Source organism: the organism of the source record quoted next, unplaced genomic scaffold, assembly GCF_019419815.1.
Source record: "Pyrus x bretschneideri cultivar Hongxiangsu unplaced genomic scaffold, Pyrus_bretschneideri_v1 Contig55, whole genome shotgun sequence".
In the NCBI taxonomy this organism is placed as follows: Eukaryota; Viridiplantae; Streptophyta; class Magnoliopsida; order Rosales; family Rosaceae; genus Pyrus; species Pyrus x bretschneideri.
In genome coordinates, this window is record NW_025999793.1 from 1,340,687 (window position 1) to 1,476,049 (window position 135,363).

At 37.3% G+C, this 135,363-nt stretch overlaps 11 protein-coding genes and 1 pseudogene across 14 annotated transcripts; 8 read left to right on the forward strand and 4 right to left on the reverse strand.

Moving 5' to 3' along the window:
- The first annotated feature begins 27,504 nt into the window (after positions 1 to 27,504).
- On the forward strand, positions 27,505 to 31,870 carry LOC103928111 (probable prolyl 4-hydroxylase 9). Its single transcript, XM_009337127.3, has 7 exons — positions 27,505 to 27,894; positions 27,989 to 28,146; positions 29,372 to 29,474; positions 29,736 to 29,831; positions 30,961 to 31,026; positions 31,117 to 31,236; positions 31,478 to 31,870. Exons 1-7 carry the CDS (start codon positions 27,670 to 27,672, stop codon positions 31,562 to 31,564), a joined length of 855 nt encoding a protein of 284 aa, XP_009335402.2. The 5' UTR covers positions 27,505 to 27,669; the 3' UTR covers positions 31,565 to 31,870.
- Positions 31,871 to 33,302: 1,432 nt separating this feature from the next.
- LOC103928110 lies at positions 33,303 to 37,815 on the forward strand. Of its 2 annotated transcripts, none has more exons than XM_009337126.3 (5): positions 33,303 to 33,655; positions 34,866 to 35,024; positions 35,119 to 35,291; positions 35,377 to 37,459; positions 37,563 to 37,815. In XM_009337126.3, exons 1-5 carry the CDS (start codon positions 33,521 to 33,523, stop codon positions 37,620 to 37,622), a joined length of 2,610 nt encoding a protein of 869 aa, XP_009335401.2. In that variant the 5' UTR covers positions 33,303 to 33,520; the 3' UTR covers positions 37,623 to 37,815. The 2 variants fall into 2 exon arrangements, with proteins under 2 accessions (XP_009335401.2, XP_048426832.1); XM_048570875.1 differs by having other exon boundaries at positions 33,516 to 33,655; positions 34,861 to 35,024.
- A 230-nt stretch (positions 37,816 to 38,045) lies between these two features.
- Positions 38,046 to 40,187, reverse strand: LOC103928109 (mediator of RNA polymerase II transcription subunit 28-like). Of its 2 annotated transcripts, none has more exons than XM_009337124.3 (4): positions 40,039 to 40,187; positions 39,488 to 39,700; positions 38,433 to 38,545; positions 38,046 to 38,348 (listed from the first exon to the last, which is right to left on the reverse strand). In XM_009337124.3, exons 2-4 carry the CDS (start codon positions 39,663 to 39,665, stop codon positions 38,214 to 38,216), a joined length of 426 nt encoding a protein of 141 aa, XP_009335399.2. In that variant the 5' UTR covers positions 39,666 to 39,700; positions 40,039 to 40,187; the 3' UTR covers positions 38,046 to 38,213. The 2 variants fall into 2 exon arrangements, with proteins under 2 accessions (XP_009335399.2, XP_048426833.1); XM_048570876.1 differs by lacking the exon at positions 40,039 to 40,187 and adding an exon at positions 39,856 to 40,010.
- A 3,558-nt stretch (positions 40,188 to 43,745) lies between these two features.
- LOC103928108 (leucine-rich repeat protein 2) lies at positions 43,746 to 45,962 on the forward strand. The gene is made up of 7 exons (XM_009337123.3): positions 43,746 to 43,890; positions 44,088 to 44,220; positions 44,331 to 44,402; positions 44,596 to 44,739; positions 44,839 to 44,910; positions 45,038 to 45,109; positions 45,720 to 45,962. Exons 1-7 carry the CDS (start codon positions 43,812 to 43,814, stop codon positions 45,784 to 45,786), a joined length of 639 nt encoding a protein of 212 aa, XP_009335398.2. The 5' UTR covers positions 43,746 to 43,811; the 3' UTR covers positions 45,787 to 45,962.
- Positions 45,963 to 51,107: 5,145 nt separating this feature from the next.
- Positions 51,108 to 52,865, forward strand: LOC103928107 (protein SYM1). The gene is made up of 4 exons (XM_009337122.3): positions 51,108 to 51,449; positions 51,549 to 51,780; positions 52,430 to 52,554; positions 52,725 to 52,865. Exons 1-4 carry the CDS (start codon positions 51,108 to 51,110, stop codon positions 52,809 to 52,811), a joined length of 786 nt encoding a protein of 261 aa, XP_009335397.2. The 3' UTR covers positions 52,812 to 52,865.
- Positions 52,866 to 54,908: 2,043 nt separating this feature from the next.
- LOC103928100 lies at positions 54,909 to 57,015 on the reverse strand. The gene is made up of 2 exons (XM_009337117.3): positions 56,825 to 57,015; positions 54,909 to 56,450 (listed from the first exon to the last, which is right to left on the reverse strand). Exon 2 carries the CDS (start codon positions 56,308 to 56,310, stop codon positions 55,255 to 55,257), a length of 1,056 nt encoding a protein of 351 aa, XP_009335392.2. The 5' UTR covers positions 56,311 to 56,450; positions 56,825 to 57,015; the 3' UTR covers positions 54,909 to 55,254.
- A 1,374-nt stretch (positions 57,016 to 58,389) lies between these two features.
- On the reverse strand, positions 58,390 to 60,682 carry LOC103928101 (probable polyamine transporter At3g19553). 2 transcript variants are annotated; one of them, XM_048570834.1, is made up of 3 exons: positions 60,412 to 60,682; positions 59,264 to 60,330; positions 58,390 to 59,068 (listed from the first exon to the last, which is right to left on the reverse strand). In XM_048570834.1, exons 2-3 carry the CDS (start codon positions 60,244 to 60,246, stop codon positions 58,522 to 58,524), a joined length of 1,530 nt encoding a protein of 509 aa, XP_048426791.1. In that variant the 5' UTR covers positions 60,247 to 60,330; positions 60,412 to 60,682; the 3' UTR covers positions 58,390 to 58,521. The 2 variants fall into 2 exon arrangements, with proteins under 2 accessions (XP_048426791.1, XP_009335393.2); XM_009337118.3 differs by having other exon boundaries at positions 59,264 to 60,317; positions 60,412 to 60,681.
- Positions 60,683 to 62,009: 1,327 nt separating this feature from the next.
- LOC103928102 lies at positions 62,010 to 64,124 on the forward strand (annotated as a pseudogene).
- On the reverse strand, positions 64,087 to 65,866 carry LOC103928103 (histone deacetylase 6). Its single transcript, XM_009337119.3, has 4 exons — positions 65,709 to 65,866; positions 65,474 to 65,616; positions 64,592 to 64,717; positions 64,087 to 64,483 (listed from the first exon to the last, which is right to left on the reverse strand). Exons 1-4 carry the CDS (start codon positions 65,739 to 65,741, stop codon positions 64,354 to 64,356), a joined length of 432 nt encoding a protein of 143 aa, XP_009335394.3. The 5' UTR covers positions 65,742 to 65,866; the 3' UTR covers positions 64,087 to 64,353.
- A 5,995-nt stretch (positions 65,867 to 71,861) lies between these two features.
- On the forward strand, positions 71,862 to 72,677 carry LOC103928104 (40S ribosomal protein S29). The gene is made up of 3 exons (XM_009337120.3): positions 71,862 to 72,023; positions 72,271 to 72,370; positions 72,487 to 72,677. Exons 1-3 carry the CDS (start codon positions 71,962 to 71,964, stop codon positions 72,493 to 72,495), a joined length of 171 nt encoding a protein of 56 aa, XP_009335395.1. The 5' UTR covers positions 71,862 to 71,961; the 3' UTR covers positions 72,496 to 72,677.
- A 3,370-nt stretch (positions 72,678 to 76,047) lies between these two features.
- LOC103928099 (40S ribosomal protein S29) lies at positions 76,048 to 76,861 on the forward strand. The gene is made up of 3 exons (XM_048570745.1): positions 76,048 to 76,208; positions 76,456 to 76,555; positions 76,672 to 76,861. The coding sequence occupies exons 1-3, from the start codon at positions 76,147 to 76,149 to the stop codon at positions 76,678 to 76,680; spliced, it is 171 nt and encodes a 56-aa protein (XP_048426702.1). The 5' UTR covers positions 76,048 to 76,146; the 3' UTR covers positions 76,681 to 76,861.
- Positions 76,862 to 111,809: 34,948 nt separating this feature from the next.
- Positions 111,810 to 119,377, forward strand: LOC125470985 (QWRF motif-containing protein 2-like). Its single transcript, XM_048570835.1, has 6 exons — positions 111,810 to 113,632; positions 115,867 to 115,986; positions 117,553 to 117,669; positions 117,770 to 117,859; positions 118,748 to 118,855; positions 118,949 to 119,377. Exons 1-6 carry the CDS (start codon positions 112,166 to 112,168, stop codon positions 119,027 to 119,029), a joined length of 1,983 nt encoding a protein of 660 aa, XP_048426792.1. The 5' UTR covers positions 111,810 to 112,165; the 3' UTR covers positions 119,030 to 119,377.
- Positions 119,378 to 135,363: the final 15,986 nt, after the last annotated feature.

A 135,363-nucleotide genomic window follows, 5' to 3' on the forward strand; every position in this document is an offset into this window, starting at 1 on the left:
TGTTCTTAGAGCACATGAGTAGTACAGATCTTTTTCTCCAGATATGACATCTCTGGTCCTTGCTCAAGTACTGTACATGGTAATCTGTCTTTGGTGAGTAACCTAGCTTTCGTCTAATAAGTTATGCTCCCTGTCGGTAGTTTAGCAAAGGTGTTGACTTAATCGTGCACGATCAGGACCCTAATAGTACTTAGAGGTAGGTATACTATGCACGATTTAGCGATAAGGGTACTGTGTGATTGTAGCACGGTCTTGTGGTAATATACACAAGTTAAGGACAGTAATTTTGAGTATATTGCGAATAAATATACAATGCATTATACATGGACGGATCCACATAGAGACCTGGTGGTGTCTCGGACCCTCCAGAGGTTGGGGAAAAAAAGCTAATGAAGGTCCTTCAGGGATCCCTTGAATGTCTGGTTCGAGACCAATTTGTGCCCACGAAGTGTTTAATTCTCAGTAACACTCCACAGGACACGTTAATATCCCTTGGCAAAACTCTGTCGGGTCATTTGACAAAACTGTACAAGATCTCTCGCAACACTCAACATCTGTCAACACGCGTGCAACATGGCTTGTGGAAGGATTTTTACCATCTGAAATAAAAACATTTAAAAATACTTGCAAGAGAACAAAGTAATTGTAGTATAAACGTTTCAAGTAAGGTCGTTCTCCACAAGAATTGATATAAATAATTTGTATTTAAACTAATACTTAATTAATTATTTGAAATAGATTTTTGTAGAAAAAAATTGAGATTGTGAAGATGAAAACCAAAACAAAACAATTTAAATTTAAGAAAACAATAACTCGGCAACACGGAAATTAAAATAGTTTTTAAGAAAATCACTTATGGAAAAGACTAGGGTATAGCCATCGCCATTAACAATCTTATGCAATTCTACCAATTACTTATGAAAATATCAGATGCATGTTTTGAAGGTCAGGTTTTCAATGCATATTCTCCTTGAGTATTCAAGCAAGAACATATATTTAACATGTAATCCGTCTATGATATTCAGATCAAATATGAACATGCAAGACTCATTAAGCTATTGTGAAAACCTTTTGAAAAACTATGCAACCCTTAAGATTCTTTAGTGAAATTACAATTATCAATCAATAAAAGTCCTAATCAATTCTAAGGTGACATTCCAACAGAATTGCATCCAATTACTTGTCTAGACATCTTAATGGTAGGCAATCATCAGAACTTATAGATAGCTTAAATACAGTGATTAATAATTCAAGGCATGCATGCATGGATAATCATAAGCAATTCCATAAAGATTACATATTCATGCCAAGGCTCGTGGCCTTCCCCTAGCAAAAGGAATTAGTTACGCATATTTATAATTAAAAAGAAAAATGCTATTAGAAACATGGATAGAAAATATCTTATAAAATAAGGTTGAATCATAAAAGCTTTCTAGGCCGAGTTCTCCAAAATAGTACGTCAAGAACACTAATACACGACTACACTATTTATATAGTGCTTTATTTCTTATCCTACTTAAAGAAGGCCTTCTAATAAATTGGAAATCTAATTAAAATAATAAATAAAGGTTTCCTATTCAAAATGAAATTCATACTACAAAGAAAATCCCTTTTTTGATTGACCAAATCAGCTCTGATTTGGTCCCAAAATGTCTATTTTTAAAGCTTAACACGTCCTCTTCAAATCCTCAAAAAGAACCTTCCTCTAAAAATGCCATATTGACCATCAAAATGCCCAAAACGTCCAAAAACGTCGATCTAGGAAAGTTGCGGAGTCAGTACTTATTTCTTCACCACAGTCAAACAACATGGACCTGCTCCAATTGGAATTACTCAAAACTTCATCCGTTTGATTACTCCTTCCTTAGATTAGATTCACATGTCCTACAATAAACAATAAATTAATACCAATATCATCTCCAACCCTTGGGTTAAAACCTAAATTTTAGGTTTTATCCTAGAAATAGTTTTTCTGCTCCACGTTTGAGTTAAAATTTTAGTCCGAGATTATTAAAGAATTAAATTTATAATAAATCTATTTTGGTAACATTTTTTTAAAAATAAAATTGACGTAGATTATCATGATTTATTTTTATGAACATTTTAACCCAAAAAAATATTTAAATTTCAATAAAAGTTGTAAATTTACTAAACCGACCCCTTGAAAATAATTTTTTGGGTGAATTTTTAGTTTCAATTTTGATTTAAATAAATTTATTAAATTGTTTTAGCCCTTGAATTTAATTTTGGGTTGTTAGATTTTTTTAAATTGTTAGATTTGATCATATTTGACTTCAGCTATTGGATTTAATGTATTTAAAAATATAAAATTTAAAAGTAAATAGGTTTGAATATAGACCATTAGATCAACCAATGGTCCAATAATTACAACCGTCGGATCGAAAAAGAGTCGTTGGTCTCATTTTGAGTGGCTAACATACTCAAAATCTAAATTTTAAGTTTTAACCCAATTGTTGGAAATGAACCAAAAATAGAATAAAAATATAGACTAATATCGACTCATCAGCTTGACAAAGAATGATAGGGAGACTAAACCGTCGATGAAATGGCAACTGAAATTAATAAAAGAAGCAAGAATGTACTTACTTCATGACTTTTTTATGCTTAAAGAGATTCATACTTGAAACAAATTAACCCAAAAGTCAATTTTAACCACCAAATGCATGTGTCTTATCTTGCTAGGGTATCTATTTATCTCCACTTTCCATGTTAGCAAGAACTCGAATAAAGTGAACTCATATTGCAACGAAACTATCTTTTGGGTGAAAGAACCTGATACAGAATTAACGTTGATTTTGCTTGGGCACATGGTGCATGCACATCAATATATGTAAACTCAAAATGGTGAACTGAGTCTCTGGCACCTTCCTTTACCTTCAGCCAAACTGTACAGTTTCAGTTTGTACTTTTACTTTGGCTAGAAAATCTAATAAAATGTCATATTCTAAGTGGTTCAACTCAATTAGTTAAAAAATTTAATACTAAATTATTATGGCTAGCTTTTATAACTTAATTCAAATCCTCACCCCAATAAGAATTTTATAAAAACAAAATATGTCATACACACACACACACACACACACACACACACACACACACACACACACACACAACAAAAGTGCTACTCCACAAATCAGTTCCTAATAACCTGTACCAGTCCTTTTTGTTTGGGTGTTGTTAGTCCACGGTATTGTTCACTTTAACAAAAAACCACATTTTTACACTAAAAAGTCAATCCTAGTACTGTTCACTTTACCCTTGATTTTGTCTTTATCATTAAAACTCAAAGTTTTCAAGCCCTTTTTCATTAGTTTTTCCTTTTTTTAATGGAAAGTATTACCAGTTTATTAATTCCATGATTTTATTTTTGGAGATTGATTGACTGATCAAGCAACTATAACCATGACCATTTAGCAGAGCCAGTGCAAAGGGTGTGTAAGTAGTGCCACCGCACAGGCCCCTAGTTCGGAATGACCCCCAATTTATGATTTTGTTTTACGTGTATATAAAGTATATATTTTTAAAGGGGCACCAATTAATCAAATTAAGCTCCTAGCATAAGTATTCTCACATTTTTTTTTTTAATCTTTGTAGCTCCAATTGGGTTTGAATATCTCCTACGTGACTACGTCACATCTTATTATGTTTTATTTTAACTTCTTGTTGTAATTAAAAGCGAGGAGTTTTTATTTTTATTTTTGTTGTGTTTCAAATCTAAAAACATACCACCACACAATTGATCATTTCATTCATTTTCTTCATTATATCAATTTATACATTATATATATATATATATATATTAACCAAAATTTTATACCTTATAAGGAGCTCCATTTTGAATCTCGCCCAAGGCTGTCAAATCTTAGACCCAGCCATGTCATTTAGCTACTACAACAAATTAACGATGGCTGCCAACACTCGAAGACTAAGTTCATTCACATTTTTATTTAAAATTCTCAATATTTCTAGAAGTCCCAACATGCATTCCAATATTTCCCAAACCCACACCACTTGCAACCCCACCGATATGAGAAATTTTTTAATATGCCGTAAATACATCTTGGGACACCAAGTATTATACTACAAGTAGTTGGAATTTTTTTGTAAGTATCCAACCACTCACTAGTACAAAAACATATTTGCGCGACGGAAACTTGCGCGACGCAAGAAATTTCGTCACACAAAATATATTTGCGTGACGCTAAACACAAAACGTTGCGCAAACGGCCTTTGCACGACACATGCCTTCATTGCGCAAAGTGTCATCCCGCAAAAGCCGTTTGTGCGATGTTTTGTGTGTTGTGCAAGATTTTGGTGCCAAACCAAGAATGCTTTACCGCTTTTTTTCCAAACTTTGGGCGACGCATGCCTTCGTCGGGCGAAGTGTCGTCGCGCAAAGGCCATTTGCATGACGTTTTGTGCATCGTGCAAGATTTTGGTGCCAAACCAAGAATGTTTTACCCCTTTTTTTCCAACGTTTTGCGACGCAGGTGCATCTACGTCGCACAAAGTCGACAACTTTTTTTTTTTAAATAACCACACACAGGGGCCTTTTTCTTCACACTCAACCTCTATCTTCAGACTCTCTATCTCTCTCAACCCTCACCATCTTCATCTTCAGGTAGTGTATATATTTGATTAATTAATTAACTATTTATTGATTACATTTATGTTTGGATTTTTTTATTTTTGTGTATTTATGTTTTTCTTTAATTATCTTTGTCAATGCTTATTTTTAACAAGTTGAGTTTTGGTTTTGAACAATTGAATGAATAGAATGAATGACTAGGAGTATGAAGGAGTTTGATAGGTTTCGGGAAACAAAAGCTAAGAAACTGCAAACTGCTCAGTTAAGTTGATCTAGTTTAGGGATAGATTGATGTGTGCTCAAAAATGGATAGATTTCATTTCTCACCAAATTGGGAGGAGGAAACTAGAATGTTAAAGATTTAGAGAAGAAGTCAGTTTACAGCTTTGTCAAACCACTGTTCTATTACATGGTTAGTAATCATTTTAGGTATAGTCTCTACCCTTTACAATTTAGAATACGTGGTCTCATCATATAGGTCCTTAAAAAATAATTTGAAGGCAGGAGTGGAAGTTAAAACTGTGGAAAATAGAAATTTTGGGTGATGTCAATATGGAATCGTCCCATTTTTTGGTTTAGAATGATTAATAGTTTGTATCTATTTTATTAAGTTTCATTAATTATTGTGATTTAATTTATTTGTATGCACATATTTTTGTACATCAAGTACAAAATTGTTTTGTGTTTTACAAAGTTAATACTACTTACCTTCGTACACTTTTTTCAAGAAAAGCTTAGTTTTCCGTTTGAGAATTAGTTGGATTTCGTGTATGGATGCAATAGCATGACTGCGGTCCAATTAATTCTTGAATTGTCCCATTTTTTGGATAGTTTGGGAATGCATAGGTATGTGTTGTAGTTTACGGTTCACGGATTGGGTTTCAATAGTGAAATTTTGGTAACATTTCTTGATGTTCTTCGAGTACACAGTGGATATTATATATCTATAGCGTGCACTTGAAGAACTGTAAGGAGATGCTGCCGAAATTAGCCCACGTCGAAATTTAATCCATTGGAATCATAAATTACGGCACATAACTGTGCATTCTTGAATGGGATAGGGCCTTTACCGGAGGAATAAGGTGACAAGACAATAGTTGAAGTTGTTGTAATTCTTGTACTTTTATTGGGATTGCAAACAAAATGGACAGATAGTGGATACATAATCTTAATAGATGTGAGGTTAAGTACTTGGATAGAATAGATGAGTTCATTGAATTCACAACTAGACATAACCTAGGTTCAACTTGTATCTGATGTCCGTGTAGGAGGTGTAACAACTCAATGTGGGAGACATTCAAAAATGTTCGATTTCATTTACTAAGAAATAGGATGATGGAGACCTATACTACTTGGTATCATCATGGAGAACAATTAGACCAAACTTCATCTTCATACGTTACACGAGTGAAGACTGTTGAATCTAATGTGGAGCCTATTGAACAAGTTATGAATATTCTAAATGAGGTTTATCCATATGCCTCGAGCAACACCAATCAGGAAGGGGGAGATGATGGTCGTCCAACCATGGACAGTGAGGCATTCAAAAACTATGAAAAACTATTGAAAAATGCCAAGCAAGAATTATATCCGGGTTGCGAGAACTTTTCAGTGCTCACAGCAATTGTGGAGTTAATGCATGGCAAGATCAAGTGTCATTCGTCAAACAAGTGTTTTGATTACTTTTTGGGAGTTATGAAGAGGAAGCTTCCAAAGGAGAATTGCTTACCTGAAGATCATAAAAATGCCCAAAAAGTGTTGAAGGGTCTCGGATTGGGGTATGAAAAAATTCACGCATGTGTAAATAATTGTATATTGTTCTATAAGGAGAACAAACAATTGGATAAATGCCATATCTGCAATGAGCCGAGGTTTAAAATGACATCACAAAATAGAAAGACCAAGATTCCACAAAAAGTAATGCGTTATCTTCCATTGAAGCCTAGGTTACAACGATTGTACATGTCGATGCATACCGCAACGGACATGAGATGGCATAAAGAAGGATGGGTAAATGATGATATTATGAGGCATCTTGCAGATGAAAGGCATGGAAAGAATTCGATCGAATGTACCTTGATTTTGCAACTAACCTGCGCAACGTCAGATTGGGACTTGCCATCGATGGATTTAATCCGTTTGAGCTTTTAAACTAAATCCACAGCACTTGGCCGATTGTCGTGTTTCCTTATAATCTGCCGCCTTGAAAGTGCATGAAAAAAAAATACATGATGTTGACTATTAATTACCAAAGATCCAGGAAAGTCCATAGATGTTTATTTGCGGCCATTGGTTGATGAGCTAGAAGATTTATGGGAAAATGATGTTCGTATATACGATAAATATACTAGGCAGATGTTCACCATGCGAGCGGCAGTGAAGTGGATAGTAAACGATTTTCCCGCGTATGCAATGGTTTCTGAGTGGATGACTAAGGGTTATTTGGCATGTCTAATATGCAAGGAGAATGTAACATCATCTTAGCATGTAAGAAAAGTTTGTTATCTTGGTCATCGTAGATGGCTCCCTTGGGACAACGAATGGCGTGAGAATGATGAAGCCTTCCACGGCACAAAAGAGACTTGGCCAAGACCAAAAGAATAGTCTGGAGATAAGATTTTGGATCAGTTAAACCGTTTGGAATTTGGCCATTTCAAAAAAGGGATCAATAAGCCCAGACCAACTACACATCTAAACTGGACGCACAAGAGTGTTATTTGAGCTCTCGTACTAGTCAAGGTTAAACTTGAGACACAACATCGATGTTTTGCATATTGAGAAAAATGTGTTTGATACTTTGGTCGAGACAATTCTAGACATTGAAGGAAAAACGAAGGACACGATCGAAGCTCGCCTCGATTTGGAACAAATGGGCATTAGGTCATCCTTCTGGATGAAGAGAGTCGGTGGTACATTGAAGAAATGCCATCCTTTTTTTACAGTTAAGCTGAATGGGAAGAAAGAGTTTTTCAACTTTATTTCTTCTGTAAAGTTTCCAAATAAGTATGCTTCAAATATTTCGCGTTGCATGAACGTGCGGGGGTGTAAATTTTCAAACATGAAAAGTCATAACTGTCGTATGATACTCCAACACCTTCTTTCGGTTGGTATTCGACACTTATTGCATCTTGATGTGGTGAAACCAATCGTGTTGTTGTCAAGATTTTTTTTGCAGTTGACTGCAAGGTGTTTATGGAAGTCGGATGTTAAACAATTGCATGACGACATTGTGAACGTCTTATGCAAGTTCGAACATATATTTCCCACAGCTTTCTTTACAAGTATGATTCACTTGCCAAATGAGGCATTGCTTGCCGAACCAGTGAACTGTCAATGGATGTATCCAATAGAAAGGTACTTAATTAAGCGTTTATATATATATAATAGATTCATGATCAACGAGCGCTTTGAATAATTTGTAGCATACCTTTTATTTGTGCAGATATCTTGGTGAGTTGAAAAAGTGTGTCCGAAACAGGGCAAAGCCCGAATGATCACTTGTGGAGGCATGGGTCGCATATGAGTCACTTACTTTTTGTGCAATGTATGTTCAAGATGTTGAGACAACTTTCAAACATCCTCAACGCAATAATGACGGTGGTGTCAGAAAAGAAAAACTATCTATTTTTGCCCAAATTGCACGACCATTCAACGATCCTGTAAAAGGCGAATCATTTACCAAAAATGACATGGAGGTAGCGCATTGGTTCATACTCAACAATTGTGACAAGGCTTTGTCATACCTTAAAGAGCATGAAAAGTTGATGAAGCAAGAACATCCTTCACATTTATATGCCAAGAAGCACTGTGACTTGTTTCCTTCATGGTTTCACGCACATGTAAGTTGTATGTGATTTGAATAGAGCATATTTTCCAACTTGTTCTTGCCCATCTTTAAATTTGGTTACACTAATAGGTTAACTTTTTGTTACACTAATAGGTTAACTTTTTGTATATGTTATATTAGATGAACAAATTGAAGGAATTGAATTCACCCTCTTACGATGAAGAATTATATAACTTGGCGAGAGGACAACTTCATGTTGAATTGTTCTCAGGTTGTCATGTCAACGGGATCAAGTTCTTGGGGGCAACACGTGATGACAAGTCGTCTACTCAAAATAGTGGTGTCCATGTCCCGGGTACGGGTGACAGTGAAGACATTGATTTTTATGGCAAACTAGCTAGTGTAGTACAATTGCTTTACAAAGATAGGTGTCAAGTGATACTATTTAAGTGTCTTTGGTTTAATACAAACCCATATAACCGAACGAGTGTTAAGCGAGACCATGGTTTACTATCATTAAACACTACGAGACATTGGTACGATGAAGGCCCATACATTTTGGCAACTATGGCGAAACAAATATTCTATCTAGACGACCCTAAAGCCAACAATAGTTGGAAAGTTGTTCAGAAGATTGATCGAAGAGGGCTATATGACATTCTGGAACTAGATCATGATGACAATGACAACGTCGCTAACCAACAGTTATCATCTTCGATAGAAATTGGTGAAGAAACACTCTAGTATACTAATATTGTCCAAGAACCGTTTGACATACCTCGAGTTCCTGAATTCGAAATATCAATCGACCTTAGTGATCTGCCTTAATACAATGCACCGGAAGAGGCAAACAAAGATGAGGACAAATGAGAATCCTGAAATGATAGTAGTGAGGATAGCGAGATTTATTATTGTAGTTCAGATGAGGATTAATATAAACTTATAAGGGAAAAAGAAGGAGCCTAAGGGTTTAACACCGCTTCGCATCTACCCACACTAATATTCCCAACAAATCGTCGTTTTATGATAACAATAAGTTTTATGTTTTATGTTAGCTTTCTATTTGTTTAACTCTTAGTTGCATTTGATAATTGCGTTATTTCGATGCTGAAATTTCAAAAAACTGTGAAAATATTCCACATTTAGGATCGAGTGTAGGTTAGTCTCTTAATCACTAGTGAAACTGCCATGAAGAATCTGAAGATTCAACTTTTGAAACTAGAATTTCCATCTCAGCTCGATATAATAGTTTGAGATATGGAATTAATGTTGTATTTTGAAGGGTTTTGGCTTCTTATGGCGCTGCCTTATGTGATTGTATGCTATAGTGCTAATATAAGTCTCTCTAGTCTGTTTTTCTCCCTACATGGTTGAAGTCGGCTCTCTAATTACAACTTCAGTTGAAGTAACCTATATTTTTCGAATAAGAGAAAAACAGAAAGTGTTGGTTCAACTATCTGTTGTTACTCTTGATACTGTTAGAAAATAGTTGTGTTTCCTTTATGTTATATATCCTTTGTAGGTCATGTCTCCATTAGCCGAGGACCGAGGCCATCTGAGTGAAATGTATTTCCTTCATTTTGTTTTGATTCTTCATGTTTGTGTTTTTCTTCACCATGAGCAAGATCTTTCAGGGTATGCATAGTAACTTTGTTTAATTTTAACACTTACAAGGCACTGCTTTGGAACCTACTATGACACCAAGGATTGTGCCTAAGACCTCTTTTGCTCCCATTCATCCTCTTCCTACCAGGGTATCTTCAATTCCTACAACAAATGAAAATAAGGGAGTTAGTATTACCAGATCTCATGAGGTTCATGGAAAATCTAGTTAGATGGAACATCTTCAACTGCTGGGAAAAGTGCAAATATGTCTCTTGGTGATGTAAGTTTTATGTGCTTACACATGCTGGAAGAAAGCATGTACTAAATGTAAGGTATGTCGTCTTCTTTGATGGCTGCTGCTTTTTTTTTTTTTTTAAAGTATCAATACCCCATTTATTTCTTTCCAGACTATACTAAAAACATAAAGATATGATGGTTGTTGCTTCCCATCTTTTTGTCCAAAAATATGTTAGGAGTGGATACTTTGAAGTTTGTTGCCTCTTATGATTCTCTTCTTAGGTTGCAAGTGTGCTATTCTACTATGTTAACTATGCATGGTTCTTAAATTGTAACATAACAGAAATTGCCTTTTCTGTTACTAACACTTTTTAAATGCAAGCATGTACTGAAATTTTACTACTTATAAGAAAACAAGAAGTTGAGAGTGATGGGGCAGCATATAGTCCTACAATGAATAAGCAATTAAATAAGCAGTTGGCTTTGGAATGGGTGTGCTCTTATGAAGGGAAAAGTAAGGCTCACCAGATTTTGTCACCTCAACGTTTGTTTGTATACTTGTTCTTGTAGTAGGATCTCTGGAATAATAAGTGGAGAAGAACTGGGGGAATTCTTTCTTGCAACTTCATAGAAAAATGACCTCTCTTTCACCTGAAACTTTTCAATTGAAGAGTTCATTCCTAACATATAAATAACATGAGATGAACCGACACCTCTAAATATGAAGGATGATTAACTCTATAGCCATTTTCAATTTCCCAGGGCTTGCCTTATGAAATGGTTTGATAGCAATGAAATAAAATGTCATCATTTCTTTTGCGGCGGCGTTTTTTATTATAAGTCTCACTTATCTTCTTAGAATGAATTTCCTTGTTCTTATTATAACATAAAAGCCTTAAACTGGTTGTTGCAAATACGAGGAAGATCGAGTGTTGTTAACTTTGTAGCAAGTGACTTCTTTTGTTTGAAATTTAATCTCATGTTTCTTGTATTTTCAGGTCAACATTAACAAACAGAAGAAAGAAGCATTCCAGATTCTTAAACCTGAATTGGATGTGGATCCTGAAAAGAATCCTCATTTTGATCTGGATGTGGGCATCAATAAAAAAAAAATTTAGGCCAAAGAGGATGGAAAATGGACAACAGATGCTGAGCTTATAAAATTAAAGGTATTTATTGATGTCTCTTTAACCCATTTGATCATTTTTTGAGTTATGTACCTATCTTTTTGTAAAAAAAAATTCCCACCTCTGTACAGAGTAAATTTGGAGAAGCACAAGCCAAAGAGCAAAGCAGCGCCGAATATAAATCCAAATTTGATAGAAGTAGGAGAGAGAGTTATCACCAAAGAAAAACCAAAGGATCCAATTCCAGAAATCAAGTGGTGGTAAGTAGATTGCCTTTTCATTTGTTGTGGCATGTGTCTGGTTGAATGGCTTATATGAAGTAAATTGTTTTTGTACGGTACTTTGATCATATCAATTAGTCTAATGAAGTTTTGGTACCTTTGATTGATTACAATGTTTGGTAATCCCAGTGCCGGATTACCCATTCTTTTTTGTTTCACATGATGCACTTTTGTTTTGTTGGCTATGAAAATGGATAGGTAGTTTCCTCTTATTTTGAAATTAAGAATGTTGGTAACCTACTTACTTACTACTTTGGCTGCTAATTGATTAGTTTCAAATGCAAGAAAGGATTAGTTTCTAATGTTATAATTTTATGGTTCAAAAAGTGTATAGATGTCGTGGTTGATCACTCGTTGTCAAAGTGTGACCAATGAGCTGAAGGAAAAATTTTGTCCTAGCTAAGAACATGTATGAACATTTGAATACATATGCAAACTAATAACACTTTAAAGTAGGCATGCATTCAAAAACAATTCATAAAACCCATGACTTTCAAAGCCTAGTATATGGTGAACCATAAGACTCTTTAACAAAATTAAAGAGAATAAGAATTTAGAGATTCTTTACCCTTGAAGCTCATCCTTGATTGCACAAGGGATTCACCCAAGTGGAGGGCCTTCAAGTCACCTCCTTGCTCCTTGGATCTTCCTTGTGAGTTTCTCCCTTTTAGTGCTCCTTTTCTTCTTTGAGGATTTGAGGATTTGTTCTCCAAAACACCAAAAGTTTGGTGTCTCTAAGTCTCCACACCAAAGATGTTGTGTGAAGATGAAATGGATGACTTAGGGAAGAAAGATTGCTAGATGTTCCTCCCCTAAGGTGGCCGGCCTCTATGTAGAAAATGAGAGAATAGGTTTCACCCAAATTCAATTAGAAAACCCTAAGGATGAAATGGCTATAAAGATGTCTTTATACCACCTCACAATGGAGTGGCAAACTTGCAATTAAGCCAAGTTCACTACCCTCCACCCTTATGGCCGGCCATTAGTTGTTATTGGGCTTAATTGCCCATTTTGTTTTAGTTGTCATACAACTTTAAACATAATGGGCCTTGTGGACCAAAACGTTTTTGTGCCCCGAAGCCCAAAACTAACTTAAACGCCCAATACGAACGTTTCGTATAATTAATTAACTATTTAATTAATCTTGACCATTCTTCAATTAAACCATTTAATTGCTTATCCATTTCATATAATTTCTTCACTTATATCTTTACTCGGTGTACGATCCATTAGGTTCCAATTAGCGAGGTAGTGGGCGATGTTACTCTTAACGATCGATTGTGAATTGAAACCACATTTCAATTCTCCCTTAAATTAGTGTTTGCTAATCTTTAGGGCTTCCACAAACCATGGGTGACGCCTAGCAGCATGTCATGGTTACCCAAGCTAAGTAGAAGTGGTTGGAGAACCTATCCAGTTACAACTACAATGCAATACGGTACTTCTCTAATACAATACTCTTAATCACATTGTTTAAGTGATAGTTTGTTTCATGTCTACTATCCAATGTGATACTTCTCTATATGATTCAATTGAATAAGATTTGGAACATCTTCCTTAGTCATATTCATATGCTTTGGCCAAAGACTCTCGAATCATATCTTAGAGTATTCTCCTTCCATCATGGAAGGTTAGAGATCCCTTGTTGTGCATTCATATGCCTACATGACTAGATAGCTTGACCCCAATAATGCCGTGGACACTCCAATGGAATGCCGTTGACATAATCAAAGATCAAGGACCTAACCATTAGACATCAATGATGCCTCAGGTCAAAGGACTACTTTGCATATTGCAACTATTGAGTTCTCACATGACATGTATGCTCGAACTCTCGTTTGATCGTTGTTCAGTGTACTCGATTACTCTTTCGAGCACCTATGTGTTTGCCTTAATGTCCAACACCAAATGACTTGAGACTAGTTCATACTCACGCTTGAGTCGACATAACACATACTAACCTTAGCGGATTGTCAATGCCCAATTGGCAATCCTATGGCTAGGAACGTTTTAGGAATGAACATAAGAGAAAGGTCTCGTTAATTTAACTAACTTAAATCACTTGTCTCTTAGATCAAATACATTCCTTGGATTCCCTTATTGCTTAAACACAAGATACTATAAATAGTGATTAACAATAAGCTTTGCCCTCTATTAAACATATAAAAGTTTAATACAATAAGTATTCCAAAAAGCTATTACATCAAATGAGTGGCTTTGTGGGCATACTTCCAACAATCTCCCACTTGCACTCAAAGTCATCCTCCCATGTATCTAATACCCATCTTTTCCATATGGCGGTCAAGTTGGATTTGAGACATTGGCTTCGTTAGTGGATCTGCTACGTTATCGGCTGAAGCAACTTTGAGGATGTTGACTTTCCCCTCGGCAGTATATCTTCTAATGATATTAAAGCGCCTATCAAAATGCTTGTTCTTTTGATGTGCCCTGGGTTCCTTGGCTTGAGCTATCGCCCCATTATTATCACAGTACAAAGTTACTGGTGACGTAATGGTTGGAACCACTCCAAGTTCAGTGATGAACTTCTTCATCCAGAATGCTTCTTTGCCTGCTTCAGCTGCAGCGACATATTCAGCCTCTGTCGTGGAATCAGTAATTACACTTTGTTTCTTGCTTTTCCAGCTGACAGCCCCACCATTCAGAGTGAATACATATCCGGAGTTGGAACTTCTATCATCGACGTCAAATTGGAAATCTGCGTCTGTATAGCCTTCCACTCGCAACTCTGTCGCTCCTCCATAAACGAGGAACATGTCCTTAGTTCTTCTTAAGTACTTAAGGACCGTCTTGACAGCTGCCCAGTGTTCTGATCCTGGGTTAGATTGATATCGACTAGTAATGCTCACAGCATATGCGATATCAGGCCTTATGCATATCATGGCATACATGAGACTTCCTATGGCGGAAGCATAAGGAATAGTATTCATTTGCCGTATCTCTTCAGGAATCTTAGGTCCCATGGACTTAGAAAGGTGAATTCCATGTCTCACAGGAAGAAAACCTTTCTTAGATTGTTCCATCTGGAACCTACTTAGCACCTTATCAATGTACATAGATTGGGATAATCCAATTAATTTTCTGGATCTATCACGATAGAGCTTTATCCCAAGTACATAAGATGCATCTCCTAAATCTTTCATGTAGAAGGTTTTGGACAACCACACTTTTATAGAAGAAAGTACTGCAGTGTCATTCCCAAATAGTAATATGTCATCAACATATAACACTAGGAATACAACTGCTTCCCCAACGACTTTTTGATAAACACAATTGTCGTCTTCGTTTTGAGTAAAACCAAACGATTTGATTTCAGTATCAAAACGAATGTTCCAGCTCCTGGAGGCTTGCTTAAGTCCATAAATGGACCTCTGAAGCTTGCATACCTTAGTCTTTTCAGACTTGGACACGAAACCTTCGGGTTAAGCCATATAAAGCTCTTCTTCTAGGTAGCCATTCAGAAAGGCTGTCTTCACGTCCATTTGCCAGATTTCATAATCATGGTACGCAGCTATAGCAAGCAAAATCCGAATGGACTTAATCATGGCTACAGGAGAGAAAGTTTCTTCATAGTCAATCCCTTCTCGTTGCCTGTAACCCTTGGCTACTAGTCTAGCCTTATAAGTCTCCACGTTCCCATCAACGCCTATCTTCTTCTTGAATACCCATTTATTTCCAACAGGTACTATACCTTCTGGAGGGTCTACAAAAGTCCAGACCTAATTTTGATACATGGAATCCATCTTGGATTTCATGGCCTCATGCCATCTCTTTGAATCAATGTCGGACATTGCTTCATTGTAGTCTCTAGGGTCCTCCTTTGTGTCATTGTCACCTAGAAGGTGCAATTCCGCAAAGTCATTGTCTAAGCCATACCTCCTAGGTTGCTTACTAACCCATTCAGATCTACGTGGAGCTAGGGGTTCAGGAACAGGGTTGTCAACTTGTCGAGTGCTTGTTTGTGGTTCATCATTAATCTCATTAATTTCCTTCAATTCTATCTTGCTAGTTCCTTTAAGAACTAATTCATCCTCCATGAATATAGCAGTTCTGGCGACAAAGACTTTCTAGTCGTCAGGGTGATAGAATTCGTATCCATAGGTTTGTTTAGGATACCCCACAAAATAGCATTTAACGGATCTCGCTTCAAGCTTTCCAGCATCTTGTTTCTTAACGTATGCTGGACAACCCCAAATCTTAAGATGTTTAAGACTTGGCTTCTTTCCATACCATATCTCATATGGTGTTTGTGGAACAGATTTAGAAGGCACTGCATTTAGCAAATAAGCTGCTGTGTGTAGTGCATATCCCCAGAATGATATTGGTAGATCAGCGGAACTCATCATAGAACGAACCATGTTCATCAAGGTTCGGTTTCTCCTCTCAGAAACTCCGTTATGTTGAGGAGTTCCTGGTGGAGTCCACTGTGATACAATTCCACACTCTTTGAGATAATCTAGGAACTCTTCACTCAGATATTCACCCCCTCGATCCGATCTTAGGGTCTTTATCTGTTTCCCAGTTTGCTTCTCAACTTCATTCTTGAATTCTTTGAACCTTTCAAAGGTTTCTGACTTGTACTTCATAAGATACAAATAGCCAAACCGAGAGTGATCGTCGGTGAATGTGATATAGTAGGAGAAGCCTCCTCTCGACGTAGTAGACATAGGTCCACATACGTCAGTGTGGATTAACCCTAGAATTTCAGTGGCACGCTCTCCTTTCCCAGTGAATGGAGATTTGGTCATCTTCCCCAGTAGACAAGGTTCACAAGTTCCTATGAGGTCATTACCTAATGGGCTAAGATATCCATCTTTCGACATCTTGCGAATCTTATCCTGGTTTACATGTCCAAGTTTAAGATGCCAAAGTCTAACTTGGTTAACTTCTTCTCTAGCCCTTTTGGATTTTGAGGTATTCCCGCTTTCAATACAGTGCATCCCACTATTCGTCTCTAGGTGAAAAAGTCCCTCTATCATATTACCATGAGAGATAATACGACCGTTCAAGTATAAAGTGCAACTCATTTTGTCAAACAATACTGAGTGCCCATCTCGTAAAAGCTTAGAGATAGAAATCAAATTCTTAATACATGAAGGAAAATATAAACAATTTTTAAGTTCCAGGACTTCCCCAGAGGGTAGGTTAAGCATGTAGGTGCCTATTGCTTTTGCAGAGATTTTGGCGCCGTTCCCAACTCGCACAACCATCTCTCCATTGCGCAGTGTCTTGCTCCCTACTAGTCCCTGCATCGTATTACAGATATGTTGACTAGCGCCTGAATCAAATATCCAGGAATTGGAGCTCACTGTAAGGCACTTTCTATGACCGAAATAGTCTCTTCAAAAGTTCGTGTCATAAGGCTCGCAATGCGCACCCTGTATTTCTTCTTCCAACGTTCATCCCTTCCACAATGAAAGCATGTTCCTTTGGATTTCTTTGCCTTCTTCTTACGTAACCTTTTCCTTGTTTTTGCATTCTCACTCCCACTGTCCTTTTTGAAACATCTTTCAAATTTACAGCACATGTCAATCATCTCGTTAAAAGTATGATCAAATCTATTCACTTTATAGTTTACAATAAACTTAGTGAAATCATCCGAGAGATATGCAAGGAAAAAGTCTTGGGCCATTTTGTCAAGTATAATGGTGGGTAGTATTTTAGGCATGTCGTTAACTACATAACATAACAGAAATCGTATTAGATTGTTGATTAACTACTTGATTGGGTCTTGAATCAAATAGTACCACCCACTATTTTTGGCAAACTCCACATCCCTCAATGGAATTCGAGAGTTATATTGAACTCTTAGCGGGGCATGGGAGACTCACCATTACCAAGCCCACCTCAGAATTATATCATGTTGGTTAGCAAAAATAATGATGAGAGAATAACACTTTAGTCATTTACAACTCTTGTAATTACCCATCTAGTTTGGCCTCTAGAGAATGAATGCCTCAGAATTATATCATGTTGGCACCATTGCACTTAGTTAAGTTATTCCCACCATGCTTAGTTTATGTAGAGGTTCAAGCACAACCTCAGAATTATATCATGTTGGTCATACTCGTTGTCTACACTCACCTCATCATATGTTTATGGACTCCTCCTGGATGTAAGCCCATACTTTGTACCTCCCCATTATAGGGTGAAGCCGGTGCATGAGTCACAAACGATTGGAACCCACCACGGTGGAAGGCCTACGAAGAAATGTTCAAAACATATCTCGTTTATCAACTTAATATTCGTTTGAGGGAGTAGTTTTGGGCTACATCAAAACATTTTAATCATATTAAAAGAACATGGCCCTATCATAACTATTGGTCCAAGTTAATATGATTTAGTAGCATATAATACTCCCACTGTTTCGTTGAAACAAGCGAGACTATATGGAACTACTAACGAACGCATTGCATCCTCATATGGACTATATAGTCATATTAGGTTTTAGGATGATTATGAACCGTTTGATTTGATCCAACACGAGCCTTGTGTTGGACCTTGGGTTTAAGGTAGATAGTTGTTGATTTTAGTTACGCGTTTAATCCAATTAAACCGTTATTTCCTATTGGGCATTGGACCCAACTATTCCAATTTGCATACATATAAACAAAGAGGAATACATGAAATAATAAGAAGGGCTTATGCCCTTTTACAACACAAATAATGGGCTTATGCCCTTTACAACAAATTAAAGGACTTATGCCCAATACAACAACTTGAATTAATCAAATTACATTCAAATCTACATTACTTAAAACCCAAGCATTCATAATGTAAATCGGCCAATCACATAGCTCAATTATCGAGGCCTTTGGTTCATAATCACTCTTTTCTTAATTAACTAAATTAACTAAGAAAGCAACTTTAAACAATTGGTTTTTGGATCCATAGAATTGATTTAAATGGAACTAAATATAATGAAAATCAAATTCTCATTAAAGAGACAAAACAATTTTTGTTCTCATTTTGTTTTTGGGCCAAAAACAATGACCACAACAATTTGGGTCACTTTGTTAAAACAAAAAACTTTTGGGGTCAAAATGCAAATACACAAAAGTATCAAAACTTTATTTAATTGCACAAAAGCACCCCACTAGAGGGGTGGCCGGCCATGGATAGAAATATTGAGTTTTTTTGATAAAAAAAAAAAATTTGTAAGTGGATTTTGGTGGGTGAGATTAAAGATGGTGGGGATGGTTTGAAAAGAAAATATATCTTTGATATAATTAAAACCATTTAATCATTTCTTACCAACAATCATCATCCATCAACTAATATTCAAAAATATATCTTTGACATAATTAAAGCCATTTAATCATTTCTCACCAATAATCATCACCCATCAACTAATAATCAAAACTTTATGTAAAACATAAAACTTTTGAATCAAAACTTCAAAACTTTTTGTTCTTGATAAGAACTTCAAGAAATATGAAGAACATACATGAAAACTCATAATAGCTCCATGGATGTTTTCTTTCACCAAAAACTCAAATTTTCACAACTCAAAAGAGGGTTAATATCCTAGGGTACTTAGGGGTTCCAAAAAGCACTTTAAAACCATTTTAACAAGCCTAACATGAACCCAAACGAAAATCCCAAAACACTTGGCACCAACTTTTAGTTCCATTATTCATGCTTTAATGAAATACATCTACAACATTTGAGATGCTAAATTTTCAAGTAAAATTTATATTCAAAGCAAGAACAAAGCTTGTAACATTTACAACACTTAAATCACAAAATATGAAAAATCACAAAACCCAAAAGGATCCACCATAAACTAGGCCTAGGCTCTGATACCACTTGAAGGAAAAATTTTGTCCTAGCTAAGAACATGTATGAACATTTGAATACATATGCAAACTAATAACACTTTAAAGTAGGCATGCATTCAAAAACAATTCATAAAACCCATGACTTTCAAAGCCTAGTATATGGTGAACCATAAGACTCTTTAACAAAATTAAAGAGAATAAGAATTTAGAGATTCTTTACCCTTGAAGCTCATCCTTGATTGCACAAGGGATTCACCCAAGTGGAGGGCCTTCAAGTCACCTCCTTGCTCCTTGGATCTTCCTTGTGATTTTCTCCCTTTTAGTGCTCCTTTTCTTCTCTGAGGATTTGAGGATTTGTTCTCCAAAACACCAAAAGTTTGGTGTCTCTAAGTCTCCACACCAAAGATGTTGTGTGAAGATGAAATGGATGACTTAGGGAAGAAAGATTGCTAGATGTTCCTCCCCTAAGGTGGCCGGCCTCTATGTAGAAAATGAGAGAATAGGTTTCACCCAAATTCAATTAGAAAACCCTAAGGATGAAATGGCTATAAAGATGTCTTTATACCACCTCACAATGGAGTGGCAAACTTGCAATTAAGCCAAGTTCACTACCCTCCACCCTTATGGCCGGCCATTAGTTGTTATTGGGCTTAATTGCCCATTTTGTTTTAGTTGTCATACAACTTTAAACATAATGGGCCTTGTGGACCAAAACGTTTTTGTGCCCCGAAGCCCAAAACTAACTTAAACGCCCAATACGAACGTTTCGTATAATTAATTAACTATTTAATTAATCTTGACCATTCTTCAATTAAACCATTTAATTGCTTATCCATTTCATATAATTTCTTCACTTATATCTTTACTCGGTGTGCGATCCATTAGGTTCCAATTAGCGAGGTAGTGGGCGATGTTACTCTTAACGATCGATTGTGAATTGAAACCACATTTCAATTCTCCCTTAAATTAGTGTTTGCTAATCTTTAGGGCTTCCACAAACCATGGGTGACGCCTAGCAGCATGTCATGGTTACCCAAGCTAAGTAGAAGTGGTTGGAGAACCTATCCAGTTACAACTACAATGCAATACGGTCCTTCTCTAATACAATACTCTTAATCACATTGTTTAAGTGATAGTTTGTTTCATGTCTACTATCCAATGTGATACTTCTCTATATGATTCAATTGAATAAGATTTGGAACATCTTCCTTAGTCATATTCATATGCTTTGGCCAAAGACTCTCGAATCATATCTTAGAGTATTCTCCTTCCATCATGGAAGGTTAGAGATCCCTTGTTGTGCATTCATATGCCTACATGACTAGATAGCTTGACCCCAACAATGTCGTGGACACTCCAATGGAATGCCGTTGACATAATCAAAGATCAAGGACCTAACCATTAGACATCAATGATGCCTCAGGTCAAATGACTACTTTGCATATTGCAACTATTGAGTTCTCACATGACATGTATGTTCGAACTCTCGTTTGATCGTTGTTCAGTGTACTCGATTACTCTTTCGAGCACCTATGTGTTTGCCTTAGTGTCCAACACCAAATGACTTGAGACTAGTTCATACTCACGCTTGAGTCGACATAACACATACTAACCTTAGCGGATTGTCAATGCCCAATTGGCAATCCTATGGCTAGGAACGTTTTAGGAATGAACATAAGAGAAAGGTCTCGTTAATTTAACTAACTTAAATCACTTGTTTCTTAGATCAAATACATTCCTTGGATTCCCTTATTGCTTAAACACAAGATACTATAAATAGTGATTAACAATAAGCTTTGCCCTCTATTAAACATATAAAAGTTTAATACAATAAGTATTCCAAAAAGCTATTACATCAAATGAGTGGTTTTGTGGGCATACTTCCAACATGAGCCTCCTGCATTATCAGCATCTACTGCTCCAAGCATGAGTGCTCCATTGATTGGGGAGCCTACACCCCTTACTGAGGCTACTCCTATGGCATCCCAGGTGCCCATCTCATTGATGTCATCAGTGTCGGTTCAGCCGCTCAGTGCACGATGGCCTCACCGACGCTACCGCAAGCCAGAGCCTTCTGATCACACTTCCTCGGCATCCAAAGTCGAAGGTGAGGCCTCCTAGCCAAGTAGTTTTTTCTAATTCTTGATCACAACATTGTATTTTTTTTTTTTCATTTTAAAATTATTATTTTTATGATGGTGAAAATTTGCTGGATTGTGAAAATGTGATGGGGGTTGTGAATTATTGTTATTTTACTATTTTAAGGTTTTGAGAAATGTTGTACTATTAGGGGAAGTTGTGTCAAATTTTTTGTACAAATTTAAGCTTAGGGATTTCACCATTTAATTATTTTTGGCCAGCTAAAAAAACCACCAAGGGGCCTAGTCGAATGTTGAAGGAGGCACAGAGCGTACGTATGATCGGCTCCAGGATCAAGATTGAGTATGAGCTGCGACATCGTGGAACGGTTACCTCACAGCAGCATAACAGCATCGCTAGTAGTTGTGGTGTTGTTATTAAACAAAATTGTCCTATGCAGTGGGAATCTTGGGCAAAAATTCCTGAGGGAACGAAGAAACTGGTGTGAGACAAGTTGTCGGTTAGTATATTAATTTTTAGCCTTTATCATTTTTTTAATTTTGTTTACAAATATTAAAAACCAAAATATATTATCTTAATATTATTAAATTTCTTACTATTATTTTATTATTTTTCATATTCGTAGGTCAATTTTGATCTTGAGGACATATCCCCTGAGGCCATGGCCTACATAGAGGAGACCTTAGCAACTCAGTACAAACATTGGAGAACTATCTTCACATGCATTTTAAGCTATGGGATGATCCAGAGTTTGCTCGCCTACATGGTTGCCCAATCGAGTTGTAGGACCGACCGGAGGATTGGGAGTGGCTCTGCAAACATTTTACGGACCCAAAATTTGTGGTATGTACATAATATTTTAATAATAATTTATTATTGTTTTAGTTATTTTTTTTAAGCTTCCTTTATTAATTTATTTTAAATAGTCGCACTAACATGTATATTGTGTGTTTAACAGAAGAAATATATTGCTGGCAAGATAGCTCGGGACTCAAGGACACTTCTCCACCATTCTGGTTCGAAGCCATTTTCGTATAGGCTTGAGGCACGACGTCAGGTAAAAGTATATTAATTTTGAAATTTTATACAATTTATTTGTTATTATTGATTAATAAAATTTTCTTAATGTTTTTTTCTTCAAGAGGGTTCTAAGTTCCCAGAGATCGACATGTTCGAGGACATTTACGTTCGACCTGGTGATGAGACAACTAACCAGCTTCATGTAAGTATATGTAATTGTTATTATTCTTATATGCATGAATCATTCAAATATTATTTATATTTTGTTATTAAACATTATATGTTTTTTCCTTTATTATTACAAGCTGCTATGGTGGAACAGCGCACTACTGTTCTCTAAGAAGCAACATCACAGCTTTCCCCGGAGACCCCAATCGAGGACGTCACGGTACCCGAGGATGTAGGTTTTCAGATCCTGACTAATGTCATGGATCAGAACTTCGGTCGTCATCATGGCAAAGTTGTTCGGTGTATGGGGAAAGCGCGAGTTCGTGAGACGAGTGCCTCTATTTCCAGGTCGAACACAGCAAAGGTCAGTGCATTGAAGGAGGAAGTGACAACCCTAAAAGGTCAACTTGCAATCCAGAGCGAGCAGATGAGGGCCCAAGAAGAGCAGATTAAGGCCTAGAATGAGTAGATAAGGGCCCAAGGCGAGGATGTGAAGGCTTATGCCGGGCACATGAGAGACCTTGTACGAGCCATACAGATGTTCGGCCTCCAAATCTCGCTACCAGTACCTGATCTTGCTACATCTTCGACCTCCGAGCCACTTCGTCCTGCTGATACCCAATAGCCTGATGTATCAAAGAGGCTTTGCGCAACGTATGTTTCTTCTTCGTCGCACAAACCCTTCTGTCACTGCCTTATCGCAACAGTTAACGCGCGATGAAGGTGCGTTGAGCTAAGTTTTGCGCAACGTTTTTTGACTTTGCGCAACGAAGGACCTGCGTCGCGCAAAGTGTTTTTTGTACTAGTAATTTGTATTATGACATTTGATCTACTAACCTTGTTCTCGACATACTAAAAAATCTCTTCACCGACATGAACCGTTGATTGATATCTAGAAAGCTTTGGATGTGTAATCTAGGGGGATGCTGGTAGAATATCTTTCAGCAAAGCAATTCGTGCTTTTCTGATATTTGTTAATTTCATGCATGCGTTACATATTACCGCTGAACTTTGGTAAGGGGGATCTAGAATTTAGGCTTTGGCATCTTCAATATAACTAAAATATGGAACACGTTGTCTGACTTCTACATCGTTTGATTTTGTATTTCACATTTTTCACATTCGTCGCAACACTTTGGCACTTTTTGCTAATCTACTTCCACATGTTGCGTTCCTTCATTTCAACTTTTTTTTCCCCTATTAACCGTCACTACAGGTTCTATAATCCTTTTTGCTCCTACATGCATGTATTGTAATTTATCATGGTCATAGCTCATAATTGTGTTTATATATATCTTTTCTCTAGGTATATAATTGTTTTTTTCTGTCGTGATACTTTCATACGTACAGTTGTTACATATTTATAGGTAGATAAAAATGTCAAATATTTTTCATAAATAATGACTGTATTAGATATCATTTTAACCAAAAAAACAATTGTTACATAATGACTGTATTAGATATACTTTCATACGTACAGTTGTTACATAATGACTGTATTACATATTTATAGGAAAGTTGCTTCTCTATAAACGTGAGTCCAGGAGATGGAACCAAAAGAGGCTGCGAAACTTTTGATGTCTTCAATAATAACTTTTAAGCGCCAAGTAATATTGCAGGATCCTAAAATGGTATCAATCACTAATTTAGAGTCTCATTCCACACAAATTTTCTTAAAGCCTCTACTTCTTGCAATCTAGAGAGCATCCCTCAAAGTCAAGCCTTCAGCTTCAGCAACAGATATTGAATTTTCACCCAAGCACCTAGCACAACCGCAATTAGATCTCCATCCTCATTCCTGGTTACAAATCCAGCTGTCGCCTTTGAGTTCACCACAGAACCATCAAAGTTAATTTTTAGGAAACCCCTACGAGGGGGATTCCATCCAATGAAACGATGTGACTTGCTAGTTGCTTTATTAGATTCATTCGCATTCATAAAGTCATCACCCAAACTCATAGCAAGCATAACAACTCTACCAGGTATTCCTCCCATATTTGCGAACAAATAAGGAGGGCCAAACTTTGCTTAGATAAATTTTCATTACCATTGCAGTCCAGAGAATGCAACCACTCTAGTAAACTTACTACATTACTCGTATCGGTTGGATTTATCTCAGGGAAAGTAGCCCAAACTTGCCTGGCAAAATTACAATTCATAAAAAGGTGATCCGGCTTTTCAACACCCACATTACACATGGGATTAGTAGGATAAATGGAATTTATATGTTTATGAAGTCGATAACGAGTTTGCAATCTTTCCAGAGTAAAAAGGCAACCGAAAATTTATCATTCGTTACATTATTTTAGAGCCAGGTCGCAGATTTAACATTAAACCTTCCACTGGCATTCAAGCCCCAACAAATGGAATCATCCCTATCAAGCATCGGCAGAGGAATGCTACATATTTTGTTAGCCAAAGGTTTATTCCAGCAATTATTAGAAATAAAGTGATACACTTTTAAGTTTCAATCTATATTATATATCATTATCATAAAGTGTCATATAGCATATATATATAATTACCAGGTAAATAATGGTGTAGTTATATATCTTTACCTTAGATATTCGTCCCCGGACTCTCTCTGAATAATATAAAATAATATGGTATATGCGCATATGTATATTCACATGTATTGAAATTATTTGATAATTTGTTTTGTGTTTTCCCGTAATGGCTGTTGTATTTGCTTTTTTCATGCATCCTTTCCTTTTTCATGGGCCAATTTACCTTAATTTTCTATCATATTTGGCTTATCATGAACACCTCCAGAAAGTGTTGTTATGTTTTTTATGATTTAGGCCATCGATTGTGACGTTCACAAAAGTAATTTACTTACTTAGTGCTTGCGCTAAGAACTAATGTTTCTTTCTTTGTGACTTTGGGGCAAGGCGGACGGTGTCCACCTTCCAGGGCCAGGGATGAGAATCGATCTGAATGCTAACATTGGGCGGGCTGCCAATCGGCTGAGATGTAAGCCTTTTATTGGAGTCTGGCTCTGCAGCTCAACCTATCTAGGAAGTATGGATAATCAAGATAGAAATCTCACTATCAATTGAATGTCTGGGACGCGTAGCCCTTGAAAAGGATAAAGAGGAGTTGTTTTGCCTTTGACTCATTAGCATGAAGGAGTTTGGGCTCCCACATAATTTCAAGAAGGTTCATTCTTACTCAAACACGAGAGATGGGTATTTAATGATAGAATCAGAATCAGTTTCAATTATAATATCAGTTGAACGAATAATTTTTGCATTTACAAAGATGGATACAACTATTAGTTGATGGGGAACCCGTTACTCAGTGAGTATGATTATGAATAATCTTCGATCATTTACGATTTTGAATATAATTATTTTTTTGTAGTTTTAGAGATGGATGTGGCATTTACTTCCTCAACTGCTGCCATGCCTAAATTAAGAAGTCAAGCTTCAGTTTATCCCTGAAGTGCACCACTCCCCCTATCCCAAACCTAGAACCTCCAAATCAATCTCACCTTCGGTCGCCAACCCTTCCTCTTGGGTGAGGTCAGTAGCAACCCCATCTCCTCTTTCCTTTTTCCCCTTCTCCTTCTTCACTAAACCCTATCTTTTTCCTTTTCTTTTTCTTTGGCCCTTGGTTTTCTGGTTGTTTTTCTTTGAGCTTGTCTCATTTTCCTTGAGCTTTGTCTCAACGTTTGGCAATCTTGTTGCATATCTGAGTTTCATGTTTTTTCCTCCCCATATTGTTGTTCCTAGCCGCGAGCTTCTGCCTACTTGGTTCAGTTATTCTGCCCCTCATGTTCTTCGTCCATGGTTCAATTGAAGATGTGCTTTGGGTTTTTGTGGTTGCTAAAGTGCATTTCGCACTATTTGGTAGGATTATGGGAGCGCATTTTGCACAGGGGCTTGTCCACAGCCATCTTTCGTTCACCCCTTCAATTTGTTGGTTCTTCTTACCAGTGGCGGCGGTTTGGCAATGGTGGTGCGGCTATTTTGGCGGAAGCGGTTGACTCTTGTTTCCAAATCTAAGGCTTTTGGTTTAGGCTTTATTTTGGGCTCACTTTTAGTGCTTGTTTCCTTTTCTTTTGTAATGGGCTGCACTTTTACTGTGTTGTGGATTGTCTTCGAATTAGCCTTACTTTATATTAGTGTGTTTTATCTTTGATGAAATCAATTGTTTGACCAAAAAAAAAACCATCTGTTTATCCACACCAATCTAGCGAACCAAAGTGGTCATTTTTGGAGGAATCGTTTGGATGTTACTCTATAAAGCGCTTTTCCTCACTCGCGCTTTTTGATTGTTGCACTTTTTAGTAGCGCTTCTATGAATGAAGCAATTTTGTTGTTTGACATGCAACCAATTAAGTGTTTTTGTATTGTATAGAAGCATTTTTTTTATATTAAATAGAGTGTTTGGTTGTCAAATGAAAAAGCACTTTCATTATAATTCTCAATAATTTTTGCATAGTGCTTCCATTAGTGATGCCCATTTTAATGTTGTTTTAAGTGTAATGGTATTTTAAATATTACAAATTAAAAAATAAGTATAATTTTGGAATTGAAAAAATGTCATTAAAGGGAGCAAAGTGCTTCCCTTGTTTTCTCTGCATAGCACTTTTAGGAAGTTGCTTCTGAAAAATGCTTCTTAGTACTTCTACTTCTAATTAAAAGCATTTTTAAATATTTTCCAAATGACTATTTTTTCAAATTAAAAAGCTTTTACTTATTAAGAAACGGTATTGGCTCTTTCAAAAGCACAACCAAATAAACTAGACTTTTACACAAAACTACAATAAACCAAAGAGTCAAAGTGTAGAGCGGAAGAGCCCAGTGAAGGAAGAGAGCTTCAGTCAAGACGAGGACCCAAGAGCCCATGACGCTCGCAGCTCACCGTTGAACGAAAAACAGAAGCAAAACAAAGAAAGAAATCAGCTCAATAATAAATGTAAAAATTCGCCATGAAAGTGAAAGCAAAGAGCTCCAGAGCAAAGTTGGGCTTACCCACCGTCTTCCTCCTTTGCTCCCTCTTCTTCTTCGCCGGTTTATTCATCTCCACCCTCCTCTCCCATGCCTCCGTCCCTCGCTCCGTCTCCAGAACGCTGGAACCCGAAAACGACGAACATCACGGTCCAATGATGCAGGGCGACACCGGAGACAGCTTTATTCAGTCGATTCCATTCCAGGTGATCAGTAATCGCATTTTTTTTTTTGCTTCATTCGATCAATTGGGGTTTGGGGTTTTTATTGGGTTTTTGGCGACATTGTTGAATCCTGCAGGTTCTGAGTTGGAAACCGCGGGCTCTGTATTTTCCGAGATTTGCAACTGCCGAGCAATGCGAAAGCGTGATTGAGATGGCGAAGACGAAGCTCCGGCCGTCCACATTGGCATTGCGAAAGGGAGAGACTGCTGAGAGCACAAAGGGGACTCGTACAAGGTATCTTTTTCTTTGGTTTTTCGTGTTGCTTATTGTCTAGATACGGTGAGCAGTTGAATATGTAAAAATTATAATGTGGTTTGTCAATCAGAAATTTTGAATCTTGTGTTATGTAATTATGGCTATTGTTGTTTAGAAAGAGTAGAATGAATGAAAATATAAGGGGGGAAGAGAAAGGGGCAAACTAATCCCCGCTGTTGGATGAGTTACGTTTTGGTAATCATAAAACTCTAGGGAAGAACAGCTTTTCAATTATTACTCCATTGTTGCACAATCCATAAGCATCTTTATTATCAAAAAGTATAATCTTTAGTAGTGTTCACTTGTCACGTTTTCTTTCCAAATTTGTTATTTATAGTGATTTTCCATGATAAGCGAGGCGGTTCCATTTACTCTATGTTATCACTGTTGGAGACGAATGGTGGAAAGATTGTCTACATGATTCATCTTATTCCATATAAGTTTGTCATCCTCGAATTTTAAAAACACAGTTGAAATCTGTGATCCAAATTCGTACAAGAAAATGACCTCATACTGTTTTGACAAGTGGGTACGAGGGTGATATGATGGGGTCATCATAATACTGTGATATGCATTAGATAATGCATTAATATGATTATTTTCTCCAGACAGAACTTTATTGTATGTATTTAATAAGTTGAGACATTATGCTATTCTCCTGGTACTAAGCTCAGGAGTAAGTACATGTTTTGTTCTGTAATTTGCTAAGTGAACTACAATATCATGAGTTCATGTTTTATGTTTTATCAAACTACCATTAACAATTTCAATAGTTATGCTAGAATAGCTTATTTGCAAGTATATCAAGACGGGATTAGGAAGAGGAATCTAATTTTGGATATGTCTTCTTTTTAATTTACCCTCATCAACTATTAAGGGCCTGCATCTTTGTAAAGTTTGTGAACCATCAGCTTTTCATGAAACCCGCTCACAAGAAAAATTTCTGGCAACGAAGTTTTGGAAGATAATTGTTGAAAGGTCCTTGCCACTTCACTTTCTTTACAATAACATTCTCATATCATCTTTCATCAAGTTATATGTTGTATGATTTTTTGGATGTATCTTATAGCGCACAATAAATCACCAGTGATTGGACTTTTTGGTGATGATCAGTGTTGTATATGCTAGTTTGAAGGTACTTTACAAAGATTTTTTTTTTTTTTTTCACTTGTGAAATTAACTGTCAGTGTATACTTGATTATAGTTCAGGCACATTTATTAGTGCATCAGAAGATGATAGCGGAGTCCTGGATATTATTGAGGAAAAGATTGCCAGGGCTACCATGTTACCAAGAGCCCATGGCGAGGTATTTTTTTAATGATGTATTCTTCGGGGCATAAGTGTGAATTGAAATTTCAAAGCCATTAGCAGATAGTTTTCATTGTCCATTTAGGTTTTAAATGCTACAATTAGCAGTTTTTATATAAAACCATTTATTTTCTTTTCGCACAGAGAAAATAGTGCATCTAATACTGTTTCTAGTTTCACAAATTTTTTATAATGTTAACCTTTCATTACAGGAAAATTCTAAATTAATCTGTAATGCGGCGATATCATCATATTGCAGGCATTCAACGTTTTGCGGTATGAGATTGGCCAGAAGTATGATTCACATTATGATGCATTCAATCCAACGGAATATGGTCAACAGAAAAGCCAAAGAGTACACACTTAACTAGCATTTCCTTCATACAATACTTGCTGCAAATGTTTAGGGTTCTGATCTGTGTTATCATTTTCTACCCTGTTTTTTACTGGGAATTTCTTCCTGCCAATTAGAAGATCCCTGATATTTGATATGATAGTTTGCCTGTTTATGCACCTAATAATGACCCCCACCAGCCAAAGAAATATCCATATGTGAAAAAAGAACTTAGTGATTTTTCATCAGAATTGTGAACCGGACAATAATCTATATAGTGGTATTTGGATAAGCAATATTCATGGACTTACTTGAACATTATGTCAAGTTCACAACATGAATTTTCATTTGTATGAACAGTAACCTTTTTACTTCTGAAGAAATCAGTTGCGTTTGTCAACTTATGGTTTTTTTTATATTCCGTCTTCAAAGGATAGATATTAGATGATATTTCTATTAGTTTTTTTTTCTTGATAAGCAATATTCATGGACTTGAACATTATGTCAAGTTCACAACATGAATTTTTATTTGTATGAACAGTAACCTTTTTACTTCTGAAGAAATCAGTTGCGTTTGTCAACTTATGGTCTTTTTATATTCCGTCGTCGAAGGATAGATACTAGATGATATTTCTATTAGTTCTTTTTTCTTGTTATTTCATTTGAGTACATTTGTTGCTTCAAAAGTATTGGGGGAAGCACCTTGAACTGACATCCAAAATATTGAACATTTTATCATCTTTCTGTACTTGATTTGAGTAACTTGAAGGATGGCTGCAATTTCAGTTCTCTTTTCTTCAGCCCTTTAAAAAGAACAACTTAGAAAACTTGTAGCATCATCCAGTATTCTGATCACTAAGGCACCTAGCCTTCCATCATTCTATGACGGTGAAATTGCCATTTTATTTGAGCCTTGCCTTTCACAATCTCTGCCCTTATACTTACGAGAATTTGTTATAGACCCTTCTCTCGTAACCTGTACATCAGGCTAAAGTTATATGTGAAACAAATATATGATTATAGTTCAAGCAGAATTTGCAAATTGTTTTTTGAGTTCATGCCTTCATCTTTCTGTCAATGTTTTATCGCTTTTGCTTCTTTCTTGAACCATTGATACTTAACTGTCACAACATCACACTCAATTTTGCAGTTTGCTTCCTTCTTGTTGTATCTATCCGATGTAGAAGAAGGTGGAGAAACCATGTTCCCTTATGAGGTAGGTTAGCAAATTTATGATATATCTTGTATTTCTTTCAAATGTAAGTAGTATATATTGCATGTACTCATCCTATTGTCTAATTTGCAGAATGGTGCAGAGATGGATTCGAGCTATGATTACAAGAAATGCATTGGTTTAAAAATTATGCCCAGGCAAGGGGATGGTCTTTTATTTTATTCAGTGTTTCCAAACGGCACAATTGATCTGGTAATTTACTTTATCTTATCTTAAATGAAATTTCCAATGCTTATACAATTGATCTTCGTCGCATACATATTATCTGAGGGAGGTGGCAGTAATTAGATATAAATGATCAACAACTGATTAGGGCTTGAAAATTGTATGGGCATTTGGTTTTCTTTTATCACTTGTTACTGACTTACTGGTGATTAAACAAAGACTCTGTGGTGGTGCGTTCTCTCATCTTAAAATTATATGCAAATTGCAGACATCTCTTCACGGAAGCTGCCCGGTGATCAAAGGGGAAAAGTGGGTTGCAACAAAGTGGATTAGAAACCAAGAAGGTATGGACTGAGAGTTGTTTCGGGAACTGGTGGTTGCAACTGTCCATAGCGTAGTCAATGCGGAACAGTGAACGGTGTTCTTGCCGTAGGCAGCACTAGGATTGCTCTTGGATGTACAGGCTGATGATCGAGTGCTGCTTAACTTGAAAACATGGCACTTGGGTGTTTTTTTTGGTCAATAACAATGGCATTTGTTATAGAAGTATGTTTCTGCAGCTTTGGAGCTAAATAATGAAAAACCTAAATGTAAAATTACTATCTACAAAAAGCCAGCAGAAAAGCACTGCTTAATTAATGTTATTTCATGTCTACCCTTACCTCTTTCTTCCTTCCTTCTTTTCCTGCGCACAACAGCTATGAGGGTGAAAAGACCAAATTAGAATGAGGATGGTCTTTTACTGGTGAGTCATGACCAAAACTTGCACCGATTCGGGGGGCAATTCGTGAATTTTACTAACAATACATGATTATATTTCATTCAACCATTTTTATTCAGACATGCCATTCTTTATCTTAAGCAGCTCTATGCATCAAAAAGAAGGAAAAAGATCAAGTAATGAAAAGCACTTTGATTTGATTTTCAATTCAACAACCTTAGATTGTTTGTTTGAATTCGAATTTAGGGGAATTCAATTTCATCATACTATCGCTTTTATTGTTCAAGTATGCATAATCTAGGATTTAACACTGCCTAATTACGAGCTACGCGCAGGTACACTTGCTAGTGTACTCTAAATCGTGAGTTGTTCGTGATTCGAAATTTTGATATAGTGAAACCATATCAATGAGATTGCCAAGGATTTCAATCACAGTTAAAACATTTAAAAAATAGATATAGCTCCAACAAATAACTATTTAACCCACTAATGTTATCATTCTACTCAAGGCCGTCTCTGAGATTTTGGGAGCCCTGTGCGAAATTTATAAAAGCGCCCTTCCTTAAGATAAGTCTTAAAAAATGTAGAACAATGCATTGACGCTAGAAAACAATCACTTAAATCAAAACAAAGTTTAGCACTAACTGATTGCAAGTTTAAAAATGTCATTAATAATAAGTAAAAATAGCTACAAACATAACATTCACTAAATAATCAAAAGCAGTTCAATCTTAAACAACCAAAGAAGAAAACGAACTTCAAAAACTCTAACTTTAAGTTTCACTTGAATATGTAACATTATTATATAATAATATTGAAAAAAAATACCGTCTTTTATGGTGTATTATTGACACTCAAAATATCTTATTGTACTCTAAATTTTTGTATTTAGAAAGAAAAAAAATTACTCTTATAAGAAGTGTAAGATAAGATTTTAACGTGCTAACAAAATCAATTGTTGAATATAGAACATTATTTCATAACAAAAGCAATTTTAAATATAGAATATTATTACATATAAATATTAGATGACAAAAATTTTGGAGGCCCTTCAAATTTGGGGCCCTGTGCGACTGCACATTTCACATCCCCTCAACGCCCCCCTCTGGTTCTACTGAAACTATATATGTCGCTCAAAAATAATAAAATCATTCAAATTTTTTTCTGCTGCTACAGTGTCTTAAGAATCAAATGTTGAAAACCGATGTACACTCCATCATCCATACATTCAAATTTCATGCAATTAACCAAAAACAAAATTGTGATTAAATGTGTGATTCCTCCACATCCAACCACGCAAATACAAATAAATAACAGATTAAGGTAAGCTGATATTAAAAGGACCGTTGGAGTTGGGGGCCAAAAGACACGCCCTGTAGACTGTAACGGCTACTTCCCATTTCGAAACAATAAACTCCTCCTCTTCGCAAATCCCAAAACCAAAATCTTCACATCCATTTCTAATCGCCAAACAAAAACGCCAAAAAATATCTTACTCAATCTTCTCCCCAATCTCATAATTTTCTGCTCAAATTCTCGTCGGTTTCGACTCCGATTCTTGATCCCTGTTCGTCCCAGAGATCATTGGCCATGGACCTCGGCTGCTTGGACTTGGGTTGCATCTCCGTGTCTGACAAGCACCGCGCTAACGACGCCGTTCTTGACTCAGACAACACAGAAAACGCCGCCGCCGAGCAGTTCTCCGCCAGCCCCAGGATCGGCAAGGTATAATTCTTCCGACTTCACCGTTCGGATTCAAGACTCCGTTACTGTCTTAGGTTTGCTCCATTTTCTTGGATCCGATTGTTTCTGTCCACCGAATTCGCCATTTGTGTTTGGAACTGAATTTTTTTTTGGATTTGAAACCCTAGAATCTTTAGCATGTAAGACTTGTGTTCGGCTTTGATTTGGGACTTTAATTGCTGGTTATCTAGAACCCTAAACGCTAAACCCTTGTGGGTTTTTTCTTCATTGTTGGGATTGAAGCCAATTGAATTTAAAAGCCCTAGAAATTGCTGTTTGTTTGAATTCTAGTGAATTCAAAATTTGACCCCAACTAGTATTATTTTTTATTAATGTCTGAGATTCTGAGTGTGTGCGCGCTATCTACCTTCGTTGTTTTTTTTCCTCAGTGAAAACAAATAAATTATCCATTTCTGGTTATATTTACTTGGGTTTTTTTGGCCAAATATTTACATAGTTTGGCTATTTACTCCTTGTTTGGTGTCTCGGATTGGTATGGCCTAGGATCACTCGCTAAATTCACTAAATCTTTAATGAAGAAACGGGTGCCCACTTGCATACTTTGTCGAGGTGAAGGTAGAAGATGGATTGGCCGTGAAGAAAATTCTCCATCATAATCCTACCTTTTTGGTGGGGATTGGGTGGGACAAGATTTCTTCATGGCTAATCCATCTTCCACCTTCACTCGGAGAAGATGTGCAAGTTGGCATTCTTTTTTCATTCAACATTCATTAAATCGAATGTCCTATCGAAGCCATTCCTAGTCACCAGCGAGGCATTCTGTTTTAGCCTTATTTTTATTTTTATTTTTATTCAAATATCTTTACGTTCATTTGCTTAGTTTCACTTCGCTTTCACTTGATAAGATATCTTTATCATTACAATCATACCATGGATGTTGTTAAGAAAAAGGTAAATTTTTCTTTGGCAGAAGAGATGAAGTTATTTTTTCATGCAGTAAAATCCTTGTAGGCTCTACCCTAATCTACATTTTGTGATGCTGAACATGCTTTTTTGTTTATTTAACTTGACATATGAATATGTTGGCCTTGCTGGATGGTGTTTGTGTTCTATGTTTGGATGTTCTTATGTGTTTATTTAGAGTCCAAATAGTGATTTTTTTATGAAGTCCTATTGTTTCCGTTTTGTTTCGTTTTACATCCTCCTTTTCTTCATTGTTTGAATAGTGCAGAATAGAAATTTGAAAGAGGCTAGCCTATCAACGCTGAATTCTGTTAACAAATCCGCTGCTCAAATTAAGAAGCCTTCTCATCGTAGAACCTCTCCTCTGAACTGGTTTCCGCGGAAAAAAATGGACTCCTATCTTAAGAGGAAGATCAAAATGCTGCAGGTTTCGCTTCTCTTTCTCTCTTTAACAGACATCCGCATTTTATCTGGATTAATTTCCATGTTAATCAAAATAGTGAATCATTGGCTTCTCGCAGGAAGTAGATGGGATGAATTTAACTCTCGATGAGACTCTAGGTGATTCTAATCCACATTACTCGAAAGTCCTAAGGGAGAAAATGGCAGCAAAAGAAGCTGCACAAAAAGCAATGGAGGTACGAAAAGCAGCATTGGTGGAAGCATCTTGGTGTCGAATACTCAAAGCAGCAAGGTGATTGTTGGGTGCATTGTAGACATGAATATTTGAACTTTAAGAGGTAGTTTTGTACTTACAACTTTTTGTATTTTCATTTCAGGATCCAATGCAAAGAAGCTGAAGCCCAGCTGTTGAAAGCAGATAAAGCTGCAGCTGAAGCTTTTGAAGAGGCAACTGCCGTGGGAGTTATCATGTATGACAAGCCAAATTGCCCTCGGAAGCCCTGTAAAATAGAAACATCCACTGTTAATGGCGGAGGTTCGACTACTCACACGGTCACAGCATCTTTTGAGTCTGCATTTGAGGTGGATAAAGAAGTAGCTGCAGCTGTAAAGATTGCATTAGTACGGCTTGGAAACTGCCCATCTTTTGATAAAGATGAATTTAAAGAACTGCTTCGAAAGATTAGCGAGAACCCTGATACTGATATAGTTGAACTTGAAACTAATCATGAATCATCTGAGTTTACTTCAGAATGTGAATCAGAATCTGGATCAGAACTTGACGCATTATCCCAGAAAGATAATATCATTTCCAAAGATTTGAATCAGAACGAGATGCCAGATTTAGAGGCAAGACAGAGGAAAAACAGAAGGCAGTCTTTTGGTAAGCTTAATATGGCAAAGATAGCAGACATGATGCTCGAGAGACTTCAATGTTTGCAAGAAGATGAACTCTCTTCTCTTGCCACTATAGTTGCTACTTGTGGTTTAAATGCTGCCTTAGCGGAAAGCAAGCTGCACGATCCCGGCTCTGCTGCTGAGACCCTGCCACAAAGAATAACAGCGGCGAAGCCTGAGTACTTCAGAGATGGGCAGATCCGAAAGAAGCAACCTGTATCAGAACTCCCAAGTCTAGACAAGTTTTTGGTTAAGCACGTGACTAAGCTTGAAAGAGAAGTGGAAGAAGCCAAGAATAGAAGTAAGTCGAAGGAAGGAACTGCAGAGAATTCTAACAGAACTGCAGACAAAAAGGCCAATTCAGAAACCATTCCAGGCTTGGGAAGCATCCTTCTGAAGCATGGTTCAAAGTTTGAGAAGGAGATTGAAGAGGCGAAGAAAAATTCAAGAGGAGATTTTGAAATGCTTCAAAAGAATTCAAAGAGCAACAAAATATCATCTGAAGCCATTCCTGACTTGGCAATTACACTAATTAAACATTCTTCGAAGCTTGAAAAGCAAGTTGAGGCAGCCAAGAAGAACTTTGTGAAAACATCTGCAATGAGTCACAAAAAAGAGAATGACTTAGAACTCCCCAGCCTCGATAAGTTCTTAGTGAAACATGTCTCAAGACTTGAGAAGGAAGTCCAAGAAGCAAACAACAGAAGGCAAGCTGACACACATGAAGGAGTTAGGTTCCCTTATTTGAAGAAGAAAGTTGAATCATCTACTTCGGTTGCACAACCAAAAGAAAAGGCTACTTCTTGTTCCAGGGAAGGATCAGTGGGGAAAGAAAATATCAACTTAAATAATGATGTCGAAGAGAATTCTATGATGGAGCAAAATGAAAGTGAAGCTTCACTGCAGATTGGAGAAGTGAAGCCTAGTGCAGGTGAAACAAAGTCACTTCACAAGGCCGAAACTAAGGAGACTGAAGATAGTCTGGACAAGATCCTTCTCAAACCAATGCATAGGTTGGAAAGGGAGAAAATGCAAGCTTTGGAAATGGAAGACAATTATAAATTCGAAAAGAAAAAGGGAGGAAACAGCGATTCCCAATGTGAGAGCTTGGACAAAGTTTTGGTAAAACATGTTTCCAGACTGGAGAAAGAGAAGATAAAGTTCCGTGCAGAGGAAGAAGCAACTGAAGTGAAGAGAAGTAACGCAAAGCTGCTGTCACGTGCAGACGAAGCATGTGGTTTGGACCAAATTCTCATTAAACACAAATCAAGGCTCGAAAGAGAAAAGGACTTCGCTGCTCAGCAACCAGAAGACCAAGTTAGATACTCCGTCAGTCGTAAAGAAGCAATGGAGAGAGAACTGCAAGAACAATGGGGAGGTTTAAGCTTAGGAAACTCCCTGAGACCAAGAGAGAAGGCGGCTGCTGCTCAGCAACCAGAAGACCAAATTAAATTCTCTGTGGCTCGTAAAGAAGCAAGGGACCGAGAACTGCAAGAACAATGGGGTGGCTTAAGCTTAGGAAACTCCATGAGGCCACATGTTTCAAAACTAGAACGTGATAAGGTAAATTCTCCATTTCTTGTACTTACTGTGTTGTTTGCAATGCAACACTTTGTTCCTGCAAAAAGAGTCTGATTGTTTCGTGGGTATTTCCATTTCTGTGTAGGCCGCTTGGATCAAAGCTGAACAGGAGGAGAAGAGGCAAGACACGGTTTTCTCAGATTAAAGCCGGCGATTAGAAAAGGAGGGAAGATCTGAAGGAGATACTAGTAAATGCAATGTGAAATTTGTGAACCACGGTTCTCTTTATTTTCTGTTCAGTAATTTTCTTATGGCTTTCGCTATTTTGTATTGTAACAGGAGAATGAAATTTGTCTATGTAAATGGTAAATCATTTGGTTAGTTCTTTGATTTTGGTAGATTGGAGTTGGATCCCCAAATTAAACCAACAGAATCAAGTTTCATCCAAACACTGATCATCCAATCTACGGTTGGATTTCATCTAAACACCGATCAACATTGGTTCCAATTGAGTTTTAGAAAGTAAGTAATCTCGAAACTACTGACATTGCCATAACTGATTGTCGATGACGCATGAACCATGATCTAGTTTTGAAGGAGCAAGGAAAGAACCATTGGCAACAAAATGGACTGTAGAATCAACATTTTTAATCTTTACTGATCATGATTTGTACACGATACAGTTGAATTACAAAAGATGTTAAAGAAACACAGAGAGAGTCATTACGGATGCTACCAAATGATCGACCAACAAACGGAATTCTGTTAGATTACTATCATTGTATTGCTCAAGTCACTAGACCCTCTCAAGCTCAGTGTTGTGCTTGTCCAATTGGTCTTTGAGCTCCTTTTTCCACCCTTGGATCAACCTTTCATGCTTCTTAATAATCTCAGCCTTTATCCTCAACTCCTCTTCCATTGCATCAATCTCCTGCAAAAATGAAAATGCACGTACATTAAAGAAACAATGATCGGTAGTCTAACGACAAGCTAAACAACACAGTCTGTAGATGACCTTTCTTAGTTGCTCAGCCTTCGTTGGCTGATCCTCACGTTGCAGACCGATGAAGTACAGTTGAAGCTTTTTGGCAGCTTCCATAAAGTCTCTGGCATGCCTCTCCACATCAACTGGAGTGGCAAAATAAACACCATTAGAAGAAATGCAAAACAGAACGGTAATAACCTTGGTGCACCATCATTTAGTGTGCAAGTCAGGATTAGAAAAGACGCTTCAACTTCATTCACTAATTTAGACAGAGTGACAGTCATAAGGTTCGATAAAATGGATGAATAACAAACTCTCCTTGTACATTTGACTACTTGCACCTCAAACATCAGGTCATGTCAACCTGGTTACAAAAGTAAAATTAAAGATCCATGGATTTTGTAGCCAATGAAAAAATGACTTTTTTCAGGTGGGTACACATGATTTACCGAAAATCATAACGAATAATTCTGAAACAACACAATATCAGATTAAAGGAACAGAAAGTTTCATCAAGAGAAGGATCTCAAGTATAGACAGTATTCTTGAACCTTATTTTTCCATCATAAGATACGCACAGCAGACAGAATTGAAGCTCTTGTGGTACTCATGAATGAATTTTACTACCCGGTACAATTATATAATGTCCTCTTCAACTTCGTTCTTCCTCCATTGCTATTTACAACTAAAAAGAAAACGCTGACACTTGGTTATCTGAGATTTGATCTCAACCATGGTTCTTAAATCGTAAATTTGAATACACTACCTATCTTTCTCTTCCAATCACCCAACTCCTCTGTTGCAATATAACTTATGCCAAAGCTGATGCAAATAACTCCAAACCCGAGTGTGTTTAACCAGTTTAATGTTAATATTAATATATACAATATTCTCCCCTAGGGCCAACAAAACGCATACAATGTTATCTGATTCGGACCTAAGACACCCCCATCAAGCTGATCAATGTAAAAGTGAGCTAAAACATTCAATCGAAACGAATATGAATGCACCCAAAAAGATACATTTGATCAACACAGCTTGAAAAAACTCTCAGAAGACACGTAGAGCTAGGGATTGGTACTAACTCTGATGAGAGGGGAGGGGAGAGCGGTCAATCGCTTGAAGCTCCTTAGCAGGCAAGCATGGAAGCAAAGCAGCCTCCAGCGACATTACACACGAAACCATGTCTTCCCTCGGAGCCGTTGGAGATTGCATCTGTGCATCACTTTGCTGCTGCTGATCTACCGCTTGTCTCTCAGCCATGTCAAAAAACAAAAAACCGAAAAAATAGCCAATACCTGCAAAATACCCCCAAACCAAAACATAAAGAATGAAGGAAATTGAAGCTTGAATTATATATGAAAATGCACTGATAAAAATAAAATAAAATAAAAAACCCAGAAAAAAAAAAAATTAAATGCCAAACAATTTGAGCATCTGGGTCGAATCAAACCAGCATGAAATTTCAATCTGTAGCTAAAAGTGTGTGGCTTTTCCGAATCAATTAATCGTACAACTACGCTATAGTGAACTGTATCACCATAAAATAAATTCAAAAACTTCAGGAAAAAAAAAAACCCCCAAATGCGTATTCTCAATTAAAATTTCAGACAAATTGTTCGAAATTTGGTGTTACCTGTATATTTGGGTGAGACTGAAAGCTTCAAGCAGAACTTGATACGACGAAACAGTCTCTGTAGCTGAAAATTTTCATCTTCTACCCTTTTTTGGGCCAAAACCCTAATTACAGATTCAGCAGGACCAGCCCAAAGAGAGAGAAATCAAAAGGCGAAAAGGCCCCATCACACCAACACTACAACCATAAAGGTGTTTCGTTAAAACTTTCTAAACTAAAAGCACAAACTACGAGAGCCGAACATTAAAATTTTCTAGTTTAAAAGAAATATCACTAGATTATAATGTTAATAACTAGTCATGTTTCACTTCTATTTATTTTTTTTCATTTGAATTTTACTTTAGTTACACAATGTGGCCCAATTTGGTGATATTGTCAAATTTTTCGGTACGCTTCAATCATTTACTACACCTAACGTGATCATTTGCCCTCTAATTTGGTAGTACTAAAGCTGAGGAGTGACATAATTGGATGACCAAAAAAGGAAAACATGGTAGTAGAGAGAAGATATCACATTGATGATTCCTGGTTTCGTATATGTTATTTTAAGTGTGTTATTTTCGATAGTATTTGGTTGCCCGTAGGCTTTATGCTGCATTTTTTTTATGTGTGTCGATTCTTTGGGGTTAGATTATGAAATTTGATTTAAAAATAACGGTTGGATCTCTCCTAGTAATTTATGTTTTGATACGCAATCAATTTTGTATTTATGGCAGTTCTACAATCCAATTTTACCATGACAATTTCATTAAACCCTTTCTCTCGTAAAGATGACTATATAAAGAGTTGAACGAAAGAAGGTGGTGCACTACACCAGCGAGCATAGTCGAAAGCCCTGCTCCCCTTGGCATTTCTTTAGCTCCTACTTTCTCGAAAGTCGAAATCAAAGTGATGGTGAGATCGTAGAGTTGTCCGGTTCTTATTTTGACAGGCATAGCCGGGAATACTGTTCCCGAAAACAAAACACTGCAAGGCGGATGTTTTCGCGTGTTTCCCTCATCTTTTAAAAAAGTGATCCTAAAAATTGAAGAACTTGCAGATCGGGACTGGTTGTAGATTGTGTTTCATATCATGTGTATTTTACTATTTTGTTACTCTGTTCATGAAGTTGAATTTTGAATGATGAATGGTTATCCTGGACGAGAGCATGCATCTCATAGTCATTGATCATATTGTATTTTGTCAATGCCCCGTTTTCTAGCTCGCCTATGAACGCGTTATGCTTTCGCAATCGTTCACCTATGAGGGACCCGTCGGACCCGCAAAAATAGATGGTTGTGTCGGTTTGTTATGGGTTCACATGCGGCTGAAGCTAGCTCTTGCGGTCCTTGTTGTGAGAGATTTTTCAATGTGTCTGTAATACGGAATGGTACATTTATATTGTGGGACATCATCCTGACTGAATGCACTAATCGGGTTTAGGGCAGTCTTTGAAACCACCCACCTAACCTCATGGTCAGGCAAACTTATTGGAACTTTGCTCAAAACAAGGGACAGTACCAAACCAACAAATAAAGAGGAAATGTCCAACTCTACTCAAGCCTTTGAGTGAAGAGGTGTTTCTGGAAGGATACTAGTCCTTAAAATCATATGCTATTTAAAGACATATTCTAAGTTTGTGACCCTCAAATTATAAAATGAAAATGTTTTATAACTCGACTATCTTTTTCTTTCTTACCCAATTCTCACAGTGGAATTCATTTTTCTAGCCGGTCAAGAGCATATAAAACACGTTGTGTCCATCTTAGACCCTTTCGTCCAAGAAAATGTGCTCATTCTCCTTTAGTTTAATCCCACGATGGAGAAGAAAGTACGACAATTAAATTAAAACCTATTATGAGGATCAAACAGTGGGTGATTACAATTTTCTTAAACCATGAGATCTAACTGGTATCAACATATAGTGTATACACTTGTGACGAGAAAGTTAACATGACGTAAGAAGGGAAATGATTTTTGCACACATTTTTAACCTCTTACACGCCTCTGTTTAATTCTGACCATTGCTTCCGTTTGATATATTCAATCCAATAACTTAAGTAAAAACGTGTGTGAAAGTCACATTTCTGTTTTTGTAAAGAGATTCTTGGTGAGAGAGGTGGAAAAATATCGTAAAATTTGGGTTATGTAGCATTAAAAAATAAGTTACTCAAAAAGGAAAAGGAATATACTTGAAGTATCCATTGAAACTAGTTATTTCTAATTATCTACAAATTACAGTTTCTGCATATGCTTTTACATTTGCGTGTGTTTAATTTTTTTTCTTCATATATATTGAATTGTGCAAAATTGTACTAACTCATTTGAAGTGATTTTACAATTGCTGAAAGTTCTTCGGTTGAAAATGTTTTTAGAATCAATCATTAGTAAAAATACAAATAAATTTAGGGAAAACACTTCAGTGATTTTGGAACAAAAAAAATGCTTCATCTAAAAGCGCTTTCAATCATTGTAAAAACATGATGCAATGGAGTAATTAGATGTGCGGTCAATGATTCAATAGACAAATATTCAACTACACACACCATTGCATACTAGAAAGTCTTCAAACTGTGATTTCAATATAAAACTGATTTTTACACAACCCTTTTAACTTCTCACTTTTCACATAGAATTTTTATTTATCAAATAAAAACAACCAACAAAATTAAATAGAACCTATGTTTGCACACCCTTGTCAATAAGGGTTCTTCCAAGAGAAGATGCGAAGAAGTAAAGCATCTAATCTTTAGAGTCCTTGAACATGGACATGTACAACAATGAGGACCCAGTGCATATAATCGGGTCAGGGACTCGGGCATGCCGAACATGGCAGGACAACATACCAGTTCAAACTCTCCACCCACCCACCCCCACCTTCTCACTGTACCCAGATCTTCAGATGCTGTTTTGTTGTTTTCCCGATCTCCCAGAGTTATGAAAGCAACTTATATAAAACAAATTTTCTATTACGCGACATTTGGTCTAATAATATATTTTTATGTAAAGAAAAACGTATACATGATGATACATTATTCAATAAAAACGTCAAATATCGATAACCTCTGTATCATGTAACTAATCTTCTAAAGTGACACCAACTCAGCTAGGACTTGGTCTCACTCAATTTCCTAGATTCCCGTCATGTGGACCCCACTCAACGCGGCAGGCAAGGCAATCAAGGTTTCCAAACTTTCAAGGGCATCCCATCTTCCCCATTCCACAAGTCACAGACTTTCGCGGTACACAAGTCAGCCATGATCATTGCATGAGTTTCCCACTTGCGTCCAATTGCCCATCACATTTTTGGGAGTTTTTCTACTATGAATCCGCTCATAACATAACATAAATTGCAATTTATGATCGTTGCATTATTAGTCACTTGGTTCTGAACTAAAATTCAATAACTAAGAATTTTGATTATGTTATTATGAGCTGGTTCGTTCTCAAATTTTTACACATTCGAAAAATCTCATGAATTACGAGACCCAAATTAATTTCAATATCCGTTACATAGAAGTTATTTTAAAATCTCTTCAAAAATTACACACAGCATGACTCGAATAACATTTGGTTGCGTAAAAGTCTAACTCGGAACCTCTATGTTCCTAGTCTAAAATTGTAAAAGACTTTAAACAGTAATATAATACTAGTCATAGCGCACACCACAAATCATATTTGACTTTGACTACTTTTGGAACCAAACCCACTTCTTCTTCTTTCTCTTTGTTTTTGTTTCGTTTGCTTGCCTCTCAAAGCTCTTCCCACTTCCTCTGCTTTTTCATTTCTCTCCAATGGCTCCTCTCTCCGTACTACCTTTCTCTCTCACCTTCCTCTTCTTTCTCTCTCCTGCGCTCTCCACAAACTCCGAAGGTACTTCCTCCTCCTACCCATCTCATAATATTCTCCTGCGTTTCAAATTTCCTACCTTTTCCTCCACTGGGTTAATCTCTGTTTGGTTGCTGAGAAACTCTAAGGGGACAGAATCCGGGAAGATTCCCCAAAACCCATGTCAATTTTCACCTTCCAATTTCTGTTCGTGGTATTTTTCTGATTTAATTTTCTTTCAGGAAATGCTTTGCATGCTCTGAGAAGCAGATTCAACGATGTCAACAACGTTCTGCAGAGCTGGGATCCAACGCTGGTCAATCCCTGCACCTGGTTCCACGTTACCTGTGACTCCAACAGCCATGTCATCAGATTGTAAGATTATTAGTTTCTTAATCCTTTTTTCTGGGTTTGTTTAAATTTTGATTTCATGATTTGGGTTTTTTTTTAATTGGCTCGATTAACTTTCTTGTTTTGGATTTCAGGGATTTGGGCAACTCTAACATTTCTGGGAGTTTGGGGCCAGAGCTTGGGCAGCTGAAGCACCTGCAGTACTTGTATGCTTCCTCTTCTCATACCAAGTTTTTTCTTATGCTGTGTTTGGTTGCTCAGAAAATCTAGGAAAGAATTGTAGAAATTTCACTTATTAAACCTGATTAAGTGATTATGGAAAAAAGATTGATCAAATTTTGACTTGATGAACATATTGGAGAAGTCAGAATTGATTGAGTGAATTTTTTTGAATTTCAGGGAACTTTATAGAAATGACATAAGTGGTAAAATCCCAGAGGAGTTGGGGAGCTTGAAAAGCCTTGTTAGCATGGATTTGTATGACAACAGGTTTGAAGGAGAAATCCCGAAATCTTTCGCCAATTTGAAGTCACTCAGATTTCTGTAAGTGCTTTTGGATTGAGTTTCCATAACTTTTCAACATTGACTGTCTTGCACAGATTGTAACTAATTTGTATTGAATATGATTAAATTTATACGCAGGCGGCTTAACAACAACAAACTAACGGGATCTATCCCGAGGAAACTCGTTGGCCTCACTGACCTCAAAGTTTTGTAAGTCCTAATTTTTGGAGAACTGAAACGAAAAATCTGAAGTCTGAGTATAATTTTGTTTCTAAGATGATCTGTTTGGTATATACTGTCTTACTAGCAGTTTTCTTATGAGATTTTATTGTGGCAGTGATGTTTCTAACAACGATCTGTGCGGAACAATTCCAGTTGATGGTCCATTTGGGGCTTTCCCAACGGAAAGGTATCACTTCCGTCACTCTCCTAGCTTTGATCCTCTCAATCATGTGCAGTAGGCACCGGGTTACATAACGAAGTGACCTAACATTGCTTGTTGCTTCCATTTTGCTAACTTACAGAAACCAATCATTGCCTGAAGAAACAAAGTATTTATAAATGAGTTTTGAGTTTCATAGTTGGTTGAATGATAGGTTTAGCCATCTGGGGGAGGCTATTGTTTCAGCTTTCGTCGAACGTGGCCATTGAAAATGTGTTGTGTGTCTAATAAGCATTACGCATTGTAGATGCTCTCTGAGAAAACCAAATATACATTAAAACCATGGCCATCGCATTCAGGTCCAAGATGACATGGTCTTAATGAGTTTGGATAATTTTAATGCCACACGAAAATTATCGCAGTTATATATTTATATCGCTAATCGATAGTTAGTCTTAGAGTGAGTCCGGAGTGTGGTAAGCATGATGATTTGAATGAATACTCATAAACTAAAATCTCGAACTCCACTCAAGATTATTTTACAAAAGTAGTTATATCAGTTCTTTTCAGAAACTAAATTACTCATTGACGAAACTTGCTGGTTCTAACGTGTTTGCATCCTGATGTTCTGTTTCAGTTTTGAAAACAACAGACTTAACGGCCCAGAGCTGAAAGGGCTGGTATCCTACGACTTTGGGTGCTGAAGAAGATGTGGAATTCGCAGATCATCCGTTAAAGAGACAGTTAACATTGTATGATAAAGAAGCAGCATCGTATCTCTAATTATGTTATGTATCTGAAAACAGTACACCCTTAATGTATGGATATGAATGAAAACACAATTGCAAGCAAAAATAAAATGATTGTGAGATTGGAACCATCACTATGATCCCTTGTATTGATTTGTACGAAGCCACAGTATCTCTCTTTGCAGAGTTTCTGTAAAGCAAAGCAGCTGCTGAGGCTATATAATACAAAAACCAATACCTGTATTGTTTAAAAGCGTTTTGGCAAGAGGTTTGTAGTTCAGTTGGTTAAGAATATTCTTTCTTACATTGTAAGTCCGAAGTTCAAATGTTTCTTCCTCAATATCGCCTGTGTTAAGGTAACAAAATCTTGTCCTGATAATTTTCACCCTAAGCAAGAGCTGGATGAGCCACATGGGTTGTGTTCGGATTTACCAATTTATATTCATCTCATGTCGTTGCTAGATCAAAATGCAAAGCGATATAAAATAGTAATATAATAACACAGTAGTTCATATTGTACATAAAGGGTGGTCTAATCATGTATGCATAGGCCTCGCTTAATAGAAATGAATGATTACTGATTAGGATAGGACCATTTCTATTTAACAAACAATTTAAAGAAGAAATGAATGAATTTTTTTTATTTTGTCCAAAATAAAAATTACGAATGAAGTAATGATATCATGACATATGCAAAGTGTATCTCCACATAATATTGAATTATTGAAAGAACGTTAGAGTAATAGTGTTGTTGTGACATATAAAACCCTCCACACGAGACATGTTTTTTACACAAATCTAGAGGCTAAGCAACTAAACTAAGCCCTGGTTTGGTACTGAGGTGCTTTTGAAAAAAAATAGGTATAAAAAAAACTCCCAGCTTTTTTATGTTTGGTAAACATTCAATGTCAGCTTTTTTTCACAGTTTTGGGTGGGAAAAAGGCCAAAAACACAAAGCTGCAAAACTCAGCTTTGAAAAACAGGCTTTTTTTGCTTGCCCAGCTTCTGCCCAAACTAATTTCGCAAGAGGTGCTTAGGCCTTTAATGAAAATTTTCGATACCCAAAATGGCTTTTAGCAATTAAATAAATTATACATTATACCCGTTGACTTCGTCGCCGACCCCGCCACGTCTCTCTTCCGTCCTCTTTAACTCTAAGCTTCTTCGAAGTTCTGGGACAGGAGCGGCAAGAGGTTCGTCGGATTTCTGGGTTTTTTCAAAATTCGGGGCCTCTTCATCTGATTTCTGAGCTTTGTCAAAATCTAGGTTGCACAAAGAATGCTAGATTTGCACCCTTCTTCTTGACACCCAAAATCTCAAAGGGAAAGCGTCAATGATTTCGATGCTATCACGAACGATAAATCCTGAAATCGGAGTTCATCCACCTGCTGCGAATCAGTTGATGCGACCCAGCCTTCCTTTCCCCACGACCTAGCCTTCCTTAGGATCAAGCAGAGAGACACAAAGAGAGAAGAGGGTGAGAAAGAGTGAAGGAATGAGCGGCGGAAGATAGAATGTCACACCCTGATCCCGACAGACATTAAGGATCAACACGTGACGTCACCAAATACCTGTATCTCAACATATCTTGCCTTTGGGATGTGGCAAATCACAACTCGAGAATCGAATTGCATAGTGACCCCCATCGCGGATTAACTAAGCAGGACCACTAGTGATCCCCCATCGCGGATTAACCAAGCAGGGTCAAGATAACCAAGTAGGTAGTGACCCCCCATTGCAGATTAACCAAGTAGAGTCACACCTACATAACTGTTAGGCAGTGATCACCCATCACGGATTAACCAAGCGCGATCCATAAATAATATGGTCCCCCATTGCGGATTAACCAAGCAGGACCATCCATGTACCACTGCTACATGGTGCAGACTCGGTGTCACCTAACCCCGTGACACTAGGTTAACGATCCCCTACTAGCCCTCGCATTTCTCAACATTTCAAAAGTATATTTATAACACAATTCATAAACATTCCGATATGCACTTCAAATCACCTTTTCGCAAAATATTTCCAATCCATGAATCAAATCACATTTAATAAAAATAGATCGATGGCCAATTATAAAATCACATTTTAACAGAAAACACATTTTATAAAACCAAGTTCTATCCACAAAGGATACTAATATAAGAAAACAGGGTAATAACCATATCACATATATTAAAGTCACTCACCAAGATAAATCCGCAAAGCCTCACTGAGTCTCTAGCAATATTAATTTTAGTAATTTAAATGATTCAATACCTATTGACCAAAAGTCAACTTCCGATCAACGGTGGGGTCCACATCCCTACGTAATTTGATCCAGAAGATACACATATCGAATTTTCGATCCGTAATCTTCTAAAATCCACATTATGCCTCTAGAACAACATACTAAAATTTCATCACGATCCGACAGTCGGATTGTCGATTCATATTTTGATCAAGTAATGTACCATTGGTCCCTCACTCTCTTATCTCATTGGTCCCTTTCCCACAAGGTGGGAGTTTCAAAATAAATTTAAAATCTATAATTTAGTAACAACTTCAAATGTCTGTAACTATACCATTAAAACCTGGACTTCCAAACGGCTTCCACCTATGTGCTCGTGGTTTCTAGACATATTCGAAAACGTTACTTGTGACCTCGAAAGGTCAACGAATCTTAAAGATTAATTATGAAAATTCAAGCCCGATAACTATTCGATTTAATTTACAAAATTTACGGAATTAAAATTAAGTAATAAAAATAATGTAAACGTGAAATATGAATTTAAATTACGAGATACATAATGAATAGTGAAATTCCGGGGATGGGATTTCACTTAGAATATACAAAGGTTATGCAAAACTAAAATAGGGATAAGGTAAATGTGACATCCCACATCACCAAGAGGAGTGATCCTTAAATGTATATTCCCATCCTTACCTAGCACGAGGCCTTTTGGGAGCTCACTGGCTGCGGGTTCCGTAGGAACTCCTAAGTTAAGCGAGAAGGATGCTAGAGCAATCCCATGATGGGTGACCCACTGGGAAGTTGCTCGTGAGTTCCCAAAAACAAAACCGTGCGGGAATGGTAAGCCCAAAGCGGACAATATCGTGCTACGGTGGTGGAGCGGGCCCTGGAAGTGATCCGTCCCGGGCCAGGATGTGACAGTAAAGAAGAAACAACTCTTAGAGAAAAGAATAGAATAAAAAAAGTTAAAAGTACATTCTTCAAAGCTCATAACTGTTTATAAATTGTTTATATAAATCTTATAAATGCCATAATAAAAGAAAAGATAAAAAAAATATTATATAATATTCTACATTATATCTTTTTTAGTTATTTTACACAGTTGCAGCGGTTTTACATAAAAATTTATGAAACATTTTAACATTGCTTTTTTTGCTAAAGGCACTCTTACAAAAAAATTTATCAAACACCCTATTAATTTATTTTACACCTATTTATTATCGTAGTACAACAAAAACAATTTTTTTTTCAAAGCATAATAATACCAAACTAATCCTCGGTAACTGAAACAAAAATAAGCAATGGCCAAGGCATCACTGCTAATGCAAAGGCAACGTGTAGAATTGCCACACACTTGGCATGAGCAAATTGGTATACGAAGACATGTGTCGGTGTGCCAGTGGAGCACCTAACTTTCTGGAAATTGATCCAATAACATTTGGGTGTCAAAAAGGAAACAGCGACCTTCAACAAGGTCGGCCATGCAAGTAGGGAATCTTCTCCGGATCTACTTTATAAGGATCTTAAAGATTTTCACATTTTAATCGTTGATCGTAAAATATTTTATCCTTATTTTTCGTTATGTATTATTTGTATTTAATTTTAAATAAAAAAAATTAAATGATTTTTTATCGTACGATACAAGATAAATAACTAAGATGTAAGAATTCTTAAGATCTTTATAATTTGGACCCGGATATCCGGATCCGGCCATGCATGATGTATGTGACTTTCTTTACCCACTTGCTGCGTTTCTGGTAAAATGACAAACTCGCTTTAACGCTGCTCCATGTGTATATCCGCTCTCAAGTTTCTTTTCCTTTTCATTTTTTTAGGGGACTTTTCCATTCCATCTTACGTACTTAAAAAAGATTGTAATCTTTCTCTAGTTATCTTAAAAACACGGTACCTGTTCACTAACTTATTCATTTTAATTGAATTAACTTCTTCATTATCGTCTCTCTCTGTCATTCTTTGTTGACTAAACATCTTGCCCAACTCCCTTATTGCTCGCTTTGCTTCAAGAATTCTCACCGCCTCATCAAAAGCTTCCACCCTCTCGTCCTCCATGTCCACGTCCACCACCTCCACCCATTGGAAGTATCAGATCATTGAGATACAAATAACTAATTGGGAATTTTGGAAGCCAGAGCTAGGAGGGAGTTCGCGAGAAGAATGCATGCTTGGTTTTTTTTCTTTTTTAAATTGAGGAGATAACGAGGAGTTGGCCCCATTTAAGGTGGATAAGTGGGTGAACAACTGTTACGTTTCATGAGTGACCAAAGAGAGGCCATAATATTTTTCGGGTGCAGATAATTTGAACATTTACCTATATGATTTATCATTGACTTAAAATTTACATGATGTGAAAATTATATTTTGTCTTGCAGGGTTTTCGATACTAAAAAAGTGATAATTTAATTTAGAAGTGTTTTTATATTTATTCATAATAAATATCGTAACTATATCTCATATTCAAAACATCGAATCAAGGTTGACTAGAATATTTCTAGTCCATCGTAAATTAAAATTGTTTTTCATAATCAGCTTAATTCAATCACTAAAAATATTACTTAAAAAGTTTAGCTCGCCCCAATGAAAGAACAAGTCTAGTCATATCCACTCTCAAATCTCATAAGCATTTACATATTCTCAAGCAGTTTCTCCAATCACTAAAAGAGTGGAAGAAGTTTGAAAATGAGCGAGAATCACAAAGAGATACACAATGTACATCAACGTAATATTGCACAATGTTCATAAAAATACAAAAAAAATAATAAAAATAAAACTCTAGGTCAGGAAGGCGAGTACAAACTTGATTTATAGAGTCGAGCAAACAGAGTTGAAATTTGAACCCAAATAATTTCTAATATTTAAAACGAACTCCCCAAACTTGCCAACAAATTTGACAAAACGTCACTCTCCCTATATAACTCCCCACACGTCTCTCGTCCCTTTTTGTTAAAACCCCCTCTCACCCTAAAACCCCCACGTCATAGCTTCACGGGCTCCGCGGCCAAAAAAACCACCAACCGCCACCATGACGGCCGCTTTACGCTGGAGCACCAACCTCACCCGCCTGTTACAGAAGAACTCCATCACCGACCCGTTCCGAGCCCCGAAGCTGCTCCAAACCCAAACCCAAACCCACTCCAAAGCCTACCTCCGCTTCCCTCAAGTCTTCCGCAAAGCCAGAGACTACGACCTGTCCCCCTCTGTCTTCTCCTCCGCCTTCTCCTCCGCCAAGTCCTCCGTCGAAGCTCCGTCGGTCTCCAAGCTTGGGTTCGTGGGATGGTACCTGGGTATGATCGAGTCCCGCCCCGTTTTGACCAAGAGTGTCACCGCGGCGCTTATTTACACCGCCGCCGATTTGTCCTCCCAGGTGGGTCCAACTGTAGTTATATCTTCGCTTTTGGGAATTTTGTGGTTACCCATTTCGTCATTTGGCTCTTGTATCTAATGAAGTAATGATCTTTATCAGACATTAGCAAAATCATCCTTTTCAGAATCTTATGATCTTGTAAGGACTGCGCGCATGGCTGGATATGGGATGCTGGTTTTGGGTCCGTCGCTGCATTTCTGGTTCAATTTCATGTCGAAATCTTACCCGAAACGGGATATCTTTTCGACATTGAAGAAAATGGCAATGGGGCAGGTGCTTTTTGGACCTACAATGACGTTTGCTTTCTTCTCCTTGAATGCATGTCTACAAGGTATGCATAAAGCTTCTCTCTTAACGACACAATTTTTATGATGAATGATGCTTTTTATGTTTGATTTTGTCGAAATATTGTATGATGAATGGTGCGTGGTGTGTTAAATTTTGGGTATAATTTTGTTTAGGAAAGTTGAAGCTTCCGGGGTTGAATTAGGTGGAAATTAGACTAATTTGTCAATGATTGTGAACTAGGTTCTTTTAGATTTTATTCGGTGACAAAATCGTGATTGAGCCTCCTACACTTCATAGTAGCAATTTCCTTTGGTAATTGGCTCTCCGGTTCATATACCTGAGTATCACTTTGATGTAGAGTTCATCAGAGGAGGCTGAAACTGAAAGTTATAGTTGACTGTAAAAATGGTCTAGATGTACTGAGTTTCAATCTTGAGATTTTCGACATTTGTAACTTCCGGGATGCAACCCCTGTTTGTAGGCAAGACTTTGATGCATAATGAATGTGTATAAATACCTCTCTATGTTAATTGATTCTTCAAAGAAAACCTTCAGTTGCTGATTAAGAAATTTACCTCTGTGAAGTTTGAAAAATAGAGCGAAATTGTGTCTGCGGAGAGATGCGCGATACTATATGGTGCTTCGTATTAATGTCATATGGTCTAAGTTGTTACCATGATTGCCAATTCCAGGTGAAAACGGTGGAGAAATTGTTGCCCGCCTACAGCGAGACTTGTTCCCTACATTGTTAAATGGCGTTATGTACTGGCCAATATGTGATTTTATCACATTCAGATTCATTCCTGTCCATTTACAGGTACGTGGATGTCTTTCTTTTGTCTTGGCCTTTATCAAATTTTTTTTTTGGATTTTGGATTTTGGATTTACGTGAAATTGAGAATGGCTGGGCTGCCGAGTTCTATTCCTACAAAACACGTCTGGAAACTAACTTGTGAACTTTGTTTTTGATGCTCGCATATTGAACAGCCATTAGTGAGCAATGGATTTTCGTATCTGTGGACCATTTACATCACGTACATGGCAGGCCTGGAGAAAGCAGGCACAGCGTCCTAGCTGATTGACTGTAGGCGCCTATTCTTTTTACTAGTCTCGTCTTCAAGATTTAGACACGTCTCAACAAACCCTGCTTGGAAGTTGCTCGTGATGCCTTACACGGTGAACCTTCTGGATGCCTTTGCCGAAACGCTGGCATGACATCCACAGCCCGACCATGGTTGAAGCGCAGGCCATGAATCTCGCTCTCTTTATGAATTCTAGAATGAGCTACACTATTTACGAATTAGATTCATTGGTAATTACATTTAGATCGTGTTTTCACCATACGTGTAAAACATTCAGACATTATGTATTTATGTTGGGAAACTTTGAGGGTTTTGTATAAAGCAGTAGGTTGTTGAAGACAGTGGAAGTATCAATTACCAGTTAGTTTGATCTGAAACAAACGACTGCAGGTTCAAAACTTCGGTTGGACATTACATTTGTTTTTCTTCAGTTGTGGAAGTGACCGTCTTTCCGCTCTGTTTGCTGATAGTTATGCATGACAAGGATCTAGGGCAAGCAATTAAAGGTTTTCAGAACAGGCCGACAGACATAAGGAAAGGCGTTTTTCCGGTTGGTCTTTGGTGAGTTTCTGATTCTTCATACAACTGGAGCTAAAAGAAACCCAAAACCTGAATACGGCGGTCCTCAGCAGATTTGCTTTCAGGACTGTAAAACTAAAACCATGGGGTTAATGGAATGAGATGGGAAGATATGGAGACTAAGTAATGATAATATTGCCGTTTCCTCTGCTTAACTCGTAATCTACTGCTGATTCCTTTAGAAATTTCTTCAATACTACGCGGCATTGAATGACACGGGAATGATAGTAGCATTGAAGCCACAACCGAATTCTTAAGTTTTTTAGACAAATTTCCCTTCTACAGTCATGTATTCCCCCATATTATCCAACTTTCGTTTAAGACTGTTGCATTTCGAGAGAGAAAACATAACATATAACTTTTATAACCAACACGTGACTTTTTTAGATGGAAAACTAACAAAGAACATTAAGAAAGCAAAAATAACACCTATGACCGGCATGTGACTTTTTTTGACGGAAAATTGGATAAAATGTGATTAAACATGAGCGGAGGGGGGAAATTAACCATATAGTTCAAGGAGGAAACTCGACAAAATACAAATTTAGAAGCAAATCGACAGTGCGATACAAGTTTAGAGAAGAAATTGGAAAAATACTCAATTAATTGTACGAGTTACTTCTACTGTCAACTTGGCTATGACTTTTTTGAAACCAAGAGATGTAATTTTGAAAAGGTGTCCAGATTAAAATCTTTAAACAAAGTATTAGTCACAATTACAACAGTAAAACACCAGCAACGAAATCGCACCCTTCTAAAGATTTCAGCAATACTGGTTAATTAGCGCTTTCTTCAAATTTGAACTGATTTTCGAAGGCCATTGAAAACAGTTGTGCCTATACACAGGACATAAGATTCAGACAGCAGATGGATGCTTACCTGATTTTGTTGTCGAAAAGGTCTTCTGCATAACAAACAAACAGATAACCAGAAGATATTTGCATAGATCAGATTAATCATCATAGATAACAGATATTAATTCCTAAGAATTAAGAAGGGCCTTCGAAGGGAAAGGTCCCGTAATCTGAGTTGGGAAACATGGTTTCTAAGCAACACATTCAAAGAGATGCATGATTTATATATAAGGCAACGAATAATGAGCTCCCAGTGATGATACAGCAATTTAATATGCTTGATATTCAAAACCTCACCTGTTACAAAACACAACGACCTTGCAATCGCTTTTTGATGAGCGTTCCTCGAGAAGAAGAAATTGAAGCAATCCCTCAACCAAAGCAATGCCGATGAAGAGCCTTGCTGAAATGCTGAGAGGAGCAATGACACAAGTTTGACCAAGCAGCAATGGACATAGAAGTAAGAACCATGTAACCTACATGGTTAGATTAATTCAACCTGGTTGAGATCAATGCGATACAAACTCAAGTTGAGACAAATAAAAATACAAGTTAAAATAACGTAAGCAAGAAAAGTAAATTATGTAGTATGTTATTTTTCCAACTGCAATAATTTGAACGCTGAATAACTCATTTTTCTCATAACATGGTAATAATAAACAAGGGAGCAGAAACAATTTCCATTGAAGAATTGTGCAAAAAATTCTTCACACTTTTGATGTCCTGCTTGTATCGAAAAGTTTACATACTATCGTATTAACATGCCCCAACAATTATCAAGCCTACATCTAAACGCAACATCTAAACGCAACCTAAACCCAAAATTTCTCACATAATCTACAACTTATTCCCTATTCCAATGCTTCAAAACTCCGTAAACAGGCAAAGGCTAAAAGTCGATAAGGTTAAAGAATTGACTCTAAACACTGAACTGTGAGTAAATGAGGGTGCAATTTCATGGCTCGCGATCTCATCAATTGCTGATTGTGTATAAGGTTTTGCTCACTCCTCAGATGCACGCAAGACAATCTTCTCGAGCTGTATGGGCCAATCTACACCAAGCATTTGGGGATTTAGCTCCACTGATGAAGAAAAATCTGACATGGTTACATATGTAGATTTTGTTTCTCTTTGCATATATCTCCCAAGCGACATCCCATTTGATCCATTGTTGTACGGATATGGACCACTTGGTTGTTTTAAGTGATCATTGCCATGCCTTGTCCCGGCTAGCCGAATACAAGGTTCCATTAACCTCTTCAGATAAGCATCCAATCCATTATTCAAGAGGTCAGCACAGTCTACAGCGACACTAATACCCTCCTTCTCCAACTTCCGCTCCAAACGACTTCTTAATGATCTGGCATCAGGTAGCTCACCACTGTTTTGACAGGTCAAAGGGTGGTAAGTGCTACATACTGATACATTAGGAAGAGCTTTACGTGATCCACCCAAATATATTCCGAGAGGAGCTGTTACAGGACTTCTACTTTGAATAGCTGGGCTTCCTGCATCCTGTTCGACCTCTTCTCCATCTTCTACAGAGGCAACTTCAACAGGCGGCCTGCTTCCAAGAGAAAGCAATTCAGTAGCACTTTGCTGCTCTTGTGTTTTGGAAAAATGTTGGGACTTTCCATTCGGCCTCAAAGCCCTTGGGCGGTCCTGAAACTTGCGTTCTCGATTAACTGGAGACAGGATCTTGTGAGGGGATGGGGAAAATGCATCTGCATTAATCGAGTGAAGACCATCCTTCTGATAACCATTTGCTACTTTATCATTAAGGCTACTTCCCCTTTTCCGAACACTGGTCAAGGGCGGAACTTTTGCAAGGCAGGCATTCTTGAGGATTGATTTAATAAGCAGGTTATGAAGATAGGCATTTTCCCTCCCAATAATCCGATTGCAAAACTTGTTGAATTCGCACTTACTAATCTTCGAACTAAACAATCTTCTCATCAGATCAAAGTATTTGTCAGCTCTCTGATGCCCAATCTTTTGGATAATTAGAGCTTTCAGCTCCAAAGTGTCAATACGAGAATAGCTCTGATTGGGCACCATTTTTCCCCCACTCCACTTCCCAGAATTCACCAAAACCAGATCCTCATCGAACCCTCGAATTCTCCAGCAAAACCCAGATCACAGAACACATGATCTTCAATCGAAAACCTAAAACCCTAATTTTCAGACAATGCTTTCACCTGTATATTCACCAGAATTACAGCATCAGAAGCAAATTTCCCAATTTCTCAATCAAATTGAACACGGGATATAAAATTTTGCTCAAATTACTAAAATTAGAAAGAAAGAAATCATTGGGAACTAAACGTTGACCATTCAAGAGCTCACAAAAAATTACAAAAAAAAAAAAAAAAAACATTATATAGATCACAATATCTTCCTGAAATTCAAAATGTAGCAAGAAATATTAGCAGAAGCAAAAACGTAAACAAATTTAACAGATTTGAACAACAATTTACATAAATGAAAGAATCCCAGTTGAGATTTTGGTGTGAATTGAAAACCCAACAAGCAAATTGACCAAAGAAGGATGTGAGAGAGAGAGAGAGAGCACCTGAGTCGAAGGTGGGCGAGGTTGGATGGACCCTGTGAGAGTTGTAGTGTGTTTATTGGTGCTTTTGGTTTGTGTTTTCAATTTGGGAGATATTTCTGTTCTTGTTATAACTAGGACAGACCAAACAGGGACTAAAAGTAAAGGGCTTTGTGTGCTTTCCGAACCTTCTTACCTGAAAAACAACGTGCGTTTTTCTGAGTTTGGGAACTCGGATGTGAAGACTTGGTTAGGGGCTGTTTGTTTGCGCTCATTTTTTTTTTTATATGGTAATAAGTCTGTATCTTTCATAAAACTGAAAAATTTCGCTTAGGTTAAACTCATAATAAGCTGCTTTCTTACCGATAAATCGTAGAGAACCCTCAAATACTTCTATTTAATTACCAGGACATGCCACCTAGTATTATGATCTAGTAGTATTTCTTTTCATTTGTCAATAAGAGGTCTTAGGCCACTTAGTACTACAATTTAGTGGTATTCCTCCTCACTTATACGTGAGAGGTCTTAAATTCGATTCTCATCAAATACGAATTTGAACCACATTATCGTTAGCTCATTGTGAGGCTAAGCCCAACTCCTCTTCCTTAGTGTAGATAATATTGCTTGTTTAAAAAAAAAAAAAAAAATCATCAAAACATTGAAGTTTTGATATAAACATTGATTTTATCCGAGCGTAACCCTTAATGCTTATGTCCCAGTATGCTAATCTGCCAATATATAGGTCTGCTGGTACACAGACGATCAATTTCATGGCAAGAAGCAACTAACTCGAATTTAAAGAGAAGCAAGTGTTTATTTATTTATTTTTGGTTTTGTTTGTTGAAAGCAGTTCATTGGTAAAAGGTTCAATACAAAATGATGATCCGAAACAGCAACAAAAACTTAGACATTACATTCAGCAAACAGAACATCAGTGATAATGTCAGGTGGTTCCTCGAACCACGAATAGTTGCTAGAACTAGAAAGAGTGTAGCGAGCAAGAGATGGTGAGCAACTTCGTTATTCTGGTGACGTGTATGGGCAATAGTAGCTTCAGTGATTGTGGACAACTCTTTAAGTTCTACATCAAAATCCATTCCTTCAACCTATAACCAGGATCAAATTTCCACCAACGGAGGCAATGACATATATATCCTGGAAGTCACATTGATTAAAGAGTTTTGTGGATTGATGTCAAGTTTCTTGTCCTTCAAGAAAAAACCATGCTACGTACGTGAACCATCGTCTTGATTCAAGAAGGGTTTCTTCTATCAGCTTTTGTTTTTTATTTACGTGGGGGGAAGACGACACTCATCGTTCTTCAAGTTTGAGGATGTATTACCACTTATTAACCTTCACATCAAAAGGGAAATTTTAAAGTTCAAATTATGATATTTTATCGCAGTTGGCGTAAAAAGTTGTTTCTATATATTGCTTACACTAATTTGACTAACAATTTTCCACGACGGGTTTTTATATTTTGCATCCCGGAATGCCAACATTAATATAAAGTTCAATCTCAAATTCAGTTTCTCTAGAAAATGTTATTAGCGCCCTGTCTTCTGTTAAAGTCTAAACCAAATACAATATGCAACTTGACACATTGTTTTTTTCATTGTATTACACACAGATTGCACTAATTAAATACACATTTTATTGGTTAACGCATCGTTCTTTGACTCATGCAATCGTAAAGCTTCAAAATATATAGAGATTTACAGCTACTCTAATTTCAAGGCTTCTTCTTCGGACCTTAACTTGGAGGACTGTTGTTCTGTATTAACCGATGACAAGTCTGTGAGCAGGCCGACTGCAGCCTCGTCTGCACCTTCTTCATGCAAGTGTGAAACCGCGGAATGGCCATCCGGACGGTGAATGGGAGTCTCAGCAGGTTGTTCTCCATCAAAACGCACCCACTTTCTATCCTTTGCTTGAACTAAAACAAGGTACAACAAAACCCCAAAGATAATTACAGCACCGCTTACAAAGAAAGTCTTCAGAGAAGCCAAGCACATAACAAGAACAAGTAACAATGCAGGGGGCAGGCAAAGCATTGTTGCTCCGAATGTTTCGAAGGGAACTTTGTACGGTCTATGAAGGTCTGGCTTCTTCACTCTCAGTTTAATAAAAGCTGCGAACTCCAGAAGCATTCCTATAGCGTATAAGAAATTAAGAAATTCCAAGATTTCTTGAAAGCTCATCCACGACAAGAAGATAACTCCGGTAGCAGAGCACAAAATGCTAATGGTAGGTGTTCCATACTTTGACCTACAAGGTAAGAGTTAAAGAAAACAATCAACTCAGCGCTCATCCACTGTGCATCCAACTAAATTTGTAAGTAAAAGGTCGTTTTCTTTACAGAAGGATCCTTCAAAACAGGAGGTTGCAATTGTGAAGTTCGAAAACAGCGGATTGGCTAAAACTGAACCGGTAAAAGGAGCGAAAGTGTACGAAAATGCAAACCTTGAAGCAAATATCGCAGGAAGCATTCCCATCTCACTCATCCCAAGAAGTTGAAAAGCGTCACTACTCATTTCTGCTTCAAACAACCCCATGTTAGACATTGCAGCAGCGGTTTGAATCCACCACTTAAGCCAGACGCCACCTATCAACATCCCAACTTCTGCAAAATACCCATCAGTCCACTCACTAGATGCAGAGTTTAAAGCTCCAGTTCCAGCAAGAAGCGGAATCAAATACGAAGAAACAACCACAACTACAGCCCCAAGAAGCGCCTTTGGAAAAGTCTTACTTGGATTTTCAACCTCCCCTGCAAGTGTACTTGCCTTATCCCAATAATTCAGATTCCAAAACATGCTATTGAAGTATCCTCTCCATTCCACTTTCTTAAAATCTACTACTAGCCACTGCTTAACCCTTATTCTAGGAATCGAGATAATCGCCATTACAACAAATGGGCAAAGGGAGAAAACTGCAAGGGAAACAGCAGAGAACCCGACAATATGCAATCCGCGATAATTCAAGTACGTCAATGAGAATGTTATCCCTAAAAGAGCTGGAATTCGAGCAACCATCCGGTTAAAAATAGGAAACGAATGCTTCAAGTAATCGAGGAACAGGACAGGGTAAAGAGCATTGTCCATAACCCCACTAAACCATTTCCAGAAACCCTCCTGGAAACCCCAGAAAGGCCCAAAGGCTGCTGATATCCAAAGCACATATCCGCCATTTTCCGGGAAGCTTGTGGCGAGCTCAGCCGTCACTAAAGCTTCTGGGATGCTCCAAATCAAAGGAAACACTAAGAAACCAAGCAGAGAAAGAAGAGGGCCGCCACCGGCCCTGACGGAATCCTCCACTCCAAAAGGACCGCCAGAAACCTCATAGAAAATTAAAGCTATGAGAGGCAACAGTGTCAGCTTAGGGCTTGTTTTTGCAGGTGCGTTCTTGGATTCACTGACCATTATTCCCTCTTCAGCCATCCACATATAGCAGAGGGAAATACTTGAACTCACCCAATCTCAAACCATTTTAATTGATTCAACGAGCTGGGTTTTGCCTACAATTTGGATCTGATTACAATTCTACCAAAATCCATGACTACAAACAATCAGATAAAGAAGTTGGATTTGATTTTTCTCAGGAAAAAGTACCTGTATTGAAGGATTTTCCAATCTGGGTTTTGCATGCTTTTCACAGGAGAGGTTTCGGATCCGTAAATCCTCTTCTGTTCTGCTTCTGGGAAATCAACCATGGCAGATTGGAGTCATGATGAAAATATGGGTCCTTGATTTGTACCAAGTCAATGTTTGACTTTGGATGCGTTGCATGCGGTACGAGAGCTGTAGGGAGGGTCCCGGGCTCCAAACGCCATTATCCGGGATTGCGTACAGAATTTGGCAAGGGAGGGAAGATACGGTGCGTGATGGGCAAAATGGTCCCAGCCCTGTGGTGAGTTATGTTGATGTTTTCTTGGGCCTCCTAAAACGCGATCATGTAGCGTTTCATGTTAATAATATAAATATATATATATATATATATTTTATTTGTAGAAATATCACATAACGGTGTATTCGTATAATATAAGTTATTTTAACAAAATAGCATATAATAGAATGTGAATGTGTCAATTTCATTACCACCTCCATCAATTAGCACTACGTTTTAATTTCATCTTCACTTGTGAGTAGAAGTTTTATATTTGATTAATGATGATTTAACATTTGAATTGAGTTCGATATTTGATACAAATTAACTAACCTATGCGGTTTGATTCTTTTACAGCCACTGTTCTAAAAATCTCCGCCTAGGCCTCACCTAGGTGCTAAAAACCACCGCCTACAACCACTATTCTAAAAACCGCCCGAATTAATGCCTAGGTGTTTGAAAATTAAAAAAAGACGCCTAGACTTGTTGAGGTGCCCTTCTAGACTGCTTAGCCTGTCACATCCTGGCCCGAGGTGGATCGCTTCCCAGGCCCAACTCCACCACTGTAGCACGATATTGTCTGCTTTGGGCTTACCATTCCCTCACGGTTTTGTTTTTGAGAACTCACGAGCAACTTCCCAGTGGGTCACCCATCATGGGATTGCTCTAACCCCCTTCTCGCTTAACTTCAGAGTTCCTACGGAACCCGAAGCCAGTGAGCTCCCAAAAGGTCTCGTGCTAGGTAAGGATGGGAATATACATATAAGGATCACTCCCCTGGGTGATGTGGGATGTCACATAGCCCGCTCAGACCCGCCTATGTTGCGACTCACTTAGACAGAAAACAGATAACTTTCATTTTTCATTTTATTTTTTTCAATAAATTGTAAGACACTTGTTGAATACTTAAATGAACACACCTTTTATGCTTGTTCCCCATATTTTCATTATGTTCCAATACTTCTTAATATATATGGCATTCTATTTTGTAGTGTATGATGAAATTATATATATTTCAAGTATAAATAGACACTTATTTACATGAAATATAATAGATTTACTTAAATTCATCTAGACACCTGCCTAGTCAGCCTAGGGCCCAGCCCACTGCCTGACTAGCGCCTAGCGTCTTTTAAAACCTTGTTTACAATATCATAACTTTTATATTCGCGGTCAACAAAATACACAAACATCTTATATTTCAACAATATTGACACACATACGCTATTTTTTTGAAACTTTCATTGTTCAAGATAGAAATACAAATAGCTATACAATTTGAGTTGATTTAGCACTCAAACTAATAATATAGTTGAACAAAAATATTGTTGTCAATTCGCTTAGTCATTTTCTCATAAGTAGCACTACTAAGCGCGTCAGTTAAGTTTTTACACCGATTATATGGGAAAACAAAAAACTTACCATATGGTTTGTGTAAATTCGCAACTCCAATATCGTTGTATTTAGAAGAAAATTAAGGTTGGCAAACAAAAAAGGAACTCATCTAAAAAGAGTTGAAAGAAAAACCCTACAGACAATAAGACCAACCTTATTTCCCGCCAAACATTGCCCCCTTCGATGTCTGTGAAGATGTCGGAGCATCCATTCCATGCCCTGTTATAAAACTTTTGCAGAAGTCTCCAATTCGATTCAAACCCAACTCTCGAATCTCATAGCCCAACCTCACAAGCCATCACCCACCGCCCAAAAAAAGCCTTCTCTCCGCCTCTTCCTCCTCCTCCTACAGAGTGGTGTTCGCAAACTGTTTGATAAAAGTCCTGAAAGAGAGTCTAAAGAGTGAAACCCCATTCAAGTATATTTTTGTTGAAGTATCATTCGGTGGATTGTGTATGGATATTTTTGTTGTAGTATCATTTGGTAAAAATTGAATTAAGACTTCTCATTTACAAGTGAAAAAAGTATCACTAGACCGTAGTACTAAGTGGCTTTTTAACAAGCAGTTTAACTTGTAGCCCTTTAAATCGGAAGTGTTCTTTTATTGTTATTGTCATCATTAGTTGTATAGGTTAAGCGAAGGATGTGGTTTTTTCGGAGAATGCATGCAGTTTGGGTTTGTTTATGGACCAATATCACAGTTAGCCTCCATGATATTTCCATTCCATTTCGGTGTGCTTATACTCTTACGATATAATCACTGTGACCGAACCTAGAGGGGGGTGGGTTTAGCCTCACAATGAACTAGCAATAATGTGGTTCAAATTCGTCTTTGGTAAGAATTGAAACTAAGACCTCTCACTTACAAGAGAAAAAAGGTATCACCAGACCATAGTATTAAGTGACTTTTTAACAAGCTGTTTAACTTGTAGCCCTTTAAATTGGAAGTGTTCTTTTATCGTTATGATCATCATTAGTTGTATAGGTTAAGCGGAAGATGTGGTTTTTTCGGAGAATGCATGCAGTTTGGGTTTGTTTATGGACCAATATCACAGTTAGCCTCCATGATATTTTCATTCCATTTTTTCTGTCAAAACCTACTTAGAATTCCAACACGAAAGCGCATTGTTCTTACATTTGAATCAATTTCTTATATTCAGGTAAAATCTGCTGCTCCTTGGACGAAAGAAGAGCTTGGAAGATCTACTTGGACTTTTCTTCACACTCTTGCTGCTCAGGTAAATGAAACAGTTCGTATTAGTAATTGTTTTGCAATGTTTGACGAAGTATAATTGCCACATTACTTGCAAAAAAAAACTGTTTGGCAGAAAATAACTTTTGTGTAACTGCTTCTTCTGCACTTGTTCACAACGATATATTATGCTTCATGTAATTAAGTTGTTTAATGTGGATTAACTTCGGTAAGACTTTTTCAAAAATTTTAGTACCCAGATAAACCGACTAGGCAACAGAAGAAGGATGTAAAGGAATTGGTATGTTACTCTCTAATCTCTCTCTCTCTCTCTCTCTCTCTCTCTCTCTCCCTCTCAATTAGCTTCTGGCATTCCAGACTGAAGATCTTGTAAAATATATGCACACTCAATCCTTATTTCTTTTGGATGGAGTCTCATCAGAATTCAAAGTAGGATGATGTAGACCGAAAAATGCTTCTCGTTTTGCAATTAAGTTTTTTGGTTTTCATTTGTAATACATGAGCATGTTCTTCTTTCTACGTTGGAATATCACAAGGAGCCTTGAGATAATTATTGTTTACCGGTGAAACTGATATTACACAATGTGCAAAAACTGGAGTAGGTAGTCTGAGCAACACATGTTGGTTGCATTTACTATGCAGATGTCGATATGATCACGAATGTACCCCTGCAAGGAATGTGCAGATCACTTTCAAGAAATTCTGAGGTTCACAATTTCATCTTCATTTTCAACCTTGCTCATCACCTTCGTTTTATCCTATCAAATATCTATGCGAGATTCAAATGCGGCACTCGTACAATCTCCGGTTGCTCCTTTAGTATGCTTTTGAACTTATAGACGTATATTCAAAGCGATATTCGTCGAGCTTGATAACTTTACACGTTCAGATACGAGCGACTTAAGTGTCAAAATTACAAGCTTTGTGTAATGAAGATCATCTGATATCATCTTCTCTTTCAAAAAAGAAAACATAAACAAAGTGAAGATTAACTCTGGGAAGAGTAGTGTGATATGCCCGCCAGATAAAACTCAAGTCAGATTAAGTCCCATGTCTGCTATTAAACCGTACGGAATGGTGGCGCCTCGCCGAATTTCAGAATGTAGGCAGTTTCATATACAGGCCGCAGCTGTGGGATCAGTTGCGCATCTAAATATGCGTCACAGGAGAAACACCAGACAGATAGGTCACTGCACGAAGTGTAAACCAAGACAGAAGAGGAATTTGTAAGAAATGAGACTAAAGAAGTAAAGAAAAAAAGTTGAGGATGCCATGGTAGAAAGGATTGGTAATTGAACCTATAGCTGAGAGCAAGACAATGATTTGACTGCTGGTAATGCTGGAGCATGTGCTTGTTCACAAAGCGGCTGCAGAGGACGTCCTTACAGCACAAACATAACCAGTTCTCATTGGGGTGCTGGCATCTAGTATAATACGAGAATTGATCCGCAGATTAAAGATGTTAGGCATGATTCAGGAATCAGACACTCGGACAATGTAAAGCATAAAGAATCAGCAGAAGCATGCTACAGATCTTTGTCATTCAACAACTTGAAGATTCTATTCAATGAGAAAACTTAAAATGTTCTTTCGTTCGGAGTTCTCTTTTAATCAATGGCACTCAGAATAAACAGGAGCATAAAGAATGATTGCTCTCGAACTAGGCCAAGATTGCTTTCTATTCCTATCACAACTAAGCAACCACGGTTTTGTATGATGTACACAAACTACAGTTGATTTAAACTAGCAGATCGTCGTGCTGTAGATGAGGCACCTCGATCAGCACACTTCCAACAATTAGCTAAGAATAACAATGCAGTTCCCTCAGCCAACCGAAACAATTAGCTAAGAATAACGATGCAATTCCCTCCGCTAACCGAAAAAAAAAAGAATGTAAGATTCCTTGTGGGTAAGAATTTTATAACTTTTATCTTATTATTGCAAATCTTATGACAATCAATAGTAGCATTCATCCATATGTTTCAGAAACAGCATACAAATTGAGAAAGCAAACCCTCAACCTTAAGGAGATAGGTTATGTATATGCTAAGTAAAAATATTCAGCGATCAAAAGCCGAATCAAGAACTGGGTAAGATTGGCACGAATCAAACAACACACAATTAAAAAAGATTTGAATGAATTGACCAAAAAAAGAAGAAGAATTGAATTGAATAGGAACCTGTTGCAGGCAGTATCAGGAGTGGGAATGTGAGCGAGATCAGAGGACAGGGAAGCAAGGTGATCGCAAGATGTTCGGGCCTCGACCCAACCCGATTCAGCTCCATAAAATAAATCTTCCTCGTTTTCTAGAAATTGGTCCTCCTGATTCACATAATTGACAAGAACCCTTTGTTTTAAATTTCAAAATAATCAAGATTTCGGGTTCAGCCAAGGCGTAAAGTGATCGATTTTACCTGCGCAGAAGAAGAACCAGCTTGGGCTGCCATGGATGAACACCGAGAGAGTCTCACTCTGGACAAAGTTGCGGACTTCTGCAAAACCTTTGCTCTTAAGCCGTGGTTTATGTATTACCTTGGGTTAATTACAAGGGAGCCGCTGGACTCACGCTATATTATAATCCCACCCCATATCTGGAGTTAATTACAAAATTTTCATCCTATTTTTTCATCCATATTATAATCTCCCTCGCTACCAAGGTTAAAATATTGAAATGATATTTTCCCGCGCACAATTATTCCTCGAATAATCTCTAATATAAATCTAAAGTTATAAACTTGTCTTTTAGAAAAAAGAGTATAACAAATAATATATAAAATTAAAATAAAGGACATGATCATGAGAATTTCATCTGTTTCATCAAACATAAAAAAAATTACATAATTGTTTCATAATAACATAAGAAAAATACATGATTGTTTCATATTAAGAAAAAAGTTTTACATCACGTACTTTTTTTCCAGAGACCTGATACAAATTAAAGAAAACGTCTTGAAGCTTAAATTGCAAACAAGTCTTACAATAGGGTCAATCAACACAGAGATAATTATAAATTGTGGGCAAGCACCGCACCGACTTCAATTTTCATCAAGCTTCACAGTCTCTCTAGTTATGACAGTAAACCCTAGAATGGATATGAACTATAGTATACGAGCAATGTACAAGGTAGTCCATTCTAAAGACCATGGCTTACTATATCCTACCTCATTTGTGATAAATTCACTAGTAGAGTCCACTATATATGTAGATGCTAAATTATTGCTAGATTCATTTACCTGCCAGGAAAAAAAATATGTAATAATAGGAATACATAAAAATAAAAAAGAATGAAAAAAGGAATAAGAACGACAACTTTGTTGATGAGTCCTAGTTGAAATGAGACTAATTTCCTAATTATCTTTGTTTTTTTTTTTTCATACGGTGAAGTCTTCATTCAATTGAATTATCTAAATCAATTTTGTAATCAAATTTCAATTGATTACTGTTTGGACCCAAATTTACACCATCGGCCCATGCAATCAAGGTCATTGAGTAAGCATAGCTTCCAATTGTCAGATGGAAAAGTAAAGATAATTGTGTTATTGTTAAAGGATAATATTATGGTTTTTATCATAATAATTATCTTTTAATATGAATTATCTACATCTTCTTAAACCAGATAAATAGGATGTGAATTATATCCCAAGCAAGCAGTATAGTTCAAATTGATTTGGAATGTCTGACGGCACTTGGAAGCTAAAAATGAATTTGAAATTCATTTGATTAGGATGCATGCATGGATGGGTTTAAGGGTGTTGGAATTTATGATGATGTGATAAGCCTAGGATTTGATGGTCTTGGATAATGATGAGATAAGAAACCTAGGTAGGCTAGGCCTTTTTGCATGGTAATGGAAGTTATCGTGAGTTTTAAAGGCTTCTGATGGAGGTTTTTGATGAGATAAGAAGCTTAGGTGGGCTAGGTTTCTGATGTGATGTGATAAAGCCTGGATAGGCTTTATTTTGTTTGAAAAAGTCACGAAATATGAAGGCTATGCCTTGGCGTTTGATACAGATTAATTTCAGTTCCTCAAGTTAGAGTTGTCGTTGCACTCTACAAAATTATTTGTCCGTGCCTAGTAGAAGATATGAATGTTATAAATACAAGGTGCGTTGCAACAAGTGAAGCCTTCTCCAATTCAACGCACAAACTACCCTGCGCAAACTCTCGCTCTACAGTTTGGAGCACCTTCAGTTTGGATAAACAGCACTGCGTCGAGGTCCATCTATCCAATTCTTGGTCAAGAAGGATTTTCGTTGTTTGCAGAGGTCATCTCATTAGCCTTCTCGGCGAAGTGAGGTGTTACAGATTACTAGGCTCGACGCATTGAACGCCGAGTTGTTTTATGATTGGATATTCTTAAGTAAGTTTTAGAGTTTGGCATTCTGATTGCCGAACCACATTTACCATTAGACATACATCTCTTTTGAGTACTTGTGTCCGTATAGTTCGGTGCCAGTTCGGTGTGCTTATACTCTTACGATATAATCACTGTGACCAAACCCGGCTCCGACGATCCGTGAACTTCGCAAGACTAGCAGCCTTGTCTTTAGGCTCTAAAACTCGAAGGCTGAGACGTGTTCATTCCTCGGCCGCAGTCGCAAGATTAAGAAGTCAGCAGTGCCTAACACAACGTCAACACATTTTACTCCCCGACCAAGCTCGCCCGACGAGTTGGCACGCCTTGCACACAATTGAAGGACGTAGTTAGCTTATTAATTACTCGGCATGCATGCCACGTAGACTTGGTAGCTTTTAGGGTCAACAATTACCAACTTCAATGGAAATGTAAATAAAATCTGTGCAAATAAGATTGTACTAATTTTTTTTTATTTTTTGAGATAAATATCATGAACATGCATGAGTAGACATGAAAAAGTTGAAAATATATATATATATATATATATATATATATATGTGTGTGTGTGTGTGTGTGTGTGTGTGATTTGAAAATGTTTTTCTTGCATCTTCAATGACAACGACATATTCTACCTCTTCAATAGAAACATTGTTTTCTACCTCTTTCATTGTTAACGTTGTCTTCTAACTATGCAATGAAAATGTCATTTTCCATCTCTTCAATGGAAACATCATCTTCTACCTCTTTCATGGAAATGTCATCTTCTACCCCTTAATGAAACTGTCATGTTCTAAGTTCATTTTCTTTTTGCTTTCTCTAAATGAAAGGAGATAGAAAGATGAGTTAGGGTTTAAGAGAAGATAAATCGTTTCTGAACAAATGGCGGGAGTTAGAATCTTACCCAACCTGTTTATTAACAAATAATTGCACCCAACCTTTTCATTTTTTTAAGAAGATAAAGCAAAAAGATGGCGGGAGTTGGAATTTTTTCTTTATCAGTCATTTTACAAATAGATGAACTTGTAATTAAAAAATTTCATTAAACATTGAGCGGGAAGATAAGACAATGAGATGGAAATAACAACATTTATTACAAATTTGCACCTTGAAGTTTTAGAATAACTTTTGGTCTTGATATTTGGTCCTTAAATATCTTTTTTCTGCTCAAGTTTGTCCTTAAGCTTTTTAGAAGTGTTTTTAATGAGGCAATAATGGCGTTTGCTACAAAAGTTGATACGCTCGATCATGAGAAGGTCTTCCATAACGAAGTCAGATTAGTGAAGGAAGATTTGTGAAAAACAAGTTCATTTGAGCAACATCAACAACATGCAATTAACAATTAAAAGGCGGAATCATGTTTATATGCACTCAAAAACAAAACTTAACCCATGAACTTCAAAGCCTAGTAGATAGGTGAACCAAGACTCAACTCAAAACAAAGTGAGTTGAGAAATCAATACCTTTGTAGATTCCTCTTTGCATAAGCAAAGGCTAATCACCCAAAGAGAGGGCCTTCATTCCTTGCATCTTAGATCCATGGATTTGGATGGATGAAAAGTTTTCTCCAAGTTCCCAAAATTGAGAACCTCAAAGTCTCCACACCAAGGCATATTGTAGAAGAAATGAGTGACCTTGAGGAAATAAGATTGCTAGATGTTTTCCTCAAGGGTGGCCGGCCTCTTTGAGAGCAAAGGGAGGTTTGTGTTCTCATCTTTACTCCTTAGAAAACCCTAAGGATGAAATGGCTATAAAGATGTCTTTATACCACCTCACAATGGAGTGGCAAACTTGCAATTAAGCCAAGTTCACTACCCTCCTCTAAATGGCCGGCCATATGGGATTTATTGGGCTATTTGGGCCTTTGTGAATCATTATTCATTAAGTTGTCATACAACTTAAGTCAATGGACTTGACGTTCAAAGCCCATTGGGCCTTAAGGTCCAAAATTATCCCGAGGTCTTTTAACGAACTTATTCGTTTGATTAATAATCATATTAATTAATCCTTGCCATAAACAATTAAACCATTTAATTATTCTTACTCATCTCCGTTGAATCTTCAATCTCTACCTTACACGGTGTACGATCCATTAGGTTCCTTTTAGCGAGGCAGTGGGCGATTCAAACTCTTTCAAATCGATTGTGAATTGAAACTTACTTTCAATTTTCCCGTTAGTGATAATACACTTTTAGGGCTTCCACAAATCATGGTTGACGCCTAGCAGCATGTCATGGTTACCCAAGCTAATCAGAAGAGGTGGAGAACCTATTCAGTTTTTAGGATTACAAATGCAATACGGTCTTTCTCTAATACAATACTCTTGACCACATTGTTTGGTTTGATAGTTTATTCATGTCTACTATCCAATGTGAGTCTTGTTCTTATATGATTACCTTGAATGTGATTTGGAACACATTCCTAAATCTCATTCATACTTTGACCAAAGATTCTTAATCATATCATAGAGTATTCTCCCTCAAACAGTTTGAAGGTTAGAGATCCCTTGTTGCGCATTCACTTGCCTCCATGGCTAAGCGGCTTAACCCCAACGATGCCATGGACACCCTCCTGATGGAGTGACTTTGACATAATCAAAGATTAAGGACCTAACCACAAGACAACTGTGATGCCTCAGGTCAAAAGACTAATTTGCATTATCCCAACCATGAGTTCTCATGTGACATGAATATGAGAACTCTTCGTTGATCGTGTTCAGTGAACTCATTCTCTATTGAGCACCTATGTACTTGTCTTGATGTCACACACACCAATGACTCGAGACTAGTCACTCTCCCTGAGAGAAGACATAGCACGTACTGATCTTAACGGACTGTCAATGCCCAATTGACAATCCTATGATCAGGAACGTTTAGGATGTGTCAACGAAAGAATGGTCTCATGAATCTAACTTCTTTAGATCGCATTCTTCCAATCACATATTCCTTGGACTTATCATTTAAGCATATAACATTTATATGAGACGGCTCAAACAATAATCTTTGCCCTTTACATTTAAACTACATTAGTTTGAAATGTCCGTAAAGTATCATCATATGATTGGTTTTAGGGCACATTTCCAACAATTAGGACTTAGGAGGGTTAAGAAAGGAGGGTGGGATCAAAAGTGGGTTAGAGTGAGCATGACAAATTATGGAGTGGAGTACGTGAGTGATTTTTGTGTCTAGAGTCACACAGAAACGTGGTCCAGTTGCTGGACCACATAATTTCTCCCCCATCACATGCCTAACTCTTGTGGCCATTGTATGACTTGGCTAGGGGTTATGGTAAAGCTGCACATTTCATCAGACTATCTATTTGAGGATTTTTAAGACGGACAATCAATAGTCGACAATGTAAATGCATTAGTTATATGTCAAGGAAGAAAGAAAGATAGAGTGATTTAGGAAACCCCATTGGATTAGTTGGAATTTAAGCAACTTATCAATTATTGCAATCAATAATAAACTATATTAATCGGTTCTCAATTCTTCTCAAGCAAACGTTGATCTGAGAAGGAAGAAAAACCGAGCCCAATAGGTTTGAACTGGACAGGTTTTCAATTTTTAAGGACCTAAACTTTATGTCCACTTTTGTAATGAAAGTCTTTAATTGGCCTCATTTCAAGAGTTTAATTGACCAATTTCGAATAAAATATGTTGGCTTTTAAGTCAAAATGATCTTTGAAATTTGTATAACTTTTCACTTTGGTCTTTGAGATTTGAAATTAATACAAGTGATCCCTGAAATTGTCTACCATCAATCATTTTGGTTATTCCATGAATAGTTATGTTAAATAAATATTTAAATGACAAAACTATCTTCAATTTAATGAACAATAGGCCAATAAGATTTGATGAAGATTAACGGTATTTTTATTATTTTATTTTTATTTAATGGAGATTTTTCACGAAAGGAGCAAAATGATTGATTGTGGATAAACTCAATGACCAATTTTATCGATTTCAAATATTAAGGATCAAAATAAAGAGTTATGCAAATTTTAGAGACAATTTTAAATAAAAAGCCAAATATGTTTTAAGGACCAAAGTGAAAAAAATCCCTCAGTTTCGTGCTAAAACCTGTAAGTAGACCATTTCTCTACAACTACAAGGGCCGGTTCGGATTGTTTAAATTTGGGTTGCCCAAGCTCTCTGACCCGCCCAGATAACCCCGGAGCATTCTGAAGGCTAGGGTTTTGACTCTCTCCCTACGATATATACCAACTGCAAAGCAAAATTCCTCCTCCTCCTAAACGGCCCCCGAGTGAATCAGCTGCTACCGCCAGAGCGTCTGCTACCGCCGACTAAATCATGGGGCACTCAAACGTCTGGAACTCGCACCCTAAGAACTACGGCCCTGGATCCCGCACCTGGTGACTCATTTTTCTATTTCTTTGTTAGTTTATTGCGATTTATCTGTGTTACTGCTACCTTTTCAGTTTCTGAAAAGATTGTGTTTTTCTGCTTTGAACGTTTTTTGTGTATCTACATTTGGGATTGAGTTCCGATTCGATGCATTTTTTGGTATTCGGGTGTTCGTGCATTTTTGTGCTCTGATTTGATGCTTGCTTTGTGGTTAAAATTGTTATTGAGTATGCTTGCTTTGGTTCCTTTGTACAGTCGCGTGTGTGGAAACCCTCATGGTTTGATCAGGAAGTACGGCCTCATGTGCTGCAGGCAGTGTTTCCGCAGCAACGCCAAGGAGATCGGCTTCATTAAGGTAAGGCCATCGAGAACCCTTAGCTACCGATCATTTTATGATTCCATTTACGGAGCTGAGCTTACACCATTTCCACTATGTAATCTGGTTTCATTTTTCTAACTTTATGGTTGCAGTACCGTTAAATGGCAGATATTCAACATTCCAGGACTCATGTTTTGGCCCAAGAAGAGTAGTATTGGTTTCTGAGTTCTCTTGAACTTTTAAGAAGATATTTTTGTTTTAGTTTATCTGCTGTTGAACTTGAATTGGTTGTCAGACTAAGATTGTTGTGTTATTTATGAATTAAAGTTTGATTTATGTTCTATTTCTTGTGGCTGTTTGATGTTTCTCTTGTCCTCGTCTTGGTTATCTCAAGTGACATGTGTATATCTCATTCTTGCTTAAGCATTCCTTGGGTCCGAATAAGTTTTCGCTTAGCAATCAATCTAATGTCGAACAGAAAAAGTGAACTTGAAACGGGCTGGCAGTGTGTCATCCGCTATCTATCTGTAGTGTTTGTTTTGAAGCCGATGTACCATGTTCTCGCTATGTTAGTTATGATGCAGACTAAAGTTGTTGTACCAGATCGGAAGCTTGAGGCAACATATGAGGATTTGCCAGGGGATCACTCCTTGCACTTGCTTCACTTGCAGATAAATTTTAAGTGTTTGTTTGTTCATGTCATCGGTTTTTGTTGTGTTGTCGGTATGGATCAGAATTCATAGCTTCTATGATTGCCTCTACCACAATTAGTAATCTGTCAACGGTGTTAAGATGATTGAACATTTTCTTGGCAGATTATTTGTTTGAAATTTGAAATATTTTATTTTGTAGATTGTGTCAAGATTTGTAGTGGTCGATAAATGAATGCTATGAGAACTAAAATTTAAAAAACGGTATGTGGATCTATAGACTTACTTCGATTCAAGTGAAGTTCAGATTTCATGGGCTGATTTGCCCAATAAATGTTTGATTAACTAGCGAACCAGGTAGATCGTGGGTTGTTAAAAAAATTCCATTGTGAAATGGGGCTTTTTCTTTAGACATGTTAAAGAGTTTGTACGAGCTAATGGGAAGCTGATCAAGGTCAGGGTCTTGTACAAGCTCTCCGAGGCAGGCAAGAAGGAGAAATCTGCACAAGCAAATATCAAAATGACCTCCTATGTGGATTATTCTATCAATTTTTTTCCTTTTTATCATTTTATTAAATTTTTTGTTTTACTTAAAACTAATATGGAAATTGTTTTTTTCCATAGATATAATAACAGGACGATTTATCTTGTACAGTACCAAATGCATTATTAATTTAGTGATCTTTAGTTCGATATTGTGCCAAACACTTGTTTAATTTAATTAATACTATCCGGTGACTATTTATCATATCCAATTGAAAATAGTCGGTACTGTTGGAGTTGCCAAACGAGGCTTCAAGAGTTATTGATCAATTTCGGATAAATATGTTGGTTTTTTAGCCAAAATGGTTCTTGAGATTTGTATAACTTCTCACTTTGATCTTTAAGATTTTCTATTATCAATCATTTTGGTCATTCCATGAATAATTATGTTAAATAAAGATTTAAATGACAAAACTATCTTCAATTTAATAAACAATAAGCTAAAATAATTCGACATAAATTAAGGGTATTTTTGTCATTTACCCTTATCTAATGAAAATTTTTCACAAAATGACTAAAATGATTGATTGTGGAGAAACTGATGGACTAATTTTATCGATTTCAAATTTTTTCACGAAATGACCAAAATGATTGATTGTGGACAAACTAATGGACCAATTTTATCAATTTCAAATCTCATGGACAAAAATGAAAAATTATGCAAATCTCAAAGACTATTTTGAATAAAAAGCCAAATATGTTTTAAGGACCAAAGTGCCAATTTGTAACTATACCATTTTGTCTACAACTACAGGGTCGATTCGGATTGTTTAAATTTGGGTTGCCCAAGCTCTGACCCGCCCAGAAATCCCCGGAGCATTCTAAAGGCTAGGGTATTGACTCTCTCCTTACTATATATACCAACTGCAAAGCAAAATTCCTTTTCCTCCTAAGTGGCCCCCAAGTGAATCAGCTGCTACCGCCAGAGCTTCTGCTTCCGCCAACTAAATCATGGGCATCATCTTCTACCTCTTTCATGGAAATGTCATCTTCTACCCCTTAATGAAACTGTCATGTTCTAAGTTCATTTTCTTTTTGCTTTCTCTAAATGAAAGGAGATAGAAAGATGAGTTAGGGTTTAAGAGAAGATAAATCGTTTCTGAACAAATGGCGGGAGTTAGAATCTTACCCAACCTGTTTATTAACAAATAATTGCACCCAACCTTTTCATTTTTTTAAGAAGATAAAGCAAAAAGATGGCGGGAGTTGGAATTTTTTCTTTATCAGTCATTTTACAAATAGATGAACTTGTAATTAAAAAATTTCATTAAACATTGAGCGGGAAGATAAGACAATGAGATGGAAATAACAACATTTATTACAAATTTGCACCTTGAAGTTTTAGAATAACTTTTGGTCTTGATATTTGGTCCTTAAATATCTTTTTTCTGCTCAAGTTTGTCCTTAAGCTTTTTAGAAGTGTTTTTAATGAGGCAATAATGGCGTTTGCTACAAAAGTTGATACGCTCGATCATGAGAAGGTCTTCCATAACAGAGTCAGATTAGGACTTAGGAGGGTTAAGAAAGGAGGGTGGGATCAAAAGTGGGTTAGAGTGAGCATGACAAATTATGGAATGGAGTACGTGAGTGATTTTTGTGTCTAGAGTTGCACAGAAATATGGTCCAGTTGCTGGACCACATAATTTCTCCCCCATCACATGCCTAACTCTTGTGGCCATTGTATGACTTGGCTAGGGGTTATGGTAAAGCTGCACATTTCATCAGACTATCTATTTGAGGATTTTTAAGACGGACAATCAATAGTCGACAATGTAAATGCATTAGTTATATGTCAAGGAAGAAAGAAAGATAGAGTGATTTAGGAAACCCCATTGGATTAGTTGGAATTTAAGCAACTTATCAATTATTGCAATCAATAATAAACTATATTAATCGGTTCTCAACTCTTCTCAAGCAAACGTTGATCTGAGAAGGAAGAAAAACCGAGCCCAATAGGTTTGAATTGGACACGTTTTCAATTTTTAAAGACCTAAACTTTATGTCCACTTTTGTAATGAAAGTCTTTAATTGGCCTCATTTCAAGAGTTTAATTGACCAATTTCGAATAAAATATGTTGGCTTTTAAGTCAAAATGATCTTAGAAATTTGTATAACTTCTCACTTTGGTATTTGAGATTTGAAATCAACACAAGTGATCCCTGAAATTGTCTACCATCAATCATTTTGGTTATTCCATGAATAGTTATGTTAAATAAATATTTAAATGACAAAACTATCCTCAATTCAATGATTGATTGTTGACAAACTCAATGACCAATTTTATTGATTTCAAATATCAAGGATTAAAATGAAGAGTTATGTAAATTTTAAAGATCATTTTGAATAAAAAGCCAAGTATGTTTTAAGGACCAAAGTGAAAAAAATTCCTCAGTTTCCTGCTAAAACCTGTAGGTAGACCATTTCTCTACAACTACAAGGGCCGGTTCGGATTGTTTAAATTTGGGTTGCCCAAGCTCTCTGACCCGCCCAGATAACCCCGGAGCATTCTGAAGGCTAGGGTTTTGACTCTCTCCCTACTATATATACCAACTGCAAAGCAAAATTCCTCCTCCTCCTAAACGGCCCCCGAGTGAATCAGCCGCTACCGCCGACTAAATCATGGGGCACTCAAACGTCTGGAACTCTCACCCTAAGAACTACGGCCCTGGATCCCGCACCTGGTGACTCATTTTTCTATTTCTTTGTTAGTTTATTGCGATTTATCTGTGTTACTGCTACCTTTTCAGTTTCTGAAAAGATTGTGTTTTTCTGCTTTGAACGTTTTTTGTGTATCTACATTTGGGATTGAGTTCCGATTCGCTGCATTTTTTTGTATTCGGGTGTTCGTGCATTTTTGTGCTCTGATTTGATGCTTGCTTTGTGGTTAAAATTGTTATTGAGTACGCTTGCTTTGGTTCCTATGTACAGTCGCGTGTGTGGAAACCCTCATGGTTTGATCAGGAAGTACGGCCTCATGTGCTGCAGGCAGTGTTTCCGCAGCAACGCCAAGGAGATCGGCTTCATTAAGGTAAGGCCATCGAGAACCCTTAGCTACCGATCATTTTATGATTCCATTTACGGAGCTGAGCTTACACCATTTCCACTATGTAATCTGGTTTCATTTTTCAAACTTTATGGTTGCAGTACCGTTAAATGGCAGATATTCAACATTCCAGGACTGATGTTTTGGCCCAAGAAGAGTAGTATTGGTTTCTGATTCTCATGAACTTTTAAGAAGATATTTTTGTTTTAGTTTATCTGCTGTTGAACTTCAATTGGTTGTCAGACTAAGATTGTTGTGTTATTGATGAATTAAAGTTTGATTTATGTTCTATTTCTTGTGGCTGTTTGATGCTTCTCTTGTCCTCGTCTTGGTTATCTCAAGTGACATGTGTGTGTATATCTCATTCTTGCTTAAGCATTTCTTGGGTCCGAATAAGTTTTCGCTTAACAATCAATCTAATGTCGAACAGAAAAAGTGAACTTGAAACGGGCTGGCAGTGTGTCATCCGCTATCTATCTGTAGTGTTTGTTTTGATGCCGATGTACCATGTTCTTGCTATGTTAGTTGTGATGCAGACTAAAGTTGTTGTACCAGATCGGAAGCTTGAGGCGACATATGAGGATTTGCCAGGGGATCACTCCTTGCACTTGCTTCACTTGCAGATAAATTTTAAGTGTTTGTTTGTTCATGTCATCGGTTTTTGTTGTGTTGTCGGTATGGATCAGAATTCATAGCTTCTATGATTGCCTCTACCACAATTAGTAATCTGTCAACGGTGTTAAGATGATTGAACATTTTCTTGCCAGATTATTTGTTTGAAATTGGAAATATTTTGTAGATTGTGTCAAGATTTGTAGTGGTCGATAAATGAATGCTATGAGAACTGAAATTGGAAAAACGGTATGTGGATCTATAGACTTACTTTGATTCAAGTGAAGTTCAGATTTCATGGGCTGATTTGCCCAATAAATGTTTGATTAACTAGCGAACCAGGTAGATCGTGGGTTGTTAAAAAAATTCCATTGTGAAATGCGGCTTTTTCTTTAGACATGTTAAAGAGTTTGTACAAGCTGATCAAGGTCAGGGTCTTGTACAAGCTCTCCGAGGCAGGCAAGGAGAAATCTGTACAAGCAAATATCCAAATGACCTCCTATGTGGATTTTTCTATCAATTTTTTTTCCTTTTTATCATTTTATTAAATTTTTTTGTTTTACTTAAAACTAATATAGAAATTGTTTTTTTCCATAAGTATAATAACAGTACGATTTATCTTGTACAGTACCAAATGCATTATTAATTTAGTGATCTTTAGTCCGATATTGCGTCAAACACCTGTCTAATTTAATTAATACTATCCGATGACTATTTATCATATCCAATTGAAAATAGTCGGTACAGTTGGAGTTGCCAAACGAGGCTTCGAGAGTTTAATTGATCAATTTTGGATAAAATATGTTGGTTTTTTAGTCAAAATGGTTTCTGAGATTTGTATAACTTCTCACTTTAATCTCTATGATTTTCTATTATCAATTATTTTGGTCATTCTGTGAATAGTTATGTTAAATAAAGATTTAAATGACAAAACTATCTTCAATTTAATATATAATAAGGCAAAATAATTCGACATAAATTAAGGGTATTTTTGTCATTTATCCTTATCTAATGAAATTTTTTCACGAAATGACCAAAATGATTGATTGTGGACAAACTAATGGACCAATTTTATCAATTTCAAATCTCATGGACAAAAATGAAAAATTATGCAAATCTCAAAGACTATTTTGAATAAAAAGCCAAATATGTTTTAAGGACCAAAGTGAAAATTTGTAACTATACCATTTTGTCTACAACTACAGGGTCGGTTTGGATTGTTTAAATTTGGGTTGCCCAAGCTCTGACCCGCCCAGAAATCCCCGGAGCAATCTGAAGGCTAGGGTATTGACTCTCTCCCTACTATATATACCGACTGCAAAGCAAAAATCCTTCTCCTCCTAAGCGGCCCCCAAGTGATCAGCTGCTATCGCCAGAGCTTCTGCTTCCGCCGACTAAATCATGGACACTTAGCTCATCTCTAACCGAAGGGTCCAGAGGATCAGATGGTCGAAAATAGCTCGAAAATAGCCCGAATCAGAGAGGGCTAGAGGGCTGGAGGGCTTGCCAGAAAATTCAGTTTTCTTGTTGGTTATAACTGACAAGAATTTTTAAAAAGAATTTTGAATCCAACGGCAAGCTGGTGCCAGTTACCGTTGGATTCAAATATATATATATATATATATATATATTTTTTTTTTTTTTTTTTCTTTTTTAAGGGTTTTTTGGGCCTTTTCTTTAGGCCTCTTTTAGGGTTTTCTTTGGACTTTTTTTCGACTTTAATTTGTAGTTTTTAAATTTAATTTGTCGTTTTTAAATTTTAGTTGTAATTTTTAAATATAAATTGTAGTTTTTAAATTTAAGTTGTTGCTTTTAAATTTAAATTGTTGTAGTTTTTAAATTTAAATAATAAATTATGTTTGGTCATTTGGCCCTTGGTTGGAGACGGTTTTTTGTGGCAGGGCTAAAACGAGCCCTTTGGTCCTCTGGCCCTCTGGAGGAGGAGACAAATATGGCCTTGTACTGTTCATTAAAATATTAATATCTTGGAGGGCCAGGGGGCTAAAACGAGCCCTTTGGCCAGCCCTCGGTTGGAGATGGCCTCAAACGTCTGGAACTCTCACCCTAAGAACTACAGCCCTGGATCCTGCACTTGGTGACTAACTTTTCTATTTCTTTGTTAGTTTATTGCGATTTTATCTTTGTTAGTTTAAGAAGATATTTTTGATATTCTTGTCAAGTTTTGATAGCTTGTGCCATTTCCATGTAAATCTATTGAAGATGTGTGACTTGTGGTCAGAAAACTTGCAGGGTTTCTCAGAAATAACAATAGGGCAACAATAAACACTTAAAACATTTTTGTGCCACTGTCTGCAAATTTTTGCATCCGCCACAATTTCTCGCTCTTCTTCCCTCATATATCTCTTCTTAGTTTCATTTGAGTGAAAAATGACAAGGGGTCCAATCTGGCCTCAACCGCTTCAAAATTTGAAAACGACTCGAGTTCGACTTCTTCACTTGAATCCGACCTGGTGGACTCAATGAAGTGGTTGAGACCAAATTGGACTTCGAAAAGGGTTGTCATTTTTCATACAGACAAAACTAAGAAGAGATATGTGAGTGAAGAAGATTGAGAAATTGTGGCAGATGCAAAAGTTTGCAAGCGGCGGTGCAAAATTATTATGAATGTTTATTGTTGCTCTATTGTTATTTATGAGAAGCCCTTTTTGACCACAAGTCACTTATCGTCAATCAATGTAGATGGAAATGACACACGCTATCAAAACTTGACAAGAAAGTGTATAATTTGGACTTTTGGAAGCGCAGGAGGAAATGGATGCAGATTAACTCTCAACGGGTATGAATTGTTCGATACGTACATGTACATATTTGATTTAGGAAGGTCATGTATTTTTTCTTTAATTTCCTCCTCTTCTTTTTTCATGAGTTGTGAGTTGAAGTAGGTGATAAGTTTAATTGGGTGGGCAGATATTGATGGCAGAATGCAACCATTTCCAAAGGGAGTTAGCAACTATTCAAGTGTTGCTTTTCTTTTTTCCCAGAATAAAAGAGGTGATGATGAATTGGATCATTAGAGCAACTTCATCCCTAAGAAAATGTGCTGGCATCCAATCCATTTAATCCATTCAATGAACAATGATAGACCCCAATGAACAGTAATTGTCTAAATGCATCTTCACTTCTAAAAAATGTGCTGGCACAAACGAACTCTACTCCTACAAAATGCGCTAGCACTCAGCTTATTTAAAATATTATTATTTTTTTTACAAAATAATAAAAAAATAGTTTTAATTTCAGATAGGATTTTTAACCAATATTGTTACGTCACGTGTCTTTATTCGAAAGTACTATTTTGTGGATAGATTTCCGATAAGATTTTCAACAAATCCTGATGTGTCACGTGTTAGTATCTGTTTACAATAATTTAGCCAAGATTTCGATCAGATTTTCAACCAATTTTTTCATGCCACATGTTATTATCCAAACGTACTATTTTGTGGATAGATTTCTGATTAGATTTTCAACCACTCCCGACTCGTCACATTTCACTATTTGTTTACAATAATTTAGCTAAGATTTCGATAATATTTTCAACCAATCACGTAGTGCCATGTGACATTGTCCAGAACCTCATCCTTTCTTTTTTTTTTTTGTTCATATAAACCCTACATCCTCACATTTCTCACAACTCCATCTAATTATCTGTAAGTGGGTCATGAGTAATTTGAACCCAGTATTCAGTCAACGTAACATCTTCGATGAGCTTCCATGTAGCCATTTTTTCCACAAAAAAGTATATGAAAGCTTTGGTTGAAAGTGTTGAAAATATTGAAAAGGTATTTATAGAAAAAAATAATAATTACTTTTTTTTTAATTTTTTTGTATTTTTAAACAATTTTTTATTAATCTCTACTAATTAATGAAATCCTCTTTGTCAACAAAAAGATGGTGAAAATGCAACTTAGTTTTCTATCACACAAAAAAAATGATGGGCAATAATGTAATTTAACAGGTCCAAATTTTACTGTTTTTTTTATTGAAGCCTCACCTATAGGTGATGTTAAAATACATCCACTATTAAAATAAAAAAAAAAAAACTAAAAACAAAAACCTCCTACTCCCCCCACGTTCTCTCTCTCTCCTTGTTTTCTAAAAAAATGTGTTCATACACACAAAATGTGTAGACAAATGTTAGTTTTTATTAAGTTAATTAATCTGGACTGTTGGATTTGAAAAAGATTCAAATGCAACATCCTAGATGTTGACACGTGACCAACGATCATAATTCTAAATGTTGTGCATTTTTGGGTGAAAATCATGGACCGTTAATCTTGAAATTGGATGGCTCGGAACGCGCCACGTCATTACCCATTGGATTTGATTTTCAAATTTTTTTTGACCATTGGAAATCCAACGGTCCAGAAAACTAGCTGTTGGAAATCCAATGGCCCATACCGAGCCACGTGCCATCCCGTCAGTTCCATCTGTTGCGCCTGCACATGCGGGCCCTGCCCCCTTTTTCTTGTCGAGAACGTGCGGCCACTCTTGCGTGTTTCCCACGTGTCTGGCGCAAAAAAAAAAACTCAAATTAGCTTGTGACGTCATGCTGACGACAACGTGACGTCACATAGGCCGGGCCTTGGCTCAACACATTTTGGGCCAGCCTAGAAACTGGCTTAGGCTGGGCTGGAGGAGTTTTGGGGGGTACCAAGCTGTTTTTTGTGTTTTGAGCCGGCCTACCCCAATGGGGTAGACTTGCTCTTAGCACATTTTTTTGTTTTTTTAAAGATACGAGAGAGATTCTCTCATATCACTAATTTATGTGTTCATCATCTAATATACAGTTGGGACACTTTTTCAACATTGGTTGCACGATAAAATCTCCACGATAGGGAGAGATTGGAATAGTTAGTGAAGCCTTTTTAACCAGTTGGATTTTATATAACCGCCCACTTGAGTTTGGCACCGACTCTTTCAAAACTTAAATCTCTTCAATCGCAAGAAATTGTCTCGAATTTTATATAATCTAGGATATGAAGCAAAACAAACAGGTCACAAAATGAAATGGTTAGCTCAACTGTGCTACTAATCTATGGCCTAAATATTGGTATGGAATAAGGACTAGAATACAGGTATAGACGATGCTATGATTTTGTTACATGTTCGAAGATTTATTGAGGATTATTGTTGGGTATGAAAAACAACTCTAAGACGTTAGCAGCTCTTAACAGTCATTTGATCATTGTGTATTGTGGTTCATTTCTTAGACTTAATTATTTGGGATCTTGGAACACTGTAGGGGTAAATTATCAACTTTAAGTTCCATATTAGGTAGGTAATGCAAGATGAAAAGCTTTCCCGGATGATTTACTTACTATACTATGTTGATGACCAGGAGGTAATTCATGTATACTTTTTCTTTAGCAAAAATTGTAGCAATGATTTGTCAACTTAAATCCTATTGGAGCAATGGTCCTTCAACTAAAAATTCATGACCATTGGTCCCTTATCTCATCAAAACGTGTCGCTATCGTCATTTTCATCAGCTCCGTCAAAATGAGTCATATTGGAAGGACTATTGCTACAATTGGGTTAAAGTTGAGGGATCATTGCTTTGATTGGGTTAAAGTTGAGAGACCATTTCTCCAATTGGGTTAAAGTTGAGGGACTAGTGCAACAATTTTTCTCATTTGGTTTTCCATATTTACCTCTTCATTCAGCCTCTCGTGCATGACACATGACTCATTTTGAAGGAAGTTGTAACGAAGTTGACATAGCTACACGTTTTGACGAGTTAGGGGACCAATGACCACATATTTTTAGTTGAGGGACCATTATTCCAGTTGAGTTAAAGTTCATGGCCCATTGCTACAATTTCCTATTTTCTTCAAGATCTCAATGTAAAAAGGATTTTTTTTTTCATCCATTTAATACAATGGCCACTCATGGTTTGACAAGCATTGACAAGAGAACCCTTACAGTGTTCACTTTGGCATCTGGATCAAATGTCTCCTAGTAATCAACTCCAAAAGTTTAAGTAAACCCTCAAGCCACCAATCTAACCTTGTGTCTTTCAGTTGACCCATTTGAGTACAAACTTGGTCTTAGATGTATCAGGTCTTAAGTCAGCTCGAAGTGTACGTGTTATTTATCGGGTAATTCGGAATTGACAACAAAAAGTTAGACAGGACGACTAACAAAAAAAAGGGGTTGAGATGTTTTGGGAAGGGGTTTAGTTTGTAAAGTTGAGCATTATAGATCACAACTATAGTGGTAAAATGTATGATATAGAACATGCATATCTGCTTTTTCAATTATACATATTAACAAGAATTGAGAAGGTGTTTTGCATGGCATTCATGCATATCATTTTACATGTGTTTTTGTGAAGGTATAAGTCCCTACTGAGCTTTTCAAGCTCATCCTAACTATATTTTGGAGGTTTATGAACTAGGCAATCCAAAAGGGTAGGCAAGATGAGATGAAATTAGATAGGAGGCTTGAGCTGTTCTTGTTTCATTGTAAGAAATAAGAGTTCTATTATTTCTTTGTAACCTTGTAAAGAATTTTTGGTTAATTTTATAAGAGGAATTATTTTCACACAATTGAGTTTCTTTTATTTGTTTAATTTTAACTCGCGCTCCAGACTTAGGATTTCTTACGACCTGGATCCGGAGCATGACATAAAAGGATTCTTAGATATCGAAAGGGCACCATCGATTTTGATGTTCATTTTCAAACTGGTACTTTAGATTTGAGATGGGAGATCAATTTCTGGTTTTGTTATTCTTCTCGGTCCAAAAAACAAACATACCGTCTCATGGTCCTCCGCAGAGGCGGGTATGGGGCTATGACAACTACCACTCTTGAAGTTGTGTGGATTCTTCAGTTGTTATCAGACTTGCATGTCTCTATTCCTCATGCTTCTGTTTTACATTGTGATCGTAATCGGTGGGGACTCTTGAAAACAATGATCAACCACTAGAACTATAATTTGCCAATTCATAACTTGTATTTTGATCCTTGTATTAGCATCATATTTTGTATCCCAATTCCTGAACTACGTTGTGCATTACAACATCTTCAACGATTGAGAAGATCACCAAAACTAAAAAAGCACAAAAGTAAGTACCTGCATAATAATCTACTTCACCAACCTACTTGACTAAAATTTCTTCTTCTCCAAGTTATTTTCTAAATCCTCTTTTCCAGATGCCTTCTTTCAACATCAATCAATTCTCTAGCTATCATTCAGGTAAAAGCTTCTGCAAGTTATTCGATTTCTCAATCTCATTAATACTCACAATTGCCAATCCAAATGCCATGCACCTTAACCGCACTTGGTCTAATGGTACATCTCTTCTTAATGGTGAAAAATGTTCCAATCAACGTCAAATTTCCCCTCCACCTTGGATTATAAAACTACAGAATGTTAAGATTGCACATAGGTCGCCCAACGACCTCCCACTACTAACTACTCCAACACTGATATTATCTCTAACTTAACGACTTGCACAGCTCGTACTCATCACATCCGCATTTTAGGGTAAAATTAGTCACATTTTTTTTTATTTGGAAAAGAAATGGTCGCACTCGTTTCATTGTGGGGTTGGAGAGGAAAGGAGAAGCAATGTTATTGGAAATCTATGGGGGATGGTGCAGACAAAATCATTCTTCTAGTTTATAATCACTTTCAAAACAAACTAACTAATACACAATTAAACAACCATCTAGTGGGTGTGTTACTTTTAAACTAATTATTCAACTGGAGTGTACCTTAAGTCACATGGCTGCAAAAAAAATCCAAAGCTATCATCATTTCAGGACATATATTAGCCTTAACTAAAACCAAAAGATGTCATTTCATAATTGGTGAATCCATAATCTAGGGTGATAAGGGGTTCTTAATAGATTTGTATTATAAGACTTGTAGCTCAAGTAGTTAAGAGTGTTTATTCATGCACTCAAAATTATGTGTTCAATTCTCTTTCCAATATCGTGTGTATTCAAATAAAAAAAATTCAGTATGCTAAACTTACAAACCCCTCTAAGTGTAGTATCTTTATATATAAAGCCAATGGCCCAATGAACAATGTTTTTTGGTGTCACAAGCTTCAAAAAAAATAATTGGACAAAAAGTACCCCTCCAACAAAAAACTTTAAAAGCAACCCAAAATAATGCATCAAATATGGTTGGAGTATTTTCATCATTTTAATAGTGTTTTTTTAATAATTAGTACCTCTTAATAGGCTAGCAATAATGTGATTCAATCCGTTGTTCATTAAATATTATTTTCTCTATTTTTATACATGTTCAAAACATCTTAAGAGGAGTGTAATACCGATTTTAAGAAAGGTTTTTGCATGCGAATAAGAATGTGATTAAATTAGTTGTCAAATGATTGTTTTTTTTTTTTTTTTAACAAATGATATTATCTACACTAAAGGGGAGGGGGATGAGCTTAGCCTCACAATGAACTAGCAATAATATGATTCAATTAGTTGTTTATTAAATATTATTTTGTCTATTCTTAATATAAATCAATACAGACCGATTTTATTATGTGGATTTACCTGCTTTAATTGGTTTATAAGGAGTTTCTTCTAACATGATCTAAGATTATTCATTATTTGACTTTCCTTTTGTCAATTTACACATATAACTACATTTAAAACGTACAAGTCACGCGTAGTACGTTGTGATTCAAAAAATGCCTTCTACACATGAGCTTGGGGTGATAAATCTAGTCTGATGTGGGATAGTACCAATAATGCCTTGATTGGAAAGGGATCCTGCTTCCATCTAATCCTCCTCATTAAACAATCCGGACCCTTAAAATTTGATCCAACAGCTAAAGTTATTATAACTTTTAAAGTGGGCCCCTGTTTTTAGCTGTTGGATTAAATTTCAAGGATTCGGATCATTTGATGAGAAGGATTAGATGGAAAGGATTCGGAGAGGATCCTTTTCGCCTTGATTGAGCTTGGGGTGATAAATCTCGTCTGATGTGGGATAGTGAGAGAGAAAGTATTATGTTTGCTTAATGAAAAGCAAATTAATTTGATAATTAAATTAATAAACTTGGTTGTACTTACACAACAAACACCACATGGTTTAGTTTAGGGCTTCTTAGATAGCATTAGAAAATCATAATAAAATCTTAATTATTATGCAGACGGATTAATGAGTTTCAGTAAGATTTGTATTTGGTCGCGGATGGTATTGTCTTTTTATTGAGTAGATGACGAAGTTCATGCTTGGAATAAAAAAATAATAGGAAAATTAATGAAAAAGATTTCAAATTTTTGCATTTTAATAAAAAATCATCTACTAACTTTATTAATGATAAGGGATAAAATAATAAATAAATATAAAAAATATAAAAAACACCACATGCTCTGGCGCACATACAACCCACCCCACCCTCCATTTACATACTGTTTTCTCCTCATCGTCAGCTATCATTAAGACATTATTATTATTTTATTTTTTTCCTTAGAATAAGCGAAAGACTTCAAATTGAATTACATTTTTCCCAATTTTATTTTTATGGTGTTGTTTCCCAATAGTAATCAAGATGACATGAGATTTTTCAATGTGTCCGGAACACGGAGTGATACACCACGTTTCTATACAAGTGGTGAAATTCTTGTGTTAAAAAATAAAATTTCCTACCAGTTACATAATAACATGTGGTGTAGAAAGTTAAGATTGTAGGTGGAGAAGAAGAGGAAGCTGCAGATGGGCAGATAATAGAATAAAATTATGTAATTGGTGTAGAAAGTTAATAAATTGAAGAGATACAAAGAAAATTTGGTGAGTATTGAAGAAAATTAGAAGAAGAAAATGTGTTTGGAAGGTGAGATTGTGCCAAGAAAATTCAAGGAGAGAGAAGAATGTAGTACCGTTAAATTTCATAAATAGTGTAGTACCGTAAAATTTCATAAATAGTGTAGCACCGTTAAATTTCATAAATAGTGTAGTACCGTTAAATTTTATAAATAGTATAGTAAGTTTTATAAACAATGTCGTAAGTTTTCATAAACAATGTAGTAAGTTTCATAAACAGTGTCGTAATTTTCATAAACAATGTAGTAGTACCATTAAGTTTCATAAATAGTGTAGAAAGTTTCATAAATAGTTTGTGTGAGGACGCGTGGGTCCGCGTGTCAATTTTTTTTTTAAATATTAAAATTATGTCTTTTTCATTAACATTTAAGTTTTTTTTCATTTTTATTAAAATTTAAGAGTTTTTCATTAAAATTTAAGTGTTTTTAATTAAATAAAATTATTGCATGGTTTTTTTTTTCTATTAAAATAAATTTAGCCCAAACTCTTTTCATGAAAGTTTTCAAAAATAATATTACATACGTGCTACATTTTCTATATATATATATGAAAGAAATGGGAGGTGTTTAGAGAAGGTAACAATGGAGTAAGACTACGATTTGTTTTGGAATGGTTTTCAAAAGGCTAAATGTGATGACCCGTTTCTAATTTTTCATGTAATTTTCTCCCCAAGTGTGTAAATTGACGTTTATGCCATTTTTGGCAAAGTGCAACCTGACGTAGATGTAGTTATTCGGCTTTAAATTAATTTTCTCATTATCATAATTAAATAGTACTTGTTGTTACGAACACGTGAGCGCGAGTTAGACCCGAAACGGACTTGTAACGAAAAGTTACGTTTAATTAAAGTGTGTTATCAACGGGTAAATTTGTATGCGTAAATTTTTTAGTGTGGGAAATTACTATTTTTGATAAGGTGAGCTGGATTTTATGTACATTTTATATTGTACATAAATTTGAAATCTTATCCTCTTTCTCTTCTTAAATTTGTCCCTTGTCTCCCTCACCACCAATCACTCACTTTCCCTCTTTTCCCTCAAGCAATTAGTCATTCTCCTCACCTGTCTTACCTAATCAGAAACTGTCTCCTTCTCTCTTTTTCACCGAAACTCTCTGTTCTCTGTGACCACCAAGAACACACACCAAAGCTATTAGATCGAAGTTCAAACCACCACCATCACACTCCTCTCATCCTCACAAACTCAACCGTACAAGCCGATTGGAAAATGGTTAAGTTTTGAACGTCCAACTCGAAAGCTCCGACTCGGTGAGTTTTCACCCGACGAATGTCTAACCGAGTTACAATGTTTTGGGGAGTTTAGGAACTCTCACACAACTCCTCGAGGCCCCTAGTACAAGCTTGAAGCCAAGCCGATATTAAAACACATGGTTTCAAGGAGTTGGAATTTGACCCCAAAACTTCAAGCAATTTCTAGATAATTTTTGTCCATTTTTTAGACTTTTGAAAGGTATAGACTTATTCTACTCCTCATGAGCTTCATTTCCATAGAAAGTGCATAAAAAATGGTTGAGAAATGAAGAAGATATGATATTTTGAATTTTTTTCCAGAAACCGACGAACCAGACGGAATATTATCTGGAAATTGCTTGAAGTTCTCGGGTGGAGGACCATCGGAAAAGAAGGAGAATATTCCATCAAAGTTGACAAAATATTCTAACACAGTTAGGTAACGTTTTACCGTTAGCGGAATATTTCGTCAAGTCTGAATGGATATTCCCTAGGTTTGGCAACATGTGGCCTGCGCGTGGGCGTGTGTGTGGCCGTGGGTTAGGCGGCCCATGAAGGCGCGTCCGGGTTCTGGCCGACGTGTATGGCTTCGTGTAGAACGTTTTCGTATATTTAAACCCTTCGTTTGAGCAAATTATGAGGGATTTTCCTAGCCTTTTTGTGTAGGTCCTAATTAATTAATTAGTAAAGTTATTTCACATGTAAGTGAGACATACCCCGAGGAGGTACAAGGACTAACAAGGCTAGGAGGCTACGACCAATCGACGTAACAGTGAGTGGGCATTTGTTTATATATATATATATATATATAAAGTTTTATAGTTTCCACATGTGCTTTCGTATTGATTTATGCTTATCATGCCATGTTTTATTTAATTTTAGAAATGTTATTACGTAGTTGAGATTTATATACTATAATGGCATGTTCATGTACATTTTATTTGCTCATTATACATTGCTTCACCCGGTGTTAGTGCTCACCCAGTGATAGGAGCATATTCATGCGACTTAATTAGCTTGTTCTTGTGCATTTATGTTGTGTTTCCTTAGTTATTTTAGTGTTTAAAGTCACTTTTGTGTGTTTTCAGGTTATAAAGCCAAAGTGTGCAAAAAGATGCAAATTGGAGTCTTTTGGAGCGAATGAGGAATGAATGAGATGAAGACTTGAAGAAATATGAATTCCTATTCCAATGAGGATTCCTACTCCAACAAGGATTCCTACTTGAAGTAGGAAAGTTAACCCTAGGTTTCCCATTTTGGTAACCTTTCCTAATCTTAAATGTCCGTATTTTCTAGCCACTCTGAAGGCCTCGTAGGCACTTTAGGACACAAAACAAAGGCCCTAGCCCCCTTAAACCCCTTTGCCGTGGCCTTTTCCCTTCTCCCCATCCCTTACCGTGCAAGAGGGGGGGGGGAATTTTGTCCTAGGTTATGCATTTAAACACATGCTCCTTCCTAAACTAAACCCTAGCCGCACCTTGCAGCCACTTCCCTTTTAATTTCTGATTTTATTTCCTAATTCTAGTAGCCTTTGACTTAATTTTAATTAATAAAAATAACTTAGGGTTTTATTTTCTGAAACCCTATATATTCCACATCTAAGCCGCACCCTAGGAGGACCTTTCATTCACTTTTTCATCATTCAGCCACAAAGAACTCTCTGCTGCAGCCACCCTCCATCTTCTTCCTTCAATCCGCAGCCACCATCAACCCAAAAACATCTCTGCCGTAGCTTCCCATCCATTCCAGCCACCATTCAAACCTCCATACACCTTCCACAACCCTTGCCGCAACCCTTCACCTCCCTAAATCCATCTATAACCCAGAAAATCATCCAAACTTATCCTAAAACCCTCTCTACCGCAGCAAGGAGAAGAAGAAAGAGGAGCTTGAAACGTGCAGAAATTCAAAGTGGATTCGTTCTAGGTGTAATCAATCTTTTGTTCTCTATGTTTAATTTCAATTTTGTTTCTCTTTCTGTGAACATGAGAGGCTAAATCCCTAGTTAGCTAGGGGGTGATTCAAAACCATGTTTATGCTTGCAATATAAATTGATTACCTTCAGTTGGAATTTCATGAGTTGTGGATTCAATTTGTTTAACTACTTGATTGATAACTTATTTGTGTATGTTTATTGAGAGTGCACGCTTAGTTTTCATGCATGAATATGATGCTAGAATATAAGTGAGTTTCACCTAATAGTTATAAACTTATATTCACAAGTAGTGGAGGTTGCTTATAAACAATCACGTTAAATGAATTCTTGGCACTAGTTTCATGCTCATCATAGTAACGAATGCCTCGTCAACACTTATAGTTTTCATGTTGCTTAATGATATTTGATCGTATCTTTATTGTGCTTTTCATGTAAAGGACTTTTGGAGAATGTTTTGAATTGTTGTATGTGCTGTCCCATCCAATTCATTAACTTAAGAAAAACTTGAAGGTTAATTTAAGCGAACCTAATTAACCCGGGGTGTTGAGTTTCATGATTCATCGAAAGACCAACTGAAAATCATCTTGTATGCAAGTGTGACATGTGTGGAGAAGAACCTTCTAGCTAGCATTCCATCCATATTTTCATCAAATTCGTATTTACATTCTGTCTTTATTACAATCTGTGCATTTTGTTTAATTTCGTCAAAAACTAAATCCCCCTTTACTTTAGTGTTCAATTTAGTTAGAAAGTGTCTTAGTTTGTGTTTCTAAGTGTTTTGATTCAATTTATCACCCAAATTCGTCCAAATTAGTGTAAGTGCTCAAAACTGCCCAGATTGTGTTTTTAAGGCAGTTTTGAGTGTTTTGGTGCAGTTTTGAGTCTTTTGGTTCGTTTTAGTGTTTTAAGTGTTTAGTTTTGCATTCTTTGAGTCTAGTTTAGTGTTTTAACCATTGTTTTACGTTTTTGAGTCAGTTTTCAAGTGATTTAGCAATCCCTCCTAATCCCCAGTTTAGAACGATCCCTACTTATACATATACTACAATTGTCAAAAGAGGGTTTTAATTTGTGTGCTTATATATTTCGGATCACCTAGGGCCATGGCTAGTCTTTCATGTGTATGTTCACATTCGCCCCGCACGCTCGCCTTGGATCCCAGTAGGTGCCAGCCCTGTTGTACAGGTTACAACAGGCACCTCCGACTCGTATATGACTGTGAATAGCTCCAATCTTCGCGTGATCATAGCACTAAAGCGTATCTTATGATTACACCCAGTCATGTTCATGTCAGATTCCCTCTGCATGAACTCGTGTGTTAGCATAGATTGATGAGCACTTGATTTTACTTATACTATTGTTGAGATATTATGATTGGCGTATTTCTAGATTTACTGTTGGTTTGCATTTGATTTCATACTTATACGTAGTATAATTTTCTGGAAACTATACATGTTTTATGGCGAGGGGTTCGTATGTTCAGAAAATAAATGTGTTTTATAAACCTTTGTTTTTGCCCACTCACCCTTATGTTTTTTGCCCCTCCAGGTCCTAGTTAGCTGTTACTCTGTGGCATATGAGGAATCTCTAGCGGTTCCGACATATCCATAAATTAATGTAGGGGACTTTTTCCGGTTGTGTATTGATGCGAGAATTATACGCACACAAATTAAACCCTCGTTTGACAATTGTAGTAGAATGGATAAGTGAGGGATCGTTCTAGACCGGGGATTAGGAGGGCTTGTTAATCACTTGGATTTTGACTCAAAAACGTAAAAACAATATAAAACACTAAACTAGACTCAAAGAATGTGAAACTAAACGTTAAAACATTAAGGCAAACCAAAAGACTCAAAATTCTTTAAAAACACAAACTAAATTGATTTCTAACTAATTTGACAATAAAGTAAAGGGGGGATTGTGTTTGGACGAGATTAAATTAAATGGACAAATTGTAATTAAAGGGAAAACGTAAATATGAATGAGATGAAAATATGGATGATGGAATAGCCAAGGGGTTCATCTCCACACATGTTATACTTGCATACAAAATTGATTCTTAGTTGGTCTTTCGATAAATTATGAAACTCAACACCCCGGGTTAATTAGGTCCGCTTAAATTAACCGTCAAGTTTTCCTAATGTTATTGAATTGGATGACATCATTCGACAACCCAAAGCATTCCTCACAAGTTCCCTACATGAATTGCATAATAGAGATACAAGCAAGAATCATTAAGCATCATGAAAACTATAAGTGTTGACGAGGCATTCGTTACTATGATTGCATGAAACTTATGCCAAGAATTTGTTTAACGCGATTGTTTATAAGCAACCTCCACTACTTGTGAATATAAGTTCATAACGATTAGGTGAAATTCACTTATATTCTAGCGTCAAATTCATGCATGAAAATTAAGCGCGCATTCTTAATAAACATACATAAATAAGTTATCAATCAAACAGTTAAACAAATTGAATCCACAACTTATGAAATTCCAACGAAAGTTAATCAATTCATATTGCAAATATAAACATAGTTTCGAATCACCCCCTAGCTAAAGGGGGTTTAGTTCTTCATAACCTTGAAATCAAAGAAACACCTAAACATTCCAACAACTCAAACTTGAATTGTATGAACGTTTAGGCACTCTTCTCTTCCATTCCTCATACGTACAAAACAAAGAGAATTGAATTTAAACTTTGAAATCAAAGAAACACCTAAACATTCCAACAACTCAAACTTGAATTGTATGAACGTTTAGGCCCTCTTATCTTCCTCTTTATTGTAGCATAAGGTCTAGGGATAGTTGGTTGGGGGGATGGAAGTGTGGAATGGAGTGGGGAGTGATGGAAATGGAAGATGGTTTTTGGATTCTAAGGGGAAGTTTATTTGTGGTGTGAGAATGGAGAGATGGAATTGAATGAAATGGAAGTGTGGGATGAATTGAATGATTGGGAATGCAAGGGTATTTATAGGAGGAGTGGAGATGTATATGGCTATTTGTTTAAGGTGTTTGTGGTTGCAATGATGAAGAATTGCATGTGGAAATAAAAGGGAAAATGTGGTGAAATGATGAAGTAGGAAGGTGGAAATGCATGTGAGATGTTGGAAAGGAAATGGGAATATGAGTAGGCCATGGCATGGGAGTTGTTTTGTTGGTGTAAATGTGCCATGGTTGCAATGATGAAGAATAAAGGGTGCATGTGGGGTGGAATTGAATGAATGCAAAGTGAATGAATAATGAAATGAGTTAAAGAGGGAGAATGTGGTGAAATGATGAAGTAGGAAGGTGGAAATGCATGTGACTTGTTTGTGGAATAAAGAATGAATGGTGGAATGATGAAGAGTTGCATAAAGAATGCATGTAGGGTTAGCTAGGTTGGCTTTGTTTGGGTGCATGTGTGTTAATGGTGGTTTTGCATGTGAATTGATGGATTGTTTTTGATGGAATGGATGGTTCTTTGCATGGCTTTTGAAGTGATTGTGGGCTTTGGAATTGGAAGGAAATGCATGGCCTTGGGGTTGGTTTAAGAGAGAATGGGCTAGGCCCTTTGTTTTATGTCCAAAATGAATACAAGGCCTTCAAATTCGTCCAACACTTTGGCTCCAATCATATGCTATCCATTCCAAGCCCAATTTTGCTCCAAAATGCTCCAAAATGCATCTTTTTGCTTCCTTAGCCATATGAACCTAAAAACACACGAAAATGGCTTAAACTACTAAAACAACTATGAATTAACAACATAGATGCACGAAAACAAGCTAAGTAAGTCGCCTAAATATGCTCCTATCAAACTCCCCCACACTTATCTTTTGCTAGTCCTCGAGCAAAACAGAATAAAAACAAATAAACAAAACGACACTAAACACGTAAAACACAACCTACACCTTCCAACATTTACCTCAGGGATTTCCAATGCACATGACATGTTAAAAATCATCATTCCCACAAATTTTAGTCATCTTCACACTTAAATACATTCTTAATCATAGTCACCATATACTAGTTCACAATTAAGCATTTAAAACCATGTTTTGAATGTAGTAACATGCCTTAGAGAATTTGCTCAATTCCTTACAAGATATGCACTCAATTTTCATTCAGATTTTCTAACTACACACCCTAATCTAGTCATATGTGAGAAGATTGATGTAAACATGAAAAGGAACACTCACATATATGTATCACAAAGAACGCAATTTTTGGAGTTAATAAGCATGTTTAAATTATGATCTCATGAATGGAATGCTACTACTTAGACGCGAGAACCAGTGACACCATATGCTCATACCAAATTCAAACTCCACAATTGAAATGCACAACACTCAAGATAGAAGTCAAGGGTTGTAACGGGGTTTGGGGTATTGGCTCACAAGGAAAGGTAGGGATAAACAAAAGTTCTTTAAACAATAGCAAGCAAAGTAATGAAATTAAGGCTTAGAATTCACTCGGTATGCAGAAATCAACTTTTTAGACATAAGGGGGAGATTCAACAACTCTTAGGGCCTAATTTATTGTTTTGGGCCCTTACTTCAACAAACTATACTTTTCAACTTTTTTTTTTTTTTTTTTTTTTTTTTCTTTTTTTTCTTTTTGGCCGTGCCTATGGCGCATCAACTCACATAAACACTCTTTCCCCCACACTTATTTTCTGCAATACCTTAATCAAAAGGAAATCATTGCTTATTATGCTTCAAGAACAAGGGTAAGGATGGTCATATTCTAGGCTAGGTGAGGATAATTGCGGGTTAACAAAGAAAATAGGCTACACAATGCTCAACGGGGTTAAATCCTACAAAACAAATAAAATTGGGAAATATGGCAATTTGGCTTTGGTGGTGGTCACTACACAACTTCTTCTTGAATATGTGTTATGCAAATCAATAACATGCTTTGAATGAAATGGGCATGAGTTCTAGCATTTGGAACTATATGATGAAACGCTTTCTAAGTAGTAACCAAGCAAAGAATAATGAGATCATGCAACGACTTTGGAAAACAATAATGCACAGATTTTAACTCTCCAAAGAACGTTATAGGCTCAAGTCTTTCAGGGCTGTAGCGTTTGTTTGAGTTCCTTCCTTCAGGCATGTTACAAAAACGAAATTTTCTTTTATGATTGCATGTGAAGTCATACATTATAACCATAACCAAGCATATACCAAGAGTAAATCAAACTTTTCTCTATGTTTATAACTCTTTTTAACAGTCATGCAATTAGAAACCAAATCCTTATCATTGTGTTGGAAGGTGACCTACGACACAAAAACGACTCAAAACACTCTTTTTAGGCTTTTCAAAACATGTTTTTCAAATTTTTAAGTCAAAACACACTAAACACACTTAAAAACAGCAAGAAACAACATTTGAAGTTATGGTGGATAAAATCTTACGAATTTGCATTAAAACACTTTAGTAACTCCCCCACACTTAAATCAAACATTGTCCTCAATGTTAAAAACCACACTAAACACAAACAAACAGCAATTAAACATACTAAACATGACAGAATGTATTTAACAAAGAGAAGAGTTTAGAGATGCAAATCTGGTTATGGAGTTTTCATTCCATCTTCTCCTTGGTGATTGCAGTGAGGCTTGGATCTTTGTGATTCCACAGGCTTACTCTTGAACTGCGCTGCTCCCATCGTTGATTTTCCTTTGTGCTACTCTTGAACTAGGCAGCAGGCTTCCTTTGGTCTCCCCCGAAGGTCTGAGCTTCCTTCTTTTATCTGTTTCTTTGTTCAATCTCTCCAATTCGTATTGAAGAGGGTTAGAGGATAACTCAGCAAAGCTAGGTAAGCAACCAGGGAATAGAGTCTAGATAGACTCCAAGTGCCGGCTGATTGCTTCTTTCACTTTGCTATGCGATTAATAACAAAGACAAAGGAAAAGACAGGGAAAGAGCATGATATGGGATACTTTTGCTTTTGACCTTGATGATATGAGATACCTTTGCTTTTGAAGAAGCGGTGAATGAATTAGCACATGTATTTGTTGTGCTGCTTCCTCCTGGGTCATCTGTACTCCAGGTATCTGGTATCATCTTTGGGGAAGAAGAAAGAAGTGAGTGTTTCGAAAGGCTTTGTTGGGAGTGCGCCCTCAGAGGTGAAAAAGAGTTGGGCATTTTCTTCAGGTTTGCCTTGCCATAAAAGATGAAAGTCGACAAATATAGGGATAGCAAGTGGTGGTACTGTTCTCTTACCCTTGTCGACAAACGTTTTGATCCCGCAAATCCGGCTTTTTGAAATAGTGACGACTCTTCGATATTTGAAGACGCCTCTTCGATTTCTGAGCAGGCGCTTTCTGAAAAGCAGAGAAAGCGTCGCCGAACTTTGCACTTGTCGGCTAAAGACGTGTAGCTGCGATGATGGCTTCCACGTGTTGAACGCGTTTTCTGAAAAGCTGAGGGAGCGTCGCCGAACTTTACGCCTCAAATTCCGGCTTTTTGAATCGGTGGACGCGTTGCCTTGGCTTTTTATAGAGCTATCGATCACCGCCAACTTACACACTCTGAAGATTTCCCATTCTTGAAACTCGTTTCCGGCCCTTTGAAAATTTACTCCGTCCACCCCTTCTCTTTGAACACTTTTTTAAAAAAAATGGCAAACCCATCGAACCTTAGCTTAGAATTGAGTCTCCGCAGTGATACGGGCGTGCCGCTTCAAGGTAACGTATGGCGCCCTTCTTTCTTATCTTCTAACGGTCCTCTTACAGGTGAAGATTCCGTGATGCAGGACGCCACAACAGCTACGATAGTAGCTCGGAACCTCCTCACTCCCAGAGATAGTCAGCTGCTTTCAGGACGGTCCGATGAGTTGGCCGTTCAAGAGTCCTTGGCTCTCAGCGTTCAGTGCGCTGGTTCTGTGTCAAACATGGGCCAACGCCTCCTTGCTCGCTCCCGTCAGGTTGAATCATTGATGGCGGAGGTGGAGAACCTGAAGCAAGAGATAAAACAACTTAAGCACGAGAATAGAACTTTGCACGTGCTTGCAAATAATTATTCATCAGGCATGAAGAGGAAGCTTGATGAGCTTGATGACCGTCAACGGTTTGCAGCTTTCTTCCAGAGGCACCTCTTTCCTGGGTCATCCAGCGTTCCACCAAGGTTTGGGGCCTTGAATGATCTATCCTCGGTGCCTCCCGCTCCTATGCCTCCTGCTCCGATGCCTCCTGCTCCTATGCCTCCTGCTCCGATGCCTCCTGCTCCGAGACCTCTTGCTCCAAGAGTGTTGCCACGTAGTGGGGCCTCACGTACACAACCTTTGTAAAGGCTCCATCTTTCTGCCATGTTTAGATACAATTGTAATTTATCGAAAAAAATCAATGAACAAGCAAAAGTTTTATTTATTGTATTGGGTTGCCTCCCAAGTAGCGCTTGCTTTTACGTCTTGTAGCCGGACGAAGAACACAATCATGCCTTAATGGAACCCACGGCATGGAGTTGATCATTGAATGGATGATGATACTTGAAATGTTCCGGCAATGGTTGAATTTCAAGAGTGGGTGCCCTAATCATTGACATCAACAACATATTAGTCAAAAACGACTTTGGATTTTGAGTTGGTGGCTTACCTATGGGCTGCAATATTGGCTCTAAAGTCGCAGCACATTCAACAAATGCACAAGGGATGTTTTCATTCAGATTGGACATTTTGAAGGTTGTGGTTGTGTGATCCACTCCAATTTCCTCCTTGATGAATTCAAGATGCTCCTCAACCACTTTTTCCTCGTGAATTGTTGGAAAGGTGTCCAAGATGTCTTTCTTCCCCTCATCTTTCATGGATTGCATGAACCTGCCAGGGAAGGGTGCATTTGGGGGAACAAAGTTAGAAATAATTAAATTTGGAACAACCTTACTTGAATGGGGTGGTGTAGGAATATTGGGAGGTTGCGGCAAGGGTTGTTCTTCCCTTGCCGTGCCTTGTGCATCCTCCTCCTCTTCGAGCAGTAACAATTCATCCATGGGCTCATCTTCAACCATTTGTTCTTGAATTTGTTCCATGCATTCTGCATTCTGCCTAAATTGACTGTTCCACTCAGCCAACTTTTTTGCTTGATAGAAATCCTCAATTGGTCGCCAAAATGCGTCTTGTTGAAATGGTTGAGCTTCCCTGCCCTGCTCCACAGAATTCAGTTGTTGAATAACTTCATTATAATAATTTGATATACCTGAATTTGGATGTGAAGATTGAGGGGAAGGCTGTGGTGGTGCATATGAATCCTCATATGGTTGCCAATATGTTTCTTGGTGAGTCTCCTTAGCTTGATTTTGTGAACCCTGCACCAAAGAGTTTAATTCATTAAGAATTTGATTATAATCTATTGACGAATTTGAGTTTGGTTGGGCATATTGAATATGAGGTGGCTCCCAATATCTTTCTTGTTGAACATTTTGAGGTTCCCACCACATAGAAGTTGAATGATCACTCCAATCCGAATTGTAAGTATTGGAAAACACGTTATTCCTTGATTGAAGATCAACTATATCAACGTTTTGCATTTGGGACCTTTCCATGAGCTGTGACAAAAGATAAGCATTATCAAATGCCATGTTGTGCTTCTAAAATCAACAAAATAAAACTAAAAATATATACACACAAACGAAAATAAAACAATCCAAGGGATTAGCAAAGTTGCTAATCCCCGGCAACGGCGCCAAAATTTGATGCGAGAATTATACGCACACAAATTAAACCCTCGTTTGACAATTGTAGTAGAATGGATAAGTGAGGGATCGTTCTAGACCGGGGATTAGGAGGGCTTGTTAATCACTTGGATTTTGACTCAAAAACGTAAAAACAATATAAAACACTAAACTAGACTCAAAGAATGTGAAACTAAACGTTAAAACATTAAGGCAAACCAAAAGACTCAAAATTCTTTAAAAACACAAACTAAATTGATTTCTAACTAATTTGACAATAAAGTAAAGGGGGGATTGTGTTTGGACGAGATTAAATTAAATGGACAAATTGTAATTAAAGGGAAAACGTAAATATGAATGAGATGAAAATATGGATGATGGAATAGCCAAGGGGTTCATCTCCACACATGTTATACTTGCATACAAAATTGATTCTTAGTTGGTCTTTCGATAAATTATGAAACTCAACACCCCGGGTTAATTAGGTCCGCTTAAATTAACCGTCAAGTTTTCCTAATGTTATTGAATTGGATGACATCATTCGACAACCCAAAGCATTCCTCACAAGTTCCCTACATGAATTGCATAATAGAGATACAAGCAAGAATCATTAAGCATCATGAAAACTATAAGTGTTGACGAGGCATTCGTTACTATGATTGCATGAAACTTATGCCAAGAATTTGTTTAACGCGATTGTTTATAAGCAACCTCCACTACTTGTGAATATAAGTTCATAACGATTAGGTGAAATTCACTTATATTCTAGCGTCAAATTCATGCATGAAAATTAAGCGCGCATTCTTAATAAACATACATAAATAAGTTATCAATCAAACAGTTAAACAAATTGAATCCACAACTTATGAAATTCCAACGAAAGTTAATCAATTCATATTGCAAATATAAACATAGTTTCGAATCACCCCCTAGCTAAAGGGGGTTTAGTTCTTCATAACCTTGAAATCAAAGAAACACCTAAACATTCCAACAACTCAAACTTGAATTGTATGAACGTTTAGGCACTCTTCTCTTCCATTCCTCATACGTACAAAACAAAGAGAATTGAATTTAAACTTTGAAATCAAAGAAACACCTAAACATTCCAACAACTCAAACTTGAATTGTATGAACGTTTAGGCCCTCTTATCTTCCTCTTTATTGTAGCATAAGGTCTAGGGATAGTTGGTTGGGGGGATGGAAGTGTGGAATGGAGTGGGGAGTGATGGAAATGGAAGATGGTTTTTGGATTCTAAGGGGAAGTTTATTTGTGGTGTGAGAATGGAGAGATGGAATTGAATGAAATGGAAGTGTGGGATGAATTGAATGATTGGGAATGCAAGGGTATTTATAGGAGGAGTGGAGATGTATATGGCTATTTGTTTAAGGTGTTTGTGGTTGCAATGATGAAGAATTGCATGTGGAAATAAAAGGGAAAATGTGGTGAAATGATGAAGTAGGAAGGTGGAAATGCATGTGAGATGTTGGAAAGGAAATGGGAATATGAGTAGGCCATGGCATGGGAGTTGTTTTGTTGGTGTAAATGTGCCATGGTTGCAATGATGAAGAATAAAGGGTGCATGTGGGGTGGAATTGAATGAATGCAAAGTGAATGAATAATGAAATGAGTTAAAGAGGGAGAATGTGGTGAAATGATGAAGTAGGAAGGTGGAAATGCATGTGACTTGTTTGTGGAATAAAGAATGAATGGTGGAATGATGAAGAGTTGCATAAAGAATGCATGTAGGGTTAGCTAGGTTGGCTTTGTTTGGGTGCATGTGTGTTAATGGTGGTTTTGCATGTGAATTGATGGATTGTTTTTGATGGAATGGATGGTTCTTTGCATGGCTTTTGAAGTGATTGTGGGCTTTGGAATTGGAAGGAAATGCATGGCCTTGGGGTTGGTTTAAGAGAGAATGGGCTAGGCCCTTTGTTTTATGTCCAAAATGAATACAAGGCCTTCAAATTCGTCCAACACTTTGGCTCCAATCATATGCTATCCATTCCAAGCCCAATTTTGCTCCAAAATGCTCCAAAATGCATCTTTTTGCTTCCTTAGCCATATGAACCTAAAAACACACGAAAATGGCTTAAACTACTAAAACAACTATGAATTAACAACATAGATGCACGAAAACAAGCTAAGTAAGTCGCCTAAATATGCTCCTATCATGTATTAAGTACTTTATCTAATTTTGACTGCACACTTTTAGGTCATCTATGCTTTGAACACTAATGTTTTATGGGTTCTTCCCACTACTGCGCAATCGCCATTAAATAAATGTTAGTTTTGGTTTAAATTTATCCATATTTCTATGCTTCACTTCCCTTTTTGGTTACGTCACCTTCGGGTGATGGCCAGCATGCCTCGACTCCGGTCGGAGTGTGTTAGTTTGGTATCAGAGCATAGGTTTGGCAGTCCTGCATTCCTCGTATATGTTATAGGTCCTAATAATTTTTTTATCCCTTATGTCAGAATCATGCCACCATGTAGAGCACTACCCGTCCCTTTTGGGCAACTCGGTGAGGCTATCTCCAACATCATTTAGTCAACACTTCATCCACTCCAAAGGACTACCTTAGAGACTGTATCCCATCTTCAGATAAATAATCTCTTTAGCAATGAAGGGCTCGAGAAATCTGAGGTTTCGATCGACCATGTTGAGAAGGCCTTTCGCATTATGCAGCGATAAAGGAATCTTCCAGCAGAGGGATGGGTCGAGACAGTGACTTAGTTTATTTATCTGGGAACAGAATCATGGTGGGCTTAGGAATCACGCCTGTTGTCTGCTCAAGCCATGAATTGGGATATTTTCAGGTGCCTATTTGAGGCTAGATTCACACTCCAGAATACAAGGATCAGATGAAAAATGAATTCACAGAGGTGAAGCAAAGTAAAATGTCAGTCACAGAGTACCACCAAAAGTTCACTGACTTATCTCGTTATTGTCCCGAGATCGCTGGGAATCCCAGATAGATGTTCTGTTATTTTAAGAAAATGACTTGTAAGCGATTGCATTCTTTGGAAACTCCTACTTCATGCTCTACCTACCAAGAATTCTTTGAGGTTCTGCTTCGTGTTGAAGATTTCGAGACTGCTCATGATGATGACGATGATGAAAATGATAACAATAATAACCAGAAGAATGATAACAGGGGGCAGTCATCTTTGGCCCTCGAAAGTCTCAGAATTTCAAGAGAAGCGGTAACAGTTCTGTGTTGGAAATATGCCCTAAGGCTAATCATATGATCATACTTTACGAACATTTCACATGTTAACTTAATCTAGTTTAATATAAAGGGCAAAGATTATTGTTTAAAGCCATCTCATATAAATGTTATATGGTTAAACGATAAGTCCAAGGAATATATAATTGGGAGAATGTGATCTAAAGAAGTTAGATTCAAGAGATCATTCTCTTTCGTATATATATCCTAAACGTTCTTGATCATAGGATTGCCAATTGGGCATTGATAATCCATTAAGATCAGTACGTGTTATGTATTCTCTTAGAGAGAGTGACTGGTCTCGAGTCATTGGTATGACTGACACCAAGACAAGCACGCTCAATAGAGAATGAGTCCACTGAACGCGATCAACAAGGAGTTCTCATACTCATGTCACATGAAAACTCATGGTTAGGATAATGCAAAGTAATCATTTGACCTGATGCATCATAGTTGTCTTATAGTTAGGTCCTTAATCTTTGACTATGTCAAAAAGTCACTTTGTCAAAGGGTGTCCATGACATAGTTGGGGTTAAGCCACTTAGCCATGGAGGCAAGTGAATGCACAACAAGGGATCTCTAACCTTCAAACTGTTTGAGGGAGAATACTCTATGATATGATTAAGAATCTCTGGCCAGAGTATGAATGAGATTTAGGAATTCGTTCCAAATCACATCAAGGTAATCATATAAGTAAGAGAATCACATTGGATGGTAGACATAAATAAACTATCAAAACAAACAATGTGGTCAAGAGTACTGTATTAGAGAAAAATTGTATAGCATTGTAGTCCTAAACTGAATAGGTTCTCCACCTCTTCTGATTAGCTTGGGTAGCCATGACATACTGCTAGGTATCACACATGGTTTGTGGAAGCCCTAAAGGTGTATAATCACTAAAGGGAGAATTGAAAGTAAGTCTCAATTCGCAATTGATTTGAAGAGTTCTAATCGCCCACTACCTCGCTAAAAGGAACCTAATGGATCGTACACCATGTAAGGTAGAGATTGAAGAAACAACGGAGATGAGTAACGATAATTATATGGTTTAATTATTTATGGCTAGGATTAATTAATATGTTAATTAATCAAACAAATAAGTTCGTTTTAGCTTTTAAGTAATTATTGGACTTCAAGGCCCATTGGAATTAGAAACGTCAAGCCCATTAACTTAAGTTGTATGACAACTTAATGACTAAAGACTCAAAAGGGCCTAAACAGTCCAAAGCCTTTAGAAGGCCTGCCACATCATGAATGAAAGTTTTGGTTCTTTTTGTCACTTTAGTGAAGTGACTATATAAAGGACTTTATAGCCAAAATTCATTAGGGTTCTTTCTTGAGAAATTCTCTTTTTCTCTCTAGGAGGCTGCCCCCTCGGAGGGGATTTACCAGTATCAATCCTCCTCCAAGGTCACTCTTTGGTGTGGAAACTTAGAGGTTCCCTTTCTTGGGAACTTGGAGAATCCATTCAACCATCCTCCTCCAAAAATCCATGGACCTAAGAAGTAAGGAATGAAGGCCCTTTCTCTTGGGTGATTAGCCTTTGCTTATGCAAAGAGGTGTTTCAAAGGTATAAAAGTTTCTCAACTCTTTTCTTTAAGATTTGAGTTGAGTCTTGGTTCACCATAACTACTAGGCCTTGAATTTCATGGGTAAAGTTTTGTTTTTCAATGCATACAAGCATGATTCTGCCTTTAATTGTTAATTGCATGCATAGATGTTGCTCAAATGAACTTGTTTTCACAAATTTGTTCTTCATTCTGGATCTTCGAGCGGTGGTTCAAGTTCTAATACGCCTCGAAGGGGCAGCAAGTCAATGAGCAGTTCAAGCTTTCAGAGTCAAGGGAACTTCATTAATTCTGGCGCTCAGCTTTGTCGTAGATGTAATAGTCACCACTGTGGTAAATGTAAGAGGGGAAGTAATGGATGCTATACATGCGATCAGATAGGGCACAAAGCTAATCAATGCCTTCAGAATTAGAAAACTCAACCTTTTACACTACCATCTGCAGTTCCTCGACAGTAGATTCCAAGATCTGGTACATACACGTTAACAGGTTATGGTGGTGCTTTTCACTACCATGGAGACATATCCCAGTACTCGGGATGAGCATATCAGTACCCACTTGATCCTTATTACCGGGGTGGATATCCGCAGTACCAGGGAGGTTATACCTCGTATTAGGGCGACAGATCATAGTGGTATGCTGAAGGGCAGCACTAGAATCTTGATGTAGCTTCTAGCAGTGGCAGCTTGGCCAGGTAGCCTAATCAAACCAACCAGGGTTGAGGTAATCAGAGATGTAACAATCAAGCAAACAGGGGTCATGGAGGCAGACAGCAAATGCAGGGTCGCGTCAACAACATCACCTTACAGGATGCTCAAAGTAACCTTGATTTAATCATGGGTATGTTGAATGTCCTTGGCCATTTTGCTAGAATATTAATTGACTTGGGTGCTACTCATTCGGTTATTTCCCATTGTTTGCTCAAAAAACTCAACCTCACCCCACTCCCCTCGGTTATGAGTTTGAGTTCTCGATGCCTAGGGATTTGCTATGTTAGTTGGGAGTACCAAGGATGTCCTGTTCTCATCAAGGATGTCGTAATGCCAGCTAATCTTGTTCAGTTGGACATCATTAATTTCGATGTTATCTTGGGCATAGATTGGTTAGATTACAATCGTGCTATGTTGAATTGTCATTAGAAAATTGTTACCTTCCATTGACCAGGCATGCCGATGGTAACTTTTATCAGTAAACGTAGTGGTATGAAACACGGAGTTATCTCTACCATGAGGGTGAAGCAGATGTTGAGGAAGAGTTGTCAAGGCTACTTGGCTCATGTAGTGATGACTGAGCAGACTCCTGCATGGGTAGAAGACGTTTAGGTAGTCAAACATTTTCCTGATTTTTTTCCCCGAAGATTTACCTGGCCTACCATCGAATCGTGAAGTGGAGTTCACCATTGAACTAATTCCAGGTATCGACCCTAGTTCTCCTTATCGTATGGCTCATGCAGAGTTGAGGGAATTAAAAACCCAGCTACAAGAACTTGTTGATAAGGGGTTTATTCAGCCGAGCAATTCTCATTGGGGAGCTCTAGTCTTGTTTGTGAGAAGAAAGATGAAACTTTGAGGCTATGTATCGATTACAAATAGTTGAATCGAGTGACGATTAAAAACCGTTATCTGTTTCCTCGTATCGATGATCTTTTTTATCAGCTTCGTGGTGCTTGTGTTTTCTCAAAAATTGATCTAAGGGCTGGCTATTATCAACTGAAGATCAGATGTGATGATGTTCTGAAAATGGCATTCCGAACTCGATAGGGTCATTATGAGTTTCTTGTGATGCCATTCGGTTAACTAATGCTCTAGCAGCTTTTATGAACTTGATGAATAGGGTATTCCGCTCGTATCTTGACAGGTTCGTAATTGTCTTCATTGATGACGTTCTTGTGTATTCTAAGAGTAAGGTTGACCATGCTAGACATTTACGTCTGGTTTTGAAGAAGTAAGGGAGAATCAATTGTAAGGTAAATTTAGTAAATGCTAGTTTTGGCTGGATCAGGTGTCATTCTTAGGACATGTGATATCAGCTCAGGGGATTTCTGTGGTTCCTCAGAAAGTAGCACCAGTGGAAAATTAGGAGCAACTTTAGACTGTCATTAAAGTACGGAGTTTTCTTGGTCTTGCTGGCTACTATCGACGCTTTGTGAAAGACTTCTCGAGCATAGCACTGCCTCTGACAAGGTTGACCATGAAATGAGTTAACTTTGAATGGAGTGATAATTGTGAGCAGAGTGTTCAACAGTTGAAGTACTGTCTCACTCATGCGCCTGTCTTGGCACTTCCCGATGACAGTGGGAATTTCGAGATCTATAGTGACGCATCTTTGGTTGTGTATTAATGCAACATGGAAAGGTGATCACGTATGCTTCACAACAGTTAGAACCCCATGAGATGAATTACTTTACTCATGATCTTGAATTGGCAGCTATTGTTTTCGCTTTGAAAATTTGGTGGCACTATCTTTATGGGGGAAACGTGTTGAATCTTCAAGGACCATAAAAGCCTCAAATATATCTTTACTTAGAAATAACTTAATCTCCGACAGCGTAGATGGATGAAATTGATCAGCGATTATGACTATACTATTGAATATCACCTTAGTTGTGTGAACACCGTAGCATATGCTCTCAGTAGGAAATCTCACCGTCAACTTAATGCTCTTTATGCATGTCGTGTTCCTCTTCTTACCGACCTAAGATTTACTGGAGCAGTTTTGGAAGTGGATCACCATGAGCCCTACTTGCCAACTTTCATATCAGACTAGTTTTATTAGATCATGTTCTCGAGGTTCAGATGAATGACTCAGAATCCCAGGAGTTAAAGCAAGCAGTGTTGAACAACAATATGGGATATCTCAAGATTCAAAGGCCTGATGGTATGCTTATGTAGAGTGATCGAATGTATTTACCGAATGTGGAAGAACTGAAGAAAGAAATACTTAATGAAGCGCATATCTTAGCTTATGTGATGCATCACAGGAGTACTAAAATGTATCATACTATCCAACCTTTCTACTATTGACCAGGAATGAAAAGAAAAATTGCGGAGTACGTGGGTAGTTGTTCGGTCTGTCAGCAGGTCAAAGCAGAAAGAAAGAAACATTTCGAGTTGTTATAGCCACTTCCCTTACCCCATTGGAAATGGGAAGATATCACAATGGATTTCATGTATAAGCTGCCTCGTACGCAAAATGGCTATGACGGTATCTAGGTGATTGTAGATCGGCTTACCGAGTCAGTGTATTTTCTACCTGTTCGTGAAAACTACCCATTGAGTCGGTTGGCTGAACTTTTCATCTCTGAAATTGTCAAGTATCATGGTATTCCAGTTAGTATCATTTCTAATCGGGACCCTAGATTTACTTCAAAATTTTGGGTAGCTTTTCAGGAAGCTTTAGGTTTGAAATTAGTTTAAAGCATCGCCTATCATCCTCAGACCGATGGGCAGTCAGAGAGAATTATTCAAACGTTGGAAGACATGCTGAGATCTTCAGTCTTGTAGTTCGAAGATGCATGGCATAAGTGCTTACATTTGATAGAATTCGCCTACAACAACAGCTTCCACTCCAGCATTGGTATGTCACTCTTTGAAGTGCTTTATGGGAAACCATGTCGTACACCACTATGTCGATTCAAGGTCGGCGAAAGAGTTCTGGTGGGTCCTAAAATCGTAGATGAGACGACACAGAATATTCAAGTAATAAAAGCTAACCTGAAAGCAGCACATGATTGACAAAAGAGTATAGTTGACAGACATTCGACCGACAAAGTATATAAGGTTGGAGATTGGGTATTTTTAAAGTTGTCACCATGGAAATGCGTTGTACGTTTTGGGAAGAAAGGGAAGCTAAGTCCTCGTTACATAGGACCATATCAGATTATTGAATGAGTTGGTGAAGTTGCTTACCGACTTGATCTACCTCCAGAATTGTCAAGAGTGCATAATATGTTCCACGTGTCTATGCTACGGAGATACGTCCCTGATCTGTCACATGTGATTCCTCCTTAGCCGTTAGAGATTAACCCATATTTGACATATGATGAGGTTCCAGTGACGATTCTTGACTGGAAAGACAAAGTTCTCAAGAACAAAACTGTTCGCATAGTGAAAGTCTTATGGAGAAACCACTCTGTTGAGGAAGCTACTTGGGAGACAGAGGAGCGTATGCAAGATCTTTATCGACGTTTGTTCTTTGACTGATCTTTAGTAGTGTTGAAATTTCGGGGACAAAATTTTCTTAAGGGAGGTAGGTTGTGACGACTCGTCCCTAATTTTTCATGTAATTTTCTCCCCGAGTGTGTAAATTGACGTTTATGCCCTTTTTGGCAAAGTGGAACCTAACGTGGACTTAGTTATTCGGCTTTAAATTACTTTTCTCGTTATTGTAATTAAGTAGTACTCATTACGAACACGTGAGCGCGAGTTAAACCCGAAACGGACTTGTAATGAAAAGTTACAATTAATTAAAGTGCGTTAACAACGGGTAAATTTGTACACGTGTACGTAAATTTTTCAATGTGGGAAATTACTGTTTTTGATAAGGTGAACCAGATTTTATGTACATTTTATATTGCACAAAAATCTGAAATCTTATCCTCTTTCTTTCTTTAAATCTGTCCCATGTCTCCCTCACCACCAATCACTCACTTTCCCTCTTTTCCCTTAACCAATCAGTCATTTTCCTCACCTGTCTCACCCAATCAGAAACTGTCTCTTTCTCTCTCTCTCACTGAAACTCTCTCTTCTTTGCGACCACCAAGAACACACACCCAAGCTCTTAGATCGAACTTCAAACCACCACAATCACATTATTTTCATCCTCACGAACTCATCCGTACAAGCTAATTAAAAAATGGTTTGAGTTTTGAACGTTCAGCTCGGAAGCTCCAACTCTATGAGTTTTCACCCGACGAATATCTAACTGAGTTACAAGGTTTTGGGGAGCTTAGGAACTCCCACATAACCCCTCGAGGCCCTTAGTACAAGCTTGAAGCCAAGCCGACGTCAAAACACACGGTTTCAAGGAGTTGGAATTTGACCCCATAACTTCAAGTAATTTCCAGATAATTTCCATCCACTTTTTGGACTTTTGAAAGGTATAGACTTGTTCTACTCCTCATGAGCTTAATTTCCATATAAAGTGCATAAAAAATGGTTGAAGAAATGAAGAAAATATGAGATTTTGATTTTTTTTTCCAGAAACTGGCAAACCAGAAAGCGACGCTGGTGGTGGCGGATGGTGGAGGACAATCGGAGAAGAAGGAGAATTTTTCGTCAAAGTTGACGAAATATTCTGACACCGTTAGGTAACGCCATTAACTGACGTCGTTACCTTTAGCGGAATATTTCGTCAAGTCTAACAGAATATTCACTGGGTCTGTCAGCATGTGGCCCACGCGTGGGCGCATGTGTGGTCGTGGGCTAGGCGGCACATGAGGGTGTGTCCGACCTTCGACTGACGTGTACAAGTCCGTGACTTCGTGTAGAACGTTTTCGTACATTAAACCCTTTATTTGAGCAAACTATAGGGGATTTTCCTAGCCTTTTTGTGTAGGTCCTAATTATTTAATTAGTAAAGTTATTTCACATATAGGTGAGACTTACCCCGAGGAGATACGAGGACTAACAAAGCTAGGAAGCTACGACCCATCGATGCATCAGTGAGTGGGCATTTGTTTTTATATATATACATAAAGTTTTATAATTTCCACAAATGCTTTCGTATTGATTTATGCCTATCATGCCATGTTTTATTTAATTTTAGAAATGTTATTACGTGGTATATTGGTTCACCATTACTGTCTCCTGTCTCCTACTACACTTGTAGCTGCAAAGATTTGTTCTTTTGCTTGATCACTAGATGGAAATCTCACCGTCCACAAAGTTGACCTATAATCCTGCAACTATGGCCTGAGCAATTCCTTTATCACAATTTCCATTCAACTTACTTGCATATGAGAGCTTCATCATATGCCTCATGGTATTGACTATTTGATATTCAGTTTGTCCATCACGTTCCATTCAACAATTGATTTTACATCATACTAGACTTTATCATCCATGTCATTTTCTTCAAATTATAAATATATTGGTGATGGCCTTAGATAAGAACTTTTCCACCAAATATTATCCTATAGTCCCGGTTTAGGCACTGTCTCAGTAGATTGGTCGTCTAAATTTGAGAGTTGGGTTTCAAACTTTCAATGATGACCGAATCTTTTAAGTTAGGAAGATATGATGGTTTAAACAGGGCTTGGCTGGGTTTATCTTCTTTTTTTTCTTCTTGTTATCAATGGAACTAGAAGTCGAACCCATCCACCTTGGTTCCCTAGGCTCCCATTGCAGAATTATCAAATTCTAGATGTTTGCCTTCCAAAGGATTGGAGAAAATTGTTGGTGTAATTATTTTGTTGTATGAGAGCAGAAACTCCATCATTTAAAGAAGTGGTAGTTGTTTGACTATCCTGTTGCACATTAGGTACTTCTTTATAGGGAGTGGTTCCTTTTTTATTCACTTGAATAGTCTTTTCTGGTTGGTGGATTGCCTCTTCTTCTTTTCCCTCCTTAGTGACATAAGTCTTGAAGGCATTTTCAACAACGCATACGCATATTCAAGGAACTTCCATTTCTTAGCACGAGTTTACCTAAGACCTTCAAGAACAACTCCCTCATGATCTTGCTCATAAGAGTTTGACCTTGTTGTTCACCTTCTAAACGAATTTGTTTGAAAAGAGGGGTCTTGGCGCGTTTAAAGAATCAACGTTTAATCAAGAAACCAACGCTTAATCTATCCATCCTATCCGTAGAAAATTGTGCTTCAATGTCTCCATCTTCGTATTGATTTATATGGCTAGGTTCTTTTTTGGAATTGGTTGAGGTGGAGCTGCATCTTGCAATCTCTATCATTTAGGTAGAGTAACTTCATTCCACTTTATCATTTTAGGATTGTATCAACTATTGCTAAATTCTTCTGAATTAGAAGAAAGCGAATGTGAAATAGCAATTCTTGAAGATGAGAGAAAAGTTGGTTACACTGTTCATATTTTGTTTGTTGCTTTTTCACTTGAAAGGGAAATTATTAGGTAGATGGGATAATTTAACCACAAGTGATTAACTAATTTTCCTTCAGACCATCCAATTTCTTCTGAGATCTAATGCAGTGGTGATTTGGGATATCAATATTTACCCACAGAAAAGTCTAGGGTTTATAAGAAGAGAGGGAATATGTTGAAAGCAAAGGCATAACTATAAAAACTGAGAGTGACTGAAAAAGATGTGGCATCTCTCTCTCTCTCTCTCTCTCTCTCTGTACAAAACTAATGCTATAGAATGGGTTAAATGACTTAGCTTGCAAAAATGACACACTGCAATTTGGTCACCCTCTAGCTTTGTTTAAGGATCATTAATTGATGTCATCAACCACTTTGGTTTTTGCTTGAATGCTGTTTTCATGGAGGTTAGCTAGCTCATTCCTATTTGTATGTATTTACTTCATATAGAGGATTGTGCAGCTTATATATTCATTATACATTATTATTAATTGACCATTATGAAACTTATTTTGTGCTAATTATTTTATTTAATCATTATACATTATTATTATACATTATACATTATTACTAATTATTTTGTGCAGTTGCCTGAATAATTATGGGAGCTTTTGGTTAGTAGAATTAAAGGCCAATATACAAGGCTGAGAAAAAAAAAATTAGAGCCAACCGGCGTCGGGTGCAAATGAAGGATCTTTTACACCCATTTATCATGTATCTGAGGTTTTTTTTTTTTTTTTTTGAAAAAAGGTACAATATTCATTGCAAACGAAAAGAATACGTACATTATTAAAGATATGGTGCATATAATGGGTCTCAAGAAAACTCTTACCGAGAATTTCAATCCAATCAAAGAGAATAATAAAATATTAAGAATTATTATTTTCAAAGAGAAGATTTAGAATAGTAGAAGTAAACCCTGTAAGTAAAACTAACAAAAATTGAAACCACAAGTTCTAAAGCAATAATGAGTAAACATAACACACAAATTTCCGAGCAACCAATATTGTTGTATAAAAAAAAAAAAAAAAAACCAATTTCGAAAATTTTGGCCTTGAACAAAATCCCATAAAGCTCACATGTGGAGAAATTGTACTCATAAAAATCAATAACATAAAAAGTCTAAAACGTAATTAAATCAACATAAACACATAGCGTTAACGTCCCTCCAAAGTTTCTCAGAAAAAAATTTCCCAAACCCGGAAAAGAAAAAGCCCCACCTCCTCAACTCTCTCATTTTTTTTTCTCCCGGACGCACACTCACTCCACCATACTCTCTCGTACACTCCCAAATCTCACCTCTCCCCTTTACCTACTCTCTCTCTCTCTCTCTCTCTCTCTCTCAACCCACAACTCAGAGATAGCAAAGCGCACTGCTTTTCCTCTCAGAATTTACCCTTCTCCTGCAACTTTATAAATCTGCATTGCTACATGGTGGGTTCGCAAAAATTCAATCTCTGAGAGGCAATGTGAGGAGGATTTGAACTGTCCCTATGATGGTGGCTGCCATTTCCGAAGCAGCTCCGACCGACCCGCGGCCTAACCCCAAAACCTCATCGGACCACCGCTCACGGCCCCATCTCCAAAACCCATCAAGGCCTCCTCTCTTACCTTCCGAGAAAGACAATGGCTTCGTTCAGAGGCGACCCAGAGGCCGCCAAGTCTCGTCGAAATACATGTCTCCTTCGCCTTCTTCTTCGACCTCGACCTCGACTTCTACGGTCTCGTCCTCTGCGTCTTCCAGAAGATGCCCATCTCCGTTGCTCTCAAGGTCCATAAACTTGGCTTCGAACTCGACCCCCGTTCCGGCTCAGAAACGGGCTCAATCGGCCGACCGGCGGCGACCCATTACTCCTCGGACCTCCGCCGGCCTCCCCGAGGCTCGGGTGAGCAATGCCGGTTCCGAAGTCTCTGCTGCAACTCGGCTTTTGGTCACTTCCACTCGGAGCTTGTCGGTTTCGTTCCAAGGTGAGGCCTTTTCGCTTCCGATTAGTAAGACTAAGACTCCAGCCTCGCCTAGTGCGACTGCAGCGAGGAAGGCCACGCCTGAGAGACGCCGGTCGACCCCTGTGAGAGGAGATCAAGCTGAGAATTCTAAGCCATCTGATCAGCACAGGTGGCCGGCCAGGACTAGACAATTGAGCTTGGGTGGGACTAATAACTTGTCCAGGAGCATGGACTGCAGTTCGGACAACAGGAAGCTCAGTGGGATTGGATCTGGGATTGTGGGTCGAACACTGCAGCAATCCATGATTGATGAGAGCAGAAGAGCGTCTTTCGATGGTAGATTGTGCTTGGATTTGGGGAATGCTGAGCTTCTGAAGGATGCTAGGCAAAACCCAGATGCTAATTCTGCCCATGAATCCTCTGTGCCGTCTGATCTCACTGCTTCTGATACAGACAGTGTTTCTTCTGGTAGCACTTCAGGTGTGCAGGATGCTGGTGGTGCCGAAAAGGGTCGAACCTTACCCCGTGGCATTGCAGTGTCAGCAAGGTTTTGGCAGGAGACTAATAGCCGGTTGAGGCGGTTGCAGGATCCTGGTTCGCCTTTATCAACAAGCCCTGTGTCTAGAGCAGGGGCAAAATTCGTTCAATCTCAATCGAAAAGGCTTAATGGTGATGTCCCATTATCATCGTCTCCCCGGACAATGGCTTCCCCCACTAGGGGACCAACTAGGCCTGCTTCGCCGGGTAAGCTTTGGACTTCTGCATCAATGTCACCATCAAGGGGTTATAGTCCTTCTCGGAGAAGTAGTGTTGAAAGTACCTTGAATAGGAGTTATTCTGGTCCTGCACCTTCAATCCTCAGTTTTTCTGTTGACACTCGGAGAGGGAAGATGGGGGAAGATAGGATTGTCGATGCACACATGCTTAGGCTTCTGTATAACCGTTATCTGCAATGGCGGTTTGTAAATGCAAGAGCAGATGCTACCTTCATGGTGCAGAGACGAAATGCCGAGGTATGATCTCAGTGCTATAAATTGCATTGCTTTCTATCTTTTTATTTCAGTAGTGTTTGTCCATGAATTTGTTTTTTTTCTTTTTCTGGATGGTCATAAGACTCCTATATATTGTTATCCATGTATACTTCACCTCGTTATGTACTAAACTTATATCCATTTCTATCTAAGTAGCACGGTTGATGTTTGTGGTCTATGTATTCCATATTAGAATGTGAGCATCCAATTGAAAACCAATTGGCAACTATCTACTTAGTATGGTTGATGTTTGTGGTCTATGTATTCCATATTAGAATGTGAAAGCATCCAACCCAAACCAACTGGCAATAGGAGGGAGAGGCTTAAGTCAATAAACTTTAGGCAAGGCTTTAATTCCCCCATGTGAAATTCACACTCTCAAGCACACACCCACAAGTGTGGGGTCTTCAAGTCTAGGATGTGGACAACACATATTAGGTGACGTGGGCTGTTTGGCTCAACGTATGGTACCCTGGTTTGGTACCAGATTAGAATGTGAGCATTTAACCCAAAGCCAATTGGCATTAGGAGGGAAATGCCCAGATCATTTAAACTGTTAGGCAAGGGTTTGATTCCCCAATGTGGTATTTGCACTCTCAACATTGTATATACTTCTGACTAGTGTTTCGTTTCCCTAATAATTACAATGAGAAAGCTAACTTCTCTTTCAGCTTAATTATTTTGTGGCAGGTTCCTTTTGGTGCCTTTTGGTTTTTATTTTTTATTTTTCTTCTTGAAGAGGATGTCTCTTTGTTCAGCTTGAGCATGCCATTATATTAGTTCATTTCTAAACTTTAATTAAGCATGGGAGATACAAATAAAAGGATACGTAATATTAATACAGATGGAGTATGGGTAATACAAGGAATGGAGGTCAAATCTTAAATGAAGGGTGTCACTGTCATTGGTTATTACTTAAAAGAAAAAAAAACTGTGCGGCTGCAATTGGGAACTTGTGGAGTGAATAGTTTAGGAAAATGAAAATCGAAACGTGATCTGTAAAGTCTTTGAAGTGAATTTTATTGACCAATTTGTCTAGAATGGAGATAAAAACTATGGATGGCTTTGCCTTGCATGCATTGAAGAATTATTTTCTCTTTCAGTTTCATAGACTCCATGAATTGGAGTATTGTCATGTTTTAGGGCTTCATCGGTGTTTTTAGTACTTTTTACGAGATTGATTCATATTCTAAACTCACATCAAATAAATATCTGAACTCATGGCATCAGTTTCCCAAGTGCTTTCTTGTACAGTGAAACTTGAAAAAAATTCTGTCGGATGAAGTCAAATGAAGCACTTACCTGACGATTTGTTATGCAAGACATTTTAAGATTTACTTCTTGGCGTGGTCATGCAAACCAATCCAGAACCAATGTCTTGTTAATAATTTTGGTGTCGGAGAATGTCTCACTTGATTACTTCATTCTTGTAAAAGTCACTGTGGAATTGAACAGACTCAATATTAGGAGTGGAGAATAAGGTTGTGGGGTTATTTTTAATAGTTTCCTATGCACCAGTTCTTGTTGATGCCGAGAACTTGTTCGGAAGTGATTGATGTTGGTTTATGTATGTAGAAGAAGCAGATACATTTAAAGAGGGATGATAAGAACTGTATGATTCATGTCAGAAAAGTGAAGTTAATGTATCAAATTAATGAGCATCGGTCATATTGCATCTCAACTCAATTTAGAAACTAATAAAGTGCGATCTATTTTTGAAATGGTTTGATTTTGGAAATTTAGATCTCTGTCCTTTGCCCTCATCCCATTATATTTATTAGAATAACTTCTACCGTTTTCATTTTTTATTTTGTTTTTGGTTCTCTTTTGGATTAGGTCCCTCGTCTAATAATCTGTCTGCCAATTTTATGATTTCTTGTACATTTGTTTGAAAATGTTGCTCATACCCTTACATGTTGAAGTATTTTTCTTTTCTGTAACTTTTTTTTTACTTCAACTTGTCTGAAAGTTTGAACTTGGTTGAATGTAAGATTCTACAAGCCAGTATGCTTTTTCACTTACATTTGGTGATTTCTTTGTTTCTATATGAACCATATATATATACAAAGTGACTTTTTACATTGTGTCTGGTTTTGATTTTTTTTTGACAGTTTGCATGTGTCTTTTGATGAAATAAGTTAGTTGCAAAATGGTCAGGTTGGTTACTGTTTACGTAAATTATCTTATATCTAAATTTTCATTTTCTTCGGTGCCAGAAAAACATGTGGAATGCATGGGTAACAACTTCAGAGCTCCGACATTCTGTCACACTCAAAAAGATCAAGTTACTCTTGTTGAGGCAAAAATTGAAGTTAACTTCTATCCTCAGAGGACAAGTAAGTTTCAGAGATTAATTATCTTCATAGCACTTACTTTCTGCTCCATTCTAACATATGCCATTGACTGGCATCCGCAATGAAATAGTACATAATATGGTGGTGGTAGCAAATTTTTTTATTATGCTAAACTCATTTCTTTAATAGATTCATGTTTCTGAGATGTAACTAAGTTTTGTGCTGGCTTTCAATCAACCAAAACCTTTCTTCCACTTTGTTGTCTCCTTGTTCGAACTTTTGACTGTCTATATTCAAAGAAGAACTGATACCATCAGTGTTGCTACCTTTTCCCCCTTCTGGATTAGTGCCACTCTCTTTCTTTCGTTAATCTGTGCGGATGTCCAAAAAGCACTACCAAGACAGTGTTGATATGATTGCCTCTAATAAATCCTTACTAACTTGTACCTTGATTAGTTCAAGTTCAATGCTTTGTATTTAGTCATCCAATAAAAGGAATAATTTTGAAAAGAATCTTCTGCCAACTCCAAGTTTCTTTGTCCTACTACATGAAGTAGCTGTTTGGTTAGAGCTAACTTGGTGTTTATATGGAACCTTTTTGTATGTGTTAGCTTCCAGATTTCTGATAACCAAGAAGGAGGATCAAAATTTCTTAAAAATGCTCTTGTTTTTTTAAATTTATGATGATAATAGTATTCCTAAGGATGTATGCTCATTGTAATGGGAATGGGTTATTCTTTATTGACATTGGTGATGGTAGAGGGTGTTATCTTATTCTTTTTGTTACTCAAAACCTTTTATTGTAAAACACCTGTTGATAAACTTTACTTCCGGCTAGCTTAGGGCTTAGGGTCAATTAGGTCTCTCATATAAGAGGAGCTTATTTCCGGTAAAAACAGAGGTGTTTAGGAGTTGGGGCATACTATAGGAGAGGGAAAGTTATTAGTGAAATAATATGTTTTCTGTCAATACAGTGTGCTACATCTTCAAATCTTCTGTAGGAAGACATGCAAATATCGTCTGCAAAGGCAATGTGAAATATCAGAAAGGGAGACTAGACTGTTTTGGCATAACAAGGGCTTGCATAATTACTAATATTAACCTTGGTTGAGGTCCTGTTAGCCTCAATTGATTGCCATTAAATGATGCTTATATGCTCTAGACCTTGTGTTCTTGCCAGAGCTACAGAGTTTGAAATGTCAATCTCAAATCTGGTCCATCGAATGCAGAAGATGGACAAAAATAACTCAACCCACTACTGTCAATGTAGGTGCTGATGAAGGAGCATCCGAAGGTCCTCAGGGATCTTCCCTGTGGGCGCGTATCTGCATGTATAATAGTTATTGTCTTTCTAAATAAAGCTTATCTACTGAGTTTGTATGTTATCATGAAATACTATTTCTTTCGTACCAAATTATTTTCTTGTTAAGATTACAACTGAATACACTCGGTAAACCTATGATAGCTATATAATATAGTCACACCATGATTTTGCGAGTGTTTTATTAAATACATACAGCCTCTTATTTTTTAGGCATCTACTGTTTGTTTTGTTATTTATCCTGTCCTTGATAATGACTGAAGTTTGGTTGTGGTTGGTGAATGTAGATTAGTTGTTTGGAAGAATGGGGTCTTCTGGAAAAAGATCACTCTAGTTCTTTGCTAGGAGCAACTGAAGCTTTGCAGGCCAGTACTCTCCGTCTTCCAGTTGTGGGAAAAGCAATGGTATGTGGCTTCTTTTTACCATTAATTTAATCAAGGGCACATCAAAGGACTAAAGGAACCATTACTGTTCAAAAGACTGACAATGCTAATTTTGTGCTAGGTTGACTTTCAAAAGCTGAAAGAAGCTGTGGGTTCAGCAGCTGATGTGATGCAGACAATGGTATCCTCGATATGCTATCTTTCATCAAAGGTAAGCTATTTTTGTCTCTCTTGAATCTTACTTTCCTTGGTTGATGTCACTGTTCATGTAAAACATTTCACAAAAACATTACATTAACATCCTGTTCCTAAAGTGGGTTCATTTGCTTTTAAGTTCTAAGTTTAGAAGTAAAATGGTAATAAATAAGTCACTGTTTCTGAACATTAGCCCAGGTTATAACCAAGTTTTTCATTTTGGTGAAACAAAATGGTATTGAGGTATATCCTTTTAGATAAAGGGGTAATTTGATTGAGGTCACTAAATTTTCTCAGCATTAGGATTGAGTCGATCAACATTTTGTGCTTTTTAGGTCAATGAAAAAGTTTAGCAAGTGGTATTGCCTTTTGTTGGAGGCGAATTTTTTTTTTAGTACCTTAGTTGAAGAGGAAAATTCTTTCAGTTGACCTATGCTAGAAAATGAAATGACCAGATCTATGCCGAAATATTAATTGAAGAGGAAAATTGTTGCAGTTGACCTATGCTAGAAAATGAAATGACCATTGACCTATGCCGAAATATGAAATTATTATTGACCTAAACCAAATTTCTTATTAAATAAAGCCATTAAAAGTCTCTCTTCTCCATTGCAACACCTAGGTCATTTATGTTGTTTTTTAGATTACAAAACGTAGGCAATTGGATTGAGCTACAACAGTCGCTTCCTGTTCTGATAGTAATCCACACCCCCAGCCGGATCACTCTTGTTTTTTGACAGCATGTGAGGTTTGATTCTGGCATGTCACCTAGCCTCTATGCATGTTATCTATTGATTCCTGGTAGATAGATGTGTCTACGTAACCTCTTTATGAATAGCTTAACAATCTGCAAAGAAGTCGAAACTGTTTTAAGGAAGTTTCTGAAGCACTTTCCCTTTTACAGGTGGAGGAAATGAATTCCTTGTTGTGTGAACTTATGAAGGTTACTGCAACAGAACGGGTTGTGCTTGAACAATGCAAAGATTTTTTGTCCACATTATCCGCCATGCAGGTAATCTGCCCATCGTTTTCATTTTCGTTCTCCTTCCAATCTCTGACGTTTATCCTCCCGGTTTTTGAATTGCTTTCTTATCCAATGTAACAGGTCAAGGATTGTAGCTTGAGAACGCATATAATACAATTGCAACGTGTACCAACTATCCGAAGCCTGACAACACGTGTGTAGAGCTGATCTTATTTGACTACTCACTCCTAATGCTAACATATTACACGAACCTTTCCTTTTCCACCGGGTGGAGGCAGCAGAGGTAATAAGGATCGATCAAGTAGCTAGTTTTGGCTTCCGACATTGGCATTTGGCATTTTTGGAACCTGTTTGTGGTCTTCTGCGTCAAGTATCTCGTCTCATGTGCCGTTGTATCTGAAGAATACAGAAAAGGGTTGTTCCCTCTCACTAATTAGCTGTACACAAGCACTCTTTTCTTTCCTTTAGGCCAAAAGGAAATGTATGTGTGTATATATGTAATGTTCTGCTGATTACACTTAATCAAGTAGTTTGTGGTAATTCTTTCTACCCTCTCTAAGTGCCTCTTATTTTGCTCGTTTATTCATTCTTTCGCCAATGCCATCATTATATGTCATGCGTACGAGTTGATCTTAGTTATTCATGTTTGTGAGATCAAGTAAGAATGATTGTGATTAACTTACGTGATCATACGCGACTTATCCTATCATTTCTCTTTTGAACTCTATTATTTAAGCAAATGCACCAACTGAGCCCATCGTATCCTACGGCTCGAGATCACCCACATGCTAGCCACTGTGCGCACAAAGCTTCTAATGGGAGGATAGGAGTCATCTGGGAAGCAGACGTTGGACTTAGTTTGACCATTCGGGTCAACGACATCCCACGTTAAAGTTCCAGCACATGAGGATGTGATCATGTGACGGCCACCATTAACAACCAATTGCCTCTTTTGCTAATTTGGACTCCTAGCCCTTCTCCCACAAAGGACAAACTGAAACTGTCGGTTTTATAACCTCGGATAAGGGGTGCAATTGCCGAGATGGCTAGAAATTGAAGACTATATTTTTACTGACTTATCTTCTACAAGTTACAAAATATCATATTCTATATCGAAAATCTACCTCCTACATTGTTGTTTGGGCTAAAAATAACAGCTTGGGCTGGGATGGGTTGACATGAGGACAACGGTTCTCGGTCCAATGAGTATTCTTTAGGCTAATTGGCTTGTAGTCCATGAATATGATCAGTTCCACTGAATCCTTGTGAAGATAAGAATGTGAAGAGATTAAGTATAGGTTGGCTCTGCAAAGCCCCCTTCAACTCAACAAAAAAACTCAACACACTACGTAAAAACTCTCGCTCTACGTGAAACCCTTGTCACATCTTAGAGAAAAAAACTAACTATCCTAACTTCCCCTTCACCACATCTTCAATTTTGATAAGTGAACATCACTGCATTGGCAACCAGTGACACCTTCAGTTTGGATAAATGAACTACGTTGACAAGTGAACAACACTGCTTGATTATCTATTCAAGTCTCAGTTGGTGAAGAGTTTCTAACTTTTTCACCTAAAGAGGTCATCTCAAGAGAGACAAAACAACATTATGCTGATTCAAAGCTTGTTCATGTTCATTTTCAGCCTGCAGAGCTTTGAAGCTTCAGAAAAAAACTGAGTTTTCTCTAGCAAGGCTAGAAGATGTTTCATGTCTTCTAATTTACAGACTTTTTTTATTGGTAGGTCATGCAAGCATTTCCAACCAGGTCGAGATATGCACCATCGATGGCATCTTTATCTAAGCAGCTTACTATCTCTTTGAGGATGATTAGAGCATTAGGATCTTGTGACGTTTTAGAAGTGCTAGCCATCCAAGATGAACGAGCAAGAAGTACAAACATCCAAAGGAAAGAGTAAATTGCAGAAAACGCAAACAAAGGAGATTGGTGTCCTCTATTCCCTGGCGATGAGGCATCCTCTAGTAAGACTTCATTTGACAAAAGTTTATCTCCCTGAGAAATCATTTGGGGTATAGTTATGGTCTCTACTTGGAATGAGAAGGGGTTAGCGGGCCAATTTATTGATCAGTGCGATTTGGCCAGATGCCTTGTTTATCCAAAATATTTAGTGTCAAGTTTTGATCCGGCCGAGCCGATGGCCTTTGTCGTTCCGGTACTGGTTCATGATGTTTGAATGACGAGGTTGCTTATGTTTCCTTAGTCTACGCATTCAAGGGGAGGCGAGGACATGAGGGATTAGTGGGCCTTTTTCGACACAAAGTACTTTGACTTGCCACGGGAGAATGACGCTTGGGCATAGTTTAATGAGTGGGATTAATAGCAGGAATAATGACCAAAAGAATAAAGGTTGGTCAAACATACCATCTCTAGACTTTTGGAATGACCATTCTTGTAGATTGTTAGTTGATATTTCTTCAACAGGAGCTTCGAATAGATCATCAAGGTATTGTGTCCACCATTCTGTTAAAAGATGAACATTACCTACATGGTGGGAGCATGGCCAAAGCTCAAGCCCTTGAACATTAGTCCTTGAGATTTGTTTGTCCTTAGAAAATTCGTGGCTGCTATCGGGCTTTACCTGGAACGACCAAGACTATTACGTGGGAAGACCAACGGAAATGGACAAGCTTTGTAATAGCCAAGTTAACGGGCAAAGAAGTTCAGTATGTGCGATTCAAACCCTGAGCTCCATAGTCGGCCCGCGAAAGAGACATCACGCATAAGGAGAAACAAACCCCATATTAGTTAGAATTCGGCATTTGCCTTTTTGTCCTAAAAAAGGGCTACAAACTGAAAGAAATAGGCATATGGCCTTGAGTAGCAGACTGTCCACTCGTCCCCTCAGATTTTGTGATAGTGAACAAGTGACCAAATGTTTCTGTTGCATGACGACCTGTCGGTTTAAGTTGTGCTAACTGGAACCCCATGATTGTATCAGCTTGAAAAAGTGGACTGGCTAGTCGAAAGGCCTGAAAGTAAGACTGACGCCATCATTGGAAAATCCAGAGTGGGCCGTGTTGTTGTGATTCCATCCCTTCTGCAACAACGTCATGAAGGCACCGAAAAATATGTGAAAGGATTGAGGGGTTAAGGGCAAGTTGTTGGCCACTCACCAATGCTTTTGGCACAGACATGTTTTCGATCAAGCATTTCATGGATTTTGGGAAGAAAATGAACTTGTACCAATAGAAAAGGAACGTTTCATGTTCTCTTGTTTTCAGTTATCCGTCATCTTTTCCAACAATATTGTTAAGTAAGGTCTCGTAACTAAGGAAATATTTTACAAGCTTGGTAATGTGTTTTTGTTGCCAGTTTCTGTTCTTGTCTTTGGTCTATAAAATTTCTAGCGCTTTCTTGTCAAAGAGGGTTTTCGCACTAATCTCACGCGTCTGCGACAACAGAGAGACGTCAATAGATGAATCGGTTAAAGGGGTGGCAAGAAATGCAGTAATATCCAACACCTTGGGTGCCATAGGGCCAGAGGGTAGGATTATCATATTAAAAGTCGGGCACCTAAATTTAATGGCAGCAATCAAAAGTTTTCGATCCACGGCGATCTTGATAGTTGAGAGTTTGATGGCATCATAGATGCCTAGTCATTTCCAACAATCGCTTAAGAATCTTTTCCATTCTTTCATCCCAATGAGGCAAGGTTGTGGGCACTGATAGCCAAGCAACTTGATGCTCGGCGAATTCTCATTTCGACCAATCGTTGCCTTTTAAAAATTATTCAAGAAGATTGGTTCTTATCATTGCAATGAATGCCTCAGGGACTGTACCTGCGAAACGTGGATCTAGGATTTGAGTAAAAGGTTTTGAAGCAATGAGAGGTCTAGTGACGAAATAATTAGTGGAACACCCAGCTAATTTAAGCTCGGTAGAGAGTTTCTCACATAAATCAAAGCTAAGTTGATTAAGAGCCATTATGATTAAGAAAGAATAAATAGCGAGGTGGAAGAAATTGAAAATTTTCAAGGTTTAGTGTTCTAGGTTTTTGAACTCAAAATGAGATGAGGGATTTTGGGTTTTATATGGCGAAGGCTAGCACAGATAAAATTTGTTTAGCCTCGGAAGAAATCAAGAAGTCTTGGGGGTATGTTTTTCAATCATTGCAGCTAGGGAAATTGAAATGTCATGGGCCAACTTTCACATTGCACGATCCAACTAGAGGATTGGTGATTATTCAGACTGGACCATTGGTTGATTAAATAGTCTGGAAAATAGTGGCGTGTGAGTAGCCAAATTCGAAGAGCCATCGTATAAGCCTGATGTGTGGCATAAGAAAGGAAAAACATGTTAGTCGAGGCAAAATTTGAGTGTAAACTGGAATCGAGGCATTTAATGCAAGAAAGTGGGCAATTCAAAGAATATTCGATTTTTAAAAACCTTTAGGCTAAATGTCTATGGTTGAGAGTTTCAGAAGCGAAAGGGCAATGTTTGGGCCTGAAATATTAGCTTGGGCCGAGTGGGTTCACCTGAGGATCATGGTTCTCGACCCCAATTAGTATCTTTCAGGCCAGTGGCTAAAATCAGGTTGACCAAGTTGATATTGATACCAGCTGGATTAACCTGCACTAAAAATCTGTATATGTACTTGTCTGACTAGTCGGCAACACCAGTCAACTAAGTTCAAACGATTAGATTAACAATAGTGGAAGCAATCAATATAAAACCTTGAAATATTGAGGACATCCCAATTAACTTAGATATACTTCAGTACAAATTCTAATGTTGATTATCTTAGCTGCAAGGATAGGTTATGGTGAACTCATATCATCTAGAATTATTGAAGTATAAAAGCCAATAAACACAATAATCAACATAAGATGTTTTTGGCCGAAAAAACCCACCTCTAGTTTAAAAAACTAGGGACTAACTACTGAGTCCAATCCACTAGTGTAAACAAGGGTTTATACAAAGACTACACATGCTTAATTCATAGATCTGTATCTATGGAGCAGCTTTACCTTTGTGCAACCTTGCCTTACATGAAATGAACTCCTACAATCTTCACGAAGTGGCAGCTCCTCATAAGCTGATCACCTTGTGGCATCGAGAACCAACACGATCAATGCAAATGATATGATGATGATGATGGATTTAAAAACACCAGTTAGATTCTCCAATCAAACATTTGAAGGAAGAACCGACTATAATCACAACTTAATCTAATTGCAAAACAATTCACAAACTAGATCAAGAATACAACACAAAACTGACGACTAATGCAACCTAGATACACAACGATCTTAAGGTAAAATGAAGAAGAACAGTTTTGTGGCTGTTCAACTAGACGAGAAGGCACTAAGCTCAAACTCAGTTTTTGAAGACAATAAAATGTTCTAGCCAAAGACACAAGGAAGGCATCTAAGGTTTTAACATTGGAGCTGTCAGATTTTCTGTCCAAACAAAAACAAAAGACACTTGTCGATGCAGAGCTCAATCTAAGCAAATCTAAGGCTGAGATTTCAACCTAGAACAAAGCTGTCAGAAAACTCATGTGGATTGACTTAAAAAGCGTGTCCAGATAGTTGGACAGTAGTAACTTAGACTAGACAAGAAGGAACACAAGTTTATGCGTGAAATGTATATGAATGATCAAAACCTTTTGTGATGACACATTGTCTTCGATCAAAGCCTTTGGACTTAATATCCAGCAAGATGAACACATACTAGAGTTGTGAAAACAAAAGACAATCTAAGAGCATGTGTGGTAACATTTACAACTTTTGACAAAGGAAAGGCAAATAACTAAAGCTAGACTTCACAATCTCCCCATTTGGCTTTCCTTGACAAAATATTCCCAAAAAACTACAATTAAAGTCACACAATCCCACACTCAAAAGAACAGTAATCAATAGGAGAAGACCAAGTAACAACTCCTGCAAAACAAAAAAAAACAAAAAAAAAAATTCTTGGCAAGAGACAAAATGAAATTTTATCATGGGTTAAGAAATAGAATATATGAAATTACCACATTAACCACATGGTTTTTCCATGTTTTTTCTTCCCCATTTTTTCATGGCAAGACAAAGTGAAGGGCAAGATAAAGTGTGAATGAGAACAATGCAACAAATTTAAGGCACATTATGACAATGATCATGAAACACATCACAAAAAAATTCTTACTAGCAAAAAAGGTACAATTCTCGTTACCAAAGCATTCCACATCACAAAAAAAGAAAAAAAAAATTTCTTACTAGCAAAGAAGGTAGGAATAGATGTTTAGGGACCTTGTTTTGCATTGCCAAATGGAAACAAAACAGCAATATAACAAGGAGTTTTAGGAAACAAAAAAAATATTACAAAATGTTCAAGGACATGAAGATTGAACTCCCCCAAAATGTGTGCTCCTTATATAGTTATACTCCCCTAGAATACTAAAATTCCTCAGATTGTGATGAGCCAGTTGAATGGAGAGGTGAACCTATAGTAGCAAACTCCTCACTAGGATCCTCTTCAGGGTCTTCTTCTTCTTCAGGCTTTTCTTCCACTTCATGGACTTCTTCTTCTTCAGGACCATTGATAGCATCATCCTCATCATCATAATAGATAAACCATATATGCTTGGCCATGGGAATAGGAGAAGACAGATTAGCACTAACATTGGAAGCAACACCCTTGCCCTTGGTAGGATAAGCAGTTGTCATTTGTGCAGTCACTTCCTTAGAACATGCAAGAGATGTGGTAGAGAAATATGATGGAGACTGGGGAGATGCATGCATAGAATGAACATGAACAAGCTTACGAGGACACACAAAGGGTTCAGGCACGAAGGAAGATAGATTCAAAGATAGTAGACTAGTATGAGGAACAAGGGCTTGACTGACATAAGTTGATGAAACAAAATAACTCATCGAAGACTTGAACTCTACAGACTGTTGCCTAAAAGACTGAAGCTTAGACTCTAAAAAGACAATTTTCTTATCCTGACAGGCATATGGTGAGGGTGGAGGATGAGGTTCACCCTCAGCAACGATACACATCACATTGCTCAGGTTCATAACACCTTTATCAAAGGCTTTGGTGGATTTAGGGTAAAGATCATTAGATCGCGTGGGAACACCAGCACATTCACACAATTGGGTTATTAAACAGGGATGAACAGTTGAGCCCCTTTATTGCTTACTAGGACGATCAGTTTCGAACAAAATGGACTTGAATATAATATACCCAAAAGGGACAACTAACCCCGATAGCATTGCAAACAAAATCCTAGCAGACTCAAGAGTTGGATTACCATTGTTTGATGAACCTAAAACATTCCTAAAGTTAAAATCCGACCAAGTCCTATAAAATGGTTTCAGATGGGACTTCGATGTCTGACCTTTAACCAAAGGAATATATGAATCTAAATATGCTTATGCAATCATATCATAATGACATGTGACAGTATTAAAAGCAAATATATCAGAAGCAGCAGATACATGAAGATCAAGAATAGAGCAATGACAGACAGGTTGAAATGAACCTTAATGCCTCATACATATAAAGACCCACCAAACTCAGAGAACTTAGAAGACACATTGGAGTAAAACTCCTGAACCATTGAAAGACTGAAAATTGGTTGAGGAGAATTTACCATTTCCAATTTATATTTCTCCACCAGATTCTCAGAGCGGATGACATCAGTCATAGGCAGGTCATCCCAAAGAATTCTCCATTCAGGGACCACCTGACGAGCAGCCACAACCTTGAAGAAATTCTTGGCACGCGTTGAAGGGAAGGTACTAGGAGATTTCACAAAAGAGGAATTAAATGGAAACCTTGCAGACTGATGCAAACTAAGTAAGCACACAAATTAAAACCCTCTTGTGACAATTGTAGTAAAGATGCAAGTAGGGATCGTTCTAGACCGGGGATTAGGAGGGATTACTAAATCACTTGGACACTGACTCAAAAACGTAAAACAAACGTTAAAAACACTAAACTAGACTCAAAGAATGCAAAACTAAACAATAAAACACTAAAACAAACCAAAAGACTCAAAGAATACAAAATACTTATAAACACAAATTAAGACACTTTCTAACTAAATTAGACACTAAGGTAAAGGGGGATTGAGGTTTTGACGAAAATAAATTAAATGCACAAATTATAATTTAAAGGCAGAATTTAAATATGAATGTGATGAAATATGGAATGAATGCTAGCTAGAAGGTTCTTCTCCACACATGTTACACTTGCATACATTTTGATTTTCAGTTGGTCTTTCGATGAATTATGGAACTCGACACTCCAAGTTAATTAGGTCCGCTTAAATTAACCTTCAAATTTCCCTAGAATCATTGAATTGGATGAATATGCATCGCAAACAAATTATTCCTAACAAGTTCTCTATATGAACAGCATGATAAAGATACAAGTTAGAATCATTACGTTCTTTGGAAATTATAAGCATCGACAAGGCATTTGTAACTATGAAAAGCATGATACTCTTGCCAGGAATTCAAATAACGCGATTGTTTATAAGCAACCTCCACTACTTGTAAATATAAGGTCATAACTATTAGGTGAAACTCACTTATATTCTAGCGTCAAATTCATGCATGAACATTAAGCGTGCACTCTTAATAAACATACACAAACAAGTTATCAATCAAACAGTTAAATGAATTGAATAAATCATTCATGAAATTCCAACCAAATGTAATCAATTCATATTGCAAGCATAAACATGGTTTTGAATCACCCCTAGCTAACTAGGGGGATTTAGCCTCTCATATTCGCAAAAAGAGAAATACAATTGAATTTAAACATAAAGCACAAAGGATTGATTACACCTAGAACGCACGATGAATCCACTTGAATTTCCACGCGTCAAAGCTCCTCTTTCCTCTTCTCCTTGCTACGGCAGATTGGGTTTATGGTGTGTTTTGGATGTTTTTCTGGTTTGGGAATGGGTTTAGGGTGGTAAAGGTGTGCGGCAAGATTGGTGGAAGGTGGAGAAGGCTACGGCAATAATGGGAAATATGTGGAAATTGGCTGGAATGGCAGGGGGATCCCACGGATTATGGAGAGAATGGGAGAAAATGCAAATGGTGGCTGCGACTATTTTTTAATTTTTAAGGGTTATGGTGCGGATTGTAGAGAATTATGGGAGATGGCTGCAATGTTTTGGGGAGTCACGGCTGAGAAGAAAAAAATATAAAAATATGGTGCTGCGGCTGGATGAATAATTGGGAGAATTAGGTTGTGAATGATTATGGAATGCACGGCAGGTAAGAAAATAAAATGGAATAAATGGGAAATGGGGGGGGGTGGGCACGGCTGAAATGGAATGGTGGGATTAATTGTGTGAATGGCTGCGGATTGAAGTGTATTAGGTTATGAAGGTGGCTGCATGATAATATGTGAATTAGAAGTGAATAGAATAGGCTCTAGGGTTAAGGGAAAAGATGCGGCTGAGATTGTTTTGTGGCTGAAAATGTGTGATGGATGGCTACGGCTTAGAGGGGATTTTAGGATTATGGATGCACGGATTAGAGGGAGAATGAGTTAGTGGCTGCATGTTAGAGTTAGGGTGAATGATAGTGCACGGATTAGATGAATTTGGAAGAAGAGGTGCGGCTGCAAGGGTGTAGAACTAGGGTTTAAAAGCATGTGTTTTAAGTGCAACCCTAAGACAAAATTGCCCTCCCTTGCACGGCAAGGGAAGGGAAGAAAATAAAAGGGCACGGCAAGGATGGATAAGGAGCCTAGGGTCTTCGTTTTGTGTCCTAAAGTACCTACAAGGTCTTCAAAGTGGCTAGAAAATACGGACGTTTAGATTAGGCAAGGTTACCAAAACGGGAAACTTAGGGTTAACTTTCCTAAAATAGGAAACCTTGTTTGAGTAGGATTCCTCGTTTTGGTAGAATTCATCGTTGGCGTAGGAATTCGTCGTTTCTTCACGTCTTCAACTCATTCATTCCTCTTTCGATCCAAAAGGCTCCAATTTGCATCTTCTTGCACACTTTGGCCTTATAATCTGAAAATACACAAAAATGGCCTTAAACACTAAAATAGATAAGTAAACACAACATAAATGCACGAGAACAAGCTAATTAAGTCGCATGAATATGCTCCTATCACAGACTGAACAAGTTGTGCCACAAGGAGCGAGAGACTAATAGTGGGAACGGTGGGAGGAAGTTGAGTTTCTCAGCATGGTTGACTAGATTTTTGATGAACCAAAATCGGGAAGAGAGAGAGGGAAATTTTTGAAAGAGGAATAAGTTTCAACAACAGTTTAGGGAGGACTAGTAAAAACCTAGATAGGTTAAAAGGAATTACACCCTAGTATATCGTGAAATAAATCTAGGCCATTCACCAGCAATCAACAGATAAAATGAAGCAGTTAAAAATGAAGAGCAAAGATCGAAAAACCCTTTTTAACTCCCAAAGTACTGATGAGACCTGACAACTGGTTAAAGCATACATGTGAATAAATTAGGGGGTTTAAGGCCAGACACATACCCTAAAGGATGACCAAACTAGCCTTAACAAGGATAATACAATAAGGGAAGGACCTAAACAACAAACAAATAACAACCAAGCAGACATTTCTCATAGAGAGCAACTAAAGAACAACCTTAATAACTATGCCTCCCAAAAGAAGAAATTGAAATAAACATGGACTCGAAATTAAAACATGCAATGCATTTCACAAATAGCATACCTTCAAGACCACAATTAGACAGTGAATAATAGATTAACACAAGCTCATAGATCAATTTTGATGGGACAAGATATGGGAATGGGATTGGAGAAAGCAATCTTTAAATCAAAACCTCAACCAACGAAGCTCAAAACACATTTTTAAAGGCTAGCCAAACTTTTAATAATCCATTAGATTTAAGAGCCATCACTTCCAAGATAAATTGAGCAAGAAGCAAAACACAAAACTACACACTTGGAAAGACAAAGCCAAGTGAAACTTTAAGATGGCATGTAGAAGTACGCAACCCAAGATATTTGATATGGTTAGTGCAAGATGTATTTGAAGCACATACAAAACACTTTTGAACTTTTTCTGACAAGAGGGAAAATAATTAATGACATATGACATTGCATGTGAGTGCATACTTGTAAGGATGAAAGAATAATACTTCCCCTATTTGGATAATTAATAGCACATTTACTAACCCGAAATCGGAATGAGAATAAGGAATCCGATTCCGATTACAGATTATACCTATGTTTACTAAAATTGGGAGGAATCAAAAGTGTGTGGGGCCCACACAAAAAATGGAATCCAATTCCTGAAATTGGAGGATTTGGATTCCCAACATATTCAAGGTATTTGGATTCCGAATTGCCCAAGCAATCAGAATGATAATTTTTTCCCTTTATGCCCTCACTTACTTTCATTATTTCCAAGATTATCCTTTTAACCCTAGACTTATTTTTTTGAAAATGCTCCTAGCAATTTCTTTCCATGTCCTTCTAGCTCACTAAGCATAATTCTATGCTCATTCACATTATGCACAATTTCATACATATGCCGAAGAGAAAAAACTACAACTTGAGCGAGAAAATTTAGATATTAAAGTCAATACTTAAATTTATAAAAAAAATAAACAAAATCATTTTAGTATTTTTATGAAATAAAAAAGAAATTTAATTTTTTTCTTACTATTATATACTATATCAAATTTTATTAAAAAAAGCACATAAAATATTTGATTTGAGACAAGGACATTTTAATAATCATACTAGTTTATATTCCGATTTTGCTGAATTAGTAAACAGCTTTATGGAATTGTATTCCGATTCCAGACAGTTTTAGTAAACAACTTGAACAGGAATCTGATTTTGATTTCATCTCATTTCAATTCCTCCTCAATCTAATTTCTCCTCAATTCAATTCCTCTCAATTTGATTACGGATTAGTAAACGCGCTATAAGTGCCCATCATTTGTGACATTGATGCTCAATGTTGATTTTCTTTTGAAGACCAAAATGGGCAAGAAAATGGTGATAACCTGTCCCTACTTTTAAGATTTTATTAATTTTAAAATAATGAATTGACGAAAATGCCCCTAGAGGCAAGGATTTTGATTTCTATTGACCATCATTTAGAGAGATGTATGACCTATTCTTTTGGTGTATTTGCATAGTACTCGATGATACAAACACGTAGGCGCAAACAGAACATAATTTGTAGCTATAACGAATAAGTTATTAGCGAACAAAGTTATTGGCAAAATGGTCATTTGACCATAATCTAGAATGCAAATCTGGAAGCGCCATGTGGACGGCTGTGATGGAGAAAAGAAAGAGATGGATGGCTGGGATTGAAAAAAAAAAAAGAAACTGCCGGATGACAGCAAGAGAAAGGGGAAATAAGAGCTTTGGGAGAAAGAATGAGGGGAGGTTGGCCAAATCGGGGGAGGAGAGAGGAAAAAGATGGACCAATGGGAAGAGATGAAAGGAGGAAAATGAAGGAAGGAGAAAATGAGGGGGAAAACTGGGTTCCCTTTGACCCGCGAGACCCGACCCATTTCCTCCATATTTTCTGATGGTTTTCCATCGGATTTCCAACAAATTGGACCATTTCCCATGCCCAATCATCATCTCACCACTCTGTCTTCCATTTTCACCCAAAATTAGAAGGAAATTGGTGGTAGTTTTGGGGAAAAACGGACGGTGGTCCGTGAGGGTGTACGGCAGTGATCCGCTAATTTTTAGAGTTAGTCGGAAAATTGGGTTTCCGTTCGGCGGAAACCGCCACCGGCGGCGGTGCGTGGCTAGTGGGCTGATATTGCCTTTTTACATAGAATTCGATATTTTAAATCCGTAATAAGTATCCATTCAATGTGATTCGATTGTTAAAGTTCAATATTGAATATTTCTGCTACATGAATATTTTCGAGAATGGACTAGAAATGAATTGTGAACTACGAAAGGCTTGATCCCTTCAAGGGTATGTAGGCAGTCTAACAGGAATTAGATGTAGCCTTAAAATAACCGAGATTAATCTTTTGTTGAAAATTTGTCTAAGAAAAGGAATTGGGTGATTAATTTTAAAAATTAACTTTATGTTTTTGGTAAATAATTTGGGTTATAGATTTTGTAAGTAACTAAGAATTAAATAAAAGAACTGCGATTAATGCTAGTAAATAAACAAGAGTTTAATTTGGGTCTATCATAGTAATTATCTTCCGAAATAAATTTTTGGGGCGTTACAAAAACAATATAGAAGATGGTGATGTTTTACATTGGAGTTGATACTTAAGCTCAATTTATGGCGTAAGTAGTGTCACTACAACTCAAATATGACCAAAGTAAGCCTAGCCCTAAAAACAATAAGAGGTTTCGTTAAATGAAACGATGATTTTTCAGAGGCTAACAACCATAGTAAGGGAGAACCTTTGACATCATAGTTGAAGGATTATCCAAGGTTAATCTATATAAAAGTGACAAATATGAGGAACAAGGTATGCAGTTTGTTGACATACACAACAAAAATAGGTCGAAGAGAGAACATGCAGAAACTGAGGCAATTTGGAAGCATAGTTATTCAATATGTTCACTAAGCAACAGACCATCGAAGAGATTTGAATCTTCGATTGTCCATGAAGTGTGAAACCATTCTGCTAGTTGTTCCTTATTTGGTATCCAAACATCAACAACATTTCCATTTCTTTGCACAACCCATCTAAGGGTAGGATAGAAACTTTCAGAATAATTGAAGGACAATTGCATCGTAAACTTTATCCAAAAGTCAAAGATATGTACATGATCTTCATGCAAGAGATTGATTATATAATCAATGATAATATCCTTATCACACAAATTACTCAAATCCAAGATCCACAACACAAAATTATATGCAAAAGTTGCAAGAGACAAGTTTGCATAAAAAATAGAGAAGTGAGCATACCTTTGCAATTCACTGTCGGGGGCGTTGCAGAATAGATTGGATACAATTTCAATCCCCGAACAGAGAGATTTGGAGTATCTATTGAATGGCATAAGTATTCGTTGAACACAGGTTTATACATGGAATGTTTATGAATGATCAAACCTTTTGTGATGATACAATGTCTTCGTTCAAAGCCTTTGGACTTAATATCAAGCAAGATGAACACATACTAGAGTGCTAAAAATTAGAGACAATCTAAGAGCATGTGTGGTATCATTTACAACTTTTGACAAGGAAAGCTAAATAACTAAAGCTAGACTTCACACAAGTCTTTGTGAAAGTAGGAATAGGAAGAGATTAAGTATAGGGTGGCTCGGTTGAGTCCTATACAAATTGAAATTACCAAAGATCGAAATAAGCCTTGGATAAATACAAATCATCCCAAGGATCAGAATGCCTACATGATCAGATAAAGATGAATAAACCTTATAGTAGGGCTAGGTTTAGAGTCCTGGTGAGAATCAAAGAGGTCGAGACTGGATGAAGATGCAATTTCAATTAAGGAGGATAAAGGAATATTTAGGCAAATGCAGAGCAAGCACAGTCCCATTAGAACTCTACCTCGGCATGCTTGTGTGTCATGGAAGCCTTACTCTATAAAATAGAAGATGCTTTACAACATTGAAGCCTTATTTCAACTCAACAGACAACTAAGAAAACCCTTCTCACACCCTTGAGAAAGACATTAACTATCCTAACTTCCCAGCTAACACATTCCCGCCAACACATCTTTAGTACGGATAAGTGAACAACACTGTGTTGGCAATTGGCGACACCATCAGTTCAAGTAAGTAAATGGCACTGCAATCGTAGAACCAGGCAATTTAGAAGCATCTTTAATTTGGACAAGTGAACAACACTTCTTATGGTTGGTTGATTATCTATCCAAGTCTAGGCCAATGAAGAGTTTCTAACCTTTTCACCAAAATAGGTCATCTTATTCACTTCTCGCCATAGTGAGATGTTTCCAAGTTACCCTTTGTTTAGCATAGTGAAAGCTGAACCAGTTATTGAACTTTGCATTGATCTAGTAACCTTGTCTTCATGTTCTAGAACCTAAGACCGAGATGTGTTCCTTCCTCAACCATAATCTCTTGATTACGTATAGAAGTCAGTAACGTATTCAACAGCACCAGAACCACATCTATTCTACTCGCCCGACCAAACTCAGTTGGCAGTTGGCATGCCCATATAGCACAAGAAGACATAGTTAGGTCATAATTACTCAATTGCGCCACGTAAGAATTTTAATATCTTAGATTAACAATTGTACAGGCAAAAAGGATTGACTCATTTGATGGGGTAAGATAACTAAGCTAAGTAAGAAAGCATTTCTAACTATAAGAGAGTAAAGTTACATCAATTGAACTCGTCTCCTAAGATTACTCTGATTCTGACGCTTAAGCACTAGTACAAAAAAATAATTGCACAACAGATTATGTTACACAAGGACATTTTGTGCAATGTTAACAACTAAGCATCACGCAAGGACATTTTATGCAACGAGACTTTGCACGACATAGACTGTCGTGGCACAAAACAGTTTTGCGTGAAGAAGGTTCACCTTTGTTGCGCGAAACTATTTTGCGTGACCAAGATTGTCGTTGCGCAACAAAGGTGAACCTTCATCGCGCAAAACTATTTTGCGTGATGGCAATCTTCGTGTCACAAAGTCAACTAATTTTTCCACATAACTGAAGCAATTTGAGAGGCAAAAAATACAAACCTAGTTGCAGCAGGTTTTAGGCGTGTCTCCTTCTTCTGGGCAAATATAATGTGACCTTTTAAAAGTTTAGTTTAACAAAATTTCTGCAGGCAGACAACTGTAATCACCTTTTGTAGACCTTAATGAATGGTTCCAAAACTGAATTATTTCTTCCTTAAGATTTTGTGGTATCTACTAGTGTAAATATTTTAAATTGCAGATCAAATTCGTTCATTGTATTCATATAGGGTCAATGAGTGTAGCTGTAAAAAATCATCAAAATCAAAGTTACAACTACTGTTAAATTGTGATTTTTAGTTTATAACCTGTAAAAAAGTTTTGTCCCGTTACTTGATCTTTGAATATTTTTTTTTTTGATTTTTGGCGCATGTGATCTCAAAGTCTATACAAACAAGTTTGACGGTTCGATCGTTGAAACTACTTTCGTAGAATGCATATCCCATCAAGTTCAATGGTGTGTATATATATATATATATATATATATATATATTTATATTTATTTATTTATTTATTTATTAAGTAGCTTCAAATTTATTTATTTTGTTATAACACTTAAGAAATTGATTACTAAGTAGCTTTAAATTTATTATTGTACTTCGGATCGGGTTTTTGTTAGAAACATATATTATTGTGTTTTATGTAAAATAAAAAATGAATTTGAAAGGAGTAAATTCACATTTTCAGTAAATTTTATAATAATTAAAAAAAAAAAATATAACTTGCACGACATCACAATGGGGTCGTTGCGCAAACACACTTTGCGCGATGCAGAAACCAATGCGTCACGCAAAGGGTCTTTGTGTGAAGAACAAACTACGTTGTGCAAAGGGTTTTTGTGGTCCACTTGTGTAAATATTTTAAATTGACGATCGAATTAGGT

Bases quoted from the DNA above. Each gene is read 5' to 3' on its own strand.
- LOC103928099 (XM_048570745.1), top strand. From the start codon at position 76,147: ATGGGGCACTCAAACGTCTGGAACTCTCACCCTAAGAACTACGGCCCT. The intron at 76,209-76,455 runs GTGACTCATTTT...TCCTATGTACAG, and splicing joins GGCCCTGGATCCCGCACCTG to TCGCGTGTGTGGAAACCCTC.
- LOC103928107 (XM_009337122.3), top strand. From the start codon at position 51,108: ATGACGGCCGCTTTACGCTGGAGCACCAACCTCACCCGCCTGTTACAG. The intron at 51,781-52,429 runs GTATGCATAAAG...TGCCAATTCCAG, and splicing joins CTTGAATGCATGTCTACAAG to GTGAAAACGGTGGAGAAATT. The intron at 52,555-52,724 runs GTACGTGGATGT...CATATTGAACAG, and splicing joins TCATTCCTGTCCATTTACAG to CCATTAGTGAGCAATGGATT.
- LOC103928108 (XM_009337123.3), top strand. From the start codon at position 43,812: ATGGCTCCTCTCTCCGTACTACCTTTCTCTCTCACCTTCCTCTTCTTT. The intron at 44,221-44,330 runs GTAAGATTATTA...TTTGGATTTCAG, and splicing joins AACAGCCATGTCATCAGATT to GGATTTGGGCAACTCTAACA. The intron at 44,403-44,595 runs GTATGCTTCCTC...TTTGAATTTCAG, and splicing joins CTGAAGCACCTGCAGTACTT to GGAACTTTATAGAAATGACA.
- LOC103928109 (XM_009337124.3), bottom strand. From the start codon at position 39,665: ATGGCTGAGAGACAAGCGGTAGATCAGCAGCAGCAAAGTGATGCACAG. The intron at 38,546-39,487 runs GTTAGTACCAAT...TTGCCACTCCAG, and splicing joins TCCCCTCCCCTCTCATCAGA to TTGATGTGGAGAGGCATGCC. The intron at 38,349-38,432 runs GTCATCTACAGA...TCATTTTTGCAG, and splicing joins AGGCTGAGCAACTAAGAAAG to GAGATTGATGCAATGGAAGA.
- LOC103928103 (XM_009337119.3), bottom strand. From the start codon at position 65,741: ATGGCAGCCCAAGCTGGTTCTTCTTCTGCGCAG. The intron at 64,718-65,473 runs GTTCCTATTCAA...GTATTATACTAG, and splicing joins CCTGATACTGCCTGCAACAG to ATGCCAGCACCCCAATGAGA. The intron at 64,484-64,591 runs GTTCAATTACCA...CACTTCGTGCAG, and splicing joins TGTCTTGCTCTCAGCTATAG to TGACCTATCTGTCTGGTGTT.
- LOC103928100 (XM_009337117.3), bottom strand. From the start codon at position 56,310: ATGGTGCCCAATCAGAGCTATTCTCGTATTGACACTTTGGAGCTGAAA.
- LOC103928110 (XM_009337126.3), top strand. From the start codon at position 33,521: ATGGACCTCGGCTGCTTGGACTTGGGTTGCATCTCCGTGTCTGACAAG. The intron at 35,025-35,118 runs GTTTCGCTTCTC...GGCTTCTCGCAG, and splicing joins GGAAGATCAAAATGCTGCAG to GAAGTAGATGGGATGAATTT. The intron at 35,292-35,376 runs GTGATTGTTGGG...TTTTCATTTCAG, and splicing joins CGAATACTCAAAGCAGCAAG to GATCCAATGCAAAGAAGCTG.
- LOC103928104 (XM_009337120.3), top strand. From the start codon at position 71,962: ATGGGGCACTCAAACGTCTGGAACTCGCACCCTAAGAACTACGGCCCT. The intron at 72,024-72,270 runs GTGACTCATTTT...TCCTTTGTACAG, and splicing joins GGCCCTGGATCCCGCACCTG to TCGCGTGTGTGGAAACCCTC.
- LOC125470985 (XM_048570835.1), top strand. From the start codon at position 112,166: ATGATGGTGGCTGCCATTTCCGAAGCAGCTCCGACCGACCCGCGGCCT. The intron at 113,633-115,866 runs GTATGATCTCAG...CTTCGGTGCCAG, and splicing joins TGCAGAGACGAAATGCCGAG to AAAAACATGTGGAATGCATG. The intron at 118,856-118,948 runs GTAATCTGCCCA...CCAATGTAACAG, and splicing joins CCACATTATCCGCCATGCAG to GTCAAGGATTGTAGCTTGAG.
- LOC103928101 (XM_048570834.1), bottom strand. From the start codon at position 60,246: ATGTGGATGGCTGAAGAGGGAATAATGGTCAGTGAATCCAAGAACGCA. The intron at 59,069-59,263 runs GTTTGCATTTTC...CTTACCTTGTAG, and splicing joins CCTGCGATATTTGCTTCAAG to GTCAAAGTATGGAACACCTA.
- LOC103928111 (XM_009337127.3), top strand. From the start codon at position 27,670: ATGAAAGTGAAAGCAAAGAGCTCCAGAGCAAAGTTGGGCTTACCCACC. The intron at 27,895-27,988 runs GTGATCAGTAAT...TGAATCCTGCAG, and splicing joins TTCAGTCGATTCCATTCCAG to GTTCTGAGTTGGAAACCGCG. The intron at 29,832-30,960 runs GTACACACTTAA...TCAATTTTGCAG, and splicing joins GTCAACAGAAAAGCCAAAGA to TTTGCTTCCTTCTTGTTGTA.